This window comes from Coregonus clupeaformis, chromosome 12, assembly GCF_020615455.1.
Source record: "Coregonus clupeaformis isolate EN_2021a chromosome 12, ASM2061545v1, whole genome shotgun sequence".
NCBI lineage: Eukaryota > Metazoa > Chordata > Actinopteri > Salmoniformes > Salmonidae > Coregonus > Coregonus clupeaformis.
In genome coordinates this window covers 38,276,696-38,407,677 of record NC_059203.1, presented here as the reverse complement: position 1 = coordinate 38,407,677, position 130,982 = coordinate 38,276,696, and the positions used below count along the sequence as shown (strand labels likewise).

Here is a 130,982-nt window from a genome sequence, read left to right as displayed (position 1 = left end):
AATCCTACAATGTGATTTTCTGGAAATGTTTTTCTCAATTTGTCTGTCATAGTTGACATGTACCTATGATGAAAATTACTGGCCTCTCTCATCTTTTTAAGTGGGAGAACTTGCACAATTGGTGGCTGACTAAATACTTTTTTTCCCCACTGTATACATATGAGATGAGTAGTGCAAGATATGTAAACATTATTAAAGTGACTGTAAACATTATTAAAGTGACTAGTGTTCCATTTCTTAAAGTGGCCAGTGATTTCAATAGGCAGCAGCAGCCTCTAATGTGCTAGTGATGGCTATTTAACAGTCTGATGGCCTTGAGATAGAAGCTGTTTTTCATTCTCTCGGTCTCAGCTTTGATGCACCTGTACTGACCTTGCCTTCTGGATGATAGCAGGGTGAACAGGCAGTGGCTCAGGTGGTTGATGTCCTTGATGATATTTTTGGCCTTCCTGTGACATCGGGTGCTGTATGTGTCTTGGAGGGCGGGTAGTTTGCCCCCGATAATGCGTTCGACAGACCGCACCACCCTCTGGAGAGCCCTGCGGTTGCGGGCGGTGCAGTTGCCGTACCAGGTGGTGATACAGCCCGACAGGATGCTCTCAATTGTGCAGTAGGGCAACAGGGCCTGGGTGATTCAGACAGATAGACAGACAGGCAGCAGTGTGCAGTACAGGAGAGTAGGGCAGGAGAAAGGGCAGCACTGCTCTGTTCCTTACCTCTCCCCTGAGGTTTCCTGACCCAGAATAGTAAGGGGGAAAGTTTGTTTTCTGGGGTACCTGAAAGTTGCAGACACCTTGTTCTATATAGGTTGGATGATTCATCATCCAGTGTTTTCTATCTCCCAGGTTCCCTATCTTTCTATTTACTGTCTTCAACAGCATCCGTCAGTCTTTCAACTCTTCCTCATTATTTCTGTCTAGCTCTCTTTGTGTTTCACAACGTATCCTGTTTCTCAGTTGTAAGGCTGTTGGTTAAGTCCTCTTTAGTTCATGCAGGTCTCATCCTATTTGTAGTTAGGTATTATAGGTAGCTTACTTAGGTAGTTATTGTAGGTTATTGTAGGTAATCATTGTAGGTAAGTATTGTATTCGGCGGACCCCGGCGAAGCACGAGGCTAGCTAACCCACTACTTGGACCAACAAAGCTAGCTAGCTAGCGGGTAGCTACTGGTAACTTTTAGCAACTGTGGTTAGGTGTTTCCAATGTTATTTCACGCTTAAGAGCACCTGTGATTGAGCCAGCTAGCTGCCAACCATTCAACTGTGTTTCTAACCTCATTATCCGAGGCATTAACGTTAGGTGGTTGGTAGCTGCTGTACTTAATTACAGCTACTGATTGCAGTCTGCCACCCAGACAGCTAAGTTTGGCTTTATACATAGCTTGGGCTTTGTCGAGTAAGGCTTAAACTATGTATTTAGATTGTAGTTAGGTATTATAGGTAGGCATCGTGGGCTGTATATTATTAGGTATTATAGGTAGGCATCGTGGGCTGTTGTGGGTAGTTGTTGTATGTAGTTATTGTAGGTTACTTTTGTATTCGGCGGTGCCGGGTGTAGCACGAAGCTAGCTAGCTAACTCACCTCCTGAACTAGCTGGCGAGTAGCTATTAGCAACAGTAGCTACTAAATACAATATCCTTTTAGCCAGCTACATTCGTTCGCAGCGACGCCGTTTTTCAAACAAAGTCAACACAGCAGCCATTGCTAGCTAGCCAACACTACCAGCCAGCTGTACTGTAGTAGCTAAATACAATATCTTTGTGCTAGCTAGCCAACGTTTAATTATTGCTGCGTTATGAAAGAACTAGACACGGACACGAATTATCTGTTTAGTGTGTTAACACACTATTGGTAGTTTGTTGTAACCAAGTATTGGTGCTAAACTGTGTGTTATTGGATGCTAGCATGCTAGTTAGCTATGGCGTCATAGTTAGCTAGCTGAATAAAGTAAGTTGAGTCCATTCCTTGAAACATTGAACCGCTGTAGTTTACAACAATTCTAATTTCTAAAGTGGAAGTTGGGAGAGTTTTATTCGGGTGGTTCAGTGAAACAATTATAGTTTCTGAGGTGGAAGTTGGGAGAGTTATATTTTTTTGGTGAGGGAGGCCCTGCTCTCTCCTTTCCCAGATGTTTAGTTCATTTCATTCCGATCTCCTCTGCATTATTGTAGCCATCTGCTACAGCCTGTCAACTATGCCTCTGCCTATCCCTGTTCTCTCCTCTCCGCACAGGCTACACAAACGCCTCACACCGCGTGGCTGCTGCCTCTCTAACCTGGTGGTCCCTGCACGCACCACACACCTGGAGTTCCAGGTCTCAGGCAGCCTCTGGAACTGCCATTCTGCTGCCAACAAGGCTGACTTCATCCCAGCCTATGCTACCCTCCAGTCCCTCGACTTCCTGGCGCTGACGGAAACATGGATTACCACTGAAAACACTGCTACTCCTACTGCTCTCTCCTCGTCTGACCATGTGTTCTCGCATACCCCGAGAGCATCTGGTCAGAGGGGTGGTGGCACAGGAATCCTCATCTCTCCCAAGTGGTCATTCTCAATTTTTCCCCCTAACCCATCTGTCTATCTCCTCATTTGAATTCCACGCTGTCACAGTCACTAGCCCATTTAAGCTTAATATCCTTGTCATCTATCGCCCTCCAGGTTCCCTTGGAGAGTTCATCAATGAGCTTGACGCCTTGATAAGTTCCTTTCCTGAGGATGGCTCACCCTTCACAGTTTTGGGGGATTTCAACCTCCCTACGTCTACATTTGACTCATTTCTCTCTGCCTCCTTCTTTCCACTCCTCTCCTCTTTTGACCTCACCCTCTCACCGTCCCCCTACTCACAAGGCAGGCAATACGCTTGACTTCATCTTTACTAGATGTTGCTCTTCTACTAATCTCACTGCAACTCCCCTCCATGTCTCCGACCACTACTTTGTATCCTTTTCTCTCTCGCTCTCCTCCAACACTACTCACTCTGCCCCTACACAGATGGTAACGCGCCGCCGCAACCTTCGCTCTCTCTCTCCCACTACTCTCTCCTCTTCCATCCTATCATCTCTTCCCTCTGCTCAATCCTTCTCCCTCCAATCTCCTGATTCTGCCTCCTCAACCCTCCTCTCCTCCCTTTCTGCATCCTTTGACTCCCTGTGTCCCCTATCCTCCCGGCCGGCTCGGTCCTCCCCCTCCAGCTCCGTGGCTTGATGACTCATTGCGAGCTCACAGAACAGAGCTCCGGGCAGCTGAGCGGAAATGGAAGAAAACTAAACTCCCTGCCGACCTGGCATCTTTTCCTCCCTCCTCTCTACATTTTCTTCATCTGTTTCTGCTGCTAAGGCCACTTTCTACCACTCTAAATTCCAAGCATCTGCCTCTAACCCTAGGAAGCTCTTTGCCACATTCTCCTCACTGCTGAATCCTCCCCCCACCCCCTCCTCCCTCTCTGTGGATGACTTCGTCAACCACTTTGAAAAGAAGGTTGACGACATCCGATCCTCGTTTGTTAAGTCTAATGACACTGCTGGTCCTGCTCACACTGCCCTACCCTATGCTTTGACTTCTTTCTCCCTCTCTCTCCAGATAAAATCTTGCGACTAGTGACTGCAGGCCGCCCAACAACCTGCCCGCTTGACCCCATCCCCTCCTCTCTTCTCCAGACCATCTCCGGTGACCTTCTCCCCTACCTCACCTCGCTGATCAACTCATCCTTGACCGCTGGCTATGTCCCTTCCGTCTTCAAGAGAGCGAGAGTTGCACCCCTTCTCAAAAAACCAACACTCGATCCCACTAATGTCAACAACTACAGACCAGTATCCCTTCTTTCTTTTCTTTCCAAAACTATTGAGCGTGCCGTCTTTAGCCAACTCTCTTGCTATCTCTCTCAGAATGACCTTCTTGATCCAAACCAGTCAGGTTTCAGGACTGGTCATTCAACTGAGACTGCTCTTCTCTGTGTCACGGAGGCTCTCCGCACTGCTAAAGCTAACTCTCTCTCCTCTGCTCTTGTCCTTCTAGACCTGTCTGCTGCCTTTGATACTGTGAACCATCAGATCCTCCTCTCCACCCTCTCCGAGCTGGGCATCTCCGGCGCGGCTCACTCCTGGATTGCGTCCCTACCTGACCGGTCGCTCCTACCAAGTGGCGTGGCGAGAAGCTGTCTCCGCACCACCTGCTCTCACCACTGGTGTCCCCAGGGCTCAGTTCTAGGCCCTCTCCTTTTCTCCCTATACACCAAGTCACTTGGCTCTGTCATATCCTCACATGGCCTCTCCTATCATTGCTACGCTGACGATACACAACTAATCTTCTCCTTTCCCCCTTCTGATAACCAGGTGGCGAATCGCATCTCTGCATGTCTGGCAGACATATCAGTATGGATGATGGATCACCACCTCAAGCTGAACCCTGGCAAGACGGAGCTGCTCTTCCTCCCGGGGAAGGACTGCCCGTTCCATGATCTCGCCATCACGGTTGACAACTCCGTTGTGTCCTCCTCCCAGAGTGCGAAGAGCCTTGGCGTGACCCTGGACAACACCCTGTCGTTCTCCGCTAACATCAAGGCGGTGACCCGATCCTGCAGGTTCATGCTCTACAACATTCGGAGAGTACGACCCTGCCTTACACAGGAAGCGGCACAGGTCCTAATCCAGGCACTTGTCATCTCCCGTCTGGATTACTGCAACTCGCTGTTGGCTGGGCTCCCTGCCTGTGCCATTAAACCCCTACAACTCATCCAGAATGCCGCAGCCCGTCTGGTGTTCAACCTTCCCAAGTTCTCTCACGTCACACCCCTCCTCCGCACACTCCACTGGCTTCCAGTTGAAGCTTCGCATCCGTTACAAGACCATGGTGCTTGCCTATGGAGCAGTGAGGGGAACGGCACCTCCGTACCTTCAGGCTCTGATCAGTCCCTACACCCAAACGAGGGCATTGCGTTCATCCACCTCTGGCCTGCTGGCTCCCCTTCCTCTGCGGAAGCATAGTTCCCGCTCAGCCCAGTCAAAACTGTTCGCTGCTCTGGCACCCCAATGGTGGAACAAGCTCCCTCACGACGCCAGGACAGCGGAGTCACTCACCACCTTCCGGAGACATTTGAAACCCCACCTCTTTAAGGAATACCTGGGATAGGATAAAGTAATCCTTCTACCCCCCCCCCAAAAAAAAAAATTACAAAAAATTTGTAAAGTGGTTATCCCACTGGCTATAGGGTGAATGCACCAATTTGTAAGTCGCTCTGGATAAGAGCGTCTGCTAAATGACGTAAATGTGCCCTTGAGCAAGGCACTTAACCCTAATTGCTCCTGTAAGTCGCTCTGGATAAGAGCGTCTGCTAAATGACTAAAATGTAAAATGTAAATGTATAGGGCCAGGAGTTTTTCATGATCTGACTAGGAAAAACTTCAGGTCCTACTCATACCGCATACCACTCCAGCGATGCCTGCTCTTCTTGACTAATGGCCATTAATTTGTTCCAATCCTCTCCTTCTCCAGAGATAAGCTGGTACCTGCCTTCTGCACCTGTTCCTATTATCCAGCCTGGGATTTCTTAACAACTCTTCATTACCAGTCATACGCCATTATCCCATACTACCAAACTGTTTCAATGGAAACACTGAATGTGAGAGATTAGAAACAGAACTGGACAGGACAGGACAGTATGAAACAGGGAGATAGAGTGAGATATTAGAAAAATTGTGGTGTCTGTACAAGTAAGAAATAGTGAGAGGAGAAGTGAGAACTAAAAATAGAGAGAAGGGAGGTCAGTTCTTCTCTTCCTGTTAGTTCTTCCCTGTGTCCTCATTACTGACACTGACTGAGTGTTGAGTGCACTGCTTGCTTTAGGATGGAGGTCGAGGGTGGGAGGATATGCTGTTATAGTGGGATGGTACTGTAACAGTGTCATAACCCTAACACACACACACCCCAGGCATGAGGCACAGAGAGTGAAGCATGCATCTCATCAATCACAAAGAACAGAACTGCTAAGTAAGATCAGCTGCCCTCAGCTCTAATTGTCTCTCAGGCTATTGTCTCTCAAATGCACAGCAAACTATTAAAGACTGCTCAAATATCTATAATGAAGTAAACTTATTCAACTATTCCTTCTGACCTCAGAGAATGACAAAGTGAGAGCTGCATTGTGTGAACTCTGCCCTACTCCCACGGCCAAATTCACACTGACACACACGTCATGGCAAGGATAAGCTATCTGACCCACTCAGAGGCGAAAGCGGCGTGTGTATGTGTGTATTAGCTTCGCTCTCAGTTCTGAAACTTGTATTGCCATTGGTTACCATATATATACACCCTCATCTTCTTGTGCATTAAGCATCACCCACAAACAGGTTTTTTCTGCTGCTTTATGTTCAAAAATGGAAAGCATCATCAATAGGGATGTAGGAGGTGGTTGAACCCATTCAGAGACTTAAAGAGTCATAGAACTGGATCCGTGACAGAGAAAGAGAAAGAGAGGAAAGAAAGACAACTAAATACTTCCTCATGACATTGGGTTGACATTTCTGGGTCTGCACCTTGTCTCGCAACTCAGTGGAGAGAGAGAGAGAGGAGAACAGGAGGGGGGAGAAGAGAAAAGGAAGGGTAGAGGAGGGTGGAAGAAGAGAGAGACAAGCTGTTATGTCCCATTTTTTTGCGACTCTGCATGCTGCCCACACTGACAAGTCACTGTTACACTTCTTCCCCCTTCCTCCATACCTCCGTCCCTCCACCAGTCCACATTTAGAATCATCCCGCTCTCCCTCCCTGAAAATAAGTCATTCAACCCCCCGGCCCTGTGTCATATATACATGGAGAGTGTGCCATGGTTTCCATATTCTGTGTCATCAGTGTCGGTCTGCAGAGAGAGAAACACAAACATGCGAGCAGCACTGATGGACACCACTAAAGTCCAGCTCTGGGGATAGGCACCTGTGTCTGTGTCAATGGTTGTGTCCCAAATGGCACCCTATTCCCTAGTGCACTACTTTTGACCAGGGCCTGTTTAAAAGTGATGCACGATACCTGTATAGGGAATAGGGTGCCATTTGGGGCTCAAGCTGTCTGTCTGTAGTGGTGGTGGGTGGTATTAACTGTGAATCACTGATCACATTACCATGTTACACTGAGCAGTTCTCATTAACTTACCAAAGACACTCAGTGTAGATACTCAGTAGTAGAGATAGATAGTAAACTAGACAGAGGAGTCAGGAAGTATCAGTGGAACATGTACATCATGGACCATGTATGTGTCCCAAATAGCACCATATTCCCTATATAGTGCACTACCTTTGACCAGAGCTCTATGGGGTGCCATTTGGGATGTAGTCGTACACTATCTACCTCCGGCTGCTGTGACCTCTGGCTGCTGTGACCGGCTACTGTAGCTGTGACCTATTAGAGCATTAGAGCCATTTATGTCAGTGCAGAGCTGGGAGAGTCAGCTGTGTGGAGCCAGATCCATCAGGAAGCCAGCGTTCAATGTAATCTCCACATGCTAAATTTACCTCCCCTCCATGTTCTGCACCCCAGGGGGCGAACAAACAGAGACAGGTCCATATTGCAGAGTCATACACCCACAGAGATGGAAGCAGTGGATTGATGGAGCCAGAGGATGTTGGGTCCTGGCCCCACACTGTCAGTGGATGGTGGGATAGTTTTGGGGCAATAATCAACTTTGTGTGTGTGTGTGTGTGTGTGTGTGTGTGTGTGTGTGTGTGTGTGTGTGTGTATGACATAACAGATCCAGTGTAGTCACAGCCAAAGCCATGCAGCTAGTGAGCTGAACAATGTTGCAGTGTAGCTGTAAGTCCCCTGTAGCTCAGTTGGTAGAGCATGGCGCTTGCAACGCCAGGGTTGTGGGTTCGTTTCCCACGGGGGGCCAGTATGAAAAAAATTTATGCACTCACTAACTGTAAGTCGCTCTGGATAAGATTGTCTGCTAAATGACTAAAATGTAAAATGTAGCAGTGCTAAATCAAAAGTGCAGAGTCAGAAGCTGAGTTCCACACCCACAGGTGTGCAGAGTGGAGTCCTGCAAGATAAGGACTTCCCCAGTTCTGTCATGTGTCAGGATATCCCTGTTATGTAACCATGATTGGAGTAGAGCAGTGACCTACCTGCCCCACAGATGTCTTACCTTACAGCAGGGCGTACATACACACATAGCATCTATATGGCTAATAGACCTATTTCTACAGCGGATGCAGTGGCGGCTCCTGAAAAAATTCTCAGGAGGGGCAATTTTTCTGATGATTTAGGTGACCTACACACATTTAAAAAAAAGATATGTCCAGCAACAACATGAAGACAGGGGCAGCATATAAGTCAATACCAGAAGCATTTATTGACTGATCTCAAAAGTGTTGGCTTACCAGGGTTGGTGGAGCCCTCAGTTTCATCTTTGCCTCGCAAAGCTAACTCAAACACTCCGCAAAACTTCACACACTGGATTAGCCGGCTGAGGATGTGGCGGTTCTTGCTAATGTCGTAGTAAATATATTTGTTATAGTGAATATGGAATATGATATGTTGAGTAAAATGTTGTGCTAAGATCTATTTAGGTCAGGAGCTGGTTATAAGTTCTGTTCCTATCCAATAACAATGGACAAAAGGGTCCTATCTTGTCAGCCTTGTCAGCAGGTGGCCAAGGACAACACCCACGCCATAGGCCTCTCAGTTCTTCCAACTCACGAGTTCTTGCTCTGAGGACACACACACACACAAACACACACACACACACACATCATCACTGTTAAACACACACACACACACACACATCATCACTGTTAAACACACACACACACACACACACAAAAAATCCCTCTCTTAGGCTGAACATTTGAAGACAGAGAACCCGACTCAGAGCCAATGCAACAGTGACAGTAGCCTGGAGGTGACCTCGCCCAACTCATCAGGACCAATCAGAAGATCAGAACTACTAGATTGAACCTACTTCATTTATTGCATAAAATGTCTGCACACAATGTTTCGGGGCTCTCTTCAGATAATAATAATAATAATAATAATAATATGCCATTTAGCAGACGCTTTTATCCAAAGCGACTTACAGTCATGCGTGCATACATTTTTGTGTATGGGTGGTCCCGGGATCGAACCCACTACCTTGGCGTTACAAGCACCATGCTCTACCAGCTGAGCTACAGAAAGTGGATACTCATGGATGCGCATTGCAATTGTAAAATGTCAACACAATTGGAGACACCACGTCATTTTTGGAGACATGTTATTGACAGTAAACTATTGTAGATGCGACTGCTAACTAAATAAAACATTTTAGCTGGCTAGCTAATCATCTTAGCTAAATGTGGGGCAAACAATTCAGTTATTTACCGTTAATTTGAGGGATTGGGGTGAAATAAATCGAGTTACATAGTGATACTTTACGATATACTGTATTGACAATATCGCAATATTTTAGCGCTAGTTGGCTGTACCTGCACCAAAACACCATTATTGTTCCTTCATAGCTTGTTCTCAATCTTTTCACATTGGGAGCCAATTAGTTTTCAGCACTTTTATTTCCATGACTGATCAAAACTCGTTCTCATGGCTTTCTGATCCCTCTGCAACAGACATATGGTGCGCAATAAAATCACAGTATCGAATCGCAATACGTATAGAATCATGAGACTCGCAATGCTGATGCATATATCTTATCGTGAGGTTCCTGGCAATTCCCAGCCCAAGTTCATTTGCCACAACAAATCTCTTCGCTAGCAAACGCTAATATTTTGGTAAGTGATGCAAATAGTGAACTATGTAGGGCCAGGATGTAAAATATATGTAGCTGCAGCAATTTCTCTTATCTGATATGGTAAGTAATGGGGCTTAATTTATAGCTCCCTAAGAGTTTGACGAACGGGTCCGTGAACGCGATTCCAGATATATTTACCTCTGAATAAACTGCCTTTATTACACCATATCCACATCCAGTAAACTTGTGATTATCAACACTAACCTCATCGTTGTGGCGGCGGACAGCTAGCCTGTATCCCTCGTCATCCAGTTGAGTGAGTGGCAATGTCTTTTTTCGTTCGTACCAATTTTTGGAAAATCCTCGGGTGTAGGACTTTCCGCCTTTAGTAGAAACCTGTTGAATTATTAAATTTGGTCTGGGAGGTCCTAATTGTTTCGTTGCCAATTTATCTTCATTTGTTCGCCGACAAAAAGGAACTTCTTTCAAAGACACAATCGAGTTGGACTGAAGCCTAGCCATTTTGATAGTAGTAGTGAATTGATTGAGGCTGCTACCTGGTCTTTTCTTAGTTACGTTCATTCGTGGTTACGTTATGTATGACGAAAGCGCGTAAGTGCAAGCCCACAGACACCCATAGAGAATGTATTGAAAGCTTTGAAATGTGAAACAAATAGATTTTACATGACAGGCTATGAGAGACTTCTGGGCGATTTTCAACCTGACTGAAATCGCCCAAAAAACGGGCGGGGCCATTTGAAGCACGACTTTAGCCTGATTTGACATTTAGTGGCTGTCAGATCAGACGTGAACACTGATAACTGCTGTTGCCGTGATATAATTTTTTATAAATTTATACTTTTTTTAAATTATTTTTTATTTTTTTATTTTTTTATAATTGATTAGAAAAAAAATCCCTTCCTTTTCCCGTTTGGCAGTGCGTCGCCCATATCGCCCTATTGAACAAGCCGTCCCTGATATGTGCACTTAACTCTGGGATGAGCTCTTTAGTAGTGATTGTGCGGTGAGCCTATGTGTGCACTTGCTAGTGCACGTGTGGGGTGGATATATTTGCACAAGATGCCGAAACATTGGATGATGTTGAGTAATTTGCAGTTCTAGCGCCAGTTTAGCCTCAGGGACAGTGCTAGCAGCAGCCAAATCTACCACCTCCACACCCGCAGAGTTATGCTCAAACCCAGACTACCCCCACAGCCTAGCCGTGTGATCCAAACCCACACACATCAGCAATTTACTTAAAACTCAGCCCAAGTCTTCTCCCACATACAGAGTTTTAGGACAGACATACTCCCAGCACTGCACATACACTCAGCTCTAGCCTGTTTAGAAGACTGAAACAAGTCACAGTGAAATTCACAGAGGGAGTGGAGGCAGTTTTGACTAAGCATTTGCACTGTTGTAAAGTCAAAGGTTGAAGAGGGTAATCAATCATCGTCACCCATTGGTATAAATGTTTTATGATGTGTGTACAATAGTAAGATCATTCAATGTTACACAGGAGAATAAAAAAATCTGTCAAACCAAACGAGGACACTTGAGCATAATAGCTAAGACTGTTGCGTCCACAGTGCAGTGCAGTGTGTATGTAGCCTACCTGGTCGACGTCACATTGCCACAGTCTGCAGAGCAAGCGAGCAGTAGTCTTACTTCCTCGATCAACGGAATCACAGAACGAGAAACGGGAAGGAAGACAAGAAAAAATCAGTCACGAAACAATCAATAATCCGTACGTTTGCAAGACGAGGTAAGTCAACGGGAAAATACTTTCGGTCATTTTACCAATTGAGAAAGACGCATATACATTTGTAACTTATGTGTTGTTACGTTTTGCAATGTACCTTAATACTTTTTTTGGGTTGATTATTTAAATAGCCTTTATTGAAGAAAACATTAGGCTACATACAGTGCAGTGGAAACTTTACGAAAACATGCGCGAATACTAGGAGGTTAGTATTTTAGTAACCCCCGAAAATGAAGAAAACGTGCCAACAGTAATGTTATCTGTTGATTGTGGCGTGCACTGAAATCCGCTACATTCCGGGTAAAACATTGTACAGTACAGTTTCATGTGCAAGGGACGAATGAATTCTTCAAGAGAAAGTTGGCATTGTCGAATAATGGGGGAAACCGTGGTTGGTTTTCATACTTTTTACTAATTCGTGTATTTCTCAACACCATTAGGCTATATCTTTACAATACTATTTTCAATATTAGGAGAAAGACCAAGGTCTTGGGTTGAAATGGGGAACATTTGTATCCTCATATCTTATTCCAACATAGCGTTATAAGCCATTAAACACACCACTTGTGACAACCAGCCCCATCCAGGGTTGGTTGTCACACAGTATGGGCAAATATTTTTTATATCTAACCCAAGATAGACCACAGCCTGTCCTTTCCAATGGAAGCAAATGAATCAATGTGGGCAGAACAAGTAAGGAGGTGGGCAGAGACAAGCACGAGCTAGCGAGATGATTTTGGCACTTTCGTATCATGTATTTGCAAACTTCGCTTAGGGAACACCTAGTTTGTGAAGTGCAAGTGTGCACTCCTAAATAACAATACAAAATAAAATAAACTTTGGTAAAGATCTACACAACTTAGTCCACTCTGTTCGTAACAGATTTTAGTTTTGGAAACAGAAAACTGTATTGATATCAAATGTTTCATCGATGAGAAAATGTGCAAAATGTCAAAATCCATCTTCTCCCACTGCCGGCCACTGGGCTTCCTCTTATCACCATATTTGGTGGTGAGTGGAAACGCTAACCGGATGCTTCAGATTTATACATCCGGTGAAACATCTGGCTCATTGTTGTGGGATGGGGTTGGTTGGTGGGCGGCAGGTAGCCTAGCGGTTAGAGCTTTGGGCCAGCAATCAAAAGGTCGCTGGTTCAAATACCCGAGCCAACAAGGTGAAAAATCTGTTGAAGTACCCTTGAGCAAGGCAGTTAACCCTAATTTGCTCTATACTACTATGGCGGACACTGTAAAATAACACATTTCACTGCACCTATCCGGTGTATTTGACAATAAAACAAACAAACAAACAAAACATTGGGGGTGCAGTGAAAATGTATTCAACTTAGTTTAATATTTGCTTTGACATTGTAGTTCTTACTCCACTCAAAATCGTCATATCAACGCTTAATAAAACAAACAGTAACCATCGGATATTTGGATGAAAATGAAATATTTTGATAAAATGAAAAAGGTAAAGCTGTTTTTGTTGAAACAAGGAACACTTTTTCAAACAGGAACATGTGTGCATGTTTACGTGTGTGTGTTAATGGCGTGTGTGTGTGTGTATGTTGCTGACTCTCAGTCGGAGTCACATGACTCACAGTTTTGACAAGCAGGTCCGGACTGGACCAAATCTGAACCAATCATAGACGTCTGTGTTTCACAAGTTTGGACAGCACAGTATACAGTAGAGCATAGCAGAGTACAGTACAGTAAAGTAAATAAAAGTAGAATGTATTCAGTACAGTAAAGAAAAGTAGAGTATAGTTCAGTACAGTAGAGCACAGTAGGATACAGTACAGTAAAGTAGAGTATAGTTCAGTACAGCACAGTAGGGTAAAGTACAGTATAATGTACTGTATTGTGTCCTACTGTACTCGACTGTACTGTAGTGTACTCTAATTTACTAAATTAAACTAAACTGTACTGTGCTCTACTGTACTGGACTGTACTGTACTGAATTAAACTGTACTTCACTGTACTGTGCTGTCTAAACTTGTGAAACAGATGTATTTTCAACGTCCGGAAAATATGCATTCTAGGCATCTTTTCAACGTAATTTAGCATACGAATGTTTACTTTCACTCATGAAAAATTATAATATTCCTCTCACCTCAATGTTTTGTGATCCTGACCTGAATTGACAACATGGATGACCTCTCCTATAGAGGACACACATGTTTATCTTGAAATTATTACACAGTAATAATAAGCAGTGACAACCAATCCATGAGACAACCAACCGTGGTCTCCCCTACTTCACATTATTCTCAAATGTAAATGCCTGGGTCTTATTGTGAGCAGACTGTCAACACATTTAATTATATAAAGCCAGACCTTACTCAATTATGAGACAACGAGAGAAACCATTATTTTCCATTTGTAAGACCTTGCTTTCAAAGCACTCTGGGGTTTCTCAAGATCATGACATTCCGTGGGTTCATTGTGACATGCATGATGCAAGGCATTGCCATTGATGGAGAAACACTTATCCACACTGTTCAGTTTATTTCCCAATTACTTGACATGTCATGACCAGTTTTGCATGTTTGTTGTTCACTTTACTGTCAAACTTTTGTATGCAACTTTGCCCGCTAAGAGAAGCCCCTTTTTAAGTTGCATTGCATTTCAGAGTCACCACTGACTGTGTCTTATCATAATGCCAACTGGATTATGTGAACCACATCCACATCTGACAAACAGCACACAGATGAAGCAAGAACAAGACATGATTTCTGCACACCCACCCGTTAACCAACTTCAACTGATCTGATGATGATGTTGTGTTTGTTTGTGTGTGTGTGTGTGTGTGTGTATGTACAGGTACATGGAGTAAAGTGACCATTTAACTTCCTATTCCATTGTGTCCCACTATAAATACTGGACTGCGCATTGTGTTGCATCCTCCATCACAGGGTGGTCAGCTTTATCCATACACTACCAGGGTTCTTTCTGGATTAAAAAGGGGTTTAGGTGGTGGGCTTGACAAGTGCCGTGGCAATGGGCGCAGCCAGCGGACTGAATTTTAGGGAACATTTTAGAGGCCCCCATCTTGGTGTTTTCTGTTGTAATTGTAGCATTTTTAAGCCAATTTGTTTGTATTTGCACGGCTTAACGATCAGAAGATCATAGCTGCATTTTACATTTACATTTTAGTCATTTAGCAGACGCTCTTATCCAGAGCGACTTACAGTTAGTGAGTGCATACATTTTCATACTGGCCCCCCGTGGGAAACGAACCCACAACCCTGGCGTTGCAAGCGCCATGCTCTAACAACTGAGCTACAGGGGACTTACAGCTACACTGCAACATTGTTCAGCTCACTAGCTGCATGGCTTTGGCTGTGACTACACTGGATCTGTTATGTCATAGAGTAACAGCTGAATAATGGTCACTTTGAATGGCCCATTAGAGGTTAAGTCTGTGTTAGAAAGCTTGTAGTCATTACCGCTCTCTCTCTGTTCATCCCTCTCTCCCTTCATCTCCCTCTCTCTGTTAGATCATAAGTATTTGTTCTCTTCGTTGGTTTGTTAACAGACTTCAACCCTACATTTTACTATTGATAGTACAGTACACTACTGGCCCTAATCTCTCATGGACAGACTACGTAAACATAAATGGTAGTGTAGATCTGTCATGATACAACGGGATGCGTGCGATAACGAGCAGCATTAGTTCCGGTGGGTTTTTCGTCACTGGTTATTTGGACAAATCACGATTTCACAGGTGTTAGCATCTTTCAAATTTCAGGAGGGGACATTTGGCCCATAGACTTTACGTAACTTGCAAGAGAGTGGAGCTCTTCGTTCCGGTTCCGATCCTCGTTCTAACTCTTCTCGTAAAACGTATGGACCCAGAACTCAATCGAGCATCTGACCAATTACGCAATACTTTAGTTCTGGGTTAATCGAGATTATACTGGCCCAGGTACTTGAGTTATGAGGGAGGAGATTAGAGTCCAGCTCCTCTATAGTCTACTACAGGTCATGTCTCCTGCAGGGTCAACTAGAAGCCGTGAAACTGGGACAATGAGGAACGCTTCACCAGGTCACATTTAGAAATAAATGACTGACAGCCATAGACAGTAGGGGCTTGATGGACTGCTGTCTCACTAGTGTGTGTCAGGAAGGTTGTATGTGCTTCTTTAAGTTTACACTTGTGTGTCGCTCTCTCTCTGCTATAAGAAGAGTTGTTGGTGTGTGTGTGCTTATGTGTGTATGTGCTTGAATGTCTACTTGCATGAGTCTACCATTGTTGCGCTGTTTGATCTATGCAGGGTGATTATGCAATGATGCTTCACTTCCCTGTCCAGATCTGTATTCTCTACATCAAAGTTAGGACATTCACACACACACACACACACACACACACACACACTATTAGTGTTCGGTTTAAGACCCAGGTGATTTGATAGCATGTGTGATGTATCATGTGTTATGTTTATTTAGCTCAGTTTCTTTGAGCGTTCTAATAGAATCATCTACAGCCTTGTAAACACAACTGGCTACCAATAACAACTGACTAGTAACTAACACACTTTCCCAGTCTGAGATGGTCATTTATTACAGTAATGTTTTTATTGCTTTGGTACTATTTTCACCAGTATTTGGTGAATTTTCAAAACTCTTAGTACAAAACTCTGGTAACACTTGTACCGTAGTCTTACATTCAAAACTTTTCATTGTTCATTCATTTTGTTGGTAGACATCTTTCACCACACAACCATTGATCCAAAATATAAGTTTACTGGGAAATATAATGAATACATTGGTTTAATCACCAAAACACAACATAAAGATAATTTTAACAAATCAAATCAAATTTTATTTGTCACATACACGTGTTTAGCAGATGTTATAGCGGGTGTAGCGAAATGCTTGTGCTTCTAGCTCCGACAGTGCAGTAATATCTAACAAGTAATATAGCGGGGTGAACAGGCAGTGGCTCGGGTGGTTGATGTCCTTAATGATCTTTTTGGCCTTCCTGTGACATCGGGTTACATATGTGTCTTGAAGGGCGGGTAGTTTGCCCCCGGTAATGCGTTCGGCAGTCCGCACCACCCTCTGGAGAGCCCTGCGGTTGCGGGCGGTGCAGTTGCCGTACCAGGCGGTGATACAGCCCGACAGGATGCTCTCAATTGTGCATCTGTAAAAGTTTGGGTTTTAGGTGCCAAGCTGAATTTCTTCAGCCTCCTGAGGTTGAAGAGGCTCTGTTGTGCCTTCTTCACCATTTACATTTACATCATTTAGCAGACGCTCTTATCCAGAGCGACTTACAAATTGGTGCATTCAACTTATGATAGCCAGTGGGACAACCACCTTTTTTTTTATGGGGGGTGGGGGAAGAAGGATTACTTTATACTATTCCAGGTATTCCTTAAAGAGGTAGGGCTTCAAGTGTCTCCGGATGGTGGTCAGTGACTCCGCTATCCTGGTGTCGTGGGGGAGCTTGTTCCACCATTGGGGTGCCAGAGCAGCGAATAGCTTTGACTGGGCTGAGCGGAACTGTGCTTCCGTAGAGGTAGGGGAGCTAGAAGGCCAGAGGTGGATGAACGTAGTGCCCTCGTTTGGGTGTAGGGTCTGATCAGAGCCTGAAGGTAAGGAGGTGCCGTTCCCCTCACAGCTCCGTAGGCAAGCACCATGGTCTTGTAGTAGATGCGAGCCTCAACTGGAAGCCAGTGCAGTGTGCGGAGGAGCGGGGTGACATGAGAGAACTTGGGAAGGTTGAACACCAGACGGGCTGCAGCGTTCTGGATAGGTTTAAGGGGTTTAATGGCACAGGCAGGGAGCCCAGCCAACAGTGAGTAGCAGTAATCCAGACGGGAGATGACAAGTGCCTGGATTAGGACCCGTGCCGCTTTCTGTGTAAGGTAGGGTCGTACTCTGCGAATGTTGTAGAGCATGAACCTGCAGGATCGGGTCACCGCTTTGATGTTAGCGGAGAATGACAGGGTATTGTCCAGGGTCACGCCAAGGTTCTTTGCACTTTGGGAAGAGGACACAATGGAGTTGTCAACCATGATGGCGAGATCATGGAGCGGCCAGTCCTTCCCCGGGAGGAAGAGCAGCTCCGTCTTGCCGAGGTTCAGCTTGAGGTGGTGATCCATGTCTGCCAGACATGCAGAGATGCGATTCGCCACCTGGTTATCAGAAAATTGTGTGTCGTCTGCGTAGCAATGATAGGAGAGACCATGTGAGCATATGACAGAGCCAAGTGACTTGGTGTATAGAGAGAATAGGAGAGGGCCTAGAACTGAGCCCTGGGGGACACCAGTGGTGAGAGCACGTGGTGCGGAGACAGATTCTCGCCACGCCACCTGGTAGGAGCGACCTGTCAGGTAGGACACAATCCAAGAGTGAGCAGCGCCGTAGATGCCCAACTCATAGAGGGTGGAGAGGAGGATCTGATGGTTCACAGTATCAAAGGCAGCGGATAGGTCTAGAAGGATAAGAGCAGAGGAGAGAGAGTTAGCTTTAGCAGTGCGGAGAGCCTACGTGACACAGAGAAGAGCAGTCTCAGTTGAATGACCAGTCTTGAAACCTGACTGGTTTGGATCAAGAAGGTCATTCTGAGAGAGATAGCAGGAGAGTTGGCTAGAGACGGCACGCTCAAGAGTTTTGGAGAAAAAAGAAAGAAGGGATACTGGTCTGCAGTTGTTGACATCGGAGGGATCGAGTGTAGGTTTTTTGAGGAGGGGTGCAACTCTCGCTCTCTTGAAGACTGAAGGGACATGGCCAGCGGTCAAGGATGAGTTGATGAGCGAGGTGAGGTAAGGGAGAAGTTCTCCGGAAATGGTCTGGAAAAGAGAGGAGGGGATAGGGTCAAGCTGGCAGGTTGTTGGGTGGCCGGCCGTCACAAGTCTCAAGATTTCATCTGGAGAGAGAGGGGAGAAAGAAGTCAAAGCATAGGGTAGGGCAGTGTGAGCAGGACCAGCGGTGTCATTTGACTTCATGAATGAGGATCGGATGTCGTCAACCTTCTTTTCAAAATGGTTGACGAAGTCATCCACAGAGAGGGATGAGGGAGGGGGAGGAGGAGGGGGATTCGGCAGGGAGGAGAAGGTGACAAAGAGCTTCCTAGGGTTAGAGGGAGCTTGAAATGTAGAGTGGTAGAAAGTGGCTTTAGCAGCGGAAACAGAGGAAGAGAATGTAGAGAGGAGGGAGTGAAAAGATGACAGGGAGTCTAGTTTTCCTCCATTTCCGCTCGGCTGCCCGGAGCCCTCTTCTGTGAGCTCGCAATGAGTCGTCAAGCCACGGAGCAGGAGGGGAGGACCGAGCCGGCCGGGAGGATAGAGGACATAGAGTCAAAAGATGCAGAAAGGGAGGAGAGGAGGGTTGAGGAGGCAGAATCAGGAGATCGGAGGGAGAAGGATTTAGGGAAGAGATGATAGGATGGAAGAGGAGAGAGTAGTGGGAGAGAGAGAGCGAAGGTTGCGACGGCACATTACCATCGGAGTAGGGGCAGAGTGAGTAGTGTTGGAGGAGAGCGAGAGAGAAAAGGATACAAAGTAGTGGTCGGAGACTTGGAGGGGAGTTGCAGTGAGATTAGTAGAAGAACAGCATCTAGTAAAGATGAGGTCAAGCGTATTGCCTGCCTTGTGAGTAGGGGGGGACGGTGAGAGGGTGAGGTCAAAAGAGGAAAGGAGTGGAAAGAAGGAGGCAGAGAGAAATGAGTCAAAGGCAGATGTAGGGAGGTTAAAGTCACCCAGAACTGTGAGGAGTGAGCCATCCTCAGGAAAGGAACTTATCAAGGCGTCAAGCTCATTGATGAACTCTCCAATGGAACCTGGAGGGCGATAAATGACAAGGATGTTAAGCTTGAATGGGCTAGTGACTGTGACAGCATGGAATTCAAATGAGGAGATAGTCAGATGGGTCAGGGAAAAAGAGAGAATGTCCACTTGGGAGAGATGAGGATTCCTGTGCCACTGCCGCGCTGACCAGATGCTCTCGGGGTATGCGAGAACACATGGTCAGAGGAGGAAAGAGCAGTAGGAGTTTTTCTGTTTTCTGTGGTAATCCATGTTTTCGTCAGCGCCAAGAAGTCGAGGGACTGGAGGGTAGCATAGGCTGAGATGAACTCTGCCTTGTTGGCCGCAGAACGGCAGTTCCAGAGGCTGCCGGAGACCTGGAACTCCACGTGGGTCGTGCGCGCAGGGACCACCAGATTAGAGTGGCAGCAGCCACGCGGTGTGAAGCGTTTGTATGGCCTATGCAGAGAGGAGAGAACAGGGATAGACAGACACATAGTTGACAGGCTACAGAACTACACACTGTCTGCGTGGGTGGACCATTTCAGTTTGTTGGTGATGTGTACGCCAAGGAACTTGAAGCTTTCCACCTTCTCCACTGCGGTCCTGTCGATGTGGATGGGGGGTGCACCCTCTGCTGTTTCCTGAAGTCCACAATCATCTCCTTTGTTTTGTTGACGTTGCGTGAGAGGTTATTTTCCTGGCACCACACTCCCAGAGCCCTCACCTCCTCCCTGTAGGCGGTCTCGTCATTGTTGGTAATCAAGCCTACTACTGTTGTGTCATCTGCAAACTTGATGATTGAGTTGGAGGCGTGCTTGGCCACGCAGTCATGGGTGAACAGGGAGTACAGGAGGGGGCTGAGCACGCACCCTTGTGGGGCCCCAGTGTTGAGGATCAGTGAAGTGGAGATGTTGTTTCCTACCTTCACCACCTGAGGGTGGCCCGTCAGGAAGTCCAGGACCCAGTTGCACAGGGCGGGGTTCAGACCCAGGGCCTCGAGCTTAATGATGAGCTTGGAGGGTACTATGGTGTTGAATGCTGAGCTATAGTCAATGAACAGCATTCTTACATAGGTATTCCTCTTGTTCAGATGGGATAGGGCAGTGTGATGGCAATTGCATCGTCTTTGGATCTATTGGGGCGGTAAGCAAATTGAAGTGGGTCTAGGGTGACAGGTAAGGTAGAGGTGATATGATCCTTGACTAGTCTCTCAAAGCACTTCATGATGACAGAGGTGAGTGCTACAGGGCGATAGTCATTTAGTTCAGTTACCTTTGCTTTCTGGTGTACAGGAACAATGGTGGCCATCTTGAAGCATGTGGGGACAGCAGACTGGGAAAGGGAGAGATTGAATATGTCCATAAACACACTAGCCAGCAGGTCTGCGCATGCTCTGAGGACGCGGCTAGGGATGCCATCTGGGCCGGCAGCCTTGCGGGGGTTATGCTTAAATGTCTTAATCACGTCGGCCACGGAGAAGGAGAGGCCACAGTCCTTGGTAGTGGGCCTCGTCAGTGGCACTGTGTTATCCTCAAAGCGGGCGAAGAAGGTGTTTAGCTTGTCTGGAAGCGAGACGTCGCTGGTTTTCCTTTTGTAGTCCATGATTGTCTGTAGACCCTGCCACATACGTCTTTTGTCTGAGCCGTTGAATTGCGACTCAACTTTGTCTCTATACTGATGTTTTGCCAGTTGAATTGCCTTGAGTGGGTAGCTACACTGTTTGTATTCTTCCATATTCCCAGTCACCTTGCCATGGTTGAATGCGGTGGTTCGCGATTTCAGATTTGCGCGAATGCTGCCATCTATCCACGGTGTCTGGTTAGGGTAGGTTTTAATAGTCACAGTGGGCACAACATCACCTATACACTTCCTGATAAACTCAGTCACCGTCTCAATGTATTCATCTAAATTATTTTCGGAAGCTACCCGGAACATATCCCAGTCCGCGTGATCAAAACAATCTTGAAGCGTGGATTCCGATTGGTCAGACCAGCTTTGAATAGTCCTTAGCACGGGTATTTCCTGTTTGAGTTTCTGCCTATAGGAAGGGAGGAGCAAAATGGAGCCGTGGTCAGATTTGCCGAAAGGAGGGCAGGGGAGGGCCTTATAACCATCCCGGAAGTTCGATTAGCAATGGTCGAGGATTTTGGCAGCTGATTACTGAGTCGATATGTTGATAGAACTTCGGCAGCCTAGTCCTCAAATTTGCTTTGTTAAAATCCCCGGCTACAATAAATGCAGCCTCAGGATATGTGGTTTCCAGTTTGCATAAAGTCCAGTGAAGTTCTTTGAGGGCCATCGTGGTATCGGCTTGAGGGGGGATATACACGGCCGTGACTATAACCAAAGAAAATTCTATTGGGAGATATTACGGTCGCCATTTGATTGTGAGATATTCTAGGTCGGGTGAACAAAAGGACTCGAGATCCTGTATGTTACTACAATTACACCATTAGTCATTAATCACGAAACACACACCTCCGCCCTTCTGCTTCCCGGAGAGATATTTATTCCTGTCTGCGCGATGAACTGAGAACCCCTCTGGCTGGACATATTTCGACAGAATATCCCAAGAGAGCCATGTTTCCGTGAAACAAAGTATGTTACAGGCCTTGATATCTCTCTGGAAAGAAATCCTTGCCCGGAGTTCGTCAACCTTGTTAACCAGATACTGAACATTAGCGAGTAGTATACTTGGAAACGGTGGGTGGTGTGCGCGCCTCCTAAGGCTAACCAGCAGGCCGCCTCGAGTGCCTATCCTCCGCCAGCGATGTTTTGGGTCAGCCGCTGGAATCAATTCAGTTGCCCTGGGGAGAGCAAACAAAGGATCTGCTTCAGGAACGTCGTATTCCTGGTCTTAATGCTGGTGAGTTACCGCCGCTCTGATATCCAATAGTTTTCCCCGGCTGTATGTAATGATACAAAACACTTTCTGAGCTAATAATGTAAAACATAATACATAAAAAAAACAAAATACTGCAAAGTTTCGTAAGAGCTCGTCTTCGTCGGCGCCAGGTACAACCAGTTAATCCAATAGCAAAAAATTTAAGACACATACAAATTGCCCTTTGAATGTAGTATGCTATAGTACTGTAAATTACAGTACATTACACTGTTTTCACATTAGGCAATACACTTGCACTACCCATTAAAATTGACTGAACATCAAATTTCCATAATTTCTATACCATGTGTGATCAAAGATATCATCCTGACTAACTTACCCTCGAAATACACCTCCGCTGTCTTCAACCAGGATCTCAGCGATCACTGCCTTATTGCCTGCGTCCGTAACGGGTCCGCGGTCAAACGACCACCCCTCATCACTGTCAAACGCTCCCTAAAACACTTTAGCGAGCAGGCCTTCCTAATTGACCTGGCCCAGGTATCCTGGATGGATATAGATCTCATTCCGTCAGTAGAGGATGCCTGGTTGTTCTTTAAAAGTAATTTCCTCTCAATCTTAAATAAACATGCCCCATTCAAAAAATACAGAACTAAGAACAGATATAGCCCCTGGTTCTCCTCAGACTTGACTGCCCTTGACCAGCACAAAAACATCCTGTGGCGTACTGCATTAGCATCAAATAGCCCCCGCGATATGCAACTTTTCAGGGAAGTTAGGAAAGCAAAGGCTAACTTTTTCAAACAGAAATTTGCATCCTGTAGCACTAACTCCAAAAAGTTTTGGGACACTGTAAAGTCCATGGAGAATAAGATCACTTCCTCCCAGCTGCCCACTGCACTGAGGCTAGGAAACACTATCACCACCGATAAATCTACAATAATCGAGAATTTCAACAAGCATTTTCCTACGGCTGGCCATGCTTTCCACCTGGCTACCACTACCCCGCCACCAACTCTGCACCCTCCGCTGCAACTTGCCCATGCCCCCCGCTTCTCCTTCACACAAATTCAGACAGCTGATGTTCTGAAAGAGCTGCAAAATCTGGACCCCTACAAATCAGCTGGGCTAGACAATCTGGACCCTTTCTTTCTAAAACTAGCTGCCGAAATTGTCGCAACCCCTATTACTAGCCTGTTCAACCTCTCTTTCGTAACGTCTGAGATCCCCAGAGATTGAAAGCTGCCGCGGTCATCCCCCTCTTCAAAGGGGGTGACACTCTAGATCCAAACTGTTACAGACCTATATCCATCCTGCCCTGCCTTTCGAAAGTATTTGAAAGCCAAGTTAACAAACAGATCACCAACCATTTCGAATCCCACCGTACCTTCTCCGCTATGCAATCCGGTTTCGAGCTGGTCATGGGTGCACTTCAGCCACGCTCAAGGTCCTAAACGATATTATAACCGCGATCGATAATAGACAGTACTGTGCAGCCGTCTTCATCGACCTGGCCAAGGCTTTCGACTCTGTCAACCACCGCATTCTTATTGGCAGACTAAATAGCCTTGGTTTCTCAAATGACTGCCTCGCCTGGTTCACCAACTACTTCTCAGATAGAGTTCAATGTGTGAAATCGGAGGGCCTGTTGTCTGGACCTATGGCAGTCTCTATGGGGGTGCCACAGGGTTCAATTCTTGGGCCGACTCTTTTCTCCGTGTTTATCAATGATGTCGCTCTTGCTGCTGGTGACTCTCAGATCCACCTCTACGCAGACGACACCATTTTGTATACATCTGGCCCTTCATTGGACACTGTGTTAACAAACCTCCAAACGAGCTTCAATGCCATACAACACTCCTTCAGTAGCCTCCAACTGCTCTTAAACACTAGTAAAACTAAATGCATGCTCTTCAATCGAACGCTGCTGGCACCCGCCCACCCGACTAGAATCACCACTCTCGACGGGTCTGACCTAGAGTATGTGGACAACTACAAATACCTAGGTGTCTGGTTAGACTGTAAACTCTCCTTCCAGACTCACATTAAGAATCTCCAATCCAAAGTTAAATCTAGAATCGGCTTCCTATTTCGCAACAAAGCCTCCTTCACTCATGCTGCCAAACATGCCCCTCGTAAAACTGACTATCCTACCGATCCTTGACTTCGGCGATGTCATATACAAAATAGCCTCCAACACTCTACTCAGCAAATTGGATGTAGTCTATCACAGTGCCATCCGTTTTGTCTCCAAAGCCCCATACACTACCCACCACTGTGACCTGTACGCTCTTGTTGGCTGGTCCTCACTACATGTTCGTCGTCAAACCCACTGGCTCCAGGCCATCTATAAATCACTGCTAGGCAAATCCCCGCCTTATTTTAGCTCATTGGTCACCATAGCAGCACCCACCCGTAGTCTGCGCTCCAGCAGGTATATCTCACTGGTCATTCCCAAAGCCAACACCTCCTTTGGCCGCCATTCCTTCCAGTTCTCTGCTGCCAATGACTGGAACAAATTGCAAAAATCTCTGAAGCTGGAGACTCTTATCTCCCTCACTAACTTTAAGCATCAGTTGTCAGAGCACCTTACCGATCACTGCACATGTACACAGCCCATCTGAAATTAGCCCACCCAACTACCTCATCCCTATATTGTTATTTATTTTGCTCTTTTGCACCCCAGTATCTCTATTTGCACATAATCTCTTGCACATCTAGCATTCCAGTGTTAATACTAATTGTAATTATTTTGCACTATGGCCTATTTATTGCCTTACCTCCATAACTTGCTACATTTGCACACACTGTATATATATTTTCTGTTGTATTTTATGACCTTATGTTTTTTTACCCCATATGTAACTCTGTGTTGTTGTTTTTATCGCACTGCTTTGCTTTATCTTGGCCAGGTCGCAGTTGTAAATGAGAACTTGTTCTCAACTGGCTTACCTGGTTAAATAAAGGTGAAATAAATAAAATAAAATAAAAAAGGTGTGATCATTGAAGAAATTAAATTAACAATGTTTAGCAGGCACTAGTTTGCATCAAGCCTGTCTTGAGCATTTGACCATAGGTTCCCATCGAAATTGCAGTGAATATCCTCATTGTTCATGCACCTGGGGAAAAACCTTTTGGCATGGCGAATCCAAGCCATGCATCATCCATGGCCTGAAGGAGGGTGGAACGCTCATGGGGATGACAGTCATACATGTTCCACTGGGGTCACATACCAAAATGTGTGGACTGTTGTCACTTTGGATTAAAGCGTCTGCTATGTAAATGGCATATATTACAGTATTACAGCACTGTATTGGCCAATGCAATTTTAGTAAAGCAGTATGAGTCCCGCCCCCCAATTGATATTGTATTACTGCACTGTAGGAACTAGAAACACAAGCATTTTGCTCCACCAGCTGTAACATCTGCTAATCTGTAGCAGACAAACCAGTTTACAGTATTGACTTTGACTTGACTTTTACCAAATGTTTAAGTGATCATCAATTAAGAGCAGTTGGATTAAGTAATAGTAAAATATATTTTAACAAAAGAGAAGAGAATCATGTCAAAAGTAATGTGAGCATTGCATTGTGAAAGGCAATTACTTTATATGAACATGTATTTACATTTTACATTTTAGTCATTTAGCAGACACTCTTATCCAGAGCGATTTACAGTTAGTGAGTGCATACATTTTCATACTGCCCCCCGTGGGAAACGAACCCACAACCCTGGCGTTGCAAGCGCCATGCTCTACCAACATTGCAGTGTGAAACATGTATCTACATTAAACACTTATTAAGTTTGGTGAAAAAGTGACTGTATGATTTTGTGTGATGTACTTAGTCAATTGAAAATGTCCTTAGAATTTTGAAACAACTGCCTTATTGATCTGTTTTGGGTTTTGTACTAAGAGTTGTGAAAATTGCACCGAAGCGATTAAAAAAACTACGAATCCCTTCCATGGTTTGACAGACCACAGACACGCAGTGTAAACAGCTCTCTGACAGAGAGTGGGATCTATTTTCGGCTGCTGTTAAGGCAGCGCTCGTGTCAAACGCGCGTTAGTTTCAATTTCGTCATGTAAAAACTGGCGCACTGGCATTTTCCAGCTCTAACGCCAGGTTCGGCAATTTACCTGTCTAACATCAGCACGCTTGCGCTCAGATGGGAGAGGTGGAAATATTTGAGGTGTGTCCTTAAAAACATGATCCAAAGTGCTAATTTCAGGGAGCGCTGATAGGGATATTTAAGACCAACCAAAAGCTGGTTTGAGCGTTAACACAGTTTTTGACAGCGGAAACTCCGACTATCCAGCCGTGACGCACACCGCCCATATGCCCATTGAACAAGAGTAGCATAATGTGCTTTTGGTGCCTGTATTTAGAAACATAAAAACCTGATGTTTTTTTCCCATTTCATTAAATTTAATTAAAAACCAAGTATAGCCTCACCTCCTCTCAATTAAGCCTTTTTTTTTTGTCTACCCAATGCAATTGTGAAGTAGTCAAGACTGTCGATAAAGGGTTTGGCTCCTGAAACCTCTTGGAAATAAATCTCATTCACCAAAGCTTTATTCAATGATCAAGTTTGAGAGGAGTAAAACAGTGAGCTGACATTCCGATTATGTTCATAAAACATAGGCCTATTTGGGAGCAGTATAACGGTGTGTGGACATTCTCCCCTTCTATTTATATTGGATCTTTGTCCAGCTACTGTGAAAAGTTTGGATGTGCGTAAAACCCTCAATAGTCTGCGTTGTTTTAATATTATATACCCATGGGGAGAAATTATGGTGCCTCTAAGTGTGACAGCCGATTTAAAACAAGTTGTTGTTTCAATTTGATTAGGATTATTCGTTCTCTTTTTAGGCCTTATCAATCATTAATTTAATCTTGCTTATTGACAACGTTTGGCATGTCCATGCTCAGCCAAAATGCAATTTACAGTAAGCCTAGCCCCTATATCAGTGCGAATTCTATGTATATATTTTCACAATAAAACCAAGCAATTACTTAACGTATTTAGCAAAGATAGGTCTACATTTTGTTATTTAGTTTCTGTAAGTCATTTAACAAACTATAACGGACTAACATTGGAATTGGAGTTGATTCCATGGCAATACATAAAAGACTGTAAATACACAACTTGAAGCAACCACATATTTCGCCATTGCGCACGCTCTGATTGGCCAGTGAGAGACCAAGCCTCGACACACCCACAACTTGTTTATTCATCAAAACCAAGTGCGCCAATAATTGTGATAGTGAAAATAGCAAAAATATTTCTGACACACCCCTGAACCAATAACAGTTGCCTGCAGTTGATTTACCATTGTGTTAGATTTGTTCAAATAGAGACAGATGTCATTGTCTGAGGTGCTGTCAGTCAGCTGTCTGTGAGTCAGAAGGGGAAGATGTACGAATGCATGTCTGCATGGGACAAAACAATAAGAAAGAAAGATAGAGAGAGATATGAAAAGGAAGGGATTATGAGCTCACAGCGACATTGGGTCCTTGAAAAGCGCTATATAAATAGAATGTATTATTGTTGTTATTATTATTATTATTAGGTTCAATTGCTACAACATATACTGTACAGAGCGAGAACTAACTGGTGGACAAGATTAGTTAACAATGGATCTAGAACATAGAAAGAGTCCCTCGACCTTGTCAACCAAGGCTATGATCTGATAGGTAATCAATATCAATCTCTGTGATTCCCTGGTAATGCACAGGCATTCACGCAGGCACACACACACAGGCACGCACACACACACACACACACACACACACACACACACACACACACACACACACACACACAGAGTTTATTATTGAGCAACACCCGAAAGCAGCACAGCTCAAAGCTTGAACACATGGACACCTCCTTTAGTACACACTGCATGACATTTCTCTGTCTGTCTCTCTTCCGCTTCTTTTCTGTTCCCTATTACTTGTTCTTTTTTTCTTTCCTTGTTTTTGCCACCATTTCCTTGTCTCCTGACTTATTGTTGATGTGTATGGGTGGTGGTGTAGAGCTGGTGAACAGAAACACTGGTATGTTGTTGAGGAACTCTCTTTAGACTTTGGACATATTGAGACTTGCTCCATCCCAGGAATGCAGGGAAATACCTTCACTCCCAGAGCTACACCCAGAGAGAATCACACACACGCACATGCACATTCTTCAATAACTGCTACTATAGTTTCACACCATACATACATTCTCACGGACAAAATGACGAAAGCAGCTGTCATTGACAGAAGTGCATAAATACCATGCCTTTCTGTGTTCCTACTGTAGCCTATGTGTGTGTTGGTTTGGATTAGGATTATCCTAATGTGAGATTGAACCGTCAGTGTCAGTTTAAGTTTAATGACACTGTGAACTACCGGTTAAAGTCAGAGTCTACATGTTACAGTATGTGAGATATGTGAGAAGGGCATTGTTTCTCAGCTCTCTGGTTTTATCATTAGTTAGTTCAGTGATGGATATCAGGCCTATTTCACAGAGAGAGTTTCTGCTTGTTTAGGTGACTCATAGAATCTCTTTCTTTCTTTCTCACACACACACCCTCTCACTCACACACACATACACACTCACAAACACACACACACACAAACACACATACACACACACACACACACACACACACACACAATCTCTTTCTGTCATATGACTCAATTATAGGACTGATATCTAATCTCTTCTCCCTTTCTCTCCCTCTTTCCTCCTTTCCCTCTACCTTATACATTTTTCTTGTCATCTTTGAGTGGATACATATCACACAGGCTTTGCTTATACTTTTACAATGATCAAACAATGAATGAAACAAATATCCATATTAGTAGCATGTGACTGATGATGCTGGGTGTGTGTGTGTGTATGTGTGTGTGTGTGCGCATGTGTGTATAGCTCTCATCACCGATGGTGAAGTTCAGATGCCGTATCTTAATTTGATAATCCTGTTGCAGGAAAAATTTCAAGTGGTGTATTCAAGGTTTAAAAAGGCTTATACATTTTGTAATTTCCACTTAAAAATGTCAGACTTGAAAAATTTATCAACCCCTACAAAAAATGTCAGTTAATTATAATCCACATAACAATTGACATTTCCTGTTGCTGCAGGATTATTTTCCTGCTGAAGCAAACTGACTCAAATTAATAACCTACATCTAACTGAATCACGGCTGTCATGTGCGTATGAACAGAAGGCTGAGTGATGGACTGTTACTACAAATGTGTTGCTGTGGTTACATTCTGCTTGGTCATGTCTTTGAACAGGTGGCCCAGTGACACGTCACCATGGCGCCCTTCTTGCGGATCACCTTCAACTCCTACGACCTGGGTGTTCTGTCCCCCCTGGCCCCTTCTGAAACCCCCTTCTGTGCCATCAAGATGAAGGAGGCCCTCACCACCGGTGAGAATCTGACTATTACTATAGTTACTAGTGTGTTATAGTAGGAATATATTAGTCCCATTGTCCCATACAGTTATATTGTAACCCTGTCATTAAATACTGTATACTGTATGTCCTATGAAAGTCATGCACGAGGACCAGTGTGGTACAGATATGCAGGTTTTTAGATTGCTAGACAAGAGTATGAAAGAAATCAATCTCTATCTAACCTCTCTTTCTAACCTCTATCTAACCACTCTCTCTCTCCTTCCCTCTCTCCCTCCTTCTCTCCAGAGCGTGGTAAGATGCTGGTTCAGAAGAAGCCCACCATGTTCCCAGCCTGGAAGGCCAGCTTCGACGCTCACATCTACGAGGGGCGTGTCCTGCAGGTGCTGCTGATGAAGACCGCCGAGGAGCCATTGGCCGAAGTCACAGTGGGCGTGTCTGTCCTTGCCGAGCGCTGCAAAAAGGCCAACGGCCGCGCTGAATTCTGGGTAAGAGGGACTGTGGCTACAGTGTGATTCTCTACTGTCCTGCATGAATTGTGTGTCTAACTTTCAGATGATTGTGTGTGTGTGTGTTCAGGTGGACCTGCAGCCCTCAGGGAAGGTGATGATGGCAGTGCAGTACTTCTTGGAGGGAGCAACTGATACAGGTGAGACTCAGGAGATGAAGCCCACCTCTCATCTTCTCATCCTCCTCTGTGCCCCTCCTATCTGGTCTGTTTTTGATGTATATTTAAAATGTCATGTTTGTCACTCTGAAGCTGTCTGTCTGTTGCCTTGGTTCTCATCTGTTCAATGCTAATTTTTGGAGTACAGACGGAGCAAGAGGTAACAGAGCAGACTGTTTGTTTGTGTGTGTGTGTCAGAATGGACAGAGAGGACTTGGAGAGATTGGGAGTAAATGTCCACTGCATTGAATCATATCTACAGAATAAGCCCCAGAGTCCCTGGTCCCCTGTTCTAAAGTCTTTATCTTTTTTTCAACCTCTACTGTGTGTACGTGCTATCTATTCCCCTCTCATTTGTCTCACTCAAGCACACATACACACACACACACATACACACACACACACAGAAACACACACACACACATTATTGCAGTCATGTATAGGTCTTGTATATGAAAACCTGTCTGTTGGGTTTTCTAAACATAGTTCTCTAACTGGCTGCTCTGTAAGGTTTTGCCTGTTTTCTCATACCAACAGTGGACCAAGCACTCCAAATGTTGTCACTACTATTCCTAACGCTACAGTAATGGTTCTTAACCATAACGCTCTGCTGTTAGCCTGACTCTCTCCCTGTCACCCATAGAGGGCAAGCCCACGAAGGAGGAGGAAGGGGGTCCCACCATAAACCGCAGACGAGGAGCCATCAAACAGGCCAAGATCCACGAGGTCAAATGTCACGAGTTCATCGCCACCTTCTTCAGACAGCCCACCTTCTGCTCCGTCTGCAGAGAGTTTGTCTGGTCAGTTATTCAATCTGTCCAGCCGTCTGTCCTCATGGCTCTTTACTCCTAGCTCTACTTTCTGTGGCTTCATGCTAACCGAAGTGATTCCGTATTTACAAGTTGTATTATCAGTTCCAATCTAATTTAAGTGGCAATGTCTTGGTCGGTCTACTTTATACTGAGAGACTGAGTGGAGCGATAAGATAAGGCAATGTCTTAGTATGGCCTCTGATCTCCTCCTATCTATCTAACTTTAGGGGTTGGTGTCTCGGGGAGCGGGTCAGAAGTCCTGCATTGTCTGGAAATAACCACACAATATCAACATTTAGCACTGTATTTGCAAAATCAGCACAGCTTCCACTACTAGTCATTTATTTTCATCCTGTAGTGTGTTCTACTAGAACAGGTTGTGTCTGTAGAGAGGGTGGAAGAGTCTCTGTGTGCTGCTGTATTAACATTAGACCTGTCATCTATATACTACATTCTCACATTGTCTCCGTTCATCCTCACTGGCCCTCCACAATCTCTCACTCCCGTACCTTTGTATTCTACAGGGGGCTCAACAAGCAAGGGTACAAGTGCAGACGTAAGTGTACAATAATGTGGACAACCTACTGCTATACAACCACATACACACAACTTCATAGATCCACATCTATAAAAACTGTAGTTATAAACACTACCTCAATGCAGAGCAGATTATACAGCCCTACCAGTGACTTCAATATCTGCCTGTATGAACAGTGCTCACCTGCCATTAATGTACTCCTTATCCCTTCTCTCCCAGAATGCAATGCAGCTATTCACAAGAAATGCATCGACAAGATCATCGGCAGGTGTACGGGCACGGCAGCCAACAGCCGGGACACTGTGGTACGTTGGGACAACTATTTAATTAATTAATTAATAAACGTATTTACTTGTCCATGTGTCAATCCAATGTGGAGTTTACTCCCTATGAGTTTTCTGTTCCATTCAAACATGAGGGAATCTCCATTCACGCTAACGTAAGGGGTGTGTTCTGAGTGAGAGAGGGGCTTATATAAGGTCCTCTCTAGACTAGAGAGAGCAGGAGAGGAGACCAAGAGAAAGTGTGCCTGTCAGGAGAAAGTGTGCCTGTCAGGAGAAAGTGTGCCTGTCAGGAGAGAGTGTGCCTGTCAGGAGAGAGAGAGAGAGAGAGAGAGAGAGAGAGAGAGAGAGAGAGAGAGAGAGAGAGAGAGAGAGAGAGAGAGAGAGAGAGAGAGAGGGGGGAGAGAGAGAGAGAGAGAGAGAGAGAGAGAGAGAGAGAGAGAGGAGGAGAGAGAGAGAGAGAGAGAGAGAGAGAGAGAGAGAGAGAGAGAGAGAGAGAGAGAGAGAGAGAGAGAGAGAGAGAGAGAGAGAGAGAGAGAGAGAGAGAGAGAGAGAGAGAGAGAGAGAGAGAGAGAGAGAGAGAGAGAGAGAGAGAGAGAGAGAGAGAGAGAGACCCCCCGGTGTCGCCCCCTCTCTAGACTAGAGAGAGCAGGAGAGGAGACCAAGAGAAAGTGTGCCTGTCAGTCTATGGAGAGAGAGAGACACTCCCTCCCAGGTGTCTCTCCCCCCGGTACTGATGGATCTGGTTGTTGATGAGTTGTGTGTGCCTCCATCACAGTTCCATAAGGAGCGCTTTAAGATTGACATGCCACACCGCTTCAAGAACCACAACTACATGAGTCCCACCTTCTGTGACCACTGTGGCAGTCTGCTGTGGGGCCTGGTGAAGCAGGGCCTGAAGTGTGAAGGTAAGGAGCTGTGTGTGTGTTGTGTCTGCATTGTCATTGTATTTAACTGGATACTGTAACTCTTCTATGCTCTCCTAGATTGTGCCATGAATGTGCATCATAAGTGTCAGGATAAAGTGGCCAACCTTTGTGGAATCAACCAGAAACTACTGGCTGAAGCACTTACTCAAGTTAGCCAGGTGAGTGAGGGAGCTGGTTGTGTGTATGTGCAAGCGTGCAGGCATGTGTGTGGAAGTGTGTTCTTGCAAGTGTGGGTGTTTGTGTGTGTTAGTGCATGTATGTATATTTGTGTGTGCGTGAATGTGTGTGTGTGTTGACAGATGTTACTGAATGTGTGTGAATGACACCTGACCCAGATCTAGCTGTATGGCTATGGGAACCTGAGCTTCTTGTCCTGGGCCCAGTTTTTAAAAAGTTCCGGATTTCGGCTATCGGATAGGATTAAATGCATAGAAAAATAATGAATAGACCGGGAGTCCCCATTAAAGTCAATGATTTGTCCGTTCCATTCATTCTATTTCTATGCATTTAATCCTATCCATCGGTGAAATCCAGATAGATAACCTTTGAAAAACTAAGCCCTGGTGTGTTTAAGTTCAGGAAGACTTGTTGAGGTGCTGAGGCTTCCAATAACACTAATGCTCCTTATCATGGCCCTGTCTAGCCAATAGCAATCAATAACTATCTTCCCCTGGACACTATGTTTAACTATCATGTTATGACTATGGTCTGACTGAATAAGCTGCTATGTCATTCTTATGTCAGCATTATGTAGGCCTTATAACAGTGTGGTCAAATGAAATGCTCAATAACCGTCAACTACAGTCTTTTACAGCACTGTCCCTGTGCCAATCATATCCCCCATACAGTGTATGCATCTTGGTTTATGGGTATCTGTCAATGGTGACAACGAAGGTGTATTTATTTGTTTCTCCCTCTCATCACCCTTCTGTATGCATATTATCTCTCCCTTTATCTCTTTTATGTCTTTCAGAAATCCTCCACTCGGCGCTTGGACCCAACCCTACCTGACCCAGATATAGGGGTCTATGAGGAAGTCAATAGGAATTCCACTAGTGGTCTGGATGTCAATGGTCAGTCTGTGTGTGTTTGATTTCATGAACATATTTGATGAGGTGTTATGTTAAATTCACTGAAATCAAGTTTGTGTGGATGCTTTGGAGTAAAATATGTTTTTATATTTATACATTATAATGATGATGATGATGATGACCATTGTGATGATGACCTTATAACCTGTGTGTGTTCCCCAGACGGCCCCCCTTATGGCAGGCTGTGGGAGGGCTCCAGCCCGCGCCCCCCATCTCGCCTCACCCACCTGACACTCATCAACGTAGACAACTTTGTCTTTCACAAGGTCCTAGGCAAGGGCAGCTTTGGCAAGGTAAGCCTGGTACAGCAGACATTCAGGATTCCAGAGCAGTAAAGGTCACCACAGTACAGTTCACATACAGGAAAGCAGTAGGGACAACAGACTTTAATATTACCACCAATATAATATTGAATCAGGCTCTCCCCTCTTCTTTTGTTTTCTCTTCTTTCCTTTATTCTGTTCTTTTTCTCTCTTCTCATGTTCTTCCCTCTACTGTCCCTCCTCTCTTCAACCCTCCCTTCTCTCCCAGGTCCTGCTGGCAGAGTTGAAAGGTCAGGGGGAGTGGTTTGCGGTGAAGGCTCTGAAGAAAGACGTAGTGCTGATGGATGATGATGTGGAGTGTACCATGGTGGAGAAGAGAGTCCTGGCCTTGGCCTGGGACAACCCCTTCCTCACACACCTCTACTCTACCTTCCAGTCCAAGGTACGGACTGTAACCCTACACACACTCCTCGCTCCCCTTTTTGTGTGTCATTCTTGTTATTTTACACCGTTTTTTTCTGATTAGCATTAGTAATACCGATAAGGGTCTACAAAAGCTGTCTCCAATAAGAAGTGATGTAAACACATCAACTCGCTATCATAGCTTATTACACTACTACTGTACTAGGTAGCTTTACAGTATGTGTTATGATGCCTGACCTTGACCGTGTTTTCCACAGGAACACCTGTTCTTTGTCATGGAATATCTGAATGGAGGAGACCTGATGTTCCATATTCAGGAGAAGGGACGCTTTGACCTCTACAGAGCAACGTGAGTTTCGCCAGTCACACAGACAGAGATCAATACACACCCCTAATGTCACTATTACTCATAGAGACACAGACACTCACCACCAATACTCTGATGGAAACCAGACAGCCATAAAGCAAAGACGGTGTTTACACAGTGTGAGACTGTGGCTGTGTGTTATGGGGTTATGGGCTTTCCCTGCTACATACAGGGAAATGGTGCATTGGTGGATTTTGGGTTAGTCACCGTCCATGGGTAGCTGTTCGCCAATGCGAAGGAGTGTGTGTGTCTCTGTCTGTCAGTGTGACTGTATTTGTTTTTGCAGGAGTCCCACAAGAGAAAGACTGATGTGTATAGATTCAGATAGTTTGAGTGAGGTCAAACACAGAGGAGGTACAGAGTCTCGTGGCTGTTGAGCCCTTCTGAGTGTGGATCTGAAACGGGATGTTAAACTAACTGGTGCTTAGTTATAGTGGTGTTCAAGTTTTTCAGTCGTTAGGCGCCTCTATCCCCTCTATGCTCAGGACAGGTGAGATGACAGGAGACATTCACTTCTCCACTGTTGCCAGCTATACCTGATCCACCATTGGCATCTGCTCCTACTGTCCTCACACACTCTCCCTGGTCCTCACCGACAGTTTCAGAGAGGGAGAGAGATGTTCACCTCTCTGCTCTTGTTTTATTAATCATTAACTAATTGTGTGTTTGTGTGTGTGCGTGTGTGCATTTGCGCACCACACAAGCTGGCAGCGCAGAATGGAAAGTCTTGTGGGTTTGGTTTCCTGGTTATGTCATATTTTTCCCTGGGCAGATTGGTAAACTGCTGAGTTTCCAATGAGTCCCACTATCACAGAACAATAAACCTGTTCATGTATCCACTAATTGACCTCTTAACCCAGTGGCACAAAGACAGTGGGCGACGCCCTAAACACACAACACACAACAGTAAAACCCAATACACACTGTTTCTTACTGAGTTGCCTCTTCACCATTTGGCATACTATTGTGCGGTTCCCCCAGAATAGTACAGTGTGTGTCTACATGCATATGTGTGTGTGAGTGTATATGGGTCATTCCACCAATAGAGTGCCTTTTGGGTAGTGTAATTTGGTTTTAAAAAATTAAAGTTTAACCTACTTTTAACATACGGTCATAAAGACCACATGTTCTTCATAAAAAACATGTTTTCCCATCTCAAGAGGTTAAATAAAAAAAGTACTTTAGTAAGTGCCAAATAAAGTAACAGGGTTGACCCTAACACGGTTGATGTTTTCAACGATAAATCCCCTTGTGACAGAGGGAATGGAAGCTTGTTGTGTGCAACACGGAGGGGCAATTAAAAGTTCTGTTCACGTAACAGGGTTGACCTTAAAATGAGGGACAGACATAAATAAATCACTAATCACATGAAATAAATAATAATCTTCAGAAATGACTTTGTCAAAGCAACAAAATAACTAGGGCTTTACAATGATGGTGAACATTTGGGGGTTAAGTGTGTTAAAATCTTCCAATAAGTCAGAAAAACATGGTATTTTAACACGTTTTTATTCATATAAAAAATCGGATTAATTGATTTTCCATGTGGTTCATATTAAAGGGCACATCATTTAATATAACAGGCTTTTAAAAATCAATATTGGTGCACAATTTCAACTTAAAATATCAAAGGTACTCTATTCGTGGAACAAACTACCCATATGATGGTGTGTGTGTAGCCGTTTGATACCAGGACATCTTAGATATGGCTGATGCGTGTGATAATACCTACTTGTGTGTGAGTGAGAGTCAGACGAGAAACCTGTCTGGACAAAGCTTACTTCCTGTCAATCATTTAATCTCTCAATCCCAATCAATCATCAGCAACAAGATCATACAGAGTCTCTCTCCACCCATGCAAGAGTTGAAAAGAGAAGCAGGTCAGAGATACTGTAGGCTAATCCTTCAGCTGTGGCTAGGCTGGGGCCCACTGGGCCAGGAGCACCTCTCAGGTTTCACCCTACAGTATGAGGCCATTGTTCAGCTGTCTTCTCTGAGCACCACTCTATACAAAATGGCCTCTTCAATAATGCAGTTATCTACACACTGGACTGGAGTCGTCAGGGACAGACAGCAGTGTTCAGGGACCAACTCAATAGGAAAGTAGATAGAGTAGTACTCTGCTGCCAGCTAGCTGGATCTCTAGAGTGTGTAGTGATGTTTCTCTCTTTTTCCTCCCTCCAGGTTCTACTCTGCTGAGATCATATGTGGCCTTCAGTTTCTGCACTCCAAAGGGATAATTTACAGGTAAATCGCAAATGCCATCATCAGCACTCTAATGTACACTCACTAACTTCTTACTCACTCAATCACATTACCATACAGATAAAAGAAAATGGCCAGAGCCCTTCCACCAAGGATTGATATAGTGATAGTGTCACGTTGTGGGACAGTGAGTATGTGATTATTAGCTGTGCTTTTCTATACTGTCACAACTCTAGTCACCCTCTCAACCTTTCGACACCACACATTTCTTCCCATCCTGTCTTCCCTCCAATTCTCCCTCACCTGTTTTGTCTTTCTGCCCTCAGAGACCTGAAGTTGGACAATGTGATGTTAGATCATAGCGGCCATGTAAAGATAGCAGACTTTGGCATGTGTAAGGAGAATGTGTTTGGAGAGAGCATGGCCACAACCTTCTGTGGGACTCCTGACTACATCGCTCCAGAGGTATGGGACACAGACATACACTTTTAGAAAAAAGGGTTCCAAACGGTTTCAATGGCTGTCCCCATTTTGAGAATCCTTTTTGGTTCCGGATAGAACCCTTTTTGGTTCCAGGTAGAACTATTTTGGGTTCCATGTAGAAACCCTCTGTGGAAAGGGTTCTATATGGAACTCGAAAGGGTTCTACCTGGAACCAAAAAGGGTTCTTTAAAGGGTTATCCTATGAGGACAGCCGAATAACCCTTTTAGGTTCTAGATAGCACCTTTTTTTCTAAGAGTGTACTGTATACATGGCTGCATCTCATGACACCCTAGTCCCTATTTAGTACCCTACTATTGACCAGAGCCAGAGTAGTGCACTTTATAGATGGGTTAGGTGACAACATCACAAAAACGATGCGCACACTTCAATAGGGCAGAAGTCTGTGTCTGTGTTTTGATTCTGGATGGCCAGATAGCTAGCAACAATGACAAGAAGCTGCCATGTGTGGAATCGTAGGTGGCTCGTTTCAGATAGTTTTATCTTGTTCTTGTCTTGTTTTGAGGTGTTTGGCTGATGTCAAGTTTATGCTAATATAGCAACATTTTGGAAGCTAGCTAACCAACAACTGTGATGATGTATTTGAGAGACAAGTGCTCATTGTGCAAATGTATTTATGTTTTCAATAAACATTGGAGACTAAGTACAGTTTACATGTTGTCAACAATCTAAGCCAACCCGGTCTGTTTTGCCCCATAGTTGCGCACGCGGCGGTTTTGTTGCTAAACAACCAACCTGTCTATAGGAAATAGGGTATTATTTAAGAAGCAATCACTGTGAGTATATCTTTGCGAGTGTCTCACTATGATGATGTCACTGACCGTGTCTTTCTATCTGATGACGTGACTTTTAGATCCTGCTGGGTCAGAAGTACTCCTTCTCCGTGGACTGGTGGTCGTTCGGGGTGCTGCTGTACGAGATGCTGATTGGTCAGTCACCCTTCCATGGTGATGACGAGGACGAGCTTTTTGAGTCTATCCGCACGGACACGCCACACTACCCTCGCTGGATCACCAAGGAGGCCAAGGACCTGATGGAGAAGGTTTGCTCACCCCCATTCCCTCCTCCCATACAGTGTTCCTATTCTGCCTCGGAGTCTGTTTCTCTCCTCCATTGTGTGTTTTTATCCCTTACTCACTGTTTCTTTCCTCCACCGCTGCAGCTGTTTGAGAGAAACTCCACTCGCAGGCTAGGCATCGTTGATAACATCCGTGTCCACCCCTTCTTCAAGACCATCAGCTGGCCCGCCCTGGAGAGGCGGGAGGTGGAACCCCCCTTCAAACCCAAAGTGGTACGGTCTAGACATGAGGTTTTATAGTGATGATATAAAACAGTTGTAATATATAGGCCTACCATAATATAACACACAGTATTTGGGGTAGTTTCAAAGAGGAGAAGAGCCATTCATGTATCTAATCAAAGTTCTACAGTAATTCAACTACTGAATGCTCAGTAGAAATCAGGCATGTGCTGTTCATAATTTGATTAATCACTGATTGTCTCCATGTATCACTTGTCCTCCCTACTGATTGACATCTCTCCTGCCAATCACAGAAAGCCCCCAACGACTGCAGCAACTTTGACCGGGAGTTCCTCAGTGAGAAACCCTGCCTTTCCCATGGTGACAAGAACTTCATGGATTCCATGGACCAATCAGCTTTCGCCGGGTTCTCCTTCATCAACCCAGAGATGGAGCACCTCCTGGAAAAGTGAGGGAGGGCCTCTCAGCCAATCCCCATGCTCTTAGTTCTCAGTGACATTACTGGGGTCATAGGGGAAAGCCAGGGATACATTACTACTGGGTTGTTCCATGAAATGGTTGCCTTTTGGACATGCAAACTTTTAAGAAATTAATTTCAAAATATATTTTCTTTCAGCATTCAATGTGATCAAACCCTCAACTTGAGTGAGCTGTTCAATGTTCAGTATTTGTGACTGTAATAGAAGCACAAGCAATCTCCTATGGAAAAACACTTTTTCCCATCTCAGGCATAAAAATCCTATGAACTAAGAGCATTTTATCTGCACTTGTACCACACTTATGTAACTGCCTAACTATTATTTAAAAGCATGTATGAGATAAATCCAACATTTTCTCATTGATCAAATATCCCTTGAACAAATAACTCCCATATAATATCAAACTGATAAAGTTACCGTTGGGCCTCAAACTGGGTTGACGATAACAGGGTAGAGGATTTAGGTAAAGATCGGCCATTACTCCTCATGTGTTGAAGAGCATGGGACCACATGGTGTTCATGAAATTAGGAACTATATACAGTGGGCTCCAAAATTACTGGCACCCCTGACTGGCAATGCACAAACAATACTTTAAAAAATATAAACAATATAATTATAGAGATAAACTCAAAATACCAACATGTGAGAAATACTGTACTAAATTAATGTTCCAATGGAACCCACCAAAATCATTTATTGATTAAATTAAAAATCAATCTCCTCCAAATCAAGGTTTCACAATTAATGGCACCCTTAAAGATTATTGTAAATAACATCTACCAAAATTAAACCAGGAATTAAATTCCACTTATTTAAGTTTATCTAAGTCTTAAGGAACTATATTGAGCCATTACATCACTTCCTGTTTCACTAGGGTATAAAAATGAGGTAACACACATGCAATATCCCTTTGGCATCCAACACCATGAAGAAAACAAAAGAACTGGCAGTTCAAAAGAGACAGATGGTTGTAGACCTTCATAAATCTGGTAATGGGTACAAGAAGATCCACAAACGATTGAATATACCACTGAGCACTGTCAGGGCAATATTTAAAAATTAAAAAGATATGGAACAGTTGAAAAACTCAGGATAGGTAGGAGGATGGTGAGAGAAGCAACAAAATCCACAAGAATAACTGTGAAAGAATTGCAGGCCTTGGTGGCGTCTTGGGGTCACCAGGTTTCAAAAAGCACCATCAGACGCCACGTCCACAACCACAGGCTCTTTGAAAGGGTTGCCAGAAGAAAGCCCTTTCTGACCCCAAGACACAGACGCAAGCGCTTGGAGTTTGCCAAACGTCATTTAAATTATGACTGGAAGAAGGTGCTCTGGTCAGATGAGACCAAAATTGAACGTTTTGGTCAGATACAGCATCGGCATGTTTGGCGTCGAAACAGAGATGCATACAAGGAGAGGCACCTCATACCCACGGTGAAATATGGTGGTGGGTCAGTGATGTTTTGGGGCTGTTTTAATTCCAGCGGTCCAGGGGCACTGGTTAAGATTGATGGCATAATGAATTCCACCAAGTATCAGGCAATTTTGGCTGACAATCTGGTTGCCTCTGCCAGAAGGCTGGGACTTGGCCGTAGGTGGACTTTCCAACAAGACAATGACCCAAAACATACCTCAAGATCCACACAGAAATGGTTCTGTGACAACAAAATCAATGTTCTGCCATGGCCATCTCAGTCGCCGGACCTCAATCCAATCGAAAATCTATGGGCTGAGTTGAAGAGGGCAGTTGATAAGCGCAAACCCAAGAATGTGAAGGATCTTGAAATGATCTGCATAGAGGAATGGTCCAAAATCCCTCCAAATGTGTTCCTTAACCTTGTCAAACATTACAGGAAAAGACTCCATGCTGTTATCCTTGCCAGAGGTGGTTGCACTAAGTAATAAATGAGGAGTGCCAATAATGATGAAACCTTGATTTTGGTGACATTTATTTTGTATTAAATAATTGTATGATTTTGGTTGGTTCCATTGAAACATTAATAAAGTACAGTATTTCTCACATTTTTATTTTTATTTAACCAGGTAAGCCAGTTGAGAACAAGTTCTCATTTACAACTGCGACCTGGCCAAGATAAAGCAAAGCAGTGCGATAAAAACAACAACACAGAGTTACATATGGGGTAAACAAAACATAAAGTCAAAAATACAACAGAAAATATATATACAGTGTGTGAGAATGTAGTAAATTATGGAGGTAAGGCAATAAATAGGCCATAGTGCAAAATAATTACAATTTAGTATTAACACTGGAATGATAGATGTGCAAGAGGTGATGTGCAAATAGAGATACTGGGGTGCAAATTAGCAAAATAAATAACAATATGGGGATGAGGTAGTTGGGTGGGCTAATTTCAGATGGGCTGTGTACAGGTGCAGTGATCGGTAAGGTGCTCTGACAACTGATGCTTAAAGTTAGTGAGGGAGATAAGAGTCTCCAGCTTCAGAGATTTTTGCAATTCGTTCCAGTCATTGGCAGCAGAGAACTGGAAGGACTGGCGGCCAAAGGAGGTGTTGGCTTTGGGGATGACCAGTGAGATATACCTGCTGGAGTGCATACTATGGGTGGATGTTGCTATGGTGACCAATGAGCTAAGATAAGGCGGGGATTTGCCTAGCAGTGATTTATAGATGACCTGGAGCCAGTGGGTTTGGCGACAAATATGTAGTGAGGACCAGCCAACAAGAGCGTACAGGTCACAGTGGTGGGTAGTATATGGGGCTTTGGTGACAAAATATGGGGCAATGTCGCTGGTTCTAATCCCCGAGCCGACTAGGTGAAAAATCTGTCGATGTGCCCTTGAGCAAGGCACTTAACCCTAATTGCTCCTGTAAGTCGCTCTGGATAAGAGCATCTGCTAAATGACTAAAATGTAAATGTAAAACGGATGGCACTGTGATAGACTACATCCAATTTGCTGAGTAGAGTGTTGGAGGCTATTTTGTAAATGACATCGCCGAAGTCAAGGATCGGTAGGATAGTCAGTTTAACGAGGGCATGTTTGGCAGCATGAGTGAAGGAGGCTTTGTTGCGAAATAGGAAGCCAATTCTAGATTTAACTTTGGATTGGAGATGCTTAATGTGAGTCTGGAGGGATAGTTTACAGTCTAACCAGACACCTAGGTATTTGTAGTTGTCCACATACTCTAGGTCAGACCCGCCGAGAGTAGTGATTCTAGTCGGGTGGGCGGGTGCCAACAGTGTTCGATTGAAGAGCATGCATTTAGTTTTACTAGTGTTTAAGAGCAGTTGGAGGCTACGGAATGAGTGTTGTATGGCATTGAAGCTCGTTTGGAGGTTTGTTAACACAGTGTCCAATGAAGGGCCAGATGTATACAAAATGGTGTTGTCTGCGTAGAGGTGGATCTGAGAGTCACCAGCAGCAAGAGCGACATCATTGATATACACAGAGAAAAGAGTCGGCCCGAGAATTGAACCCTGTGGCACCCCCATAGAGACTGCCATAGATCCAGGCAACAGGCCCTCCGATTTGACACATTGAACTCTGAGGGGGGGGGCATGGGCAAGTTGCAGCGGAGGGTGCAGAGCTGGTGGCCGGGTAGTGGTAGCCAGGTGGAAAGCATGGCTAGCCGTAGCAAAATGCTTGTTGAAATTCTCGATTATTGTAGATTTATCTGTGGTGATAGTGTTTCCTAGCCTCAGTGCAGCTGGGAGGAGGTGCTCTTATTCTCCATGGACTTTACAGTGTCCCAAAACTTTTTGGAGTTAGTGCTACAGGATGTACATTTCTGTTTGAAAAAGTTAGCCTTTGCTTTCCTAACTGCTTGTGTATATTGGTATTTTGTGTTTCTCTATAATTATATTGTTTATATTTGTTAAAGTATTGTTTGTGCATTGCCAGTCAGGGGTGGCAGTAATTTTGGATCCCACTGTATATGTTCCACACATAATGAAAGTTTAATCAAATAAAAATGTTCCTAGCATTAATTGAGCGAACAGAGTTAATGTGTTGAGATCGACCTCCTCATTCAAATATGATAAAACAATTATAAATAGACCAAAAAGAGAGAGAAGACTTACTTCCCTTTCCACCATGTTGTTCAGAAGACCCAATCGACGTCAACTGCTGTAAATCATTTAAGTTGGTGGAATGGTCCATTATTTTAAAGGGGTAATTTGTTTGCATAAGGGTTGGCCTTAAAAATGAGGGACAGATGTGAATGCATCACTAATCACATGAATATACATAATCATCTTCAGAAATGACTGTCAAAGCAGCAAAATAACTAGACCTTTACAATGATGGTGAAACTTTGAGATATTTTTGGATTAAGTGGGTTGAAATCTTCCTAGAAGTGGAACAGGGTTGATGGAGGGACATGTCAAAATGCTGAATTTTGGAACGTTAGCAAGCCTTTATTCATCTAAAAAATCTGATTTATTGAATTCTCGTTGTGGTCTAAATTAAAGTGCACTTCATTTACAGGTTTTTAAAATGCAATATTGGTGCATCATTTCTACTTAAAATATCAAAGGGACACAAAAGGCACCCATTTCGTGAAACGACCCTAGGGTCAGGGTCAGTTCGTCAAGGTGTCCTCATTCATGTGATCAAACCCTCAACTTGAGTGAGCTGTTCTATGTTTAGTATTTGTGACTGCAATAGAAGCACAAGCAGTCTCCTCTGGTACTTACTTAGAGAAATTATAGGAGTTAAACTTATACAGGAATGAGCCTCTGTTGTACAGATACTGTAGGTGTTACTGTTTTTGTGTGCATGCTAGGGTGTCCAGGTGTACATGGGGGGCCTTATATTTTAATGGTCTGACTTGTATTAGGGTTGGAGGGTGTCTGTGTATGTGTGTGCGTGTTTGTGGCTGTGAAAGGGAATGTCAATGCAGGGGGTTTGTGAGTGAGCTGTCTGCATGTTTAAAGACCTCATACCAACACCAACCACCTCTCAATCTCAACAACCTCTTAAATGTGTCACATATTCTTGAAAGATTGACTTAATCCAATGTCCAGTTCGTCACTGCATGGGGAGCCTTTGCCTCTATTGTGTGGTCATTTGGACTGTGTGCCATGTAGTGTTAAGAAGACCCAGTTCAGACTGAGCAACTACAGGTATCCCTGCCATTACATGTAGCCTCATATGGGACAGGGAAAGATTTGGTGTATGATTATTGTGCTTATTGTGTATGATGCTACATGAATGTCTTTATTTGAATGGAATTTATTGAGATGCTGTATATAGATATAGATATATATCTATATGTATATTGTTGTAACATGTATATTATTGGTGTGCTAAGGATGTGCTTTTTTTACTGTCTCCATCTTTTACATCTTAATAAAAAATCATCAACTCCTAGTGTCTTCAGTCACTCTACCATATAAAACGCTTTAGATATCAGGGAGTAACGTTTTATACACCACGCTCTCACTGCACTCATGAAGAAATGGCCTTTGCGTTCTACAAATTGTGAACAGACACACAAACGCACACAATTGGCACAAGTAAATGTAATGTCCATTCTAAAATGAAATATTTGCATTTGTATGCGATGTTGAATGTAATATTGCAGTATTCCCATGAGACTTTAATTTCTTATTTACAGCAGTTCCTGCATCCAAAACTCAACGTTGGTGTGACCACGCCACCTAGCGGGCCACTTGCATAATGTACACAAATCGTTCTGGTGACGTAGATAGTGACTTTCCATGTGTACGGAAGTTGACTGCATGAAGCAGACATCTCTAAAGCTGTATGTAGTGAGGTCTGGTCATACGAGCCACCAGAAAAGACAAATGGCACTAAAATTAGTACAGATTCATACTTCATAACGCACTTACTGTATGTATCTGTGAGTCTGCTCCTTTTCACAGTGCACCTTCTGGAGGAAACTTGTCATACAGCCAGTAACCCTCAAAGGAGGAGGGCTAGCTAGCTAGCTGCACGATGAGTTCCCAAGATATGTTGAAGAATGCCTCCACTCTCGCATCATACAATGTCTTGCTTCAGGTAAAGTAGCTAGCTATTATAATTAGCTATGTCATACTCATTTTTGCACTTGATGACAATAGTGTCCTTGCTAAAATTCCTTATATCCACACCCTCAGAGTAACATGTGGAGGACATGCTTTTAAGGTAGTTGTAGAAGAAATATCCTTTTATGTAGCAATTTTTCTGAATGCCTAGATTGTGTAGCAGTTGTTAATTCGATTAGTGTGTGTGTGTGTTGTCCTAAGGCATTGAGTAATACAATATTCAAGTAGCAGAAAGACATCCACATGTTACATGACTGATTACATTTCTACCCATTGCATATCTATCTATGTGCATAGTGAATATGTTCCTGGTGATTTTTAGGTCATGTTTCGTGTGCTCACCTTTTTGCTGAACGCATTCACGCTGCGCTTTGTGTCCAAAGAGCTGATTGGCGTGGTCAACGTCAGGTAAGATTGTTTTACTCTTGGGCAATTCCATGATAAGAGTGATGCTGGGATTCAGATTTTTCACTTTAAAATGTATGCCAAACAAAAAACAATGATATCAAAGTTAAACAAACCATACAACTCTATGCACAAGGACGACTTTGAACAATTTCCACTGAAACTTTTACAAAAACACATTTACTTGAAGAACAGTGCAGAAGCAAAGTTTAGTGAGTTGTGTGGTTTGTTTAACTTTGCAATCATTGGTTTTGGTTTGACATACATTTTAAAGTGGAAAATCTGAGTCTCAGCATCAGTCTGTTACTGTGGAATTGCCTTCTGTTTAATATTACACCTGCTGCAATATGAGCTGTCCAAACCTGCAGTTAAACAAAAACTAACAACACTACATACTGTGTGTGCATGTGTGTTTGCACGTGTGTGTGTGTGCAGGTTGACACTGCTGTACTCCACGCTGGTCTTCTTGTCCAGAGAGGCCTTCAGGAGAGCCTGTTTGAGTGGCGGAACAGATCACAACTGGAGACAAGTAATCAACCTGCTATGGCTGACGTGAGTGTGACTATAGGGGAGCAACTGCTGCACAGTGTTGAATGGCTCTGGTCAGAACATACACAGTTGGGTCTTTCATCAGCACTATCTACACAACTTATGATTGTGTGTGTGTGTCATCCTCCCAGGTTGCCGCTGGGTGTACTATGGGCATCTCTCCTGGTGTGTGTGTGGCTGTGGCTCCTGGAGGTTCCAGATCCCCTGACTATCCCCCACTACGGCCCCGCTGTGGGGCTCTTTGCCCTGGCCGCACTGCAGGAGCTGCTGGCTGAGCCTCTCTGGGTCCTGGCTCAGGCCCACATGTTTGTCAGGCTGAAGGTGGTTGCTGAGAGCCTGGCCATGGTGGCTAAGTGTGTTCTGACAGTGGTGCTGGTGGTCTCTGCTCCTCAGTGGGGGCTCTACATCTTCTCTGCTGCTCAGGTACATACGCACACAGCCCCGTCCTTTACACAATGATCTTATGTTTGTCTATTTAGCGCAAGCGGTTACCCACCTTTTGCAGAAGAAATGCATTGAAAGTATAGGCAGCATTACTTAATTCACCGCAATCAGTATTTACCCACTTTTTTTTTAACCACTACATCACTGGTTACAAGGGAGTATGGTTAGAGGGTGTGTGCATAGATGGTATTGTCAAAAAGATGAAGTGGTCACGGAGTAAGGTTGTGTTAGTAAATATTAATCTGTATATGTGGAGATGGTATTGCATGCAATCCTCATAAATCACTGTGGACGAGTGTCTACTAAGCTAACTGTTATACTGGCCTGTCCTTCGTAGCTGGTGTACACAGGGTTCCTGGTGCTGTGCTACGTTGTCTACTTCCTGCGTTTCCTGGGCTCTGGGGAGGCCAACAGGAAGTTCTTCCCCCTGCGGCGTGTGGCAGACCTGCTGCCCTCCAGAGTTGAAGGAGAGGTAACATTCACCACAACAGCCATAACCCTATCACTCACAGCATATACTCCTCACTGAGCTAGTATACAGTATACCCGAAAGCAATTGGTCGTATTAACTGACATAAATAAATAAATAATAAATTGATTGTTTGGTTAATTCATTAATTCTTCCATATACTATGTCAGGTCACAATTGTGTGTGCTATGTCATACCGCTGTGTGTGTGTCTGTAGCCTGTGATTGACTGGACGTTGGCCAGGCTGACGTGGAGCTTCTTCAAGCAGTCGTTCCTGAAGCAAATCCTGACGGAGGGCGAGCGTTATGTCATGACCTTCCTCAACGTGCTGAGCTTCGGGGAGCAGGGCGTGTACGACATTGTCAACAACCTGGGCTCAATGGTGGCCCGTTTCATCTTCCTGCCCATCGAGGAGAGCTTCTATGTCTTCTTCGCCAAAGTCCTGGAGAGGGGGCGGGACGTCAGGCAGCAGAAACAGGTCAGAGGGAAGAGTCAGGCAATCAAAACATGTCACTCAATTCACCATTTGTCAGTGGCCAATGATAAATAAAGTTGTCTGACACACACACGATAGCTCATGCAGGTGCATTGATGCCGCTTGCTGATTGGTCTGCAGGATGAGGTTGCCATAGCAGCTGAAGTTCTGGAGTGTCTGCTGAAGCTGGTGCTTGTGATTGGCCTGATCATCACAGTGTTTGGTTACGCCTACTCTCACCTGGCTCTGGACATCTATGGGGGATCTCTACTGAGCAGTGGTGCAGGTGAGTCAACTAACCAAGTGAGTCAACCACCATAGTCAACTGAATCACTGGAGTTATAGAGAGATAAAGGAACTCATTCAGCAATTATTTGAATAATCTAATTCCTCAAGCTATTGGTTTTATGTGAGTGGTTGTGTGTAATGAAATGTGTGTTAAATTGAAGGGCCCAGTCTGTTGCGATGCTACAGCTCCTATGTGCTCCTGCTGGCCATTAATGGAATTACTGAGTGCTTTGTCTTTGCTGCCATGAGCAAGGAAGAGGTTGACAGGTGAGAGAAGGCAGGTACACACACACACACACACACACACACACAGTGTGTATCAGGTTGCTAACGTTGCTCTCTCGTCTGTCCCCAGGTATAACCTGGTGATGTTGGCTCTGTCTATCTCCTTCCTGCTCCTATCCTACATGCTGACGTGGTGGGCAGGGGGCATTGGCTTCATCCTGGCTAACTGTCTGAACATGGGCCTGCGTATCCTCCACAGCCTGTTCTTCATCCACCGCTACTTCCTGTCCAGCCAGTGGACGCCTCTGCGCGGCCTGAGGCCCTCCCCTCTTCTGCTGCTGGCTCTGGCTCTCAGTGCAGTCCTCACTGCCATCTCTGAGGTACCACACTATAACTGCTCTCCTCACTGCTTTACTGTACACACCATAGGAGGCTGGTGGGAGGAGCTATACGAGTATGGGCTCATTGTAATGGAATAAATGGAGTGGAGTCAAACATGGTTTCCATATGTTTGATGTGTTTGACACGTTCCATTAATTCCATTCCAGCCATTACAATGAGCCTGTCCCCCTATAGCTCCTCCCACCAGCCTCCTCTGGTACACACCACATACTGTATACACCAGCCAATCAAATGTCAGCCAATCACACTTAAGTCTGTCACTCACATTTAATAAAACAGTTATTGTTTCTCCCTTACAATCATAGAAATGGGAGTTAGGATACAAACTATACAGTGGGGGAAAAAAAGTATTTAGTCAGCCACCAATTGTGCAAGTTCTCCCACTTAAAAAGATGAGAGAGGCCTGTAATTTTCATCATAGGTACACGTCAACTATGACAGACAAATTGAGATTTTTTTTCTCCAGAAAATCACATTGTAGCATTTTTAATGAATTTATTTGCAAATTATGGTGGAAAATAAGTATTTGGTCACCTACAAACAAGCAAGATTTCTGGCTCTCACAGACCTGTAACTTCTTCTTTAAGAGGCTCCTCTGTCCTCCACTCGTTACCTGTATTAATGGCACCTGTTTGAACTTGTTATCAGTATAAAAGACACCTGTCCACAACCTCAAACAGTCACACTCCAAACTCCACTATGGCCAAGACCAAAGAGCTGTCAAAGGACACCAGAAACAAAATTGTAGACCTGCACCAGGCTGGGAAGACTGAATCTGCAATAGGTAAGCAGCTTGGTTTGAAGAAATCAACTGTGGGAGCAATTATTAGGAAATGGAAGACATACAAGACCACTGATAATCTCCCTCGATCTGGGGCTCCACGCAAGATCTCACCCCGTGGGGTCAAAATGATCACAAGAACGGTGAGCAAAAATCCCAGAACCACACGGGGGGACCTAGTGAATGACCTGCAGAGAGCTGGGACCAAAGTAACAAAGCCTACCATCAGTAACACACTACGCTGCCAGGGACTCAAATCCTGCAGTGCCAGACGTGTCCCCCTGCTTAAGCCAGTACATGTCCAGGCCCGTCTGAAGTTTGCTAGAGTGCATTTGGATGATCCAGAAGAGGATTGGGAGAATGTCATATGGTCAGATGAAACCAAAATATAACTTTTTGGTAAAAACTCAACTCGTCGTGTTTGGAGGACAAAGAATGCTGAGTTGCATCCAAAGAACACCATACCTACTGTGAAGCATGGGGGTGGAAACATCATGCTTTGGGGCTGTTTTTCTGCAAAGGGACCAGGATGACTGATCCGTGTAAAGGAAAGAATGAATGGGGCCATGTATCGTGAGATTTTGAGTGAAAACCTCCTTCCATCAGCAAGGGCATTGAAGATGAAACGTGGCTGGGTCTTTCAGCATGACAATGATCCCAAACACACCGCCTGGGCAACGAAGGAGTGGCTTCGTAAGAAGCATTTCAAGGTCCTGGAGTGGCCTAGCCAGTCTCCAGATCTCAACCCCATAGAAAATCTTTGGAGGGAGTTTAAAGTCTGTGTTGCCCAGCGACAGCCCCAAAACATCACTGTTCTAGAGGAGATCTGCATGGAGGAATGGGCCAAAATACCAGCAACAGTGTGTGAAAACCTTGTGAAGACTTACAGAAAACATTTGACCTGTGTCATTGCCAACAAAGGGTATATAACAAAGTATTGAGAAACTTTTGTTATTGACCAAATACTTATTTTCCACCATCATTTGCAAATAAATTCATTAAAAATCCTACAATGTGATTTTCTGGATTTTTTTTCCTCGTTTTGTCTGTCATAGTTGACGTGTACCTATGATGAAAATTACAGGCCTCTCTCATCTTTTTAAGTGGGAGAACTTGCACAATTGGTGGCTGACTAAATACTTTTCTTCCCCACTGTATATCTATTCTTATCACATACTCAGAGAGAATAGTGAGACAGATTGTCTTATCTCTTTATGTATTTATTTACCATAAAATTGGATTTCCCATCTGTCTGTACTCTGCTGTTTCAGGGTGTGTTCTGTTGTGACGGAGGATGGTTACTGAGGCTGGTTCACATCGCCGTGGGGGCCTGGTGTCTACTGGGTGTACTTGTCACTGTCATTCTCACAGAGACAAAACTCGTTCAGTTTGTTCGGACTCAGCTCTTACCTCGCTATGGGAAGAAACACACCTAAACCTGCCCAGCAGAGGAGTAACCTGCCAGCTAAATAGGGGTTAAACGATGAGACGTTAGAGCAGCCATTAGAATTGGAGGACACTGCTCTCCAGACCCTGCAAGTCTGTTACTCATGCTGAAGCTTGTGGTCTGAATAAACCTTATGATCAATGTTCAGTATGAGCAGACTCCTTTTGTTCATCAGCAATGACGACCACCATTCATCATATACTACATAATGGCGAGCTAGCCAGGAGGGATGATGCAATCCTTCTTTGCTGCATTTGGAGTCATCAAGCTAACTCAAGCTGACTTTGGTCTGGAGTCATGACCCGACTAGACACAGCTAAGTTGTTGGTTTTGTTACTGCTTATGTACACTGGAGGAATGTACCCTTACGACCGTGTTTCGGGTGGCGTTATGGCTGTTAACTGGGAGTCTGAACGAAAATATTTTAAATTTGGTTGATGGGTAACGGGGAATAATAGCATGTTTAGGACAATGGATTGGTAGAGAATAAAGGTTGGAAGATATCTGCATAGTTAGGGCACCGTGAATACGGAAAAGACCTCGAAACGGGCGACTCGTAATAATTCTTATTATTATTATTGAGTGGGCTACAAATCCTGGACTTAGTTAGGTTGGGTCAGGTTGATTCCTTAAGCGGGAATTATGAAGTGAATGGTTGTATTTATGTTATACTCCTCCTCTGGCCGACGGGAAATTGGCTGGGGATAACCGCTTGATATGAGATTCATCTTTCAAGGCAGCATAAAGTTAGACGGGGAGATAATTGTGATGATGATGATTTGGCCACGGTGCGGGGTGTTCATTTGTATAGCTAGTAGGCTGCAGTTAGCTGGAGGTTGGTGTTAATGCTGGATTGTTTCGGGCCACGTGGTACATCGTGGCTAAATGCTAATGCTTAAGGCTAAAGGCTAATTTTTGTACATCATGGTGGCTGAGGTGGATGCTAGTGCTAATTGTGTTTGGTGCCACGGTGTACCTTAGGCTAAGCTAAATGCTAAGGTTGAATGCTAATTGTGTTGCGTGCTACATGCTAACGGATATCCTTAGAGATTCCATTGCGATGGATTAAAGTCTCTTAAACTTGTCACTGTCTGTAAGTCAGGTTGTATGTTTTGTGAGCGCTGTTAAATGTTGTTTGACTATAAGGGGGAAATGGGAAGTTACAGCTGGCTGTTATTCTTTCTGTTTGGGGAGAGAGAGTAGAGAATCATTCTTTCACGGGGAAAGGTATTTTTGAATGGTTGTGCGCATGCGTTTAATTTTGCGGCACTACACTACAGAAAGGGGGAGTTTATGACACGAGATTAGGACACGTTTTGGTTTACGGCACTAAATCTACGACATGCGGTCGACGAAACAAAATGGTGGCGTAAGGTCATATGATTGTTTGGGGTTTCTTTTAGGGGTTTAAGAGCTATCGAGAAGAGAGGTGAACACGACTCTTTTAAAATCGTTAAAGTAACTGTTATGTGAACGTTAAACTATTTGGCGAGATGTAGTACATTTATAGATCAAATATATGTTGACGGAGTATAATTAATTAAAATAAGACGATTAAAATTAAATGAAATGGTTTGGAGCGATCTATGTAGTAAATGTATGGGGATGCGTTTAATTTTAAAATGATATTTGCGCATGCGTGGAATTCTGTAAAACAACACATTGGTTAAACTGCAGGGGGAGACAGAGGAACACAGACGACGGAACAAATAGGCACAAGGAGATTTTAACACGATGATTCTAGTTTAAACGGTGGTGGGTTAAGATGAAACTTGTTTTGGGACCTATTGAATTTATAAATTAAATATATGGTAACGGATTATAATAGAGTGAATTAAATAATTAAAGAATTAAATCTCAATTTGTCTGTCATAGTTGACGTGTACCTATGATGAAAATTACAGGCCTCTCTCATCTTTTTAAGTGGGAGAACTTGCACAATTGGTGGCTGACTAAATACTTTTCTTCCCCACTGTATATCTATTCTTATCACATACTCAGAGAGAATAGTGAGACAGATTGTCTTATCTCTTTATGTATTTATTTACCATAAAATTGGATTTCCCATCTGTCTGTACTCTGCTGTTTCAGGGTGTGTTCTGTTGTGACGGAGGATGGTTACTGAGGCTGGTTCACATCGCCGTGGGGGCCTGGTGTCTACTGGGTGTACTTGTCACTGTCATTCTCACAGAGACAAAACTCGTTCAGTTTGTTCGGACTCAGCTCTTACCTCGCTATGGGAAGAAACACACCTAAACCTGCCCAGCAGAGGAGTAACCTGCCAGCTAAATAGGGGTTAAACGATGAGACGTTAGAGCAGCCATTAGAATTGGAGGACACTGCTCTCCAGACCCTGCAAGTCTGTTACTCATGCTGAAGCTTGTGGTCTGAATAAACCTTATGATCAATGTTCAGTATGAGCAGACTCCTTTTGTTCATCAGCAATGACGACCACCATTCATCATATACTACATAATGGCGAGCTAGCCAGGAGGGATGATGCAATCCTTCTTTGCTGCATTTGGAGTCATCAAGCTAACTCAAGCTGACTTTGGTCTGGAGTCATGACCCGACTAGACACAGCTAAGTTGTTGGTTTTGTTACTGCTTATGTACACTGGAGGAATGTACCCTTACGACCGTGTTTCGGGTGGCGTTATGGCTGTTAACTGGGAGTCTGAACGAAAATATTTTAAATTTGGTTGATGGGTAACGGGGAATAATAGCATGTTTAGGACAATGGATTGGTAGAGAATAAAGGTTGGAAGATATCTGCATAGTTAGGGCACCGTGAATACGGAAAAGACCTCGAAACGGGGCGACTCGTAATAATTCTTATTATTATTATTGAGTGGGCTACAAATCCTGGACTTAGTTAGGTTGGGTCAGGTTGATTCCTTAAGCGGGAATTATGAAGTGAATGGTTGTATTTATGTTATACTCCTCCTCTGGCCGACGGGAAATTGGCTGGGGATAACCGCTTGATATGAGATTCATCTTTCAAGGCAGCATAAAGTTAGACGGGGAGATAATTGTGATGATGATGATTTGGCCACGGTGCGGGGGTGTTCATTTGTATAGCTAGTAGGCTGCAGTTAGCTGGAGGTTGGTGTTAATGCTGGATTGTTTCGGGCCACGTGGTACATCGTGGCTAAATGCTAATGCTTAAGGCTAAAGGCTAATTTTTGTACATCATGGTGGCTGAGGTGGATGCTAGTGCTAATTGTGTTTGGTGCCACGGTGTACCTTAGGCTAAGCTAAATGCTAAGGTTGAATGCTAATTGTGTTGCGTGCTACATGCTAACGGATATCCTTAGAGATTCCATTGCGATGGATTAAAGTCTCTTAAACTTGTCACTGTCTGTAAGTCAGGTTGTATGTTTTGTGAGCGCTGTTAAATGTTGTTTGACTATAAGGGGGAAATGGGAAGTTACAGCTGGCTGTTATTCTTTCTGTTTGGGGAGAGAGAGTAGAGAATCATTCTTTCACGGGGAAAGGTATTTTTGAATGGTTGTGCGCATGCGTTTAATTTTGCGGCACTACACTACAGAAAGGGGGGAGTTTATGACACGAGATTAGGACACGTTTTGGTTTACGGCACTAAATCTACGACATGCGGTCGACGAAACAAAATGGTGGCGTAAGGTCATATGATTGTTTGGGGTTTCTTTTAGGGGTTTAAGAGCTATCGAGAAGAGAGGTGAACACGACTCTTTTAAAATCGTTAAAGTAACTGTTATGTGAACGTTAAACTATTTGGCGAGATGTAGTACATTTATAGATCAAATATATGTTGACGGAGTATAATTAATTAAAATAAGACGATTAAAATTAAATGAAATGGTTTGGAGCGATCTATGTAGTAAATGTATGGGGATGCGTTTAATTTTAAAATGATATTTGCGCATGCGTGGAATTCTGTAAAACAACACATTGGTTAAACTGCAGGGGGAGACAGAGGAACACAGACGACGGAACAAATAGGCACAAGGAGATTTTAACACGATGATTCTAGTTTAAACGGTGGTGGGTTAAGATGAAACTTGTTTTGGGACCTATTGAATTTATAAATTAAATATATGGTAACGGATTATAATAGAGTGAATTAAATAATTAAATGACGGATTAAAAGCAAAATGTTTTTGGGCGATCTATAATTAGTCCTGAGTTTAGTCTGAGAGTGAATAATGTAGAACGAATGAATTTTGAATGGTTGGAAATACTCAGTGATGGCATGAACTATTAAAAGCTGTTTCTGTGTCTTTGTCCCTTGTCATGAGAGACAGGAGAGAGGGGGGGCGAGGAGATACAGGAAGTGATCACGACACGTGGCAGAGGATCAAGTCAAAAAGGTTTTGGTACTGATTATGGTTACAAAATCTTTCCCTAACAGGATATGTGATGTTATGACCATTTCGCATAAGCTTGGCAAACTGATTCATTAAAAATTGCATTTTGGAGGCTATGTGCATCACTGGGGTTTAATTACAGTTGGGTTGGGAATCAAGGAGGGATTGAGGATTGTTCTGTAAATTTAAGATAATTAGAGCTAATAGAGCAAGGGGTTATGGGAATTGGAGTATTGAAGGGTTGTAAGGTTAGAAGGCTTTGTTTATGGGTATTTTAGTCTGAAGATGACTAACTTGCATTTACTTGCAGTTGATGGGTTGTGGTAAGATAGCTAACACTAATTGAAATTGGTGATATATGAATAGAGAATTGGTTTTAAATTATTCATAATTTTTAGTTGAGTTTTTAATTGGTTTTTATTTTTAATTAAAGGGTTTTTAAATAAGGCATTTAATTGAATTTTTTAATATTCATATTTTATTTAATTTGATTTTTTTTGGGGGGGGAGGAGAAAAAAAATAAAAAAAATAAAAAATTTAATTTTTTTTGGGGTTGTTAGGGTTATATTAATAATTTAAGGGGGGAAGCCAGAGGCTATACAGTCTAGAATAACATAGTTCACAATAAAGGATTTTAAAAGGGTTGATATAGGGGAAAATTGACTAAAATAGTAATTATTTAACTAAGGTAGTGTTAGGAGAGACTAATGGCAGATGTTAGTACACCTTTCTCACATACGGATTCAGCACAAAGACACCCACCTTACGAGAAGGAAGCTTTCAGTGATCATCTAGCATGGTGATTATGGCATCAGAGATGAAGACGAATACGAGCAGAAACAACGATGAAGATGAATCCAGGAGACGGAAGAAAATGAGAGGTCTGGAACGTGAAGGAGAAGAGGATGATGAAGATGAGTGATTGATGAGAGGTCATGCATGGGTGGATATGACTCTGTGATCAGAAGGAAGTGGCAAGAGAGGAAAGAAGGGTACACGAGATTTGATCTCTGATGGAAGTTGAAGATGAAGAAAGCGATGAAGATTTGGAGATTAAAGGTGCTTTATTTTCAAGAGGAGTTTGTCCTACAAGGACTGGCACAGAAGAAAAGTAAGAAGATGATGGAAGATGATATTTCGAGGACAGAACTTAGAACTAAGGTTGAAGAATACTGATATGTCAACGACGAGAAGGAACAGGACTAAGAAAATGCTGAGAGGATCCCAAGAATTGGAGAAGAAGAAACTCTGAAAACTCAATCATACAACGGGTGGAGAAGCTTGTGTGATGAAGAATCAGGGTGAACCAAATCAACAATCACTGTTACAGCTTCAACTGAACAATATCAAAGGCAATTGTACCAGCCAAGGGGGGACCAGATGTTTCATATCGACCGCCAGTTTCTGGACAGACACAGAATTGGAGAGGGAGAAGAACAAAGAAGAAGGAGGAATATTTCAGCTACACTTTCAGCAACTTTCAGAAGACTGGTATAATTATGGACAGATTGGGTACTTTACCTGTTCATGCAACAAGTTAGGAGGAAGAACAGAGAACCTTTTTAAGGAAGATACAGGGGCAATTCAAGATCACCTGTTAGTGTCTAGAAGAGATGAAGGGGGGTGCATTGCTGAGAGCATCGATTAGAGAAGAAGAGGAAATAGTTAACAGTTGAAACAACTGACAATTAGAAGGGATAGTGAATAGGGGAAAACTTATCTGGGTTCAGCCTAAAGAGGTTAAACATCTCACTAATTGATAACGAATTAGGATAGGGATTTGAGGTAGTAAAATAGTTAATTACTCTTAAGATACTAATATTAGAAGAAACTGTTATAGCAGTGTTGGGAAGAGATGCATTGTTTAAATTGAATTGTACAATAAGATGTACACTAGACGACTGACTGTCTGGTAGAATATTTTAAGAAGTAGGGTTTTTGGGGAATCATTTGCTTAAAAGATAAATATCATAGGAAGGGTGATAATGTATTAGATTGCCTGTTAGACAATCTGTCTGGGAAAAACCTTAATAGGGGTGACTGTTATTTTGGGTTACATTCTTACACTAAGAGATTTGAGGTTAGGCTAAAAGGTGTTTAGTCGGTCTTGCCAAGTCTGTGTAAAGGAGTCAGGAGCAGGTGGGGAATTCCCAATCACGTATTCTAAAAATTGGTGGGGAAGGAATTTTGTCAATAAATCAGTGGGAAAAGGTTTTAAATGTTATGAGAGAAAAGATTAGATTAAAATAAGTTAGGAGAACTAGGGGTGAAGGAACGCTGAGACAGTAAGCTAAGTTTCAAAGTTAGTAGTAAGACAGAGAGAGAACAGTGAGGAAGGACATTTTAAAGTTTAGTGGGAAGATATGGTAGGAGTTTAGATCTGATAGGGGCAGATGCATTGAGAAAGTATGTGTTGCTGAATGATTTGAGGGTGATTGAGTATCTATATTTACAGTTTCCAGCAGGGAGATCAAGGTCATTATAGGTGTATTTTGTGTAATCAAAAGTTTGAAAGTCAGGGATTTAGAGATAGGACTGCGATTTGGGGAAAAAGTGACACTAGTGGTGATGGATGGAAGTACAAGGAAAGAGTTCAAAGTCTTAGGGGAAAACTGGGGAAAATTAGGAGTAACTAAGGACATCAACACGTGAGGCTATTATAACAACAGTAAGAAGCAATTTAACTCTTTCAACATTGATAGGTATTAAAGTCATAAATATATTGCATTTGATTATAAGGGAACCAATACAGCACCAATTTTAGGGGGAAAACACTTATTAGGGTTTAGGATGGGGACGTTTCTCCCATATGGAGAGATAATTATGGAGAATAAGTGTTGTTATCAGGACCAGGAGTAAAAGGAGGTATAGTTTAGAAGAGGGTTAGGAGTGACTGTTCACTTATGTTGCGTAATGTTACAGAGAAAGGTCAGGAGAATATGTGTACTTATCTAGTGCAAGCATTAGAATTTGTTTTGGTTGGGAATTATTGGGTAAAGGGCTATGTAATTCATAAAGTGATGCTTATAATGGAAGAGTTGAGGTCTGTTGTAGCCTCCACAGTCATTGAGGGAGTTCAGGAAGGGTAGATTACAGTAGTCACTCAAACAGTAAATAATACACAGAGTATAGTGGTAGCTTTTCCACTAGAAGGAATTAAGGGTTTTAATTAATCAACTAAATCAACAACGTTAATGGTAACTTTGGGAAGGGATTAATGATACGATGGTAATAGCAAATGTAGGAAGGATGACAACAACTTTTCTGAAATTAAAGGAGGCAGCAAGAGAGACTCAGGGGTTTAGGTTACGACGAATAGGGTTAAAAAGCAGAGCAGATAGTAGTAGAGAGCAATATAGATTAATCTGAAACGGAGAAGAGAGATTCATCATGGAAGCTGCGGGATGGGGTCTTTTGATTTTGATGACAGAGGGGGGGGGCATCTGATCAGTGCTGCTCGTTCCTCTGTTGTGAAAATTAGAGATAGATTAACTCATTCTGTAAGAATCAGTGAGGAATCTTGAGGGTTGATGTCTGTTGGGGATGCCAGCCCAAGACGTGTTGGACGGTTGCGCAGCCTCTAGCGGGTCTGGGTCAGGGTTATGCTTTGTCATGACTGTGGTATCGGCAACAGTCATTGACAGATAAAATAATGTAGTTGTCAGAACAGTAGGGTTAAGTGTTCTTGGGTAAATGGATTACCCTATGGGAATTGTTAGATGGAAAGTAAGGTCAGGTAACAGTGGAAACCTGAAGTATTCAGGTGAAACATTGAGGGCTAAAAGTTATTGTTGTTATAATAAAACATATGAGGTAAGGGGTATGTTTATAGGAATATTATATTGGGATGTTATATGATAACTTTGGATAAGCATGAACATAAGGTTAGAGATGACAAATATAATGTAATTTTTATGTACCAGGTAGTAGAAAAGCAGGACTTTGATGGTTAAATGATTAGCTTTTGACTGACAATGTGACTATGGGGAATCTTAGAGATATTTAGGGGTTTGGGGGTGATAAAGCATCTATATTCTTACATTAGGGATGGACAGGATTTGGTTACATGTCAACATTGAAGCTTCCATATGAGGCTTTTACTATTAAAAGAGAGTTAGCACCGAACACAGCTAAATCTAGGGTTAAAAGGGTGACATGGCTACATGTCATAGTCTTCAAGCCTACCATTGGACAATGAGTCTAAGGGAGAAGGGGGGACCTCTTCCATGATATGGTGTAACATTTGGGAGATCTGATAGGATTTGGTTGCAAGATCAGTTAGGCCAGTAGGGGCAGTGATGGGTCAGATTTTAGTTTCAGCTTTGATAACACTGTGTGATGTTTGTACTGACTTTTGAGAAAGTTATGAGATTGAGATAGGTTGGAGAAGTGGTGCCTGGAGGCAACACTCAGATGCCATTGTTGACTGTTCCGGATCTGGACGAAGAGGGACAAGTGGCCTACTGATGGATAAATATCATTTTGGATTATTTGATGATTTTTCAAATTGTTTTTTCAATATTAGTATGATTTTTAGTATGATTTATGAATCAAGGGGGGGATAGGTTAATGTGATTCATGCATCATTTATGTATCATTTTTTAAATTCTTAGGTGAAATGGAGGTTTAATTTGAAAGTGGTTGTTTTGCAAAAGATACTGTTTGGTCGTTTATTTTCTTGTCATTCCAGAAGCATTTGGGAGAACATGTGGAGATTGGAATACTCAAACAAAGACAATATGAAGGGACAATATGACGGGAGGAGATGAAACAAGGAGGGTGTGGCTGATTCCATCATCAACGATGCAGTGGAAGTCGAGATTGGAGGAGGAGAATACGGAGGAGATGAAGTGTAGTGGACTACATTCCAGTGTCAGCAATGAAATATAGACATATTTGATGTGTAATACATAATGGTGTCATATTCTTAGGTATTGATTTTAGTAGAATGATGTTTGATGTTATTGAATGCAGATGAGGATCTTAGATGCTTTTGTTTATTTCGATGGGGTTAGGGAAAGGACGGTTAGGCAGGGAGAGATTCCTTTTCAAGTCCTATGGGTTGACCAGCTTGAGAGTGGATGTTTCTGGATAGGATTTTGTTTGCAGGGGAACATGTGTATTTAATGGCATCATAGTTTCAAATGTCTTTACATGATTTATGAGTTTATCTGGAGTACCGCGGTGGTTGCCTGGGGCAGAGGGACCGTGAGAGAATTTTACTGTCTTGATTGATGGATGGATGGATTTGGAACAAAGGTTGCCGGACAGTTTTTCGCTCTCACACTCCATAAAGATTTATTCATAATTCATAGTAATGTGTTCACACTTCATAAACAGTTTGTTCATAATTCATAGTAATGTGTTCACACTTCATCAACAGTTATTCATATTTCATAAGAAAGGTATTTACACTCTAGAGGAGAATGTTTTGGTTTAAGGTTAAAGATACTTAATAAGATAAGTTGTTACTAGTCATAATCCTATTCTGTTTGGTTTCGAGACGTTTAGTTCGTCTCGAAAGGGGGAATATAGTATCTGAAGATTATGCCTTTGTTAAATGTTTTTCATGAAGAAATAGAATGTTGTTTATGGTAGTATCAAGAGGGAATGTTTTAGGTGTAATACCACATACCACAGACAGGGGGTGGGTTGTAGACAGGGGAGACTGGTGATTGGCCAGAAGAGGGGGCATCAGTGTTTATAAATAGGGGTTAAACGATGAGACGTTAGAGCAGCCATTAGAATTGGAGGACACTGCTCTCCAGACCCTGCAAGTCTGTTACTCATGCTGAAGCTTGTGGTCTGAATAAACCTTATGATCAATGTTCAGTATGAGCAGACTCCTTTTGTTCATCAGCAATGACGACCACCATTCATCATATACTACAGTAGCCTAGGCCAGATTAGTTACAGTGTATTAGGGCATCTTGTCCCATATCATTGTGTAAAAAACATTGCTAATTTACACTACATGGCAGCGAATATTGTCTAGTATCAATTAATCATTGAAATTCAATGGAAGTAATTGCATCGCGTTTCCCGCCACCCCACATGCATCCTTTTGCATGTTGTTGCCATGGAAACGGAGCAGTCAGACCTACTTACTGCAGGAGCCCACACTGCGAGGAAAAAAGGCTATGGAATCCAAAAAGTCCAACCTGGTCTTTTGGCCTACAAAATTAGACTGATAAAAAAAAAATGGGAACCTGGTCTTTTGGCCTACACAATTAGACTTTGATTTAAAAGAACATGGGGGGTACAGACGAAAAGTTGCAATTATGATAGAGAATTAATGCAGAAAAAAGATCTCTAGATAGTTCTGTATTGAATTGCATTTTTTCAATTAACTAGTGCTTTATTGCATGGCTCACGACGACTGGCTGTGTAGGCCTGTTTTCTTTATGCTTTATCCTTGACCGGTCCGCGCGTCGTTGTTTGTGGCAGGATATAAATTGAATTGATTTAGATATGCTTTTGTAATTTAAACAAAGACAACACAATGTTTTCCCTCTAATCGCTCAAATACATTAACAAGTCCATCGGTGCGGGACGCCTCTTGACAGCCCCAGGTTGAGAAAGTGAATGATCGAGCATGCGCAGTTGAGGTTCGTGCCATATTGGAACGAGGCAGAGGACAGGAGAGCGAGACGGGGGCAACGTTTTAAATTTACTAGGAAGAACTAAAAAAGGTGAGATTCACGTACGTGGACGAAATACTTAGCTATTATTTATTATGTACTATTTTCAGCTGCCTTGGTGGCTCCCGTGTGTTTTTTCCTGGTGTCAAATAAGCTGTTTAGTGCTCGATTGAGTAGGCAGCGCCATACCCATACTTGACATTTCAGTTGTTAACTTGCTCGTGGTCAGTGGAAACGGTGCACCAGCTTCGCGCGCCCGATCAATTTCCTAGCACTGACTTTTATATCCACGATCAACATTGTAAACCCGTCATTGGCAAGACAGATTTTGTTATTCTCCTCTTCTCTTTTAAATGTTGTCAATTCAATTTTACTTGACCACAATATAACATTGAAAGTTGGGGTGGGCGCATGATGCCTTTGCCTGCAAGATTGTGTCAACAGTAGATTGCAATATTGCTGATGCTGACAAACTATCATAAGTCTGACTAGCTTTTTCTAGATTAGTGTTTTATCTGATGTTTGTTTAGCTTGCCATTGGAAGCAACCTGATGTAACGTTGTAAACATTTGTAACATTGTAGCTATTACACAGTATAGCCTATTACACTGTTTCACTGTAGTCTGTGGCTGGCTATATGTGACCAATGAAATCATTGTATGTGACCAATACTATATTTACTGTTTTTTACAGGACTTTTCACAACCAAATATTAAGATATTATGTGTAGGCTGGCATTAGCATTTTTGTGCTGAGTCTGACATGGTCAACCAACCCCTTTTCTGAGATAGGAAGAAGATCTCTTTCAGCTACTGGCGGGAACACCTGTTGAGAGGCAGAGGCTGCTAGGGGTGCAATTTATAACCTCAAAAGTGCAGACTCCACACGCATTGCAATCACATCCCATGGTCATTTGATATGACTTCCTAAGGATCCCACATGGGAAAGGGACAGCTTTCCAAATGCAACTCCTCTTAACCTACCAAAATCTAAATGATTGCTAACCTTTTTTAGACTTGGAACTGTATAAGTGTGTAATATGTGAGATCTAAAGGCCACTGAGTACCAGGCCCTAAACAGATGTAGTTCTACAGAGGTGTTTATTTAACGTCCTGTCTTTGTATCTTTTTCAGTTGGATCAAAGTGGTTTTAGCTACTGCTAATACAGTCTCCTGGGTGGTGTTGGGAACACAGTGGGGGCATCATGAACCCCAAGACACAGGAATCTGGTGAGTCTCACAATGGTTGAATGGCAGAGGTGTATTCAGATTATATTTCTGTCTTTGTAAATTAGTTTGTGTTTGTCTTTCAGAAGAGGGCTCTGAACTGGAGTCTGACTTCAACTGGGATGAATATCTGGAGGAGAATGGAGTATTGGCGGTTCCACATCACGCCTTCAAACATGTATGTCTTATTTCACTGCATCAGGGCCCATTTGCAGATATGGTACTTATATTTAGGGCCCAGAGTTTTTCATTGTCAGGGCCCTATTTATTGTATATCCACATACACACCCTTCCCTCCCTCTCAGGTGGACCGTAGCCTGCAGACAGGGCTGGCCCCAGGGATGAGTCTGGAGGTGTGTGTGCGTTCGGAGGCTGACCAACCCTACTGGGTGGCCACCATCATCACCACCTGTGGCCAACTGCTGCTGCTGCGATACGAGGGTTACCATGATGACCGACGAGCAGACTTCTGGTGTGACATCATTACCTCTGACCTCCACCCTCTGGGCTGGAGCAGGCAGCACGGGCAACCAATGAGACCGCCTGAGGGTGAGGAGGGGGTGACATAGGGGTTGATGGAAATATGCGTTTGTGTTGCTGTAGACCGGTTGGGCCCTGTGCTCAAATAAATGCATTGGAAAACTCTGTTAAAGCTTTTCATACAGGAATTAACAGGATATAGATGTACAAAATGTATAAATGTGATGTGTGTACAGGTGTCCGTGAGAAACATGCTGACTGGGAAGCTGTCCTAGAGGAGGCTCTGGCTCAGGGAGGGAGCGCACCAGCACACCTACTGGAGGGGGTGAGTCTGGGGGAGGGAGGAGTGGGGAGGGTGGGGACACTAGGACCATAACTATAGTTGGGACCTATTCAACATTACTAATCATTTCAGAACAGCTTGATTGTTTAGTATCAATAAATGTCAATATTTTCTAACATTCTCTGTCTGTGTCCAGGCCCAGACAGGGGGAGACCTGTTCCCCCCGGGGTGGTGTGTGGAGCTGCAGGACAGTGTGGACCCGGGGGTGGCCTGGGGGGCCCAGGTGGAGGACAACGTAGGGGGCCGTCTGTGTCTGCGCTACACTGGGACGGAGGGGCTCACCCAGTCACAGGCCAGGCGCTGGGTATTCTACCTGGACCCCCTCTTACACCCACCTGGCTGGGCTGAGGAGAACAGCTTCTCTCTCACCCCACCTGCTGGTAAGGAACAGAACTGCCTCTGCACCTTGTGGCGCTGTTGACCAACCCTGGACCTGGAAAACTACAGAGTAAACACAAATACACCTCAATCAATGAATCATCAAGATCTTGTTGAATAAGATGTGTTAATGCTGGGCTGGTTGCCTGGTGACCACTGTTGTAGTGTGTTTGTTTGGGTGCTTGTGTAAGTATTAGTGAAAGTTAGTGATAATGTCATTGTGCTGTGTTGCAGTGCTTCGTGGTTTGCGCAGCGAAACAGAGTGGGAGGAGGTGAGAAAGAACATTAGACCGCCTAAAGAAGAAGCCATCAATGAAGACTTCTTTAAGGTATTCTCTCTCTCTCTGTCTCCCCAACCCTCTTTCTGTCTCCCTCTCCCTCTGGCATATCTCCTGTGTGTGTGTTTGTAGGACAGGCCAGTCCTCTCTCCTCACTGCTTCTCTGAGGGGATGAAGTTAGAGGCAGTGGACCCCGCTGCCCCCTTCAACACCAGCCCAGCTACTGTCACCAAGGTAACGCTCACATGTCACCACAGTAACACCCCCACCTCACCTCACCTCATCCACACAGCATCCGTCATGTGGTAGGTTGCCCCTAGATGTATGGGGCTGTAACAGTGATGTCATCATTGTGTTCCCCAGGTGTTGAGCGACCAGTACTTCCTGGTGCAGATGGACAGTCTGCAGGGAGAAAGTGAGGGGGCGGGGCCTGGCTTATCCCTACTCTGTCACTATGGGAGCACCGGAATCTTCCCTGCCCAGTGGAGCCTTAAAAATGGGGTACCCCTCAGTCCCCCTCCAGGTAGGGCAGAATACACGCACCTCAGGCACTCTACTGCTCCAGTGAAATGGATCACAGAGTTTACTGTGTCCCTGGGTGTGTGGGTGTGTAGGTTACCAGGGTCAGAACTTTGACTGGGCGGATTACCTGAACCAGTGTGGAGCAGAGGGCGCACCAGAGAGCTGTTTCCCTGTGGTGAGACACACAACCACACACACACACGTTTGTTTTAATATCCTTGTTGGGACCAAACAGTTGATTCCCATTCAAAATCCTATTTTCCCTAACCCTTATCCTAACTCCTAACCCTAAACCTAGCCCCTAATTCTAACCCTAATTGTAAAACTAAGCCTAAAATAGCCTTTTTCCTTGTGGGGACCAGAGAAATGTCCCCACTTGTCCGAATGTTCCTTGTTCCTTGACTTCTGGTCCCCACAAGGATAGTAAAACCAAAAACACACACACACACACACACACACACCACTCCAACTGATATGATGACAGGTGTTTTCCCCCCAGGGGCTGAGTGATCATGACTTTGTTGAGTCCATGAGGCTGGAGGCAGTGAATCCTGTCTCTCCTGAGCAAGTCCACGTGGCAACTGTAACCAGGGTCAGAGGTCAGCACATCTGGTTGCATCTGGAAGGTGAGAACAGAACAGCTGGAGGAGAGAGAAGAGGGCTGGGTTGGAGGGATGTAAGGTTTTGGGGGAGGGACAAGAATGTTGTTATCATTACGACCTATTCAATTTTGGGTGTCAATTTCAGTTACCTGAATACTCAGTGTTATTCTATTTACATATTCAATTTAGCCACATGTTCAGCCACTCATAACCTCCCCTCTGCTCTGTGTGTTCTCCCCAGGGTTGAAGCAGCCTCTGCCTGACATCATCACTCATGTGGATTCCCTGGACATCTTTCCAGTCAGCTGGTGTGAGAGTAATGGCTATCCCCTCCAGCACCCCTCCAAACCTAGAGGTCAGGGTCCAAACAAGAACCTCCTGACCATTTTGATGGTTGGTCTACACTACCGGTCAAAAGTTTTAGAACACCTACTCGTTCAAGGGTTTTTCTTTAAATAAATGTCAGACAGTGTCACCAGCAAAGTACCCCCACACCATAACACCTCCTCTTCCATGCTTTACGGTGGGAAATACACATGCGGAGATCATCCGTTCACCCACACCACATCTCACAAAGACACGGCGGTTGGAACCAAATATCTCCAATTTGGACTCCAGACCAAATGACAAATTTCAACAGGTCTAGTGTCCATTGCTCATGTTTCTTGGCCCAAGCAAGTCTCTTCTTCTTATTGGTGTCCTTTAGTAGTGGTTTCTTTGCAGCAATTCGACCATGAAGGCCTGATTCACACAGTCTCCTCTGAACAGTTGATGTTGAGATGTGTCTGTTACTTGAACTCTGTGAAGCATTTATTTGGGCTGCAATCTGAGGTGAAGTTAACTCTAATGAACTTATCCTCTGCAGCAGAGGTAACTCTGGGTCTTCCATTCCTGTGGCAGTCCTCATGAGAGCCAGGTTCATCATAGCGCTTGATGGTTTTTGCGACTTCACTTGAAGAAACTTTCAAAGTTCTTGAAATGTTCCGTATTGACTCAAATGTAAGAAGGCACACCTGTTAATTGAAATGCATTGGTTGGAGAATGCCAAGAGTGTGCAAAGCTGTCATCAAGGCAAAGGGTGGCTATTTGAAGAATCTCAAATATAAAATATATTTTGATTTGTTTAACACTTTTTTGGTTACTACATGATTCCATATGTGTTATTTCATAGTTTTGATGTCTTCAATATTATTCTACAATGTAGAAAATAGTAAAAAATAAAGAAAAGCCCTTGAATGAGTAGGTTTTATAAACCTTTTGACCGGTAGTGTATATCAGTGTTTTATCTGAATGTTACTGGCAGGTGTAGATGTTGACTTTTGTACCTCTTCTGTTGCAGCTCAGAGGAAGAGCCGTGTGGCCGTGGTGCAACCAGAGAAGCAGTGAGTTTTGCAGACCTTGAATATTACGGAGAGAGGGAATGGAAATCAAAAGCTAAACTTACCTCTACTGTTAACCAACTTTGTGACATGTTAGTTTATTTTTAACTATGTTTATTTGGGTTTGATCTGATGGTAGATCTCCACTTAAAGCCACGCCCCCTGATACAGCAAGGCAGCAGGATCTGAGCCAATTGGAGAGCGGTGAGTGTAATTCCTTGTAAAATATAATTGGTAAAAAAATAATGCAAATGAGAAAATCTTACGTGTGTGTGACTGTCTATGTCAGCAGCTAACGGGAAGTATAGCTGCCCAAAGATCTACTTCAACCACCGCTGTTTCTCTGGCCCCTACCTGAACAACGGCCGCATCGCTGAGCTACCCCAGAGCATCGGCCCCGGCAACTGTGTCCTGGTGCTGAAAGAGGTGAACAAGAGAGCAGCACACCTCTACCAGCTCCTCTCTATCTTACACACGCACAACTGTAGATGACAACTCACTGTTATCCCCATACAGATACATATTCTATTTAATTATGTGCTGTATCCTACCATATAATCTTCAATGTCTTTCTAACCCCCCCTGTATCCTCTCCTGTCCTGTGGTCCAGGTGTTGACTCTGCTGATCAGCTCGGCCTACAAGCCCAGCCAGGTGCTGAGGGAGCTGCAGCAGGACCCAGAGCTCAGGGGGCACGGCCAGGGAGAGACACTGAAGGCCAAGTCAGTCTACCCACCACACTATAACACCATAATAACGCTACGTTAATAACACTCACCTTATATGATGATATGGATGATATACACTCGCACTGCTTCATAGGGATCATTAGCTATAAGCAGAGCCAGGGAACAATGCTTTAGGCCAAGTCAGTGGACATACCAGAGTATACACCATAACAACACCGAAGTAATACAATTAAGTGAGAATGCCAGAGAAGCCGGTGTTTGGAGTATATATTGGCACGGGTGTTGTTAGGCCTGAGACAAAGTCGAGGGCCGGCAAACCGTGCCAATATATCCTCCAAACACCAGCTTTAAGGGCATTATCACTTAATTGTATTACTTCGGTGTTATGGTGTATACTCTGGTATGTCCACTGACTTGGCCTAAAGCATTGTTCCCTGGCTCTGCTTATAGCTAATGATCCCTATGAAGCAGTGCCCTAGCCCTAGCCCTAGCCCTAGCCCTAGCCCTCACCCTCCGATCCAACAGGTCCCAGACGTGCTCAATGGGATTGAGATCCGGGCTCTTCGCTGGCCATGGCAGAACACTGACATTCCTGTCTTGCAGGAAATCACGCACAGAATGAGCAGTATGGCTGGTGGCATTGTCATGCTGGAGGGTCATGTCAGGATGAGCCTGCAGTAAGGTACCACATGAGGGAGGAGGATGTCTTCCCTGTAATGCACAGCGTTGAGATTGCCAGCAATGACAACAAGCTCAGTCCGATAATGCTGTGACACACCGCCCCAGACCATGACAGACCCTCCACTTCCAAATCGATCCCGCTCCAGAGTACAGGCCTCGGTGTAACGCTCATTCCTTCGACGATAAACGCGAATCCGACCATCGCCCCTGGTGAGACAAAACCGCGACTCGTCAGTGAAGATCACTTTTTGCCAGTCCTGTCTGGTCCAGCAACGGTGGGTTTGTGTCCATAGGTGACGTTGTTGTCGGTGATGTCTGGTGAGGACCTGCCTTACAACAGGCCTGCAAGCCCTCAGTCCAGCCTCTCTCAGCCTATTGCGGACAGTCCGACCACTGATGGAGGGATTGTGCGTTCCTGGTGTAACTCGGGCAGTTGTTGTTACCATCCTGTACCTGTCCCGTAGGTGTGATGTTCGGATGTACCGATCCTGTGCGGGTGTTGTTACACGTGGTCTGCCACTGCAAGGACGATCAGCTGTCCGTCCTGTCTCCCTGTAGCGCTGTCTTAGGCGTCTCACAGTAAAGACATTGCAATTTATTGCACTGGCCACACCTGCAGTCCTCATGCCTCCTTGCAGCATGCCTAAGACACATTCATGCAGATGAGCAGGGACCCTGGGCATCTTTCTTTTGGTGTTTTTCACAGTCAGTAGAAAGGCTTCTTTAGTGTCCTAAGTTTTCATAACTGTGACCTTAATTGTGTACCGTCTGTAAGCTGTTAGTGTCTTAACGACCGTTCCACAGGTGCATGTTCATTAATTGTTTATGGTTCATTGAACAAGCATGGGAAACAGTGTTTAAACCCTTTACAATGAAGATCTGTGAAGTTATTTGGATTTCTATTAATTATCTTTTTTTGCTGAGTTTATTTCTGTATGCTGTAGATTTGCTCTGTTCTTGGTCACTATGTATAACACCACAGTATATGGTAGTAGTCGAGTGACACTGAGGATATACATTCTCTCTGCTGCATAAACATCATACTGGAAGAGATGCTCCCTACCACATTGGTCTCTGACAGACGGTAATGGATCAGATTCTGCTCTGGACCATGTTGTGGTGTGTAGGTACAAAGGGAAGAGTTACCGGGCCACTGTGGGGATTGCCCGTACAGCTGACCAGGTGGCTGAGTTCTGCAGGAAGATGTGTGTGAGGCTGGAGTGCTGCCCCAACCTGATCGCACCTCACATGGTGCTAGAACACTGCTCGGAGAACTGCTCCCTTCTCACCAAGACCAAATACAGTACGTGCTACCAAACACGCACACACACATACATATTTGCATACTTACACATGTGTATGCATGTACAGTACACACACACAGACACAAACACATGCAGACTTAGATTGTATTTACAATGTACTTATCAATATTTATCTATACAATACGTAAAAATGTATGCACATATGACTAAGTCGCTTTGGATAAAAGCGTCTGCTAAATGGCTAGCACTCCTGTTATTATTTTTGTGGGTCTAAAATAGTTTGCTTGGTGTATGTCTGTGTGCTCTATAGCTTATTACTATGGTAAGCAGAAGACCAAGCGAATCAGCCATCCCCCTGGCGGTCTCACTAACATGGAGAGCAGCACGAAGCAAGGGAGCAGGAGGAAGAAGAGAAAGCCCCTGTTTGTCCACAAGAAGAAACGCCTGTCTACCCCTGCTGGCTCCCCACTGGTACTGCACATTCTTACATTAGTCATTTAGTCATTTTTTTTTTTACATCATTCAACTCATTCAACTGCCATTAACTTGGTCATCACAGAGAAGCTAGAAGTAGTTGCCCCTAACCATTGGTCCAGCATGCAGGGCAATCTGATTCTAGATCTGATGTTACGGGGAACTTTTATATGGAAGGAGCCAGTAATCAAACTCATAACTGTCCCCTTTCTTCCCACCCCAGGCTAGTGGAGAGGAGGAGGACCTGGATGAGGACTACTCTCTGAGTGAGGAGGACTCAGGCTCAGAGCAGCAGGATGACTCTGAGGTGTCAGAGAGGAAGTCCCAGCCCCCCTCTCCCTCCCCCTGTCCCACCCCTACAGAACCTCGCCCCCGGGACAGACCCTGTCGCCAGCGTAGGAAACCCGCCCGCTCACCCTCCTACTCAGATGATGAGAACCAGCCCACCTTACCTAAGGTAGTGGTGGTTACATAATTATACACACACACACACACACTGATCCTGGAACTATATATGTGTAACCCCCCTGTGTGTGTGTTCTGTCTCAGAGTGGGAGGGTGGAGGTGCAGGAGAAGCTGCATCTGGACAGCAGTCCTCTGGGCTGGAGCATCACTGACGTGACCCGTTTCATCAGAACTACTGACTGTGCCCCGATGGCACGCATATTCAGAGACCAGGTAGGAGTGACACACACACACACAGCAGAAAACACACACACTTACATACTCACATACACACACGCACAGTGTGCTAATTTTCTGAGTCATGTTGTTGTGTGTGTTGACAGGAGATAGACGGCCAGGCCCTGCTGTTGCTGAGCCTGCCCACAGTACAGGAGTGTATGGGGCTGAAGCTGGGCCCTGCCATCAAACTGTGCCACCTTATAGAGAGGGTTAAACTGACCTTTTACCAGCACTTTGCCAGCTGAGGAGTGTGTGTGTGTGTGTGTGTGTGTGTTTGGTCTCAAGCTCATTACTAAACCAAGCCATATCATCACAACCAGCGTTATTGTAATGTACAGTATGTGCTGCTCCAGGATGGACACAGCTTATAGCCTCAGCTGTTCACCCTGGAATGTGACTGGATTCTGTATCTTTCAGGGATTTCATGTTTACAGTGCCTTCAGAAAGTATTCACACCCATTGACTTATTACACGTTTTGTTGTTACAGCCTGAATTCATAATGGATTTAAAAAAAAAAAATTATCTCACCCATCTACACACAATACCCCATAATGACAAAGTGAAAACATGATTTTATATCTAATTTACTTAAGTATTCACACCCCTGAGTCAATACATGTTAGAATCACCTTTGGCAACGATTACAGCTGTGAGTATTTCTGGGTACGTCTCTTAAGAGCTTTCCACACCTGGATTGTTCAATATTTGCACATTATAATTTTTTTAATTCTTTGAGCTCTGTCAAGTTGGTTGTTGATCATTGCTAGACAGCCATTTTCAAGTCTTGCCATAGATTTTCAGGCCCACTTCAGTCAAAACTGTAACTAGGCCACTCAAGAACATTTAATGTTGTCTTGGTAAGCAACTCCAGTGTATATTTGGCCTTGTGTTTTAGGTTATTATCCTGCTGAAAGTTGAATTTGTCTCCCAGTGTCTGTTGGAAAGATGACTGAACCAGGTTTTACTCTAGGATTTTGCCTGTGCTTAGCTCGATTCCATGTATTTTTATTGCAAAAAAAACGTCCTAGTCCTTGCCGATGACAAGCATACCCATAACATGATGCAGCCACCACCATGCTTGAAAATATGAAGAGTGGTACTCAGTGATGTGTTGTGTTGGATTTGCCCCAAACATAATGCTTTGTATTCAGGACATAAAGTGAATTTATTAGCCAAATTTTTGCAGTTTTACTTTAGTGCCTTATTGCAAACAGGATGGATGTTTTAGAATGTTTTTTTTTTCTGTACTGGCTTCCTTCTTTTCACACTTGTCCTTTAGGTTAGTATTGTGGAGTAAATACAATCTTGTTGATCCAGCCTCAGTTTTCTCCTATCACAGCCATTAAACTCTGTAACTGTTTTAAAGTCACTATTGGCCTCATGGTGAAATCCCTGAGCGGTATCCTTCCTCTCTGTCAATTGAGTTAGGAAGCACGACTGTATCTTTGTAGTGACTGGGTGTATTGATACACCATCCAAAGTGTAATTAATAACTTCACCATGCTCAAAGGGATATTCAATGTCTGCTTTTTTTTTTTTTTTTTTTTACCCATCTACCAATAGGTGCCCTTCTTTGCGAGGCATTGGAAAACCTCCCTGGTCTTTGTGGTTGAATCTGTGTTTAAAAGTCACTGCTCGACTGAGGGACCTTACAGACAATTGTATGCGTACAATTGGGGTACAGAGATGAGGTAGTCTTTCAAAAATCATGTTAAACACGTATTGCACACAGAGTGAATCCATGCAACTTATTATGTGACTTGTTAAGAAAATGTGTACTCCTGAACTTATTGAGGCTTGCCATAACAAAGGGGTTGAATACTTAATGGCTCGAGACATTTCAGCTTTTCATTTTTAATTAATAAAATATATATATATATAAAACCATAATTCCACTTTGACATTATGTGGTATTGTGTGTAGGCCAGTGACACAAAATCTCAATGTAATCCATTTTAATTTTAGGCTGTAACACAACAATTAATATATGACATTTAGCAAACGCTTTTATCCAAAGTGACCTAGTCATGTATGCATACATTTTACGAACCCAAAACCCTGGCGGTGCAAGCCTCATGCTCTACCAACTGAGCCATACAGGACCACAAAATGTGGAAAAAGTAAAGGGGTGTGAATACTATATGAAGGCACTGTATGTGTTTGTTTACCATTTGTTTGTGTATGATCAGATACATAGTGGAGAGGAATTGAAAAGCACAAGATAATTGTATGGAGTCATGATGGAATTATTTTTCATCCATCCATGACTGAGCTGTTCAGGGTATAATGAACACCCAAGGTAAATGTCAACAAAATAGATCTGGATACCTGTTTAGGTACTAGTTCATCTCTTATTAATACTAAGTCCCCTCATTATGAAACAGTAAAAATATGTGAATAACAAACAGCACCTGATGTGGGGAGACACATTTGCACTATCATAGCTAGGTTTTTACATTGGTCTACAGGGTTAGGGTTATCAATTTGACTGACTTCTTCTACTTGAATATAAGTAGCAGCTCAGACTTTTGGGTCCGGTTTCCCACACACAGATTAAGCCTAGGCCTAGACTAAAAAGCATGTTCAATGAAGATTCTCCATTGAAAGTGGTTCTTAGTCCAGGACTAGTCTTAATCTGTCTTTGAAATCGGCCCTTGGATTGTGATTCATTGCTTTTTAAATGCATCCTATTAGATTCTCAAGGGGTTAGGCTGTTCTTAACCTTTTGTCTTTATGATGACTGATGATTGTCACTTTAGTTGTGTGTACTATAGTAAGCCACTCGTTCTGTGTGGTCATCAGGTGTACGACAGCGTTATAAGATGGTCCTGACAATTATTGACGTCTCGGTTCATACAAATATTTGTTCAATTGTTGGGGACCTGTCTGTCCTCATTTTACCTCTTGTAAATTGCAGCTTGATCAAAGTATAAATGTACGTTTTTACAGGTATTTCTAAAGATTGAATATAAACTGCTCGAAAGCTTTTTGCAGATTGCTTTGAGTAGACTAAAACATGTCTTGATTCTTTTTTTAATGTAATGTTTTTGAGGATAATATGATACACTAATGCTATATCTCAAAAACGAACGGTACTGAAGGCAAAACTGAAGTTTTGTTAAATGTAATATTACATTTTTGTTAGTACTGTATATGGTTCAGGTTGGTTTTGTTGAAAAGAAATGTTGTGCCATGTTTGAGACATTCTCTGTTATTTATGTTAAATATCTGTTTTCACATTCCACATCCGATTGGTTTGATGGTCAATGAAAGTCTTCGTGTTTCTATTCTCGTTCACATTATCAATTACACTTGATTTTACATTCCTGTTGCTCATGTTGAAAGTAAGTGTTGGTCGTTAAAGTAAACTAAAGGGGATTCTCATGAAACAATCAAAAATGTAAATGGTTATTATTGGTTTGTGGATGTTTCCAATGTGAATATGTTTCCAGAATGATCGTTAATTAAAGTTATTGCTTTTAATACTCTGTGATTTTAACTTATATTTCCTGTATTGTGTAATTTGTTTAATCCCAGGAAGCTATCTTCACTGAATGATCTCATTCATATTTAGTGAAGTTAGGGTCCATCTTTGAAAACCATTGCCTAGCAGCACTGAGAATGATAACATTAGTATATTGTATTGGCTCTCAAATGGCCAGAGGGAGATGTAAGGTGGAAACAACCTCCTGTTGCTCCAGCTGTTCTCTCCATGATTCACAGTGTTAATTAAAGGTCCTACTAGGTTTTATATGGGACTTCTGTCACCCCCCCCATTCTGAAGAGGGACAGAAGGGAAGGGAAGAACACCTACCTCTGTTGCCATGTAAGTCATTTCTCTGCCAATGTTATTTGTTTGTCCATTGAATGATTGAGATATGGACACATACATGGTTAAGTGTTGCTCTATGTTTGACTGTATTGGTTCTCTTCCTTCCATTGATAAGTGTAAGGGTGAGATTGGTTCCTTAGGTTGTTATTGTTGACGACAGAAAGATGTCTTGAACTCATTTCCATTTTGGCCTAGTGACAGGAGAAAAGGAGGAGGGCCATGAGAGAATGTTGTCATAGTGGAGGAGGAGTTGAGTTTTAGACTTTGATTTGTGAGCTTTTATTCGTCCTTGAGGAGTTGCTTTAAAAGAAGGCCAGATCGTTCCAACAGTAGAGCAGATCACGTCATTCACTCCCTAATGATACACTCCACCCTGAGAACAAACAGAACCAGGGAATGTGAGAGAGAAGAAAGAAGGGAGGAGTCCAGTGACCCACTGAGTCATCATCTACTGGGTCTGCGAACAGAGTTATAGCCCACTGGAGAGTTACAGGGTGTGTGTGTGTTGGGCTGGACTGTAGAGAGGGAGCAGTCATTCTGATCACAACAGCCTTTATCCAGGAGGATCATCCACTACTTCACAGTCAGTCACCATGTCTCAGGTAAGACTACAGTGCTGGACTAGGGAGGGACATGTAGAGTTATGACATGATCTCACCAAAGAGCTCACTGAAACTTGCCTAGAAAGTTTCTGCCTAGGAAACCTACTGGAGAACTCTACATGGGATTTTTTTAAAATCTTTTTCGGCTTTCCATTTCTTCCATCTCTTCTTCTCCAGCCTGAAGACGGGGAGGAGGGACAGCTGAAGCGTCCTGAGGTGAGCGAGGAGGATCTGATCGGAGCGAAGGAAAAGCTGATCTCCAAAGGAGAGCTGAAGGGCAAGACCATAGAAGTGATGGAGGAGTGTGGTGAGCAGAGTGCCGCTTTTATTGGCATGACAATGGGATTAGGGCAGCATTTCCCAAACTCGGTGCACAGCTGATAAAAATTATCAAAGCTTGATGATTAGCTGATTATTTTAATCAGTTGTGTAGTGCTAGGGCAAAAAAACAAAATATGCACCCTTTGGGGTCCTGAGGACAGAGTTAGGGAAACCCTGGGTTAGGGGGTTAAGAATATTGGGCAGGAGTATGTAGTTAAAAAACCTCTGAAATCTGTTTGTCGTTTTTGTCGCTGATTTAAGCGGCAATCAACAGTTGAAACTATAACAAAATATACTCCCCGCCCCTGTTTCGGTAAAAAGGCTGAGTGATGGGGCTGGAGAAATGTAACCAATCTCAAATTCATATACAGAGCTATGGATGCGAGGACTGGCCATCAAAATTATAGTTTGAACCATGTTGAGGCTAAATAGTGTTTACATTTATTTGTTTACAAACATTTGAATAGGACAAACTTATATTATGGGTTATTATGGGATACGACAGTTTAATTAAGCTTGTGAGGCATTTATAAGTTAGATTCTTCAAGAATCAATGGGTACATATTAATTAATAAGTTCAAGAATGGATGTAGCAACTGCTGATTGCCCCTTTAAGATTGGAAACACAAGTGTACATATAGAGAACCTGAGCTGCATTTAGACAGGTAGCTCAATTCTGATATTTTTTCGACTAATTGTTCTTTTGACCAATCAGATCTGATTTAATGAAAAAAAAGATCAGAATTGGGCTGCCTGTCTAAACACAGCCAGTGTTATAGAACAAGAGAGGGAGTTAGAGAGTAGAGGGGGCGTTCCTTACCGTGATGAAGTTTCCACTCCATATACAGCACAGTTGAGGATGGTCAAGACAAGAGGGAGACTCACTGAACTGTCAAACACAGTGACCCTCTCCCTGCGGCATAAACTATGGATGTTTAGACATATCTACTGTATTACGTAGCTCTTCCACTTCAGAGTGATGGATGGATCTGTGTTGTGTTCACAGAGCGTGCGGGTAAAGTCGCCCCGTCTGTGTTCAGTGGAGTGCGTTCAGGGAGAGAGACCGCCTTCAACAAGCCCCAGGCTCGACAAATCAAGAAGTAGCAGAGGCAGCAAAGCCACTTCTTATACTCCAGCCTGGTCCATATTGAAAACCACACTGGTGTGACTAAATGTGCCTTTTATTAAAATCTTGAACCCTCATTCTGTCAGGAGTCTGATTGTCAAGAAAGGAGTTTAAGTGGGCATTAACTGGACCTCAGTTGAGTAGGCTGTATTGGTTCTGTGTGAATATATTTGAGCTGTTCAGCTATACACCTTTGGTGCTCATTTAGAAGTGGATGTTCTCATCATTATGCTAAGAAGCATCTCTTTGCCATTTCCAGTCCTTTACTGTATCAGTTAGCTCTAGCTAGTGCAGTCCAGTTAGTCTAACTATTCCAGCCGTGACTATTTGTGTATCTGATAGAATAAGTCCGCAAGCAACAATGACAAACATCTAATTTTCCATGTTTTCCTTTTTATTGAAAAAAATCACATTTTATTAACAACAAGCAAAGAACCGTAAAACATTTTTTTGATCAGAACATACACTACTACAGTCGATGAGGCACAGATGGGGCAGCTTGAGGGGGTCTCTGAACAAAAGGATGAGACGGCTGGAAAGAGGGATAAAATAAAGAAGAGCAGGATGAACTTTACATGAAGGAGAACGGGGAGAGAAAAAGAGACTGCCAGGGTGATGACTTTACAAACATGAGACGCTAGCCTTAAGGAAGAAAGTGAAGATGGAGGGAGGTAGAGAAGGGTGGAGGAGGGGTGTTAGTTCTTTATTTCATGAATTTGTGCTGCTGGTCCTGGAGGATCTTAGCGGAGGACTTGGCATCGTAGAAGAGTTCGTTGATCTCTTCCACCTGCTCCCGCTCTACTCCCTCCTTCCCCTGGACTCTGCCTAACAGACTGGCTGGAGTCAGCAACTGCGCCGCATACCTGACAGAGGAGAGCGGTGGGTGAGTCAATACACGCACTAGAGCAGGGGTCTCTCCAACCTTTTCTAGCATGAGAGCTACTTTAAAATTATGAAAGATGTCACGAGCTACTCCATTTTTTCCCTAGCATTCAAATAGGCACTCTTTATTTTCCTAATTCCGTTTTCTCAGTTTAATTTTTCCTGGTTTGGGATTTTTGGGGGGGATTTTCACTCAAAATTACAATTATTCAGAGAAACAATGAAATTGGATTTTTGGAATCCATGTCAATGCTTAAATCACATCAGAATACACATTTTGAGGGCTGAAAATTGCTCATTTTGCAAGAGAAGAATGTGCTGGTCTAGTGATGTCTTTGCTGCTGCATATGTCATGACAGTTTGCAAAACAAAAGTCCAGCCGATTGATACAAATAATCATGATATACACTGAGTATACAAAACATTAAGAACACCTGCTCTTTCCCTGACAGACTGACCAGGTGAATCCAGGGGAAAGCTATGATCCCTTATTGATGTCACTTGTTCAATCCACTTCAGTGTAGATGAAGGGGAGGAGAAAGATTAAAGAGGATGTTTAAGCCTTGAGACATGGATTGTGTATGTGTGCCATTCAGAGGGTGAATGGGCAAGACAAAAAACATAAGTGCCTTTGAACGAGGTATGGTAGTAGGTGCCTGGCGCACCAGTTTGTGTCAAGAACTGCAACTCTGCTGGGTTTTTCATGCTCAACAGTTTCCTGTGTGTATCTTGAATAGTCCAGATAAAAGACAGATAAAACAGGATGCACTCTCACAGCTTGATGGTGGATAGATTATACACTGCTCAAAAAAATAAAGGGAACAATTAAACAACACAATGTAACTTCAAGTCAATCACACTTCTGTGAAATCAAACTGTCCACTTAGGAAGCAACACTGATTGACAATAAATGTCACATGCTGTTGTGCAAATGGAATAGACAACAGGTGGAAATTATAGGCAATTAGCAAGACACCCCCAATAAAGGACTCGTTTTGCAGGTGGTGACCACAGACCACTTCTCAGTTCCTATGCTTCCTGGCTGATGTTTTGGTCACTTTTGAATGCTGGCGGTGCTTTCACTCTAGTGGTAGCATGAGACGGAGTCTACAACCCACACAAGTGGCTCAGGTAGTGCAGCTCATCCAGGATGGCACATCAATGCGAGCTGTGGCAAGAAGGTTTGCTATCTGTCAGCGTAGTGTCCAGAGCATGGAGGCGCTACCAGGAGACAGGCCAGTACATCAGGAGACGTGGAGGAGGCCGTAGGAGGGCAACAACCCAGAAGCAGGACCGCTACCTCCGCCTTTGTGCAAGGAGGAGCACTGCCAGAGCCCTGCAAAATGACCTCCAGCAGGCCACAAATGTGCATGTGTCTGCTCAAACGGTCAGAAACAGACTCCATGAGGGTGGTATGAGGGCCCGACGTCCACAGGTGGGGGTTGTGCTTACAGCCCAACACCGTGCAGGACGTTTGGCATTTGCCAGAGAACACCAAGATTGGCAAATTCGCCACTGGCGCCCTGTGCTCTTCACAGATGAAAGCAGGTTCACACTGAGCACATGTGACAGAGTCTGGAGACGCCGCGGAGAACGTTCTGCTGCCTGCAACATCCTCCAGCATGACCGATTTGGCGGTGGGTCAGTCATGGTGTGGGGTGGCATTTCTTTCAGCCCTCCATGTGCTCGCCAGAGGTAGCCTGACTGCCATTAGGTACCGAGATGAGATCCTCAGACCCCTTGTGAGACCATATGCTGGTGCGGTTGGCCCTGGGTTCCTCCTAATGCAAGACAATGCTAGACCTCATGTGGCTGGAGTGTGTCAGCAGTTCCTGCAAGAGGAAGGCATTGATGCTATGGACTGGCCCGCCCATTCCCCAGACCTGAATCCAATTGAGCATATCTGGGACATCATGTCTCGCTCCATCCACCAACGCCACGTTGCACCACAGACTGTCCAGGAGTTGGCGGATGCTTTAGTCCAGGTCTGGGAGGAGATCCCTCAGGAGACCATCCGCCACCTCATCAGGAGCATGCCCAGGCGTTGTAGGGAGGTCATACAGGCACGTGGAGGCCACACACACTACTGAGCCTCATTTTGACTTGTTTTAAGGACATTACATCAAAGTTGGATCAGCCTGTAGTGTGGTTTTCCACTTTAATTTTGAGGGTGACTCCAAATCCAGACCTCCATGGGTTGATAAATTTGATTTCCATTGATACTTTTTGTGTGATTTTGTTGTCAGCACATTCAACTATGTAAAGAAAAAAATATTTAATAAGATTATTTCATTCATTCAGATCTAGGATGTGTTATTTTAGTGTTCCCTTTATTTTTTTGAGCAGTGTATAAGGCTACTATATGGTGAGTCAAGAGCAAAATAATCCACATGATTTAGGCTACATCACTGACAATCTGAAATGGTCCACCCACACAGACAGTGTGCTGAAGAAATTCTGCTTGGCCCCTAAGACCCTCAAACTTTTATAGATAGATGCATCATTGAGAGCATCCTGTCAGGCTGTATCACCACCTGATACGGCAACTGCACCGTCCGCAACCGCAGGGCTCTCCAGAGGGTGGTGCGGTCTGCCCAAAGCATCACCGGTGGCACACTGCCTGCCCTCTAGGACATCTACAGCACCCGATGTCACAGGAAGGCCAAGAAGAGGACCTCAGCCACCATGGCCTGTCCACACCTGTACTGACCTCCAGAAGGTGAGATCAGTACAGGTGCATCAAAGCTGGGACAGAAAGACTGAAAAACAGCTTCTATCTCCAGGCCATCAGACTGTTAAATAGTCACCACTAGCCAGCCTCCGCCCAGTACCCTGCCCTGAACCTTAGTCACTGTTACTAGCCAGCTGTCACCCGGTTACTCAACCCTGCACCTTAGAGGCTGCTGCCCTATGTACATAACATGGAACACTGGTCACGTTAATAATGTTTATATACTGTTTTACCCATTTCATATGTATATACTGTATTCTAGTCAAGGCCATCCTATTCAACTATTGCTGTACATATACTATTCTATCCACGTATTCTTCAGATATACTATATATATTCTATCAATGTCTATACATCCCATCATACATATATTTATACGCCGGACTCTGACATTGCTTGTCCTAACATTTCTATATTTCTTAATTATATTATTTTACTTTTTAGATTTGTGTGTATTGTTAGATATTACTGCACTGTTGGAGCTAAGAACACAAGCATTACGCTACACCTGCAATAACATCTGCTAAATATGTGTACGTGACCAATAAAATTAGATTTGACATTGTTGCATGCTAAATGTTTCTGATCAGTGATGGATGAGTATAAATGAGCTACCACCTCCACTTGCCCAGCCAGAGATCAATTAACCAAATATACAGATGGAGATTCAGTGAAACAAAATCACATTGATTGATTATCAGACATGTCACAGGCATTTGGTAAGAAGGACAGGCTACTACAGTTGAAGTCGGAAGTTTACATACACCTTAGCCAAATACATTTAAATTCCGTTTTTCACAATTCCTGACATTTAATCCTAGTAAAAATTCCCTGTCTTAGGTCAGTTAGGATCACCACTTTATTTTACATTTACGTCATTTAGCAGACGCTCTTATCCAGAGCGACTTACAGTTAGTGCATACATTATTCTTATTTGTTTTATTTATTTATTTTATTTGTATTTTTAAATGTAAAAAAATTTCATACTGGCCCCCCGTGGGAATCGAACCCACAACCCTGGCGTTGCAAACGCCATGCTCTACCAACTGAGCTACCTCCCTGCCGGCCATTCCCTCCCCTACCCTGGACGACGCTGGGCCAATTGTGCGCCGCCCCATTGGTCTCCCGGTTGCGGCCGGCTACAGCAGAGCCTGGATTCGAACCAGGATCTCTAGTGGCACAGCTAGCACTGCGATGCAGTGCCTTAGACCACTGAGCCACTCGGGAGACAGAATACACATGTTTTACGAATGTGAAATGTCAGAATAATAGTATAGAGAATGATTTATTTCAGCTTTTATTTCTTTCATCACATTCCCAGTGGGTCAGAAGTTTACATACAGTCAATTAGTATTTGGTAGCATTGCCTTTAAAATTGGTTAACTTGGGTCAAACATGTTGGGTAGCCTTCCACAAGCTTCCCACAATAAGTTGGGTGAATTTTGGCCCATTCCTCCTGACAGAGATGGTGTAACTGAGTCAGGTTTGTAGGCCTCCTTGCACACACATGCTTTTTCAGTTCTGCCCACACATTTTCTATAGGATTGAGGTCAGGGCTTTGTGATGGCCACTCCAATACCTTCACTTTGTTGTCCTTAAGCCATTTTGCCACAACTTTGGAAGTATCCTTGGGGTCATTGTCCACTTGGAAGACCCATTTGCGACCAAGCTTTAACTTCCTGACTGATGTCTTGAGATGTTGCTTCAATATATCCACATAATTTTCCTTCCTCATGATGCCATCTATTTTGTGAAGTGCACCAGACCCTCCTGCAGCAAAGCACCCCCACAGCATGATGCTGCCACCCCCGTGCTTCACGGTTGGGATGGTGTTCTTCGGCTTGCAAGTACCCCCTTTTTCCTCCAAACATAAAGATGGTCATTATGGCCAAACAGTTCTATTTTTGTTTCATCATACCAGAGGACATTTCTCCAAAAAGTAAGATCTTTGTCCCCATGTGCAGTTGCAAACCGTAGTCTGGCTTTTTTATGACGGTTTTGGAAACGTGGCTTCTTCCTTGCTGAGCGGCCTTTCAAGTTATGTCGATATAGGACTCGTTTTATTGTGGATATAGATACTTTTGTACCTGTTTCCTCCAGCATCTTCACAAGGTCCTTTGCTGTTGTTCTGGGATTGATTTGCACTTTTCGCACCAAAGTACGTTCATCTCTAGGAGACAGAACGCGTCTCCTTCCTGAGCGGTATGACGGATGCGTGGTCCCATGGTGTTTATACTTGCGTACCATTGTTTGTACAGATGAATGTGGTACCTTCAGGCGTTTGGCAATTGCTCCCAAGGATGAACCAGACTTGTGGAGGTCTACAATTGTTTTCTGAGGTCTTGGCTGATTTCTTTTGATTTACCCATGATGTCAAGCAAAGAGGCACTGTGTGTGAAGGTAGGCCTTGAAATACATCCACAGGTACACCTCCAATTGACTCAAATGTTGTAAATTAGCCTAGCAGAAGCTTCTAAAGCCATGACATCATTTTCTGGAATTTTCCAAGCTGTTTAAAAGGCACAGTCAACTTAGTGTATGTAAATTTCTGACCCACTGGAATTGTGATACAGTGAATTATAAGTGAAATAATCTCTGTAAACAATTGTTGGAAAAATTACTTGTGTCATGCACAAAGTAGATGTCCTAACCGACTTGCCAAAACTATAGTATGTTAACAAGAAATTTGTGGAGTTGTTGAAAAACGAGTTTTAATGACTCCAACCTAAGTGTATGTAAACTTCCGACTTCAACTGTACATGAGTGAAGAGCAAAGTCCACTTATTAAAGGAAAACTCCACCCAAAAACTATCTTTTGTTGTTTGTTTCATTAGTCCATTGTTGACATAGTCCCAAACTGTTTTGCTTGTCAGCAATCAAGTTTTCAAGATACTGTATGTAACTTTCAAAATACAGAAATCATCCCCATATGATGCATACGGGGATGATTTCTGTATTTTGAAAGTTACATATCTTGAAAACTTGATTGCTGACAAGCAAAACAGTATTTTCTGAATTATTTGGCGAGCTACTCATAGGTGGGCTGCGAGCTACTGGTAGCTAGTGATCTACCTGTTGGAGACCCCTGCACTAGAGACAATGGAGTGTGTGCACAGAGTAACCGACTGGTGAGTGTTACCGGAGTGTGGTCTTGGTTCCGATCTCTCCCAGGTGACTGAGTGCCTCCTCACTGATGTTGATCCCCTCAGTCTGAGCACGAATCTTAATGATCTACAGAGAACACACACGCTCTCAGCATCACGCCACAGTGACCACATACTTAATATATTAACATACCATCACTCACACACACACTTCATATGTAGGAATGCCATCTCAGATGTGATAACACACACACACACACCTGCTTCATCTCCTGTGGTGTGTAGAGCATGGTGCGGATGATCATGACTCTGTCCAGCAGGTCCAGAGGAATGCCATGGGGAGAGCTGATGTCCTCTGTCCCCCTGATAACCAACCAACCACACAACAGAAAGGCTAGTAAACAGAGTAATAGGTTGCTATAACCATTAATGTTTCAAATCAAATCAATTTTTATTGGCCACATGCGCCGAATACAACAGGTGCAGACATTACAGTGAAATGCTTACTTACAGCCCTTAACCAACAGTGCATTTATAAAAAAAAAAAAATAAGTAAAATAAAACAACAAAAAAGTGTTGAAAAAATAAAAACGTAAAATAACAGTAGGGAGGCTATATATACACGGGGGTACCGGTGCAGAGTCAATGAGCGGGGGCACCGGCTAGTTGAGGTAGTTGAAGTAATATGTACATGTGGGTAGAGTTATAGTGACTATGCATAAATAATTAAACAGAGTAGCAGCAGCGTAAAAATATGGGGTGGGGGGGCAGTGCAAATAGTCCGGGTAGCCATGATTAGCTGTTCAGGAGTCTTATGGCTTGGGGGTAGAAGCTGTTGAGAAGTCTTTTGGACCTAGACTTGGCACTCCGGTACCGCTTGCCGTGCGGTAGCAGAGAGAACAGTCTATGACTAGGGTGGCTGGAGTCTTTGACAATTTTGAGGGCCTTCCTCTGACACCGCCTGGTATAGAGGTCCTGGATGGCAGGAAGCTTGGCCCCAGTGATGTACTGGGCCGTACGCACTACCCTCTGTAGTGCCTTGCGGTCGGAGGCCAAGCAGTTGCCATACCAGGCGGTGATGCAACCAGTCAGGATGCTCTCGATGGTGCAGCTGTAGAGTGTGCAACTTTATTTATTTTTATAGCTTCCAAAACAGACTGTCACAGTAACTCACATTCAAACTGACTGGGAGAGGCAATCCCCTGCATGCACATTAGCACACCCACCCACCTAATGAGGCAGTTGCCCCTATTGGAGGCGAACACTACGATGGGTGCGATGGTGCTCTCCAGGGCTCGGTGGAGGTAGGTGAAACACTCGATGTCCAGCATGTGCACCTCGTCCACAAACAGCACCCCGGGGACCAGCTCAGCCACACCCTGGTCAATGTAGCGGTTTACTACCTTGTTGATCTCAGCTCGCAGCTTGTCTAATGGACAGCAGGAAGGGCCAATGAAGAGCCAGGGATCAGGCAAGGGAGCCAATCAAAAGGCAAGGACAGAGCAGAAAGGGTGGGGTTCTTTTGAGTGATGTTTATTGGGGGGAGGGGTTGGGATTTTGAAAGTACAACCTGCTATTACTCCAAGGATATAACTAGGGTTGTGGGTTTTAAAATGTTAGGCTACATGCTTCAGGTCTTACCTGTGATCTCTGTCTTCTTGGGCTTCATCAGTTGTCCCATCATAGACAGGATATCTTGACCTCCCTGCGAGGAGAGTAACCTCACTGCATATATATTTTCTAAGTGTATATCTACAGTGCAGTCTCATATTCACTTGAATCAGGGTCTAGGGGAGACTGTGTGTGTGTGTACCTGTGGTCTAGCGTTGGCAATATCCAGGTCATGTAGTGTGACGTCTTGGATGATCTCTTTCTTCTTGTGGACGTCCCCCTTAGGCAGCGGCACGTACTCCTCAGCCTCCAGGTCAAACTCTGTGGCAAATGTGTCACACCGACCTTGTCTCTGACCACACCCCACACAGACACATGGAAGGAACGGTTCAACACAGAACACAGGCATCAAATATTAACCCAATCCCATCAGAGGTGGTCAGGTGGCTGAAACTAGGCCAATCCCATCAGAGGTGGTCAGGTGGCTGAAACTAGGCCAATCACTTCATAGGGGAACAAAAAGAAGGGATGGGAGGAGGAGGGAGAGCAGGTGTATGACTCCATGCCAACTCAAGGAGGGCATGAAAGAGGTGGGGGGATGAAAGAGTAAGAGTCAGGGAGGGTCCTCCGGGGGCTGTCAACAGCATCAAATATAAGGACCATCCCTCCCTCCCTCACCTGCCCACCTACACCCTCGGCCCCCCCAGCCCACCTACACCCTCGGCCCCCCCAGCCCACCTACACCTCGGCCCCCCAGCCCACCTGCCCCACCAGCCCACCTGCACCCTCGGCCCCCCAGCCCACCTGCCCCCAGCCCACCTACACCCTCGGCCCCCCCAGCCCACCTGCCCCACCAGCCCACCTGCACCCTCGGCCCCCCCAGCCCACCTGCCCCCCCAGCCCACCTACACCCTCGGCCCCCCCAGCCCACCTGCCCCACCAGCCCACCTGCACCCCTCGGCCCCCAGCCCACCTGCCCCCCAGCCCACCTACACCCTCGGCCCCCCCAGCCCACCTGCCCCACCAGCCCACCTACACCCTCGGCCCCCCAGCCCACCTGCCCCACCAGCCCACCTGCACCCTTGGCCCACCTACACCCTCAGCCCCCCAGCCCCTCTACACCCTCGGCCCCCCAGCCCACCTACACCCTCGGCCCCCAGCCCACCTGCCCCCCCAGCCCACCTGCACCCTCGGCCCACCTACACCCTCAGCCCCCCCCAGCCCCTCAGCCCCCCAGCCCACCTACACCCTCGGCCCACCTGCACTAATTAAAGAAGCCGTCAACACGCGTCAAACTAAGCCATGAGGCCCACCAGAACAGAGGGAGCGGAGGAGAGATGGAGATAGTAGAGAGATGAAACAGGACTGGGCCAGGAGGAAGGCGCACTGTGTTCTTTTAGTGTCGTTTTTTTTGTTGTGTATTCTTAGTTTGTGTACTTGTTTGTTAGTTTATCTACTTACTACTTTGTATAGTATGTGTACAATTACTTTGGACTTAAATGTTTGAGCCATTGCAAATGTGTAATTTGTGTATAGGAGCCTTTTCAAAGCGAGTGTTTGTATAGAAGTGTACTGTAATAAGTGGAAGTGTACTGATACTTTGACGGCGCCACTGTTTGCTTCAATGTAGATGACATCTCCCACTTCCACACGCTCCTTCTGCAGGCTCTCATAAATACTGGGGTCCAGCTAAACAAACAACACAGAGACACAGACAGTGAGACACATGGGCAACTCCTATATGGACTGGTCTAGCCTCTGACTCGTGCCTGACCTTGAGCTGCTTGGTGCCCTTGCCGGTCTTCAGTCCGATGATGACGTGACTGATGGTCTTCCCGTAACCACCCATGGGGTTCTCCGTCTCACAGGGGGTCAGCTCTGTAACCTCCCCCTCATACACCTCCTTGGTCTCCTTAATACGCAGCCCTGGAGGAGGGAGAACAGGGTCAGGGTCACACACACTGAATGAACTATGTAAAGCCTTTATTCTCTTGAATCAATAAAACCGCCACATCCTTTGGTCTACCTGGCGGATAATTTATTGGAGAATGTGAGACAGTGTGTGTGTGAGTGTGTGTACAGTGCATGGTCCTCTCTCGTGTAATGTGATCACACTGTAGCCCTTGTTCCTCCTGCATACAGCCTCTCGGTGTGTGAGTGGCGGGGGGGCTGGGAGTGAGAGACACACTTCTGAGGGAGAGGCCGTCTGTCAGAGTGCTCTTATCAGGGGGGTGTCGACAGGCTCAGAATGTACCACGCCCTTTTCCTCCATCGTAATGCTTGTGTGTTCTGTCCTGGGGAGGGGTGAGGGTGCGGACCACCACTCCGCTCTCAACCCACGCTCCATTTCCTTCTCTGTGACAGGTAATGTCAACACTCCAACAAACCCCTTCCCCCAATCCCTCTCCAAGGCCTTCCTCCCCAGTGTCAACAGCCACACTGATACCCTCCCCTTGTCCTGCTTCTCAGCCCAGTAGGAGGAGTGTGGAGGAGAACACCTGGTTCTGAAGTCTATTCTGATGGTGGTGCAGCAGGTGAATGAAGGGTGCAGCTTTATCTGGTCTCCAATTGACCCAAGCTTATGAGCGTGTGTTAGTGCTGAGCGATCAACCACATTTTTTTGTTTGTCTGTTTTTTAAACAACTAATTGACCGACGTCGGTTCAATTATTTTAATTCCATTTTGTTTTTGTTTTTCTGTGGGCTCATTGCGCAGTTTCTCGAGATAAATCAGATCAAGCCCAAACTGTGCGATGTAGTAGGGAGTTGTATTTTCCAACAGGCCAATATTCTACATATACTGAACAAAAATATAAACGCAACATGTAAAGTCCCATGTGTCATGAGCTGAAATAAAAGATCCCAGAGATGTTCCATATGCACAAAAAGCTTATTTATCTCAAATGTTGTGCAGAAATTTGTTTACATCCCTGTTAGTGAGCATTTCTCCTTTGCCAAAATAATCCATCCACCTGATACAGTGGGGAAAAAAAGTATTTAGTCAGCCACCAATTGTGCAAGTTCTCCCACTTAAAAAGATGAGAGTGGCCTGTAATTTTCATCATAGGTACACGTCAACTATGACAGACAAATTGAGAAAAAAAATTCCAGAAAATCACATTGTAGGATTTTTTATGAATTTATTTGCAAATTATGGTGGAAAATAAGTATTTGGTCACCTACAAACAAGCAAGATTTCTGGCTCTCACAGACCTGTAACTTCTTCTTTAAGAGGCTCCTCTGTCCTCCACTCGTTACATGTATTAATGGCACCTGTTTGAACTTGTTATCAGTATAAAAGACACCTGTCCACAACCTCAAACAGTCACACTCCAAATTCCACTATGGCAAAGACCAAAGAGCTGTCAAAGGAAACCAGAAACAAAATTGTAGACCTGCACCAGGCTGGGAAGACTGGATCTGCAATAGGTAAGCAGCTTGGTTTGAAGAAATCAACTGTGGGAGCAATTATTAGGAAATGGAAGACATACAAGACCACTGATAATCTCCCTTGATCTGGGGCTCCACGCAAGATCTCACCCCGTGGGGTCAAAATGATCACAAGAACGGTGAGCAAAAATCACAGAACCACATGGGGGGACCTAGTGAATGACCTGCAGAGAGCTGGGACCAAAGTAACAAAGCCTACCATCAGTAACACACTACGCCGCCAGGGACTCAAATCCTGCAGTGCCAGATGTGTCCCCCTGCTTAAGCCAGTACATGTCCAGGCCCGTCTGAAGTTTGCTAGAGTGCATTTGGATGATCCAGAAGAGGATTGGGAGAATATCATATGGTCAGATCAAACCAAAATATAACTTTTTGGTAAAAACTCAACTCGTCGTGTTTGGAGGACAAAGAATGCTGAGTTGCATCCAAAGAACACCATACCTACTGTGAAGCATGTGGGTGGAAACATCATGCTTTGGGGCTGTTTTTCTGCAAAGGGACCAGGACGACTGATCCGTGTAAAGGAAAGAATGAATGGGGCTATGTATCGTGAGATTTTTTGTGAAAACCTCCTTCCATCAGCAAGGGCATTGAAGATGAAACGTGGCTAGGGTATTTCAGCATGACAATGATCCCAAACACACCGCCCGGGCAACGAAGGAGTGGCTTCATTAGAAGCATTTCAAGGTCCTGGAGTGGCCTAGCCAGTCTCCAGATCTCAACCCCATAGAAAATCTTTGGAGGGAGTTGAAAGTCCGTGTTGCCCAGCGACAGCCCCAAAACATCACTGCTCTAGAGGAGATCTGCATGGAGGAATGGGCCAAAATACCAGCAACAGTGTGTGAAAACCTTGTGAAGACTTACAGAAAACGTTTGACCTGTGTCATTGCCAACAAAGGGTATATAACAAAGTATTGAGAAACTTTTTTTATTGACCAAATACTTATTTTCCACCATAATTTCCAAATAAATTCATTAAAAATCCTACAATGTGATTTTCTGGATTTTTTTTCTGATTTTGTCTGTCAAAGTTGACGTGTACCTATGATGAAAATTACAGGCCTCTCTCATCTTTTTAAGTGGGAGAACTTGCACAATTGGTGGCTGACTAAATACTTTTTTCCCCCACTGTAGGTGTGACATATCGAGAAGCTGATTAAACAGCATGATCGTTACACAGGTGTACCTTGTGCTGGGGACAATAAAAAGCCACTCTAAAATGTGCAGTTTTGTCACACAACACAATGCCACAGATGTCTCAAGTTTTGAGGGAGCGTGCAATTGGCATGCTGACTGCAGGAATGTCCACCAGAGCTTTGTCAGATAATTGTATGTTTATTTCTCTACCATAAACCGCCTCCAACGTCGTTTTAGAGAATTTGGCAGTACGTCCAACCAGACTAAATACCACAGACCACGTGTAACCACGCCAGCCCAGGACCTCCACATCCGGCTTCTTCACCTGCGGGATTTCACCCGGACAGCTGATGAAACTGAAGAGTATTTATGTCTGTAATAAAGCCCATTTGTGGGGAAAAACTCATTCTGATTGGCTGGGCCTGGTTCCCCAGTGGGTGGGCCTATGGCTGCGCCCCTGCCCAGTCATGTGAAATCCATAGATTAGGGCCTAATTTATTTATTTCAAGTGACTGATTTCCTTATATGAACTATAACTCAGTAAAATCTTGAAATTGTTGTATGTTGCGTTTATATTTTGTTCAGTATAGTTTCACACATTAAACGTGGTAATTAACTACAATGACCATAATCCATTGCGCGTCTACTTGTCTGGTCTGTGTTTCTTTTACGCCTGCTACGTAAAAGAGAGAAGAATGCATAACCGAGAGGGCTAGAGAGCAGTTACTTCGAGGTATCTCTGCCTCAAAATACATGATCTAAGTCATTGTTAGTTGGTATTCTGCAGTAATTAAAGTATGGCTTACTTACTTTGATTAACTACTAAAATAGTGACTTTGTCAGACAGCAGCTCTATAGAGATTATATGATGACTTGGAATTAAATAATAAAGTCATCAAATAAAACAAACGTAATAATAATATTTTAATTATTAATTAAAGTAATTAAACATTTGAAACCCCACCTCTTTAAGGAATACCTGGGATAGGATAAAGTAATCCTTCTACCCCCCCAAAAAAATATATATATATATTTAAAAAAAATAAAAAAAAATATGAAAAATAATAAAAAATTAAACAAAATAAAAAGTGTAAAGTGGTTTTCCCACTGGCTATAGGTTGAATGCACCAATTTGTATGTCGCTCTGGATAAGAGCGTCTGCTAAATGACGTAAATGTGCCCTTGAGCAAGGCACTTAACCCTAATTGCTCCTGTAAGTCGCTCTGGATAAGAGCGTCTGCTAAATGACTAAAATGTAAATGTAATGTGAATAAATGATGGTTAATAAGTGATTAGCAGTAATGGGCAGTCACTACCATCATGGGACTTTTATTAATTGTTTTATTCTGTGTTGTTACAGCATTTAACCCATATAATGAATTTAAAGGTGCAATATGCAGAAATCGCAACGCCATTTCCTGGTTGCTAAAATTATAATAGCCCGCCTTTATGTGACAAAACAAGCAATGTATAGTGTAGAGAATCATCGTACCATCTAAACCGCTGTGAAATGTATTTTCAATAACCAACAATGTTGTATTTTCAGTAAAAGTAAGACACAAAAACAAAACTTAAGAACGGGAAGCATAGAAATAGCGCACATAGAATAGATCTACCGCTTCTTAGACTTGCTTTCAATGAGAATGATAGGACTATAACACATTACTATGTGAATTTAGTCGGGTCGCCCAAAAGGTGACATATTGCAGCTTTAAAATAAAAAAATAAAAATTGAAAACGAAATCAAAAACCGGGATAAGTTTTTTTATAATCTAACCGAAACTACCTCAAAAAGCACAACTCGCTCAGCACTAGTGTGTGTGTGATCCATTCCCAGTGGCCCTGTGTTTGTGTGTGGCCCCTCACCTATGGCCCTCCTGAAGTTCTCCATCAGCACTTCTGTTTTCTTGATCTCAGAAGAGTAGACCTCACTGCCCACCATGGGGCAGAAGGGCACCTTGTTGCCGAGCTCCTGTGCCATAGCCAAAGCCAGGGCGGTCTGCAGGGGGGAAAGAGATGGAGCAAAGTAGGGTTGGTCAAAGTCTCTCAAGTCTTGTATTCTTTCTACTACTGTGGAGGCCAGGAGACACAGTAAGCATATCAGACATTTCACAATTAAGACTTCGGTGTATCATTTAAGTACTGCAGTAACATTTTGTCTACCTTTCCTGTACCGGGGGGTCCAGCAAGTAAAACTGCCCTTCCCGACATCTTCTTTGAGCGGATCAGTTCCACAATAATACCACAAGCCTGTTGATAGATTATTATTATTATTTTTAAAGAACATACCAAGCCCAGTTGGTAGTTGTTTTATTGAAAATGAGAAATATAATAATAAAGAATAAATCAAAGAAAAATGCCCTTCAAAGTAACGTGATTTCTTAAAAACAGTGGCTAAAAGTTAGCTTGGCATATAGCTTGCTGGTTTTCCTACCTCTCTTGCGGTCTCCTGTCCGACAAGACCTGACGCATTTTGCTTTGCGTTCCCGGCCTCGTCCAGCCCGAGTCCTTTCACATGGCTGTGAGACGCGATGCGCTGGGTTTTCGTGGTACTTTTGACTTCCTCGATCTTCATGGCTGTGTTTTTTTATGAACGTCTTATAAGAAAGCAATAAAAGCTAACAAAAATGCCCCCTTGATCGTTATTTATTCACCTTTAGAAAAGGCGCAGTAACTCAAAACACACAGAAGCGATCTGTTTCAATGTGGGTTACCAAGGAAGTACCACCCGAAAGTTAAATGTTTTTGCTCTAAGAGGTACACTATTGGACAATTATGCTCTTCTGTTATAAAGCGATTGGATAGAAGCACTGTCAATCTCACTCATGCACAAGACCGCCACGCCTCTTTTTGTCTTTTATTTCTGCTTGTGTTCACTTCACTTTGACTTTACGGAAACTGGTACATCATTTGAGATTGATTCCTGCCTTTGAGATTGAATTTTGTCGCCTACAATCTCTTTGCTTAGCAATATAATTAGTGTTGAACTCTAGACGGATATTTCTTCACACCTCATGATTTTGTAGCCTCTACTTGTGAGAGGGAATAAAACGTTACTCACACTGGCATAATTTCCAGAGGACTGTTTTTACTGATACGCAGGAAGAACATTTGAAAGAAAAGTTTTGTGTAGTTCGACAGTTAACATTAGTGTTTAGCTACCTATATTTCATTAAACATATGAATGAATTGTAACGTAAGGAGTTCAATTAATGAACTTATTGAATGAATGTTAGTTTAACGTAAAGGTTGTCAATTGTGTCATTACTGAACGTAACTAGAGTTCAAGGTCCAGCCAGTAACGCTAACGTTAGCTGCTGAAGTTGCGACAAGAGCAGAAAGCTAACGTTAGCTAGCTACCCGTCATGGCAGACTCGAGCAACAACCACCCGAAGACCCTCAATTTTAATGTGGGGGTACTTGGTCATGTCGACAGCGGGAAGACGTCGCTTGCCAGGGCGCTCAGCAGCACAGCGTCCACTGCTGCCTTTGACAAGAACCCCCAGTCCCGAGAGAGAGGCATCACCCTGGATCTCGGCTTCTCCTCCTTCACCGTGGACCTCCCCGAGCAGCTGCGGGAGGACTCCGGGGGCTACGGCTACGACAACCTGCAGTTCACGCTGGTGGACTGTCCTGGACACGCGTCCCTCATTCGCACCATCATTGGGGGTGAGAGAAGTGAATGAAGAGAATATCATATTACTGCAGAGATAAATCGATAACCTAACCATAGTGGCAAGAGAGCAAATGCACAGGTGTTGACACCTGTGTAACGGTGGAGATCCCATCACTCACACTAAATGACTGTACATATTTAAACTGGCCAGTCAGCTGTCTGACAGCTCCTGGTACTCTAGCCCTGAGTTTGACTGCCAGCTTCAATAATGGCAAGTGGGAACATACAATGACTTAATCAGATATGGATATGGCTAATTGATTGCGGGTGTAAAAAAAGAGTTTAAACTCTAGACTCAACCAGCAGAGGGCGACTGGAACTGCAGAATAAAGACTACACATACACCCCATACAAATATACTTTATTTCTCGACTCAACTGTGTAAGATAGCCATTACATGGTTAACCCACACTGACTGACTGGCCCCTCCACTAGCCTGTGGCTTGGCAAGGAAGAGGGAGAGAGAGGAGCAATGGGTTGAAGTCTCCAGGAGGACGAAAGAGACCTCCTTACCCTTACGCCCCAGCTGAAACCTGCTTACTCATTCCCCCTCTCTTTCTTGCTACTATCTCCCTTCTTTCTCTCTCTCCTCACTCCTTAGGAGTGTTTGTAGGGTTGATCCACTTTTCTATTATTAGTTTTATTATTTCTAGGTAAGGAATTGACTATATGTATCCTGGAAGAGGAGACTGCTTTAACAGGGCTGAGAGGTGAGGGTATGCATTGGTGGGAGAAGAAGATGGGAGTTGAAGGAAATCAGGATAAGGGGAGCACACACAGTGGCAGTGTGGCCTGAGTCAGTGTACATGGCTGGTAGTTTGCTATATAAAGCCATGGCTGGTAGTTTGCTATATAAAGCCAGTGTGTCCCTGTGGATGGCACATCCTGTCGATTTAGGGCGGAAGGAAAGTGTGGGGATCAGGGTATGTAATAAACTTCCTCTCCTGTCCCTAATGGGGAGAGCACAGGAAATAAAGAGCGCCAAAGAGAGGCAGATAAAATAGGGGAGCACAGGAAAGAAAGAATGCCAAAGAGAGGGAAAGAAAAGAGGGAGAGGAAAGACAACCAAGTGAGCTGGGGCTCAAATTTCAGCCCTCTAGCCCTTCTCCCTTTTTTACATCCCTCTCTACCCTTTGTACCCTCCATCTTCTCTCTCTCCCTCTCTTCTTATGTTGTTATTCTTGGTTGTCTGTTGCTGTTTCTCCATTGGTTGCTCAACTTATGACTGGTCATATGGGCCCTGTGTAGATAAGCTGTAACCATGCAGTGCTGAGTGGTCACAATCATTTAACTGCAGTAGTTTTGGACTGGGGTGTTATTATAGACAAGCCATATAGCATACATAAAAGTCTAATTGTGAGTGTGTGTGTTCCAGGGGCTCAGATCATAGACCTGATGATGCTGGTGGTAGACGTGGTGAAGGGGATCCAGACCCAGACAGCAGAGTGTCTGCTGATAGGAGAGCTGACCTGCCCCCACATGGTGGTCATTCTCAACAAGACTGACCTGCTGCCGCCCAACAAGAGACAGACCGTCATCGACAAGATGACCAAGAGACTGCACAAGACCCTGGAGAACACCAGGTAACACACACACCAGGCCCCCAGTGTCCTTTCTGGAGCGTGAAGTCACCAGCTCTGCTGGTCGGCTACTGTGTAGCCACCTAGCACTGCCAAAAGCCCTGGGCTTGTATCCACAAAGCGTTTCAGTGTAGGAAATTGGTCGTAAGTGCTGAGAATAGAGACATCTTACTCCTACTCTTATGGGTAGAAATAAAAGCTATGCAGGAAGGGCTTTAGTCATAAGAGTCCCACCAAGTCGACAGATATTTATGACATAAGCTGTCCTAACCAGTTAATAGTTACCAGCAGGTGTCTTGATAATAGAAAAATGCAGCGAGTCAGTGGTTCCTGTGCCACATGCAACTGCTTTGGAGTTGTTCAAAGAATGTTTTGATATTTCTATACGATCAATCTATAAATAATCTAGACCTACATGCTACAGTATCTCTTGTGTCTTTGACAATGATTTCACATGAGGCCTATTTCACATGATATGCCTAAATACGTATAACTAATAAATAAACACGTTTTTCTTTTGATTATTTAATTACCTACATTATGTTATTTCAAGCTATTCATTTGGAGCGCAACATCACGTTGTTAAAAAATATGTCTAATTGGACATGTCTACAAGTTGGGAAATTGAAGGCATCTAGGGCTTATGTTAACTTTGATTGTTTTCGATGAAAATGATAGACCTTTCAAACGTTGTATGCAACTTTATCTGCAAATGACTTGATGCCTTCTGTGCCAAATCGATTTAGATTTGTTAAACAGGAGTGACAAGTGTGTTGATATAATGGTAATTGTCAAAATTCCGCTTTTAACAACCATCAGAATTGGTTAAAAAAGTTTATGCATGCCAACATATTAAACAATAATTAAGAGTAGGCACATTTTCGTGTCAGTCAAATTATATAAAACATTTTATCATTGCAACATTTGATGTACAGTCACATTCACCGTAGTTGTCTGAAGCAACGCGTGCTATAGAGTTCACAGCTGGTGATGCCCTCATCGTGATTGGTTATTCCCAATCATTTACAACATGTCAATGAGCATCATCACTATCTTTCCTTTGCGGTACCTCAACTGTTGTGATTACCAGCTGAGATACATTTTTATGAGTTGATTTTACTTCTGGCTCAGAGTTTGTCTGAGCAGTGACTTAACATCATCCTAAAACCTACTCTGAGCTGGGATTTATTTTTGTCTTTAAACAGGTTTTAACAGGATTCTAAGAACTTTTCTGAGATGCTTTGTGGATGATCACCAGTACTGCCAAACACATTTTGTTTAGACTGCCGTTTTGGGCTATAAAATGTGTTTATTATGATCAAGTTCGATCCCCACTGTGAATTATTTTAAAGTTCGCTACAAATCTAGATATTGAATTAAATAGTGATACATTCTGACTACTACATTTGTCGTCACACAGAACCAGGTGCTGACACAGACCAATCATGGCCGGCAGGCTACGAGGAGGCTCCATAGACATTAAGGTTGACTCTCTCAGGCAGGATGAGAACGACTACATCGACCATGATCCTTTGCTAGTTACGGCCACTTTGACTATGATCGTTAGCGATTTTTTGGGGTGCCATTCAGCCCCATTCAGCAATAATAGCGTGCTTCAAATTCAAATATTACCAACTTCATGTGCCATCGGGAGTTTTCCATAGGAATACATGGATGACGTCAACGCTATCACTATCTGCTGGTTTTAATGTCTATGACACACATACAGTAAATCTAACCCTCGTTTCATCCCCTGTTGGACAGATTTAAAGACTGTCCTGTGATTGCCTTGGCAGCAAAGCCTGGGGGTCCTGAGGCCCCTGAATCAGAGGAGCCCCATGGAGTGCCTGAGTTAATAGAGGTAAAGACCCTGAACACACTGGTGCCCCAGGATGTGCCTGAGTTAATAAAGGTAAAGACCCTGAACACACTGGTGCCCCAGGATGTGCCTGCACTATTAGCAGTTTGGGTTAATATTCTGACTGGTGTGTAGAAGTCTTCAATGATACATACAGTATCATACAGTAAAAGGTCGATCTTACAGAACAAAGAGGTATGACAGATACTGTCAGGTCAGGGGGTTCTGCCATATGATTAAAACACAAGAGACACTGTCAGGTCAGGGGGTTCTGCCCTATGATTAAAACACAAGAGACACTGTCAGGTCAGGGGGTTCTGCCCTATGATTAAAACACAAGAGACACTGTCAGGTCAGGGGGTTCTGCCCTATGATTAAAACACAAGAGACACTGTCAGGTCAGGGGGTTCTGCCCTATGATTAAAACACAAGAGACACTGTCAGGTCAGGGGGTTCTGCCCTATGATTAAAGAGACACTGTCAGGAAGTGTTTATGAAACCACAGGATACACACTCAACACTAATATATGGCTCTCTGTGTGTATGACTCTGAATCACACTCATGCCTACAATGACCTTACAATGTTATGACAGCAGTTTTGACTTTGGTGTGTGTGTCCTAGCTGTTGAAGAGCCAGACGTACCTCCCTCACAGAGACCCGGGGGGAGCCCTACTGATGGCCGTGGACCACTGCTTCTCCATCCGTGGTCAGGGCACAGTCATGACCGGAACCATCCTACAGGGGGCGCTGGCTGTCAACGACACTGTGGAGATCCCAGCGCTCAAGGTACGGTCACTAACCACAGAACACTGATGTACATGACCACTGAAAGAAGTCTTGGTCAGTGGTTCTCAACCTCAATCCCCCATGTCTATGGACCAGAAACCATTCTTTGTGATATTGCAGAACATTACAGTGCATTAGTCAATTTAATTTGTTCTAATTGTAGTTAATGTGATCCTATAAAGAGACTATAGCATGATGGTAGTCCCTGCTTCCAGAAGGGTTGAGAATCATTGATGTAGTAGAATAACCCTGATTCAGATGACCTGGAAGGCTGCAGTAGAAGCTAAAAGCTACAGAGTTTTTTTGGGGAGGGAAGTTCAGAAGTTGACTGCAAGAGGAGAGAGGGGGGGATGGTAGTGTGGGGGTGGAGGATGTCTGTGTGTGTTTTTTGGGGAGGGCAGGATGGGGAGACTGGGGAGAAGGGGTGGGGGATTGGCAGTACAGGAGCTGGCTAATTTAGACCAGATGCAGTCACTCACACTTGTAGGCCAGCCTAGTCTAAACACCAGTTTATTATCTTGAACCTTACTATCAACTGGTGTCGTCATAACATCCTCCATCGGGTGGCGGCAGAAGCCTGGATAAACCAGCAGGTAGTCTCAGCATTCAGTGTCAGAAAAAAATGGTGGTTAGGCCACACCGACCATACTCACCCACTCTCCCTCACACAATGAACACAAAATAAAAACAACACTCAAAGATTATTCTGTTGTACACTGAACACAAATATAAACGCAACATGTAAAGTGTTGGTCCCATGTTTCATGAGCTGAAATAAAATATCCCAGAAATGTTCCATACGTACAAAAATATTATTTTGCTCAAATTTTGTGCACAAATTTGTTTACATCCATGTTAGTGAGCATTTCTCCTTTGCCAAGATAATCCATCCACCTGACAGGTGTGGCATATCAAGAAGCTGATTAACATCATGATCATTACACAGGTTCACCTTGTGCTGGGACAATAAAAGGCCACTCTAAAATGTGCAGTTTTGTCACACAACACAATGCAACAAATGTCTCAAGTTTTGAGGGAGCGTGCAATTGGCATGCTGACTGCAGGAATGGCCACCAGAGCTGTTGCCAGAGAATTGAATGTTCATTTCTCTACCATAAGCCGCCTCCGTTGTTTTAGAGAATTTGGCAGTACGTCCAACCGGCCTCACAACCGCAGACCACATGTAACCACGCCAGACCAGGATCTCCGCATCCGGCTTCTTCATCTGTGTATGGCGTCGTGTGGGCGAGCGGTTTGCTGAAGTCAACTTTGTGGCTCATGGTGGGGTTATGGTATGGACAGGCATAAGCTACAATGAACACTGCATTTTATCGAGCCATTTGAATGCACAGAGATACCGTGACGAGATCCTGAGGCCCATTGTCGTTCCATTCATCTGCCGCCATCACCTCATGTTTCAGCATGATAATGCACAGCCCAATGTCGTAAGGATCTGTACACAATTCCTGGAAGCTGAAAGTGTCCCAGTTCTTCCATGGCCTGTATACTTACCAGGCATGTCACCCATTGAGCATGTTTGGGATGCTCTGGATCGACGTGTACGACAGCGCATTCCAGTTCCCGCCAATATCCATCAACTTCGCACAGCCATTGAGGACTATATTCTAAGGAGATGTGTCACGTTGCATGAGGCAAATGGTCATGACACCAGATACTGACTGGTTTTCTGATCCACGCCCCTACCTTTTTTAGGTATCTGTGACCAACATATCTGTATTCCCAGACATGTGAAATACATAGATTAGGGCCTAATTAATTGACTGATTAATTGACATAGATTAGGGCCTAATGAATTGACTGATTTCCTTACATGAACTGTAACTCAGTAAAATCATTAAGTGTTGCATGTTGCGTTTATTTTTGTTCAGTGTATATTGTACATGTTCATACTTCATAATCTGTCAATTGCATACCTAACCTTGCACAAACAAACAATAGAGCTGATGAGTTAGTTTGATAGTCTCTCTGTGTTTGTCTTTTAACCGCTAGGTGACCAAGAAAGTGAAGTCAGTTCAGATGTTCCGGCGGCCGGTGGAGAGGGCCATGCAGGGTGACCGGGTGGGCGTGTGTGTGACCCAGTTTGACCCTAAACTTCTAGAACGGGGGGTGGTGTGTACCCCTGGTTCCCTACACACCCTCCATGCAGCCCTCATCTCCGTCAGAAAGATTGGCTACTTCAAGGGTTCCCTGGCCACCCGCGCTAAGTTCCACATCACCGTGGGCCACGAGACCGTCATGGCCAGGGTCACCTTCTTCGGTCTGCCCCCTGGAGAGACCCACCAGACCTCCACCACGGACCCCCAACTACCCCCCTCAGACCCCCACGCCCCTGAGCCAGACCCCAGACCCCTGGACACACCCTTCTCCTTTGACCGGGAGTACTTCCACCAGGACGAGTATGTGATTGGCCAGCGGGAGGCCGGAGGGTTGGGACAAGACCCGGAGCAGTGGGCGCTGCTGGAGTTTGAGCGTCCGGTCACATGTCCCACTCTCTGCCTGGTGATTGGCTCCAAGCTGGACACAGACATCCATGCCAATGCGTGCCGACTGGCGTTCCAGGGGCGTCTGCTGGAGGGCTTTGAGGAGAAGAGCTACTCTGAGACTACACTACCCAGACTACATATCTACAAGACCAAATACAAGGAGGGACAGGTGGAGAGGGTGAGTGGACCCACTGCCACACACAGACACATCCTCCACCCCCACACTCCCCTAATAGTCTGCACACACACCCTCCCCTCCCATCGGTCTTCATGCTTGGATCTCTGTCCTTGTTCCTCTGCCCTCTCTCTCACGCCTTTCCCTCTCTCCTTCCTGTCTTCTGGTCCTTGTTTGGATGTTTCTCGTTGCTGGTGGCACTGGAGAGTTTTTCAGGGACTGAGCTCCCATTGTGTACACACATACACATACGGAGTCCCGGTGGCATGGAGAAGTATGCGGGGCCTTTTCGTGTGCTGGGCTGTGACACAAGCGTGTGGCCCCCTGATGCCAGCGGCAACAGCCAGACAGCCAGACTGGTGCTGTTTGGACCTGAGTGGCACAGGAATATACCCACATCCACATGGCTCTCTGCATTCCCCCCGGCCCGTACTCTGGCCCCTGCTCTCTGCTCTCTCTCTGTCTCTCTGCCTCTGCTCTCTCACTCTCATCTCTCTTTTTCTCTCTCTCTCTTTGTGTCCTCAATCTGTTATGGTTTTTGATCTCTCCCTGGCTCGATCGCATTCTTGTAATATCTTCAATGACTTATTTTGTCATTTAATTCAACACATTTTCTCTGGCTCTTCTGTTGTTCCTCAGTTTGTCTTCCCCTTTTTTTCTCATAAGAGTCTTATCTGCCTCGTTGCTCCTGCCTGTCTGTCTGTTTGAGTGTTGTCTGCAGCCACAGTACACACCCTCTCTCAGGATCACTCACAGGTCAGCGGTCAAGTGTGTGGACAAGTTTTACTGCTGTTAGACTGTTACACAGAGGGCGTTGACCGTGAGGTTGATCCTATCCCTGTGAGGTCAGACTCAGGTCATGTGATGTGGGTGTGGGTTCCCCTCCCAGAATGAGGAAGTCCCTCCCTTTGTTTAGTTTTTTTTTCTAAGAGGACAAATATCTGAGATGGAGTTTGAATGTTTGAGATATGACAAAGTAATATCTTTGAGTCATGCCTTAGTCACTGTGTTATTTTAGTTATTTTATTAGGATCCCCATTAGCAGTTGCAAAAGCAGCAGCTACTCTTCCTGGGGTCCACATAAAACACAACACATGACCTAATACAGAACAAAAATAGACAAGAACAGCTCAAGGACAGAACTACATACATTAAGAGTATAATTGTAACCAACTGTAGCTTATCAGCGGTCACGCATCAGTCAGAACTGAACATCAGCGCGAGAGAGGGAAGGAATGGACAAAGGGGGAGAAGTAGCGAGGGACAGAGTGCTGCCCTCCCTTTATCGGATCAGTGACGGGTGAGAGAGTCTCAGTGATGGACAGATGGGGGGGGGGAAATACAAACAAACAGAAGAAAAATGCGAAGAGGAATGAAAGAGAGGACAGACAGACGAACGGCAGTCCTAAGGGAATGTGGCTCATGGTTGGGTTGGGACAGGGTACAAAACAGTGTCGTGGTGGGGTCAGCCACACCCCCCCCCCACCCCACACCTCACTATGGCGACAGTGGTAGCATGGCAACACACAAGATGTGTGTTAGATCAGAGAGAGGAACATGAAAAACAAACAAACACTGACCTTTCTTATACTGTCTGCCTCAATAAATCATTAAAGGATATGCTGGAACATTAGTTAATGATGTTATTATTTGTATGATATTTTCCACTTTCTTGTGCTATTTGCTTGTATTCGTTACTGGAAGTTGCTCATTTAATAATAATATTATTTAGGCGTATTACATTAGAAAAATATATTTTCCAGTTTATTTAATTATTTTGTTGTATCTGTCATTGGTGCCTCTCAAGTCTCCTTCTTCCTCTTCTCTGGTCAGGTGACAGACAACTACACTGTGATTGGCCGAAACCTGTTCAAGAAGGAGACCAACCTGCAGTTGTTTGTGGGGTTAAAGGTCACGCTGTCGACCGGCGAGGCGGGGGTCATCGAAGGCGGCTTTGGACAGAGCGGGAAGTTTAAGATCCGGGTGCCAGGTACGTAGTGATGGGGCTGTATGAATGTGTTAAGGATAAAACAGACCACGCCGACGATTGGTTAAAAGCAGCGTATGGGTGTATGATCACATATGACCATCAGATATCATCAGACCATCACATATCAGCCATCATTTTATATTAATTTCCTGGCATTTCTACATGTTGAAACGCCTCCCTTCATTGACACCCAGCAGTACTGCACACGGCCGACGTTCATTATGGTTTGTCTTTCCTTCTTATATTATTAACAGTCAAGATAAGGACTGTACTGTTTGGATTTCTTACTGCATTTGTCAGCAATACATATTCCATTTGTTTATTCGTCAGAATGATGCAATTACATCTAGTAGAACCGAAGCATGAAAGGGGCCTTCTCTTTTCTCCTCTATCTTTCCTGCTCTCTCTCTTTCTCTCTCTCTCTCTGGTTCCCGTGGTTGTCCGTGGTCCATTCTTTGTCAGGATCAGGATGTGGTGTGCTGGGAATCCCACTCCAGCATTCCCAGGATTCCTCTGGGGGTAGCTCTGGTTCCGGGGGAAGTCTGCACCCTGTTTATTTTACCTTCTGTCGCTCCACTCCCCTCCGACACACAGATAGGCTCCACACTGGGCCCGGCGGGAAGACATTTAGAAAGAGAACCCTACCTACATCCTCTCAACTCACTCACACTGACGTACACACTCACACATGCTCTTACATATACACTGACATACTTGGCTAGTCACTTAAGACATTCAGCATGCTCATTCACTCTCATAGTATGCCCCCTGCTGTGTGTTCATCTGACCTCTCGCTACTCTGGGTGTGTTTGTGTGTGCTCCCTTTCTCTCATTGTTGTTCGCCCCTTCAGAGGACATGATTCAAAATGGAGAAAGTGAGGGAGAGAAATTAAAAGAGCAGGGCTAGTTAAATTTGAGTGAGTCTTTGAAGGCCCCCCAGACCCCTCCACAACCTCCCCCGCCCACACAGACACTACTGTCCAATCCCCCCCCGCCACCGCCCTCCCCTGGCCCTGACCCAAACTCATCCCCTACAAGCCCCTTAGGGCCACCAGCCTGGCACTAGACACTTATTCTAGAGGAAAGAGATGGAGGGACAAATGGAGGGAAAGGAGCAGAGAAGAATAGGGGGGTAGATGTCCTTTAGACTTTGAAGGAAAGGTCTTCTCATCTCCAAAAAGTTGGACCCGGACCCGAGGACAATCCGACCCAGATCAGAACAGACCCGCTAAAAAAAGAAAAGGGGGACCCGGACCTGAACGGACCCGAGAACAATCAGACCTGAACCCAAATGGACGCGATGACAACCAGACCTAGACCTGGCCCGTAACCGATTGGGCCGAGTGACAAAAAAATTATCTTTATCAACCAAGTTGATCTTCTGGTTAACAAATACAGTGAGGGGAAAAAAGTATTTGATCCCCTGCTGATTTTGTATGTTTGCCTACTGACAAAGACATGATCAGTCTATAATTTTAATGGTAGGTTTATTTGAACAGTGAGAGACAGAATAACAACAAAAAAATCCAGAAGAATGCATGTCAAAATTTTTATCAATTGATTTGCATTTTAATGAGGGAAATAAGTATTTGACCCCTCTGCAAAACATTACTTAGTACTTGGTGGCAAAACCCTTGTTGGCAATCACAGAGGTCAGACGTTTCTTGTAGTTGGCCACCAGGTTTGCACACATCTCAGGAGGGATTTTATCCCACTCCTCTTTGGCAACTTGAACCTTCAGCTCCCTCCACAGATTTTCTATGGGATTAAGGTCTGGAGACTGGCTAGGCCACTCCAGGACCTTAATGTGCTTCTTCTTGAGCCACTCCTTTGTTGCCTTGGCCATGTGTTTTGGGTCATTGTCATGCTGGAATACCCATCCACAACCCATTTTCAATGCCCTGGCTGAGGGAAGGAGGTTCTCACCCAAGATTTGACGGTACATGGCCCCGTCCATCGTCCCTTTGATGCGGTGAAGTTGTCCTGTCCCCTTAGCAGAAAAACACACCAATGGTGTTCTTGGGGTCATAGGCAGCATTCCTCCTCCTCCAAACACGGCGAGTTGAGTTGATGCCAAAGAGCTCGATTTTGGTCTCATCTGACCACAACACTTTCACCCAGTTCTCCTCTGAATCATTCAGATGTTCATTGGCAAACTTGCGACGGGCCTGTATATGTGCTTTCTTGAGCAGGGGGACCTTGCGGGCGCTGCAGGATTTCAGTCCTTCACGGCGTAGTGTGTTACCAATTGTTTTCTTGGTGACTATGGTCCCAGCTGCCTTGAGATCATTGACAAGATCCTCCCGTGTAGGTCTGGGCTGATTCCTCACCATTCTCATGATCATTGCAACTCCACAAGATGAGATCTTGCATGAAGCCCCAGGCTGAGGGAGATTGACAGTTATTTTGTGTTTCTTCCATTTGCGAATAATCGCACCAACTGTTGTCACCTTCTCACCAAGATGCTTGGCGATGGTCTTGTAGCCCATTCCAGCCTTGTGTAGGTCTACAATCTTGTCCCTGACATCCTTGGAGAGCTCTTTGGTCTTGGCCATGGTGGAGAGTTTGGAATCTGATTGATTGATTGCTTCTGTGGACAGGTGTCTTTTATACAGGTAGCAAACTGAGATTAGGAGCACTCCCTTTAAGAGTGTGCTCCTAATCTCAGCTCGTTACCTGTATAAAAGACACCTGGGAGCCAGAAATCTTTCTGATTGAGAGGGGGTCAAATACTTATTTCCCTCATTAAAATGCAAATCAATTTATAACATTTTTGACGTACGTTTTTCTGGATTTTTTTGCTGTTATTCTGTCTCTCACTGTTCAAATAAACCTACCATTAAAATTATAGACTGATCATTTCATTGTCAGTGGGCAAACGTACAAAATCAGCATGGGATCAAATACTTTTTTCCCCTCACTGTAGGTCCTCATATGTTGGCTATATGCTATGGGTCCACTCGGGTCTATCAGCTGTAGTTGCATAGACCCGATTACAATCAAACAGGACCCGACCTGGAACCGAGGGAAAAGTTAGAATTATGGATCCAGACCTTCTCGGGTATTCGGTTCAGTCGGACCCTTGAAGACTCTACTTTGAAGACCCTTGATTTCTGCATTTGGGCCAGTTGTGTGGTTTGTGTATGTGGTGTGTATGTTATATGTCAGCCTGAAATTACAATGATAAAATACATGTGTTCATTATGTGGTTTTATGCAACAAAACAACTTGTTATACATTTGTGGTGGCAGCTTTAGGAGGATAATTCAGTGTCTTTTGTAATTATCCTGAATAAGGTGGGTGTGTTTGTGTGCTGACTGGATTTCAGTTTTATTTGAAATTACATCACACTGATTCATTATAGTTTGTATTTATTGGTATTTATCTAAGTGCTTCCCTTTGTTTGTGTGTTTGTGTGTGAAACAGAGGTTGGTTAAGGCCAAGCGAGTTCTGTTGATCGGCGATATCCGTCAGAGCATTCTGCCTGGCCTGTAACCATAACAACCCTCACGCTGGCATAACCAAAACAACCGTCTCAGTGGCGCCATGTGATGCGGGTAGGTGAGGTCAGCCAGTGCAGAGGTTTGCTCAGGGAACATTTCTCACCTCCTTGAGCGGAACAACAAGCAAACAAACACGTCACACACACAGGAAGAGATGCCCCAGGAAGAGATGCCCCAGAGGAATCCACAGCACGCGCCCAACCGCCTGAGGACCGCCAGACACCAGTGTAAATGTCAGATGAGACATCACCATGGAATAGGCAGGACTGTGACCCTTGTCTCCACTCTATCAGCAGCAGGATCAGGAGGCTGAGGTTGGCGATCCAGTTCAGGTTCAGCAGACCGCAGTGGCTCCAGCACTGTTACTCTAAGTAGAGCAGAGAGAGGATCACTATCTATCTGTTCTCCCTCTCATCTCCTCTATCTCTGTCATCATCAGTGTAAAGAGCAGATGTACTGTTGACCCTGAGTCACCACTGTAGAGCAGTAAGAATGGGACTAGTGGTGTGGAGGTTTTTAAAAGTCACTTGTGTGGTCTAGCGGTCAAAGCTGCTGCCTCCAGATCACATACACTGCGTATACCAAACATTAGGAACACCTTCCTACACTGAACAAAAATATAAACGCAACATGTAAAGTGTTGGTCCCATGTGTCATGAGCTGGAATAAAAGATCCCAGAAATATTCCATACGCACAAAAAGCTTATTTATCTCAAATTTTGTGCACACATTTGTTTACATCCCTGTTGGTGAGCGTTTCTCCTTTGCCAAGATAATCCAGCCACTTGACAGGTGTGGCATATCAAGAAGCTGATTAAACAGCATGATCATTACACAGGTGCACCTTGTGCTGGGACATTGTCACACAACACAATGCCACAGACGTCTCAAGTTTTGAGGGAGTGTGCAATTGGAATGCTGACTGCGGGAATGTCCACCAGAGCTTTTGTCCGAGAATTTAATGTTAATTTCTCTACCATAAACCGCCTCCAACATCGTTTTAGAGAATTTGGCAGTACGTCCAACCAGCTTCACAACCGTAGACCACGGCCCCATGTCGCAAAGATCTGTACACAATTCCTGGAAGCTGAAAATCCATGGCCTGCATACTTACCAGACATGTCACCCATTGAGCATGTTTGGGATGCTCCCAATATACAGCAACTACGCACAGCCATTGAAGTGGAGTGGGACAACATTCCACAGGCCACAATCCTCTGTAGCTCAATTGGTAGAGCATGGCGCTTGTAACGCCAGGGTAGTGGGTTCGATCCCTGGGACCACCCATATGTAAACATGTATGCGCACATGACTGTAAGTCGCTTTGGATAAAAGCGTCTGCTAAATGGCATATTATTATTATTATTATTATTATTATTATTATTATAACTCTATGGGATGGAGATGTGTGGCCACACCAAATACTAACTGGTTTTCTGATCCACGTCCTTACTTTTTTTTAAAAGGTATCTGTGACCAACAGATGCATATCTGTATTCCCAGTCATGTGAAATCCATAGCTTAGGGCCTAATTTATTTATTTCAGTTGATTGATTTCAAATTGTATTTGTCACATGCGCTGAATTAAACAGGTGTAGACTTTACCGTGATATGCTTACTTACAAGCCCTTAACCAACAATGCAGTTTTAAGAAAATATTGTTAAGAAAATAACGTAAAAATAAATAAATAAGTAACACTATAAAATAACAATGATGAGACTATATACATACAGTGGGGGAAAAAAGTATTTAGTCAGCCACTAATTGTGCATGTTCTCCCACTTAAAAAGATGACAGGCCTGTAATTTTCATCATAGGTACATGTCAACTATGACAGACAAAATGAGGAAACAAAATCCAGAAAATCACATTGTAGGATTTTTAATGAATTTATTTGCAAATTATGGTGGAAAGTAAGTATTTAGTCAATAACAAAAGTTTCTCAATACTTTGTTATATACCCTTTGTTGGCAATGACACAGGTCAAACGTTTTCTGTAAGTCTTCACAATGTTTTCACACACTGTTGCTGGTATTTTGGCCCATTCCTCCATGCAGATCTCCTCTAGAGCAGTGATGTTTTGGGGCTGTCGCTGGGCAACACGGACTTTCAACTCCCTCCAAAGATTTTCTATGGGGTTGAGATCTGGAGACTGGCTAGGCCACTCCAGGACCTTGAAATGCTTCTTACGAAGCTACTCCTTCGTTGCCCGGGCGGTGTGTTTGGGATCATTGTCATGCTGAAAGACCCAGCCACGTTTCATCTTCAATGCCCTTGCTGATGGAAGGAGGTTTTCACTCAAAATCTCACGATACATGGCCCCATTCATTCTTTCCTTTACACGGATCAGTCATCCTGGTCCCTTTGCAGAAAAACAGCCCCAAAGCATGATGTTTCCACCCCCATGCTTCACAGTAGGTATGGTGTTCTTTGGATGCAACTCAGCATTCTTTGTCCTCCAAACACGACAAGTTGAGTTTTTATCAAAAATTTCTATTTTGGTTTCATCTGACCATATGACATTCTCCCAATCCTCTTCTGGATCATCCAAATGCACTCTAGCAAACTTCAGACGGGCCTGGACATGTACTGGCTTAAGCAGGGGGACACGTCTGGCACTGCAGGATTTGAGTCCCTGGCGGCGTAGTGTGTTACTGATGGTAGGCTTTGTTACTTTGGTCCCAGCTCTCTGCAGGTCATTCACTAGGTCCCCCCGTGTGGTTCTGGGATTTTTTGCTCACCGTTCTTGTGATCATTTTGACCCCACGGGGTGAGATCTTGCGTGGAGCCCCAGATCGAGGGAGATTATCAGTGGTCTTGTATGTCTTCCATTTCCTAATAATTGCTCCCACAGTTGATTTCTTCAAACCAAGCTGCTTACCTATTGCAGATTCAGTCTTCCCAGCCTGGTGCAGGTCTACAATTTTGTTTCTGGTGTCCTTTGACAGCTCTTTGGTCTTGGCCATAGTGGAGTTTGGAGTGTGACTGTTTGAGGTTGTGGACAGGTGTCTTTTATACTGATAACAAGTTCAAACAGGTGCCATTAATACAGGTAACGAGTGGAGGACAGAGGAGCCTCTTAAAGAAGAAGTTACAGGTCTGTGAGAGCCAGAAATCATGCTTGTTTGTAGGTGACCAAATACTTATTTTCCACCATAATTTGCAAATAAATTCATAAATAATCCTACAATGTGATTTTCTGGATTTTTTCTGGTACCTATGATGAAAATTACAGGCCTCTCTCATCTTTTTAAGTGGGAGAACTTGCACAATTGGTGGCTGACTAAATACGTAGCAGCAGTGTAAAAACAAAGGGGGGAGTCAATGCAAATAGTCTGGGTGGCCGTTTCATTAATTGTTCAGCAGTCTTATGGCTTGGGGGTAGAAGCTGTTAAGGAGCCTTTTGGACCTAGACTTGGCGCTCCGGTACCGCTTGCCGTGTGGTAGCAGAGAGAACAGTCTATGACATGGGTGACTGGAGTCTTTGACCATTTTTTGTGTTTTCCTGTTACACCACCTTATATAGGCCCTGGATGCAGGAAGCTTGGCCCTGGTGATGTACTGGGCCGTATGAACTACCCTCTGTAGTGCCTTACGGTCGGAGGCCGAGCAGTTGCCATACCAGGCAGTGATGCAACCGGTCAGGATGCTCTCGATGGTGCAGCTGTAGAACTTTTTGAGGATCTGGGGACCCATGACAAATCTTTTCAGTCTCCTGAGGGGGAAAAGGCTTTGTCGTGCCCTCTTCACAACTTTCTTGGTGTGTTTGGACCATGATAGTTTGTTGGTGATGTGGACACCAAGGACCTTGAAACTCTCGACCCGCTCCGCTACAGCCCCGTCGATGTGAATGGGGGCATGTTCGGCCCTCCTTTTCCTGTAGTCCCCGATCATCTCCTATGTCTTGCTCACGTTGAATAACATCAGATTGATCAGAAATACAGTGTAGACATTGTTAATGTTGTAAATGGCTATTGTAGCTGGACACGGCTGATTTAATAAAAATGGAATATCTACATAGGCGTACAGAGGCCCATTTATCAGCAACCATCAGTTCTGTGTTCCAATGGCACGTTGTGTTTGCTAATCCAAGTTTATCATTTTAAAAGGCTAATTGATCATTAGAAAATCCTTTTGGAATTATGTTAGCACAGCTGAAAACTGTTGTGCTGATTCTAGCCTTCTGGAGACTAGTTGTGTATCTGTAGCGTCTGCAATTGTGGGTTCGATTACAGGATAAAAATGGCCAGAAACAAATAACTTTCTTCTGAAACTCGTCAGTCTATTCTTGTTCTGAGAAATGAAGGCTATTCCATGCGAGAAATTGCCAAGAAACTGAAGATCTCGTACAACGCTGTGTACTACTCCCTTCACAGAACAGCGCAAACTGGCTCTAACCAGAATAGAAAGAGGAGTGGGAGGCCCCGGTGCACAACTGAGCAAGAGGACAAATACATAAGAGTGTCTAGTTTGAGAAACAGACGCCTCACAGGTCCTCAACTGGCAGCTTCATTAAATAGTACCCGCAAAACTCCAGTCTCAACATCAACAGTGAAGAGGCGACTCCGGGATGCTGACCTAGGCAGAGTTGCAAAGAAAAAGTCCAGTGTCTGTGTTCTTTTGCCCATCTTAATCTTTTATTTTTATTGGCCAGTCTGAGATATGGCTTTTTCTTTGCAATTCTGCCTAGAAGGTCGGCATCCCGGAGTCGCCTCTTCACTGTTGATGTTTAGACTGGTGTTTTGCGGGTACTATTTAATGAAGCTGCCAGTTGAGGACCTGTGAGGCGTCTGTTTTTATATATATACAGTGGGGAAAAAAAGTATTTAGTCAGCCACCAATTGTGCAAGTTCTCCCACTTAAAAAGATGAGAGAGGCCTGTCATTTTCATCATAGGTACACGTCAACTATGACAGACAAAATGAGAAAAAAAAATCCAGAAAATCACAATGTAGGATTTTTTATGAATTTATTTGCAAATTATGGTGGAAAATAAGTATTTGGTCAATAACCAAAATTTCTCAATACTTTGTTATATACCCTTTGTTGGCAATGACACAGGTCAAACGTTTTCTGTAAGTCTTCACAAGGTTTTCACACGCTGTTGCTGGTATTTTGGCCCATTCCTCCATGCAGATCTCCTCTAGAGCAGTGATGTTTTGGGGCTGTCGCTGGGCAACACAGACTTTCAACTCCCTCCAAAGATTTTCTATGGGGTTGAGATCTGGAGACTGGCTAGGCCACTCCAGGACCTTGAAATGCTTCATACGAAGCCACTCCTTCATTGCCCGGGCGGTGTGTTTGGGATCATTGTCATGCTGAAAGACCCAGCCACGTTTCATCTTCAATGCCCTTGCTGATGGAAGGAGGTTTTCACTCAAAATCTCCCGATACATGGCCCCATTCATTCTTTCCTTTACACGGATCAGTCGTCCTGGTCCCTTTGCAGAAAAACAGCCCCAAAGCATGATGTTTCCACCCCCATGCTTCACAGTAGGTATGGTGTTCTTTGGATGCAACTCAGCATTATTTGTCCTCCAAACACGACGAGTTGAGTTTTTACCAAAAAGTTATATTTTGGTTTCATCTGACCATATGACATTCTCCCAATACTCTTCTGGATCATCCAAATGCACTCTAGCAAACTTCAGACGGGCCTGGTCATGTACTGGCTTAAGCAGGGGGACACATCTCGCACTGCAGGATTTGAGTCCCTGGCGGCGTAGTGTGTTACTGATGGTAGGCTTTGTTACTTTGGTCCCAGCTCTCTGCAGGTCATTCACTAGGTCCCCCCGTGTGGTTCTGGGATTTTTGCTCACCGTTCTTGTGATCATTTTGACCCCACGGGGTGAGATCTTGCGTGGAGCCCCAGATCGAGGGAGAATATCAGTGGTCTTGTATGTCTTCCATTTCCTAATAACTGCTCCCACAGTTGATTTCTTCAAACCAAGCTGCTTACCTATTGCAGATTCAGTCTTCCCAGCCTGGTGCAGGTCTACAATTTTGTTTCTGGTGTCCTTTGACAGCTCTTTGGTCTTGGCCATAGTGGAGTTTGGAGTGTGACTGTTTGAGGTTGTGGACAGGTGTCTTTTATACTGGTAACAAGTTCAAACAGGTGCCATTAATACAGGTAACGAGTGGAGGACAGAGGAGCCTCTTAAAGAAGAAGTTACAGGTCTGTGAGACCCAGAAATCTTGCTTGTTTGTAGGTGACCAAATACTTATTTTCCACCATAATTTGCAAATAAATTCATAAAAAATCCTACAATGTGATTTTCTGGATTTTTTTTCCTAAATTTGTCTGTCATAGTTGACGTGTACCTATGATGAAAATTACAGGCCTCTCTCATCTTTTTAAGTGGGAGAACTTGCACAATTGGTGGCTGACTAAATACTTTTTCTCCCCACTGTATATACACACACACACACACTGTGGGGAGAACAAGTATTTGATACACTGCCGATTTTGCAGGTTTTCCTACTTACAAAGCATGTAGAGGTCTGTAATTTTTATCATAGGTACACTTCAACTGTGAGAGACGGAATCTAAAAATCCAGAAAATCACATTGTATGATTTTTAAGTAATTAATTTGCTTTTTATTGCATGACATAAGTATTTGATCAATTGACCAACCAGTAAGAATTCCAGCTCTCACAGACCTGTTAGTTTTTCTTTAAGAAGCCCTCCTGTTCTCCACTCATTACCTGTATTAACTGCACCTGTTTGAACTCATTACCTGTATAAAAGCCACCTGTCCACACACTCAATCAAACAGACTCCAACCTCTCCACAATGGCCAAGACCAGAGAGCTGTGTAAGGACATCAGGGATAAAATTGTAGACCTGCACAAGGCTGGGATGGGCTACAGGACAATAGGCAAGCAGCTTGGTGAGAAGGCAACAACTGTTGGGGCAATTATTAGAAAATGGAAGAAGTTCAAGATGACGGTCAATCACCCTCGGTCTGGGGCTCCATGTAAGATCTCACCTCATGGGGCATCAATGATCATGAGGAAGGTGAGGGATCATCCCAGAACTACACGGCAGGACCTGGTCAATGACCTGAAGAGAGCTGGGACCACAGTCTCAAAGAAAACCATTAATAACACACTACACCGTCATGGATTAAAATCCTGCAGCGCACGCAAGGTCCCCCTGCTCAAGCCAGCGCATGTCCAGGCCCGTCTGAAGTTTGCCAATGACCATCTGGATGATCCAGAGGAGCAATGGGAGAAGGTCATGTGGTCTGATGAGACAATAATATAGCTTTTTTGTCTAAACTCCACTCGCCGTGTTTGGAGGAAGAAGAAGGATGAGTACAACCCCAAGAACACCATCCCAACCGTGAAGCATGGAGGTGGAAACATCATTCTTTGGGGATGCTTTTCTGCAAAGGGGACAGGACGACTGCACCGTATTGAGGGGAGGATGGATGGGGCCATGTATCGCGAGATCTTGGCCAACAACCTCCTTCCCTCAGTAAGAGCATTGAAGATGGGTCGTGGCTGGGACTTCCAGCATGACAACGACCGAAACACACAGCCAGGGCAACTAAGGAGTGGCTCCGTAAGAAGCATCTCAAGGTCCTGGAGTGGCCTAGCCAGTCTCCAGACCTGAACCCAATAGAACATCTTTGGAGGGAGCTGAAAGTCTGTATTGCCCAGCGACAGCCCCGAAAACTGAAGGATCTGGAGAAGGTCTGTATGGAGGAGTGGGCCAAAATCCCTGCTGCAGTGTGTGCAAACCTGGTCAAGACCTACAGGAAACGTATGATCTCTGTAATTGCAAACAAAGGTTTCTGTACCAAGTATTAAGTTCTGCTTTTCTGATGTATCAAATACTTATGTCATGCAATAAAATGCAAATTAATTACTTAAAAATCATACAATGTGAATTTCTGTATTTTTGTTTTAGATTCCGTCTCTCACAGTTGAAGTGTACCTATGATAAAAATTACAGACCTCTACATGCTTTGTAAGTAGGAAAACCTGCAAAATCGGCAGTGTATCAAATACTTGTTCTCCCCACTGTTTGTGTGTATGTATGTATGTATGTATGTATGTATGTGTGTATGTGTATATATATATATATATATTACAGTGAGGGGAAAAAAGTATTTGATCCACTGCTGATTTTGTATGTTTGCCCACTGACACAGAAATGATCAGTCTATAATTTTAATGGTAGGTTTATTTGAACCGTGAGAGACAGAATAACAACTAAAAAATCCAGAAAAACGCATGTCAAAAATGTTATAAATTGATTTGCATTTTATTGAGGGAAATAAGTAATTGACCCCCTCTCAATCAGAAAGATTTCTGCCTCCCAGGTGTCTTTTATACAGGTAACGAGCTGAGATTAGGAGCACACTCTTAAAGGGAGTGCTCCTAATATCAGTTTGTTACCTGTATAAAAGACACCTGTCCACAGAAGCAATCAATCAATCAATCAGATTCCAAACTCTCCACCATGGCCAAGACCAAAGACCTCTCCAAGGATGTCAGGGACAAGATTGTAGACCTACACAAGGCTGGAATGGGCTACAAGACCATCGCCAAGCAGCTTGGTGAGAAGGTGACAACAGTTGGTGTGATTGTTCGCAAATGGAAGAAACACAAAATAACTGTCAATCTCCCTCGGCCTGGGGCTCCATGCAAGATCTCACCTCGTGGAGTTGCAATGATCATGAGAACGGTGAGGAATCAGCCCAGAACTACACTGGAGGATCTTGTCAATGATCTCAAGGCAGCTGGGACCATAGTCACCAAGAAAAAAATTGGTAACACACTACGCCGTGAAGGACTGAAATCCTGCAGCGCCCGCAAGGTCCCCCTGCTCAAGAAAGCACATATACAGGCCCGTCGCAAGTTTGCCAATGAACATCTGTATGATTCAGAGGAGAACTGGGTGAAAGTGTTGTGGTCAGATGAGACCAAAATGGAGCTCTTTGGCATCAACTCAACTCGCCGTGTTTAGAGGAGTAGGAATGCTGCCTATGACCCCAAGAACACCATCCCCACCGTCAAACATGGAGGTGGAAACATTATGCTTTGGGGGTGTTTTTCTGCTAAGGGGACAGGACAACTTCACCGCATCAAAAGGACGATGGACGGGGCCATGTACCATCAAATCTTGGGTGAGAACCTCCTTCCCTCAGCCAGGGCATTGAAAATGGGTCGTGGATGGGTATTCCAGCATGTCAATGACCCAAAACACACGGCCAAGGCAACAAAGGAGTGGCTCAAGAAGGAGCACATTAAGGTCCTGGAGTGGCCTAGCCAGTCTCCAGACCTTAATCCCATTGAAAATCTGTGGAGGGAGCTGAAGGTTCGAGTTGCCAAACGTCAGGCTCGAAACCTTAAAGACTTGGAGAAGATCTGCAAAGAGGAGTGGGACAAAATCCCTCCTGAGATGTGTGCAAACCTGGTGGCCAACTACAAGAAACGTCTGACCTCTGTGATTGCCAACAAAGGTTTTGCCACCAAATACTAAGTAATGTTTTGCAGAGGGGTCAAATACTTATTTCCCTCATTAAAATGCAAATCAATTTATAACATTTTTGACATGCGTTTTTCTGGATTATTTTGTTGTTATTCTGTCTCTCACTGTTCAAATAAACCTACCATTTAAAATTATAGACTGATCATGTCTTTGTCAGTGGGCAAACGTACAAAATCAGCAGGGGATCAAATACTTTTTTCCCTCACTGTACAGTACCAGTCAAAAGTTTGGGCACGCCTACTCATTCAAGGGTTTTTCTTTATTTGTACTATTTTTTTAGGGTGGCTATTTGAAGAATCTCAAATATAAAATATATTTGGATTTGTTTAACACTTATTTGGTTACTACATGATTCCATATGTGTTTTTTCATAGTTTTGATGTCTTCACTATTATTCTACAATGTAAAAAATAGTACAAATAAAGAAAAACCCTTGAATGAGTAGATGTGTCCAAACTTTTGACTGGTAGTGTGTATATATATATTTAATTCCTCTGTCCTATCCAATAAACAAACAATATGAGAGGACTGGGACTGCCCCACTCCTTTTTTTCTTTAAAGGTGGGAGATATGACTTGTATAAACTAACAGCAATTCTAATGCTAATATGAATTCTTTATCTCTCTCTTCCCCATTCCCTCTTTCTTCTCTTCAGAGGGTCTCAGTCAAGAGACCATGCAGCTCCTCTCCTCCTCTGCCAAGAAGAAAGGAAAGGGTGGGGCTAAGGGGGAATCAGCCAAAGAGGATGATGCCAAGACAGACTTTCAGCCAATCTGCATCAACCTCCGATTCAAGAGATACGTCTTTGACCCCCACAAGAAGATGGTTCAGATCTGACCTCTGCAGCAGCAGCTATAGGATGAGACCAGTGATGTAGTGTTTAAAAAATAAATTTTAAAAGAAGTCTCTGTTCACGGTGAAAGTATTGCTCACTATATTTTCAATGCATTTTTCTGCGATCGGTGTGCGTTTACCCTCCACTATACCACTGGATAAGACCATATTACAGTGATGATAGATAGAGAATAGAGAGGACAGTGTTTCAGAGACCGTGTAGAGCCTGGCCTCTGTATCTGGGGTACAGATGCTTCCATCCTCTCTTCCACACAGACTGAGGACCTAAAGAGCTCACCTGAATGCCCATCATAGTGGGCTGCTGAGAAGCCTGAGCGAAAAGCAGAGAATATATGATGATACGTGCTTCTTTGTTTAAACCACATTTTCCCAGTGACTGTAGTGACAGCCTAGTTTTTTTGTCTCATGTTACTCCCCAGAGTTATCGCAGACACCACCCCCTCGTTGTGTTGTTGGCTGACCAGAAAGTTGCTCATGTATGATGTGGCAAATATAATGTAGTTTATGATGGTTCAATCAGTAAAGCAGGTCTGAATAGCTAGCTCTCTTTAACTTCATACAGTAAGCATCATATAATTCACATAGTTTCCTATTCTACGGCGTGGTAGAATCTAGCTCCGGGGATCTTCCCTCGAAGACGAGGCCACTCCCCAAACTATTTTAATAAACTTTCATATTGCATTTAGTCTCTGTTATTAATTCAGTTAAGCCTTAAACTCGATTGAACTGAATATCCTGACTGTCTCTCTTGCTCTCTTTCTTCGCCTATCTATTTCCCATTTTCTCTCTGCCTTAATAGGCATGACCACATTAGCTAGTGTTGCCAAAGCAATCATCCGTTTTACAAACGTAACACATCACCAGCTCTCCGCTCTGCTCTCTCTGCCCTGATCTCACCCTCATGTTGGGGTGAAAGGTCACCTCTCTCTGGGTTTGGACCCGTTCACTCCTCTCATGTGATTTCAATTTTCATTTTTCAATACATACACCCCTCAGAGACAGTTCCCAGTGGTAAAGATGATGACATGATTGTGATTGACATATGACTCATGAGCATGACTATGGGATATGAAATCTGTATTTGGTTGGACTGGGCGTTTGTAAGGTAGAGGGATGTCATTATGGTGGGCTCATTCTGATTGGCATCAAATGACTCTTGTCCAAGGACATCATCATGATTGACAGGTGACAGAGTAGGCATGGGTTGATTCCGTTTGATTTCAGCTGTGTGTGTACTGTGTACAGTGCCTACAGAAAGTATTCACACCACTTGACTTTTTAGACATTTTGTTGTGCTACAAATTGGGATTAAAATGGATTTAATTGTCATTTTTTTTGGTCAATGATCTACACAAAATACTCTTTCAAAGTGGATTTTCTAAAATTATTTTTATTAATGGAAAATAAAACATATATTTTGATTTGATAAGTATTCAATCCCCTGAGTCAATACATGTTAGAATCACCTTTGGCGCAGCGGTCTAAGGCGTCACTACAGACCCAGGTTCGATCCCGTGCTGTATCACAACCAGCTGTGATCGGGAGTCCCATAGGTCGGCGCACAATTGGCCCAGCGTCGTCCGGGTTAGGGGAGGGTTTGGCCGGGGGGGCTTTACTTGGCTCATCGCGCTCTAGCAACTCCTTGTGGCGGGCCGGGTGCCTGCAGGCTGACCTAGGTCGTCAGGTGAACTGTGTTTCCTCCAACACATTGGTGCGGCTGGCTTCCGGGTTAAGCGGGCGGGTGTTAAGAAGCGCGGTTTGGCGGGTCATGTTTCGGAGGACACATGATTTGACCTTCACCTCCCGAGCCCGTTGTGGAGTTGCAGCGATGAGACAAGATCGAAAAAGAATTATCAACTTTGGCAGCGATTACAGTTGTGAGTCTTTCTTGATAAGTTTCTAAGAGCTTTGCAAACCTGGATTGTACAAAATGTACCCATTATTTTATTTTTTATTCTTCAAGCTCTGTCAAGTTGGTTGTTGATCATTGCTAGAAGCCATTTTCAAGTCTTGCGGTTGATTTTCTAGCCGATTTAGGCCAAAACTGTAACTAGGCCATTCGGGAACATTCAATGTCGTCTTGGTAAGTAACTCCACTTACTGAGCATACAAAATATTAAGAATACCTGCTCTTTCCATGACATAGACTAACCAGGTGAATCCAGGTGAAAGCTGTAATTCGTTATTGATGTCATTTGTTAAATCCACTTCAATCAGTGTAGATGAATGAGAGGAGACCGGTTAAAGAAGGATGTTCAAGCCTTGAGACAATTGATGAGGAATCGAAAAATTATGGCAAATAAGGAATGGCAAATAAGTCTGGCGGCACAACCGATTGGCAAACGTATTGCAAATTGAAAAATCATGACTAAACTAAATAAAAAGAAGAAGAAACTATACTATGAAACAAAGATAAAATATATAAAGAATGATAGTAAAAAGCTCTGCACCTTAAATTACATTTTCATCACAAAGTCCACTGATATTGCTAATTATTTTCATATATTTTCATTGGGAAGATTAGCAAACTTAGGCATGACATTCCAGCAACAAACGCTGACACTACACATCCAAGTATAACTGATCAAATGATGAAAGACAATTGTAATTTTGAATTCCGTAAAGTGAGTGTGGAAGAGGTGAAAAAATTATTGTTGTCTATCACAATGACAAGCCACCTGGGTTCTGACAACTTGGATGGAAAATTAGAGGATAATAGCGGACGATATTGCCACTCCTATTTGCCATATCTTCAACTTAAGCCTGCTAGAAAGAGTGCCCTCAGGCCTGGAGGGAAGCAAAAGTCATTCCGCTACCAAATAACAGTAAAGCCCCCTTTACTGGCTCAAATAGCCAACCAATCAGCCTGTTACCAAAAAATGTGTTTGACCAGATACAATGCTATTTTACAGTAAACAAATGGACAACAGCAACAACAACAAGCACAGCACTTACACAAATGACTTATGATTGGCTCAGAGAAATTGATGATAAAAAGATTGTGGGGGCTGTTTTGTTAGACTTCAGTGTGACTTTTGACATTATCGATCATAGTCTGCTGCTGGAAAAACGTATGTGTTATGGCTTTACACCCCCTGCTACAGTGCATTCGGAAAGTATTCAGACCCCTTGACTTTTTACACATTTTGTTACGTTACAGCCTTGTTCTAAAATTGATTTGAATTGTTATTTACCCTCATCAATCTAACAAACAGGTTTTTAGAAATGTTTGCTAATTAAAAAATATATATATACTGAAATAAACATTTACATAAGTACTAGACCCTTTACTCAGTACTTTGTTGAAGCACCTTTGGCTGTGATTACAGCCTCAAGTCTTCTTGTGTATGACGCTACAAGCTTGGCATACCTGTATTTGGGGAGTTTCTCCCATTCTTCTCTGCAAGTCCTCTCAAGCTCTGTCAGGTTGGATGGGGAGCGTCGCTGCACAGTTATTTTCAGGTCTCTCCAGGAATGTTAGATCGGGTTCAAGTCCGGGCTCTGGCTGGGCCACTCAAGGACATTCAGAGACTCGTGCAAAACCCACTCCTGCGTTGTCTTGGCTGTGTGTTTAGGGTCGCTGTCATGTTGGAAGGTGAACCTTCGCCCCAGTCTGAGGTCCTGAGCGCTCTGGAGCAGGTTTTCATCAAGGCTCTCTGTACTTTGCTCCGTTCATCTTTCCCTCGATTCTGACTAGTCTCCCAGTCCCTGCCACTGAAAATCATCCCCACAGCATGACGCTGCCACCACCATGCTTCATCGTAGGGATGGTGCCTGGTTTCCTCCAGACGTGACGCTTGGCATTCAGGCCAAAGTGTTCAATCTTGGTTTCATCAGATCAGAGAATGTTGTTTCTCATGGTCTGAGAGTCATTTAGGTGCCTTTTGGCAAACTCCAAGCGGGCTGTCATGTGCCTTTTACTGAGGAGTGGCTTCCGTCTGGCCACTCTACCATAAAGGCCTGATTGGTGAAGTGCTGCAGAAATAGTTGTTCCCACAAAGGAACTCTGGAGCTCTGTCAGAGTGCCAATCAGGTTCTTGATCATCTCCCTGACCAAGGCCCTTCTCCCCCGATTGCTCAGTTTGGCAGGGTGGCATACTCTAAGAAGAGTCTTGGTGGTTCCAAACTTTGTGTTGTTAAGAAGGCAGAGCAGTGCATTCGGAAGGTATTCAGACCCCTTGACTTTTTCCACATTTTGTTACGTTACAGCCTTATTCTAAAATAGATTAAATAAATAAAAAATCCTCATCAATCTACACACAATACCCCATTATGACAAAGTGAAAACAGGTTTTTAGACATTTTTGCTAATGTATTAAAAATAAAAAACAGATACCTTATTTACATAAGTATTCAGACCATTTGCTATGAGACTCGAAATTGAGCTCAGGTGCATCCTGTTTTCATTGAGCATCCTTGAGATGTTTCTAAAACTTGATTGGAGTCCACCTGTGGTAAATTCAATTGATTGGACATGATTTGGAAAGGCACACACCTGTCTATATAAGGTCCCACAGTTGACAGTGCATGTCAGAGCAAAAACCAAGCCATGAGGTCGAAGGAATTGTCTGTAGAGCTCCGAGACAGGATTGTGTCGAGGCACAGATCTGGGAAGACTACCAAAACATTTCTGCAGAATTGAAGGTCCCCACGAACACAGTGGCCTCCATCATTCTTAAATTGAAGAAGTTTGATACCACAAAGACTCTTCCTTTTATTTTCTTATAAATTGCAACAATTTCTAAAAACCTGTTTTTGCTTTGTCATTATGGGGTATTGTGTGTATATTGATGAGGGGATTTTTTTTTTACATCAATTTTAGAATAAGTCTGTAATGTAACAAAATGTGGAAAAATGAAGGGGTCTCAATACTTTCCGAATGCACTGTACATGATTTTGGCTTTCGCCAGGACTGGTAAACCAGTGGGGTATTGAGCATGTAGTGTGTGATGTCAGCAAAGCGTCTCTGTGGACCGTTCCTATATCTAAGCTGGAATCAGTGGAAATAGGAGAGCGAGAGCGAGGGAGGAGAAGGGGACACTACTAGGATTGTTCCTCCGACTGACAGTCCTTTTAGTCTTATCTCCTCCAGTTCCTCTTATAGAAAACCAAACGGAGGGGAAAAAACCCTGTTCCTCCTTATTCCTCTCTTTCTCAAATTTCTCCCCTGCTCCATCGTCTCTCCATCCTGCTTTTTATTTTGGCCTGTTTCTGCCTGTCTGTCACTCTCTCATCCCCTTGTCACGCTGTGCCTTCCTATTTTCCCACGCTCTCATTCTGTCTGGTTTTCCTCAGTAGCACCTCACTTATCTTTGTGTGAAACCTCTCTCCTCTCACACAGATTGTATCATATTATTCTCTGTGTTGAAGAGTTAACTAAAAGGCTTTACCAGAAACAACAAAACAGGGATGCATATGTTCATGTACACATTATTTGCACAGCTGTGTATATTTAGTGCATACGTGTGTGTGTGTGTGTGTGTTTGTACACAGATCCATGTGCATGTGCCAGCTAATGTTTGTGTACGTACCCAATAACGTGCAGATCATGTGTCATTGTCATTTACTCAGACGGAGACAGTGCGGCTCAAGAAGTATTTTGGGAATGTGGAAATGTCAAAATATTTTTGCTAAAGAAAATTGCACCAATATATTGTCTTATGTGTTGCTTTTTATCTGTGAGGTAATGTGACTGGGTGTTACTTCAGATACAAGCCTTAGATATGAGCACACCAACTAGACAGAGATGAACTGTGTTAAAGGAGTAACAAACCATTCTGTCATTGGCCGTCAGAGACTGTCTCCATCATCCTTCCTATTAGCTCTTCTCTGTAGTCCTGCTTATCACGCAGACTCATCAGTCAGTTACATCTATACGAACAGGGGGTTTTCCCTGTAGCTCAGTTGGTAGAGCATGGCGCTTGCAACGCCAGGGTTGTGGGTTCGTTTCCCACGGGGGTCCAGTATGAAAATGTATGCACTCACTAACTGTAAGTCGCTCTGGATAAGAGCGTCTGATAAATGACTAAAATGTAAATGTATATATAATCTATAAGCCATACTGGATAGATCTTAAATATTCACACCACCTAAACTATGTTTTATGTGTTTTTGGAAAGCAAGACAAACTGTACAGAACTTTGGATTGTGGCTTCTATCAATGTAACTGTCTGCATCATTTCCAATCCCCCATATATTTTTTTTATATATATACTGTATACATATATGTACACTACCAGTCAAAAGTTTGGACACACCTACTCATTCAAGGGTTTTTCTTTATTTTTACTCTTTTTTACATTGTAGAATAATAGTGAAGATATCAAAACTATGAAATAACACATATGGAATCATGTAGTAACCCAAAAAGTGTTAAACAAATCAAAATATATTTTATATTTGAGGTTCTTCAAATAGCCACCCTTTGCCTTGATGACAGCTTTGAACACTCTTGGCATTCTCTCAACCAGCTTCACCTGGAATGCTTTTCCAACAGTCTTGAAGGAGTTCCCACATACAGTGGGGAAAAAAAGTATTTAGTCAGCCACCAATTGTGCAAGTTCTCCCACTTAAAAAGATGAGAGAGGCCTGTAATTTTCATCATAGGTACATGTCAACTATGACAGACAAAATGAGAAAAGAAATTCCAGAAAATCACATTGTAGGATTTTTTATGAATTTATTTGCAAATTATGGTGGAAAATAAATATTTGGTCAATAACAAAAGTTTCTCAATACTTTGTTATATACCCCTTGTTGGCAATGACACAGGTCAAAACGTTTTCTGTAAGTCTTCACAAGGTTTTCACACACTGTTGCTGGTATTTTGGCCCATTCCTCCATGCAGATCTCCTCTAGAGCAGTGATGTTTTGGGGCTGTCGCTGGGCAACACGGACTTTCAACTCCCTCCAAAGATTTTCTATGGGGTTGAGATCTGGAGACTGGCTAGGCCACTCCAGGACCTTGAAATGCTTCTTACGAAGGCACTCCTTCGTTGCCCGGGAGGTGTGTTTGGGATCATTGTCATGCTAAAAGACCCAGCCACGTTTCATCTTCAATGCCCTTGCTGATGGAAGGAGGTTTTCACTCAAAATCTCACAATACATGGCCCCATTCATTCTTTCCTTTACACGGATCAGTCGTCCTGGTCCCTTTGCAGAAAAACAGCCCCAAAGCATGAAGTTTCCACCCCCATGCTTCACAGTAGGTATGGTGTTCTTTGGATGCAACTCAGCATTCTTTGTCCTCCAAACACGATGAGTTGAGTTTTTACCAAAAAGTTATATTTTGGTTTCATCTGACCATATGACATTCTCCCAATCCTCTTCTGGATCATCCAAATGCACTCTAGCAAACTTCAGACGGGCCTGGACATGTACTGGCTTAAGCAGGGGGACACATCTGGCAATGCAGGATTTGAGTCCCTGGCGGAGTAGTGTGTTACTGATGGTAGGCTTTGTTACTTTGGTCCCAGCTCTCTGCAGGTAATTCACTAGGTCCCCCCGTGTGGTTCTGGGATTTTTGCTCACCGTTCTTGTGATCATTTTGACCCCACGGGGTGAGATCTTGCGTGGAGCCCCAGATCGAGGGAGATTATCAGTGGTCTTGTATGTCTTCCATTTCCTAATAATTGCTCCCACAGTTGATTTCTTCAAACCAAGCTGCTTACCTATTGCAGATTCAGTCTTCCCAGCCTGGTGCAGGTCTACAATTTTGTTTCTGGTGTCCTTTGACAGCTCTTTGGTCTTGACCATAGTGGAGTTTGGAGTGTGACTGTTTGAGGTTGTGGACAGGTGTCTTTTATACTGATAACAAGTTCAAACAGGTGACATTAATACAGGTAACGAGTGGAGGACAGAGGAGCCTCTTAAAGAAGAAGTTACAGGTCTGTGAGAGCCAGAAATCTTGCTTGTTTGTAGGTGACCAAATACTTATTTTCCACCATAATTTGCAAATAAATTCATTAAAAATCCTACAATGTGATTTTCTGGATTTTTTTTCCTCAATTTGTCTGTCATAGTTGACGTGTACCTATGATGAAAATGACAGGCCTCTCTCATCTTTTTAAGTGGGAGAACTTGCACAATTGGTGGCTGACTAAATACTTTTTTTCCCCACTGTATGCTGTGCACTTGTTGGCTGCTTTTCCTTCACTCTGCCGTCCGACTCATCCCAAACCATCTCAATATGGTTGAGGTCGGGGGAATTCATAGTTTTGATGTCATCACTATTATTCTACAATGTAGAAAATAGTATAAATAAAGAAAAATCCTTGAATGAGTAGGTGTGTCCAAACTTTTGACTGGTACTGAATGTGTGTATGTATATGTACAGTGGGGAAAAAAAGTATTTAGTCAGCCACCAATTGTAATTTTCATCATAGGTACATGTCAACTATGACAGACAAAATGAGATTTTTTTTTCCAGAAAATCACATTGTAGGATTTTTTATGAATTTATTTGCAAATTATGGTGGAAAATAAGTATTTGGTCAATAACAAAAGTTTCGCAATACTTTGTTATATACCCTTTGTTGGCAATGACACAGGTCAAACGTTTTCTGTAAGTCTTCACAAGGTTTTCACACACTGTTGCTGGTATTTTGGCCCATTCCTCCATGCAGATCTCCTCTAGAGCAGTGATGTTTTGGGGCTGTCGCTGGGCAACACAGACTTTCAACTCCCTCCAAAGATTTTCTATGGGGTTGAGATCTAGAGACTGGCTAGGCCACTCCAGGACCTTGAAATGCTTCTTACGAGCCACTCCTTCGTTGCCCGGGCGGTGTGTTTGGGATCATTGTCATGCTGAAAGACCCAGCCACGTTTCATCTTCAATGCCCTTGATGATGGAAGGAGGTTTTCACTCAAAATCTCACGATACATGGCCCCATTCATTCTTTCCTTTACACGGATCAGTCGTCCTGGTCCCTTTGCAGAAAAACAGCCCCAAAGCATGAAGTTTCCACCCCCATGCTTCACAGTAGGTATGGTGTTCTTTGGATGCAACTCAGCATTCTTTGTCCTCCAAACACGATGAGTTGAGTTTTTACCAAAAAGTTATATTTTGGTTTCATCTGACCATATGACATTCTCCCAATCCTCTTCTGGATCATCCAAATGCACTCTAGCAAACTTCAGACGGGCCTGGACATGTACTGGCTTAAGCAGGGGGACACATCTGGCAATGCAGGATTTGAGTCCCTGGCGGAGTAGTGTGTTACTGATGGTAGGCTTTGTTACTTTGGTCCCAGCTCTCTGCAGGTAATTCACTAGGTCCCCCCGTGTGGTTCTGGGATTTTTGCTCACCGTTCTTGTGATCATTTTGACCCCACGGGGTGAGATCTTGCGTGGAGCCCCAGATCGAGGGAGATTATCAGTGGTCTTGTATGTCTTCCATTTCCTAATAATTGCTCCCACAGTTGATTTCTTCAAACCAAGCTGCTTACCTATTGCAGATTCAGTCTTCCCAACCTGGTGCAGGTCTACAATTTTGTTTCTGGTGTCCTTTGACAGCTCTTTGGTCTTGGCCATAGTGGAGTTTGGAGTGTGACTGTTTGAGGTTGTGGACAGGTGTCTTTTATACTGATAACAAGTTCAAACAGGTGACATTTATACAGGTAACGAGTGGAGGACAGAGGAGCCTCTTAAAGAAGAAGTTACAGGTCTGTGAGAGCCAGAAATCTTGCTTGTTTGTAGGTGACCAAATACTTTTTTTCCACCATAATTTACAAATAAATTCATAAAAATCCTACAATGTGATTTTCTGGAAAAAAAATCTCAATTTGTCTGTCATAGTTGACGTGTACCTATGATGAAAATTACAGGCCTCTCTCATCTTTTTAAGTGGGAGAACTTGCAAAATTGGTGGCTGACTAAATACTTTTTCCCCCCACTGTATATGTGTATATATATATATATATATATATACAGTGGGGAGAACAAGTATTTGATACACTGCCGATTTTGCAGGTTTTCCTACTTACAAAGCATGTAGAGGTCTGTAATTTTTATCATAGGTACACTTCAACTGTGAGAGACGGAATCTAAAACAAAAATCCAGAAAATCACATTGTATGATTTTTAAGTAATTAATTTGCATTTAATTGCATGACATAAGTATTTGATACGTCAGAAAAGCAGAACTTAATATTTGGTACAGAAACCTTTGTTTGCAATTACAGAGATCATACGTTTCCTGTAGGTCTTGACCAGGTTTGCACACACTGCAGCAGGGATTTTGGCCCCTCCTCCATACAGACCTTCTCCAGATCCTTCAGGTTTCGGGGGCTGTCGCTGGGCAATACGGACTTTCAGCTCCCTCGAAAGATTTTCTATTGGGTTCAGGTCTGGAGACTGGCTAGGCCACTCCAGGACCTTGAGATGCTTCTTATGGAGCCACTCCTTAGTTGGCCTGGCTGTGTGTTTCGGGTCGTTGTCATGCTGGAAGACCCAGCCACGACCCATCTTCAATGCTCTTACTGAGGGAAGGAGGTTGTTGGCCAAGATCTCACGATACATGGCCCCATCCATCCTCCCCTCAAAACGGTGCAGTTGTCCTGTCCCCTTTGCAGAAAAGCATTCCCAAAGAATGATGTTTCCACCTCCATGCTTCACGGTTGGGATGGTGTTCTTGGGGTTGTACTCATCCTTCTTCTTCCTCCAAACACGGCGAGTGGAGTTTAGACCAAAAAGCTCTATTTTTGTCTCATCAGACCACATGACCTTCTCCCATTCCTCCTCTGGATCATCCAGATGGTCATTGGCAAACTTCAGACGGGCCTGGACATGCGCTGGCTTGAGCAGGGGGACCTTGCGTGCGCTGCAGGATTTTAATCCATGACGGCGTAGTGTGTTACTAATGGTTTTCTTTGAGACTGTGGTCCCAGCTCTCTTCAGGTCATTGACCAGGTCCTGCCGTGTAGTTCTGGGCTGATCCCTCACCTTCCTCATGATCATTGATGCCCCACGAGGTGAGATCTTGCATGGAGCCCCAGACCGAGGGTGATTGACTGTCATCTTGAACTTCTTCCATTTTCTAATAATTGAGGTCTGTAATTTTTATCATAGGTACACTTCAACTGTGAGAGACGGAATCTAAAACAAAAATCCAGAAAATCACATTGTATGATTTTTAAGTAATTAATTTTCATTTTATTGCCTGACATAAGTATTTGATCACCTACCAACCAGTAAGAATTCCGGCTCTCACAGACCTGTTAGTTTTTCTTTAAGAAGCCCTCCTGTTCTCCACTCATTACCTTTATTAACTGCACCTGTTTGAACTCGTGACCTGTATAAAAGACACCTGTCCACACACTCAATCAAACAGACTCCAACCTCTCCACAATGGCCAAGACCAGAGAGCTGTGTAAGGACATCAGGGATAAAATTGTAGACCTGCACAAGGCTGGGATGGGCTACAGGACAATAGGCAAGCAGCTTGGTGAGAAGGCAACAACTGTTGGTGCAATTATCAGCCCAGAACTACACGGCAGGACCTGGTCAATGACCTGAAGAGAGCTGGGACCACAGTCTCAAAGAAAACCATTAGTAACACACTACGCCGTCATGGATTAAAATCCTGCAGCACACGCAAGGTCCCCCTGCTCAAGCCAGCGCATGTCCAGCCCGTCTGAAGTTTGCCAATGACCATCTGGATGATCGAGAGGAGGAATGGGAGAAAGTCATGTGGTCTGATGAAACAAAAATAGAGCTTTTTGGTCTAAACTCCACTCGCCGTGTTTGGAGGAAGAAGAAGGATGAGTACAACCCCAAGAACACCATCCCAACCGTGAAGCATGGAGGAGGAAACATCATTCTTTGGGGATGCTTTTCTGCAAAGGGGACAGGACGACTGCACCGTATTGAGGGGAGGATGGATGGGGCCATGTATCGCGAGATCTTGGCCAACAGCCTCCTTCCCTCAGTAAGAGCATTGAAGATGGGTCGTGGCTGGGTCTTCCAGCATGACAACGACCCGAAACACACAGCCAGGGCAACTAAGGAGTGGCTCCGTAAGAAGCATCTCAAGGTCCTGGAGTGGCCTAGCCAGTCTCCAGACCTGGAACCCAATAGAAAATCTTTGGAGGGAGCTGAAAGTCCGTATTGCCCAGCGACAGCCCCGAAACCTGAAGGATCTGGAGAAGGTCTGTATGGAGGAGTGGGCCAAAATCCCTGCTGCAGTGTGTGCAAACCTGGTCAAGACCTACAGGAAACGTATGATCTCTGTAATTGCAAACAAAGGTTTCTGTACCAAATATTAAATTCTGCTTTTCTGATGTATCAAATACTTATGTCATGCAATAAAATGCAAATTAATTACTTAAAAGTCATACAATGTGATTTTCTGGATTTTTGTTTTAGATTCCTTCTCTCACAGTTGAAGTGTACCTATGATAAAAATTACAGACCTCTACATGCTTTGTAAGTAGGAAAACCTGCAAAATCGGCAGTGTATCAAATACTTGTTCTCCCCACTGTATATATATATATATATATATATATATATATATACACACACTACCGGTCAAAAGTTTTAGAACATTCCTTTATTATTTTCCCCCTAACCCTACCACCCCCCCTAATTGGAGTAAACTAATGGACAACAACACTTAGGCTTCTACTTCCATCTTATACATACTTTATACATTTTACAGACACAGTAAATTTTACATTAGTCATCTTTTGTTTGTTTTTAGTCCCATCCTTCAGCTCCCCTCAACCCTTCCCATCTATCTCTGAACACCATCCAGTTTTGATTTCTGTTTGCCGTATATTTTTCAACTGCGCTGTAATGTTTCACAAAAGTTCTGAACCTTTCTATTCTCATAGTTTCTACAGATTGTAAATTAAAGATAAACATTTTTGCTAAGAGTATTATTATATTATTGATCGATTGACTATGACTTTTCAATTTGAGCAGTGTTTGTTGGGGCATAATGGAACAGTTAGAAAGTATATGGAGAAGTGATCCTCTTTCTTCAATCCCTCTCTTCATTCTGTTCTCCATCCTTGATAAAGATCTTCTTGCGGTTCATTAAGACAGACAAGCCAGTGTGTGCTCACTGCTTTCTTCAGTGTGTGTATTATAACATGCATGCTAATCCTGTTGGTGTGTGTGTATGCTGGGAGCATCGCTGGAGCCCTATCTAGGTTTAGGTGAGGAGGGTTAAGGGGGGTCTAATCCGGTTTTAGAGCCATGGCTGATTGTGGCAGGAGGAGGAGGCAGACAAGAAGGCGATGTGACTGGGACTAGGGGTACATTCTCGCCCCAGCTCAGACACCCCTCTTTTAATACACCAGACAAACAGACAGACAGACAAGTAGGAGGAGAAGAGATAGACACCAGACAAACAGAACGATCAAACCTTTACTCTCAGACCAGCACACAGACACCCACACTCACTGCAGAAAGTGATATTATTAGATTACTTGTATCTATGCTCTCACACTGTATTTAACCACAATTAATCCATCCAGTGACTGAGACAATCTATTTGATGGAGAGGTTTTGCAAGGTCTTCTCTCCTCCACACGGAGATAATAGACAATCAATGACGTGTTTCAATTTAGGTCTACAGTGACCCTAGTATCGTTTCTGTCCACGACCTCAGGGTCCCGACAGGGCCAGGGGTCAACTGCTGAGCACCCACATTTACAGACAGAAGAGAGCAACGGTGAAGGACACAGACAGAGAGAGGCTATAGAGTGGTAAAAGAAAAGGAGATGAAGAGAGGGGAATGGTAGGAGGGTAATTGACACGGGAAAGGAAGAGAAAAGGAGAAAGTGGTGCGAGGAAGAAGGAGATTAAAAAGAGTAATTAGCAGGCGTTTGACTGATAAACGAGAGTGTGGTTAATTAACAGCCGTTTAACCAGTGGCCATGTGTTTAGGCTACTAACGTCCTCTCTGTTTCTCCTAACCCTTCCTCACTCTCTTTCTCACTCTCTGTCTTGTCCCCTCTCTCTCTAGTTTACTTTTGTAGTTCTGGTGTCATTCTTTTTACTCCATGATTGGTTTGGATCATGTGCGGATTCTTCTCAGTCAGTGGCTGCGTCTTTGGATCATGGTTTGCTCAGAAGATAGATGGGGTGAATGTTCCCCATTTGTTGTCAAGTGCGATGGCAGACCTATAGTACACAACCCTATTCTCAGAGTACTGTTGTCACAGCTCTGTATTCACATGAAGTCATCCATCCTGCTTTACAATATAATCTCCCTTTGTCATAGAAGAGAAACAACAATATTTATGTTATTGATGATATGAAGACGGAAATATAGTCGCTGTTTCTATTGAAAAGAAAACCCCTGCATTGTGTGAATGAGCATGAGTGATCAAATAATTAATGGGTGCAGATAGAATCACCCTCTAGCTCCTGTCCCTCTCCCTCTCGCCTTTCCCTCGCCCACAAATGTAATTAACTATGATTAAAATGGGCATTCTTTAATTAATGCTCCACCGCCTCTTTTCTCTCTCTCTCTCTCCATTTCCTGTCTCTCCTATCTCTCATCCCTCCATCACCCTTTTTCTTTCCCTTTTAGCTACTGTTTTATCTCCTTCTTTCCCTCTACTGCTTGGGTCATCCTCAACGTCGATGGATGTGAACATAAATGTACATATGCAGATTCACAGTTTCTTCAAAGAAAATTGCTTAGAGATTCTCCAGTACTTTTGTATACTTTTTAGCCAGTAGTTCTGAAAATAGCGCTCACGAGCCAAAAGTGGTCCCTGAAAATTGCATAGTACGTTACATATGTGCAGATATGTGCACCATGTCATTGCTTTCTTTCTGTTATGTGTGCCTCTTCCTATCTGTCACTGAAATGGCAAGGGGCTGAAGCTCATTGGCTTGAATTCGAATTGATAGGGGGCTGGCCCATGCGGCGGAAATGTAGAGAAAATGGCACCGTGCGGCTTCCGGAAAACTAGGGATTTCATTACTAACTGAGGTAAG

General features: G+C 43.9%; 6 protein-coding genes across 9 annotated transcripts; 5 read left to right on the top strand and 1 right to left on the bottom strand.

Moving 5' to 3' along the window:
* Positions 1–11,336: 11,336 nt before the first annotated feature.
* Positions 11,337–39,894, top strand: LOC121577601 (protein kinase C delta type). The gene is made up of 18 exons (XM_041891333.1): positions 11,337–11,474; positions 29,360–29,495; positions 29,769–29,968; positions 30,060–30,129; positions 30,791–30,947; positions 31,484–31,515; positions 31,717–31,802; positions 32,557–32,686; positions 32,765–32,865; positions 33,681–33,780; positions 33,961–34,091; positions 34,330–34,503; positions 34,742–34,833; positions 37,036–37,098; positions 37,383–37,521; positions 38,412–38,600; positions 38,721–38,849; positions 39,113–39,894. The coding sequence occupies exons 2-18, from the start codon at positions 29,381–29,383 to the stop codon at positions 39,269–39,271; spliced, it is 2,067 nt and encodes a 688-aa protein (XP_041747267.1). The 5' UTR covers positions 11,337–11,474; positions 29,360–29,380; the 3' UTR covers positions 39,272–39,894.
* Positions 39,895–45,017: 5,123 nt separating this feature from the next.
* Positions 45,018–50,905, top strand: rft1 (RFT1 homolog). Its single transcript, XM_041892892.2, has 10 exons — positions 45,018–45,301; positions 45,650–45,735; positions 46,168–46,284; positions 46,413–46,704; positions 47,063–47,197; positions 47,412–47,672; positions 47,811–47,955; positions 48,119–48,224; positions 48,313–48,562; positions 50,637–50,905. The coding sequence occupies exons 1-10, from the start codon at positions 45,239–45,241 to the stop codon at positions 50,799–50,801; spliced, it is 1,620 nt and encodes a 539-aa protein (XP_041748826.1). The 5' UTR covers positions 45,018–45,238; the 3' UTR covers positions 50,802–50,905.
* Positions 50,906–61,539: 10,634 nt separating this feature from the next.
* On the top strand, positions 61,540–71,292 carry LOC121577600 (scm-like with four MBT domains protein 1). Of its 3 annotated transcripts, none has more exons than XM_045224065.1 (21): positions 61,540–61,852; positions 62,935–63,030; positions 63,114–63,205; positions 63,333–63,576; positions 63,744–63,832; positions 63,987–64,230; positions 64,463–64,557; positions 64,639–64,740; positions 64,870–65,029; positions 65,121–65,203; positions 65,528–65,654; positions 65,872–65,985; positions 66,970–67,012; positions 67,149–67,213; positions 67,299–67,435; positions 67,620–67,729; positions 69,505–69,680; positions 69,953–70,113; positions 70,340–70,573; positions 70,666–70,794; positions 70,905–71,292. In XM_045224065.1, the coding sequence occupies exons 2-21, from the start codon at positions 63,006–63,008 to the stop codon at positions 71,043–71,045; spliced, it is 2,571 nt and encodes an 856-aa protein (XP_045080000.1). In that variant the 5' UTR covers positions 61,540–61,852; positions 62,935–63,005; the 3' UTR covers positions 71,046–71,292. The 3 variants fall into 3 exon arrangements, with proteins under 3 accessions (XP_045080000.1, XP_045079999.1, XP_045079998.1); XM_045224064.1 differs by having other exon boundaries at positions 65,513–65,654; positions 67,302–67,435; XM_045224063.1 differs by having other exon boundaries at positions 65,513–65,654.
* Positions 71,293–74,951: 3,659 nt separating this feature from the next.
* mustn1a (musculoskeletal, embryonic nuclear protein 1a) lies at positions 74,952–76,759 on the top strand. Its single transcript, XM_041892891.1, has 3 exons — positions 74,952–75,235; positions 75,413–75,542; positions 76,563–76,759. Exons 1-3 carry the CDS (start codon positions 75,227–75,229, stop codon positions 76,658–76,660), a joined length of 237 nt encoding a protein of 78 aa, XP_041748825.1. The 5' UTR covers positions 74,952–75,226; the 3' UTR covers positions 76,661–76,759.
* Positions 76,760–77,058: 299 nt separating this feature from the next.
* On the bottom strand, positions 77,059–92,321 carry ruvbl1 (RuvB-like AAA ATPase 1). The gene is made up of 11 exons (XM_041891332.2): positions 92,031–92,321; positions 91,760–91,846; positions 91,463–91,595; positions 86,785–86,936; positions 86,610–86,699; positions 85,213–85,362; positions 85,041–85,104; positions 84,630–84,828; positions 83,660–83,762; positions 83,435–83,526; positions 77,059–77,545 (listed from the first exon to the last, which is right to left on the bottom strand). The coding sequence occupies exons 1-11, from the start codon at positions 92,169–92,171 to the stop codon at positions 77,386–77,388; spliced, it is 1,371 nt and encodes a 456-aa protein (XP_041747266.1). The 5' UTR covers positions 92,172–92,321; the 3' UTR covers positions 77,059–77,385.
* Positions 92,322–92,492: 171 nt separating this feature from the next.
* Positions 92,493–116,710, top strand: LOC121577597 (selenocysteine-specific elongation factor-like). 2 transcript variants are annotated; one of them, XM_045223844.1, is made up of 7 exons: positions 92,493–93,265; positions 94,648–94,855; positions 96,617–96,713; positions 97,334–97,498; positions 99,509–100,180; positions 102,011–102,167; positions 105,594–106,307. In XM_045223844.1, exons 1-7 carry the CDS (start codon positions 92,962–92,964, stop codon positions 105,602–105,604), a joined length of 1,614 nt encoding a protein of 537 aa, XP_045079779.1. In that variant the 5' UTR covers positions 92,493–92,961; the 3' UTR covers positions 105,605–106,307. The 2 variants fall into 2 exon arrangements, with proteins under 2 accessions (XP_045079779.1, XP_041747265.1); XM_041891331.2 differs by lacking the exon at positions 105,594–106,307 and adding an exon at positions 115,830–116,710 and having other exon boundaries at positions 92,496–93,265.
* Positions 116,711–130,982: the final 14,272 nt, after the last annotated feature.

What these genes read in the sequence shown, in the direction of transcription:
- LOC121577601 (XM_041891333.1), top strand. Translation starts at nt 29,381, where the DNA reads ATGGCGCCCTTCTTGCGGATCACCTTCAACTCCTACGACCTGGGTGTT. An exon ending in GCAGGGCCTGAAGTGTGAAG is followed by an intron (nt 32,687 to 32,764) that starts GTAAGGAGCTGT and finishes ATGCTCTCCTAG; the next exon opens with ATTGTGCCATGAATGTGCAT. An exon ending in CCAAGGACCTGATGGAGAAG is followed by an intron (nt 38,601 to 38,720) that starts GTTTGCTCACCC and finishes CCACCGCTGCAG; the next exon opens with CTGTTTGAGAGAAACTCCAC.
- rft1 (XM_041892892.2), top strand. Translation starts at nt 45,239, where the DNA reads ATGAGTTCCCAAGATATGTTGAAGAATGCCTCCACTCTCGCATCATAC. An exon ending in ACATCTTCTCTGCTGCTCAG is followed by an intron (nt 46,705 to 47,062) that starts GTACATACGCAC and finishes TGTCCTTCGTAG; the next exon opens with CTGGTGTACACAGGGTTCCT. An exon ending in CCTCCAGAGTTGAAGGAGAG is followed by an intron (nt 47,198 to 47,411) that starts GTAACATTCACC and finishes GTGTGTCTGTAG; the next exon opens with CCTGTGATTGACTGGACGTT.
- LOC121577600 (XM_045224063.1), top strand. Translation starts at nt 63,006, where the DNA reads ATGAACCCCAAGACACAGGAATCTG. An exon ending in ACCCCTCAGTCCCCCTCCAG is followed by an intron (nt 65,030 to 65,120) that starts GTAGGGCAGAAT and finishes GTGGGTGTGTAG; the next exon opens with GTTACCAGGGTCAGAACTTT. An exon ending in CAGAGAGCTGTTTCCCTGTG is followed by an intron (nt 65,204 to 65,512) that starts GTGAGACACACA and finishes ATATGATGACAG; the next exon opens with GTGTTTTCCCCCCAGGGGCT.
- mustn1a (XM_041892891.1), top strand. An exon ending in AGAAGTGATGGAGGAGTGTG is followed by an intron (nt 75,543 to 76,562) that starts GTGAGCAGAGTG and finishes TTGTGTTCACAG; the next exon opens with AGCGTGCGGGTAAAGTCGCC.
- ruvbl1 (XM_041891332.2), bottom strand. Translation starts at nt 92,171, where the DNA reads ATGAAGATCGAGGAAGTCAAAAGTACCACGAAAACCCAGCGCATCGCG. An exon ending in AGGGCACCAAGCAGCTCAAG is followed by an intron (nt 86,700 to 86,784) that starts GTCAGGCACGAG and finishes TTGTTTGTTTAG; the next exon opens with CTGGACCCCAGTATTTATGA. An exon ending in AGGGGCAACTGCCTCATTAG is followed by an intron (nt 83,763 to 84,629) that starts GTGGGTGGGTGT and finishes GTTGGTTATCAG; the next exon opens with GGGGACAGAGGACATCAGCT.
- LOC121577597 (XM_041891331.2), top strand. Translation starts at nt 92,962, where the DNA reads ATGGCAGACTCGAGCAACAACCACCCGAAGACCCTCAATTTTAATGTG. An exon ending in TGGAGATCCCAGCGCTCAAG is followed by an intron (nt 97,499 to 99,508) that starts GTACGGTCACTA and finishes TTTAACCGCTAG; the next exon opens with GTGACCAAGAAAGTGAAGTC. An exon ending in AGGAGGGACAGGTGGAGAGG is followed by an intron (nt 100,181 to 102,010) that starts GTGAGTGGACCC and finishes TTCTCTGGTCAG; the next exon opens with GTGACAGACAACTACACTGT.